At 45.6% G+C, this 137696-nt stretch overlaps 40 protein-coding genes across 40 annotated transcripts; 17 read left to right on the top strand and 23 right to left on the bottom strand.

The window, feature by feature from the left end:
* Window positions 1-1216: 1216 nt before the first annotated feature.
* Window positions 1217-2119, bottom strand: Triagg1_9095 (uncharacterized protein; the record flags this gene model as incomplete). Its single annotated transcript, XM_062904014.1, has 1 exon — window positions 1217-2119. One exon carries the CDS (start codon window positions 2117-2119, stop codon window positions 1217-1219), a length of 903 nt encoding a protein of 300 aa, XP_062751868.1.
* Window positions 2120-3502: 1383 nt separating this feature from the next.
* Window positions 3503-5060, top strand: Triagg1_9096 (uncharacterized protein; the record flags this gene model as incomplete). Its single annotated transcript, XM_062904015.1, has 2 exons — window positions 3503-4060; window positions 4119-5060. The coding sequence occupies 2 exons, from the start codon at window positions 3503-3505 to the stop codon at window positions 5058-5060; spliced, it is 1500 nt and encodes a 499-aa protein (XP_062751869.1).
* Window positions 5061-7090: 2030 nt separating this feature from the next.
* On the bottom strand, window positions 7091-8817 carry Triagg1_9097 (uncharacterized protein; the record flags this gene model as incomplete). Its single annotated transcript, XM_062904018.1, has 5 exons — window positions 7091-7619; window positions 7749-7880; window positions 7924-8036; window positions 8081-8393; window positions 8468-8817. The coding sequence occupies 5 exons, from the start codon at window positions 8815-8817 to the stop codon at window positions 7091-7093; spliced, it is 1437 nt and encodes a 478-aa protein (XP_062751870.1).
* Window positions 8818-9173: 356 nt separating this feature from the next.
* Window positions 9174-9593, bottom strand: Triagg1_9098 (uncharacterized protein; the record flags this gene model as incomplete). The annotated part of the gene is made up of 1 exon (XM_062904019.1): window positions 9174-9593. One exon carries the CDS (start codon window positions 9591-9593, stop codon window positions 9174-9176), a length of 420 nt encoding a protein of 139 aa, XP_062751871.1.
* Window positions 9594-9675: 82 nt separating this feature from the next.
* Window positions 9676-12409, bottom strand: Triagg1_9099 (uncharacterized protein; the record flags this gene model as incomplete). The annotated part of the gene is made up of 5 exons (XM_062904020.1): window positions 9676-10106; window positions 10432-10590; window positions 10643-11110; window positions 11291-12295; window positions 12379-12409. The coding sequence occupies 5 exons, from the start codon at window positions 12407-12409 to the stop codon at window positions 9676-9678; spliced, it is 2094 nt and encodes a 697-aa protein (XP_062751872.1).
* An 88-nt stretch (window positions 12410-12497) lies between these two features.
* On the bottom strand, window positions 12498-13838 carry Triagg1_9100 (uncharacterized protein; the record flags this gene model as incomplete). Its single annotated transcript, XM_062904021.1, has 4 exons — window positions 12498-13348; window positions 13392-13521; window positions 13564-13713; window positions 13776-13838. 4 exons carry the CDS (start codon window positions 13836-13838, stop codon window positions 12498-12500), a joined length of 1194 nt encoding a protein of 397 aa, XP_062751873.1.
* Window positions 13839-14514: 676 nt separating this feature from the next.
* Window positions 14515-15084, bottom strand: Triagg1_9101 (uncharacterized protein; the record flags this gene model as incomplete). Its single annotated transcript, XM_062904022.1, has 1 exon — window positions 14515-15084. One exon carries the CDS (start codon window positions 15082-15084, stop codon window positions 14515-14517), a length of 570 nt encoding a protein of 189 aa, XP_062751874.1.
* Window positions 15085-17453: 2369 nt separating this feature from the next.
* On the bottom strand, window positions 17454-18395 carry Triagg1_9102 (uncharacterized protein; the record flags this gene model as incomplete). Its single annotated transcript, XM_062904023.1, has 1 exon — window positions 17454-18395. The coding sequence occupies one exon, from the start codon at window positions 18393-18395 to the stop codon at window positions 17454-17456; it is 942 nt and encodes a 313-aa protein (XP_062751875.1).
* Window positions 18396-21299: 2904 nt separating this feature from the next.
* On the bottom strand, window positions 21300-22963 carry Triagg1_9103 (uncharacterized protein; the record flags this gene model as incomplete). Its single annotated transcript, XM_062904024.1, has 3 exons — window positions 21300-22422; window positions 22484-22683; window positions 22922-22963. The coding sequence occupies 3 exons, from the start codon at window positions 22961-22963 to the stop codon at window positions 21300-21302; spliced, it is 1365 nt and encodes a 454-aa protein (XP_062751876.1).
* A 1184-nt stretch (window positions 22964-24147) lies between these two features.
* Triagg1_9104 (uncharacterized protein) lies at window positions 24148-25326 on the bottom strand (the record flags this gene model as incomplete). The annotated part of the gene is made up of 2 exons (XM_062904025.1): window positions 24148-25169; window positions 25227-25326. 2 exons carry the CDS (start codon window positions 25324-25326, stop codon window positions 24148-24150), a joined length of 1122 nt encoding a protein of 373 aa, XP_062751877.1.
* A 477-nt stretch (window positions 25327-25803) lies between these two features.
* Window positions 25804-27844, bottom strand: Triagg1_9105 (uncharacterized protein; the record flags this gene model as incomplete). The annotated part of the gene is made up of 3 exons (XM_062904026.1): window positions 25804-27400; window positions 27451-27685; window positions 27748-27844. The coding sequence occupies 3 exons, from the start codon at window positions 27842-27844 to the stop codon at window positions 25804-25806; spliced, it is 1929 nt and encodes a 642-aa protein (XP_062751878.1).
* Window positions 27845-29178: 1334 nt separating this feature from the next.
* Triagg1_9106 (uncharacterized protein) lies at window positions 29179-30613 on the bottom strand (the record flags this gene model as incomplete). Its single annotated transcript, XM_062904027.1, has 4 exons — window positions 29179-29490; window positions 29553-29878; window positions 29941-30219; window positions 30280-30613. 4 exons carry the CDS (start codon window positions 30611-30613, stop codon window positions 29179-29181), a joined length of 1251 nt encoding a protein of 416 aa, XP_062751879.1.
* Window positions 30614-31982: 1369 nt separating this feature from the next.
* On the bottom strand, window positions 31983-33994 carry Triagg1_9107 (uncharacterized protein; the record flags this gene model as incomplete). Its single annotated transcript, XM_062904029.1, has 5 exons — window positions 31983-32239; window positions 32300-32441; window positions 32501-32845; window positions 32905-33007; window positions 33054-33994. The coding sequence occupies 5 exons, from the start codon at window positions 33992-33994 to the stop codon at window positions 31983-31985; spliced, it is 1788 nt and encodes a 595-aa protein (XP_062751880.1).
* Window positions 33995-34793: 799 nt separating this feature from the next.
* On the top strand, window positions 34794-36201 carry Triagg1_9108 (uncharacterized protein; the record flags this gene model as incomplete). The annotated part of the gene is made up of 2 exons (XM_062904030.1): window positions 34794-35745; window positions 35798-36201. 2 exons carry the CDS (start codon window positions 34794-34796, stop codon window positions 36199-36201), a joined length of 1356 nt encoding a protein of 451 aa, XP_062751881.1.
* A 718-nt stretch (window positions 36202-36919) lies between these two features.
* Triagg1_9109 (uncharacterized protein) lies at window positions 36920-37630 on the top strand (the record flags this gene model as incomplete). The annotated part of the gene is made up of 1 exon (XM_062904031.1): window positions 36920-37630. The coding sequence occupies one exon, from the start codon at window positions 36920-36922 to the stop codon at window positions 37628-37630; it is 711 nt and encodes a 236-aa protein (XP_062751882.1).
* Window positions 37631-38750: 1120 nt separating this feature from the next.
* Triagg1_9110 (uncharacterized protein) lies at window positions 38751-41269 on the bottom strand (the record flags this gene model as incomplete). Its single annotated transcript, XM_062904032.1, has 2 exons — window positions 38751-40900; window positions 40975-41269. The coding sequence occupies 2 exons, from the start codon at window positions 41267-41269 to the stop codon at window positions 38751-38753; spliced, it is 2445 nt and encodes an 814-aa protein (XP_062751883.1).
* A 1052-nt stretch (window positions 41270-42321) lies between these two features.
* Triagg1_9111 (uncharacterized protein) lies at window positions 42322-42987 on the bottom strand (the record flags this gene model as incomplete). The annotated part of the gene is made up of 1 exon (XM_062904033.1): window positions 42322-42987. One exon carries the CDS (start codon window positions 42985-42987, stop codon window positions 42322-42324), a length of 666 nt encoding a protein of 221 aa, XP_062751884.1.
* Window positions 42988-44160: 1173 nt separating this feature from the next.
* On the top strand, window positions 44161-48729 carry Triagg1_9112 (uncharacterized protein; the record flags this gene model as incomplete). Its single annotated transcript, XM_062904034.1, has 3 exons — window positions 44161-45142; window positions 45199-46799; window positions 46864-48729. 3 exons carry the CDS (start codon window positions 44161-44163, stop codon window positions 48727-48729), a joined length of 4449 nt encoding a protein of 1482 aa, XP_062751885.1.
* A 3358-nt stretch (window positions 48730-52087) lies between these two features.
* Triagg1_9113 (uncharacterized protein) lies at window positions 52088-53441 on the top strand (the record flags this gene model as incomplete). Its single annotated transcript, XM_062904035.1, has 2 exons — window positions 52088-53198; window positions 53266-53441. The coding sequence occupies 2 exons, from the start codon at window positions 52088-52090 to the stop codon at window positions 53439-53441; spliced, it is 1287 nt and encodes a 428-aa protein (XP_062751886.1).
* A 429-nt stretch (window positions 53442-53870) lies between these two features.
* On the bottom strand, window positions 53871-54881 carry Triagg1_9114 (transcriptional regulator family: Fungal Specific TF; the record flags this gene model as incomplete). Its single annotated transcript, XM_062904036.1, has 4 exons — window positions 53871-53892; window positions 53941-54062; window positions 54129-54439; window positions 54497-54881. The coding sequence occupies 4 exons, from the start codon at window positions 54879-54881 to the stop codon at window positions 53871-53873; spliced, it is 840 nt and encodes a 279-aa protein (XP_062751887.1).
* Window positions 54882-55366: 485 nt separating this feature from the next.
* Window positions 55367-56419, top strand: Triagg1_9115 (uncharacterized protein; the record flags this gene model as incomplete). Its single annotated transcript, XM_062904037.1, has 1 exon — window positions 55367-56419. The coding sequence occupies one exon, from the start codon at window positions 55367-55369 to the stop codon at window positions 56417-56419; it is 1053 nt and encodes a 350-aa protein (XP_062751888.1).
* A 1007-nt stretch (window positions 56420-57426) lies between these two features.
* On the top strand, window positions 57427-58701 carry Triagg1_9116 (uncharacterized protein; the record flags this gene model as incomplete). Its single annotated transcript, XM_062904038.1, has 4 exons — window positions 57427-57796; window positions 57858-57977; window positions 58033-58326; window positions 58382-58701. The coding sequence occupies 4 exons, from the start codon at window positions 57427-57429 to the stop codon at window positions 58699-58701; spliced, it is 1104 nt and encodes a 367-aa protein (XP_062751889.1).
* A 435-nt stretch (window positions 58702-59136) lies between these two features.
* On the top strand, window positions 59137-60069 carry Triagg1_9117 (uncharacterized protein; the record flags this gene model as incomplete). Its single annotated transcript, XM_062904040.1, has 1 exon — window positions 59137-60069. The coding sequence occupies one exon, from the start codon at window positions 59137-59139 to the stop codon at window positions 60067-60069; it is 933 nt and encodes a 310-aa protein (XP_062751890.1).
* Window positions 60070-61938: 1869 nt separating this feature from the next.
* Triagg1_9118 (uncharacterized protein) lies at window positions 61939-62442 on the top strand (the record flags this gene model as incomplete). Its single annotated transcript, XM_062904041.1, has 1 exon — window positions 61939-62442. One exon carries the CDS (start codon window positions 61939-61941, stop codon window positions 62440-62442), a length of 504 nt encoding a protein of 167 aa, XP_062751891.1.
* A 983-nt stretch (window positions 62443-63425) lies between these two features.
* On the top strand, window positions 63426-64907 carry Triagg1_9119 (uncharacterized protein; the record flags this gene model as incomplete). The annotated part of the gene is made up of 4 exons (XM_062904042.1): window positions 63426-63445; window positions 63572-63859; window positions 63923-64293; window positions 64558-64907. The coding sequence occupies 4 exons, from the start codon at window positions 63426-63428 to the stop codon at window positions 64905-64907; spliced, it is 1029 nt and encodes a 342-aa protein (XP_062751892.1).
* Window positions 64908-65884: 977 nt separating this feature from the next.
* Triagg1_9120 (uncharacterized protein) lies at window positions 65885-69558 on the top strand (the record flags this gene model as incomplete). Its single annotated transcript, XM_062904043.1, has 12 exons — window positions 65885-66025; window positions 66128-66242; window positions 66311-66472; window positions 66535-66667; window positions 66726-66797; window positions 66857-67046; window positions 67328-67517; window positions 67610-67815; window positions 67943-68160; window positions 68750-69138; window positions 69213-69303; window positions 69345-69558. The coding sequence occupies 12 exons, from the start codon at window positions 65885-65887 to the stop codon at window positions 69556-69558; spliced, it is 2121 nt and encodes a 706-aa protein (XP_062751893.1).
* A 5213-nt stretch (window positions 69559-74771) lies between these two features.
* Triagg1_9121 (CAZyme family GH3) lies at window positions 74772-77159 on the top strand (the record flags this gene model as incomplete). Its single annotated transcript, XM_062904044.1, has 1 exon — window positions 74772-77159. The coding sequence occupies one exon, from the start codon at window positions 74772-74774 to the stop codon at window positions 77157-77159; it is 2388 nt and encodes a 795-aa protein (XP_062751894.1).
* Window positions 77160-78613: 1454 nt separating this feature from the next.
* On the top strand, window positions 78614-80987 carry Triagg1_9122 (CAZyme family GH3; the record flags this gene model as incomplete). The annotated part of the gene is made up of 3 exons (XM_062904045.1): window positions 78614-78674; window positions 78748-80499; window positions 80578-80987. The coding sequence occupies 3 exons, from the start codon at window positions 78614-78616 to the stop codon at window positions 80985-80987; spliced, it is 2223 nt and encodes a 740-aa protein (XP_062751895.1).
* A 260-nt stretch (window positions 80988-81247) lies between these two features.
* Triagg1_9123 (uncharacterized protein) lies at window positions 81248-82345 on the bottom strand (the record flags this gene model as incomplete). Its single annotated transcript, XM_062904046.1, has 1 exon — window positions 81248-82345. One exon carries the CDS (start codon window positions 82343-82345, stop codon window positions 81248-81250), a length of 1098 nt encoding a protein of 365 aa, XP_062751896.1.
* A 1238-nt stretch (window positions 82346-83583) lies between these two features.
* Triagg1_9124 (uncharacterized protein) lies at window positions 83584-84607 on the bottom strand (the record flags this gene model as incomplete). The annotated part of the gene is made up of 3 exons (XM_062904047.1): window positions 83584-83921; window positions 83987-84179; window positions 84236-84607. 3 exons carry the CDS (start codon window positions 84605-84607, stop codon window positions 83584-83586), a joined length of 903 nt encoding a protein of 300 aa, XP_062751897.1.
* Window positions 84608-86060: 1453 nt separating this feature from the next.
* On the bottom strand, window positions 86061-87542 carry Triagg1_9125 (uncharacterized protein; the record flags this gene model as incomplete). Its single annotated transcript, XM_062904048.1, has 1 exon — window positions 86061-87542. One exon carries the CDS (start codon window positions 87540-87542, stop codon window positions 86061-86063), a length of 1482 nt encoding a protein of 493 aa, XP_062751898.1.
* Window positions 87543-90825: 3283 nt separating this feature from the next.
* Window positions 90826-94841, bottom strand: Triagg1_9126 (uncharacterized protein; the record flags this gene model as incomplete). The annotated part of the gene is made up of 3 exons (XM_062904049.1): window positions 90826-91183; window positions 91249-94493; window positions 94548-94841. 3 exons carry the CDS (start codon window positions 94839-94841, stop codon window positions 90826-90828), a joined length of 3897 nt encoding a protein of 1298 aa, XP_062751899.1.
* A 1099-nt stretch (window positions 94842-95940) lies between these two features.
* Triagg1_9127 (uncharacterized protein) lies at window positions 95941-100291 on the top strand (the record flags this gene model as incomplete). Its single annotated transcript, XM_062904051.1, has 2 exons — window positions 95941-96417; window positions 96470-100291. The coding sequence occupies 2 exons, from the start codon at window positions 95941-95943 to the stop codon at window positions 100289-100291; spliced, it is 4299 nt and encodes a 1432-aa protein (XP_062751900.1).
* Window positions 100292-100632: 341 nt separating this feature from the next.
* Window positions 100633-102543, bottom strand: Triagg1_9128 (uncharacterized protein; the record flags this gene model as incomplete). Its single annotated transcript, XM_062904052.1, has 4 exons — window positions 100633-101474; window positions 101604-101953; window positions 102000-102430; window positions 102499-102543. The coding sequence occupies 4 exons, from the start codon at window positions 102541-102543 to the stop codon at window positions 100633-100635; spliced, it is 1668 nt and encodes a 555-aa protein (XP_062751901.1).
* A 1818-nt stretch (window positions 102544-104361) lies between these two features.
* Triagg1_9129 (uncharacterized protein) lies at window positions 104362-106059 on the top strand (the record flags this gene model as incomplete). The annotated part of the gene is made up of 5 exons (XM_062904053.1): window positions 104362-104667; window positions 104733-104856; window positions 104943-105066; window positions 105151-105635; window positions 105740-106059. 5 exons carry the CDS (start codon window positions 104362-104364, stop codon window positions 106057-106059), a joined length of 1359 nt encoding a protein of 452 aa, XP_062751902.1.
* A 744-nt stretch (window positions 106060-106803) lies between these two features.
* Triagg1_9130 (uncharacterized protein) lies at window positions 106804-108681 on the top strand (the record flags this gene model as incomplete). The annotated part of the gene is made up of 3 exons (XM_062904054.1): window positions 106804-106995; window positions 107075-108382; window positions 108445-108681. The coding sequence occupies 3 exons, from the start codon at window positions 106804-106806 to the stop codon at window positions 108679-108681; spliced, it is 1737 nt and encodes a 578-aa protein (XP_062751903.1).
* A 1275-nt stretch (window positions 108682-109956) lies between these two features.
* Window positions 109957-111018, bottom strand: Triagg1_9131 (uncharacterized protein; the record flags this gene model as incomplete). The annotated part of the gene is made up of 1 exon (XM_062904055.1): window positions 109957-111018. The coding sequence occupies one exon, from the start codon at window positions 111016-111018 to the stop codon at window positions 109957-109959; it is 1062 nt and encodes a 353-aa protein (XP_062751904.1).
* Window positions 111019-127024: 16006 nt separating this feature from the next.
* Window positions 127025-129488, bottom strand: Triagg1_9132 (uncharacterized protein; the record flags this gene model as incomplete). The annotated part of the gene is made up of 3 exons (XM_062904056.1): window positions 127025-127623; window positions 127685-128885; window positions 128958-129488. 3 exons carry the CDS (start codon window positions 129486-129488, stop codon window positions 127025-127027), a joined length of 2331 nt encoding a protein of 776 aa, XP_062751905.1.
* A 1770-nt stretch (window positions 129489-131258) lies between these two features.
* On the bottom strand, window positions 131259-132047 carry Triagg1_9133 (uncharacterized protein; the record flags this gene model as incomplete). The annotated part of the gene is made up of 1 exon (XM_062904057.1): window positions 131259-132047. The coding sequence occupies one exon, from the start codon at window positions 132045-132047 to the stop codon at window positions 131259-131261; it is 789 nt and encodes a 262-aa protein (XP_062751906.1).
* A 999-nt stretch (window positions 132048-133046) lies between these two features.
* On the top strand, window positions 133047-137070 carry Triagg1_9134 (uncharacterized protein; the record flags this gene model as incomplete). Its single annotated transcript, XM_062904058.1, has 3 exons — window positions 133047-133349; window positions 133408-136658; window positions 136713-137070. 3 exons carry the CDS (start codon window positions 133047-133049, stop codon window positions 137068-137070), a joined length of 3912 nt encoding a protein of 1303 aa, XP_062751907.1.
* Between the last annotated feature and the right edge of the window lie 626 nt (window positions 137071-137696).

Consider the following 137696-nt stretch of genomic DNA (forward strand, 5'->3'; position numbering starts at 1 on the left):
CTCGGCGGCTCCTACCGTCCTAGTGCCCAGATGAGGACTTATGTAACTAGATTACTTAGTGGACGTTAATAATAAAACAAACAAACAAACAAACAAACTGCTGCTTGAAGCAATTCTCACGGAATTTGACAAGAATGCAGGCTGAAGCAATGTAACGTGTCAGCAATGGCGTCCACTTGTTCATTGGCTTGTTGACGGATAAGCAAACGTACTTTTGGTTGTTTATTGGCTTGTTTTGACGGATAAGCAAACGTACTTTTGATCGTACTGTATCTATAAGGCGCTATCTTTCAAGCCATCCGCCCTCAACCATCAGCGATCAGTCATCAATATCAATTAAATCTGCCAAAGCGGCATTGCGGCGTACGATGTGTGGAGACTGGCGGTTTTTGTGGTGCCGGCTCACTTGGTTGCCGAGGGGCCGGGCAGGCCAGGCTCGGCCCGGATAACCAAGCCAAACATCAACACAGAAGGGCTTTGAATGAAAGATGCAGAGTGACAGGTCATTGTCGTGATTCTACTACGGAGTGCAGTGGGATAACAAACAGACGCCGGGGGACGAACCCCGCTGATCCACGCAATGGGTTGTTAGTCCTGTGTCCTTGTCCTCCATCTGACAGCTTTGCCCCTGCAACTTCCCCTTCAACCCCCTGCAGACCAGCGTTCGCAGACGAAGCACATACTCCAAACAAGCATCCGATTGTCAACAATAAATCTGCATAGCGTGCGTTCTCCCCTCCAAGCCCCCGGCATACAGAAAATGGATAGGGGACGGAGAAATTATTCAGATTTTGCTCTCACGTCTCCTGGCATTAGTGCTAGTTTTTCTGATGCAGCTAAAGAAGCTCTTGCTTACACCCGCCGTGGTAATCTCTCCACAGAGTCGGCCGTCGGACGCGTGGCGTTCCGCATAGATGCCGCAAAGCTCTGCTACGCGTCATCACGGAACTTGCAGCAATCGCGAGACAGGCCGTAAAGTCCCGGTAAGTATGTATGAGATTAGGCTCCTGGAGCTATAGCGTTGGGATCATGGGTCGTCGATGTAGGAGACTATCTAGTATTGATCGATTGAAAGGATACGTGAGCCATCATAGTCCCATTGCAACTCGAATAGCTTCATGTAGCAATCAATCGAAACAGTCCTTGTATCGCAAGCTATATTAGGCATCAGAGCAAGATGAAAAATGTATTCTATTTATTCAAGTCTATTAATATCTTATTCGCCTATTGAACCGAGCGTGGTTTCCAGATTTTGTTTAAGAGAGCCAACAACCCATGTATAGGATGGATAGTGCGCCGTAACGATATGCTCAAGCTGATCGATTAGTTTCCGTAGTTTCGTGATGCGGACTTTGATCAGGTGCCGTATAATCTCAATCTCGTCTTCGTCGTCGAGTCGCCACCCGCCGGCTTCCAAGTTTGCCTTGGAATCCAGATCTGGTTTCTCTGAGCTTCCACTTTGCGTCTCGGGCGAGGTAATCGACTCCAAGACTTTGACGCAGCTCACCATCTCTCGACACATGGAAATGACCAACACAACGTAGTCCGACCTCAAGCTGCACTTGCTACACCCCAGCAGCGTCTCGCAGCTAGTCAATACATTCTTTTGACACTGAAACATATCATCAATACTGGATGTGCTGAAGCAATTGAGCGAAATCCCCCAAACTGATTTAACTAGCATTGTCGCATTCGCGGCGAGGACTAGGTCCACGCAGAAGCATATATCAAATCCCTGTAACTCGCTGCCTTTCAATGATGCTTCTGGTAAGCGATCACGAGCAACTGTGCACATCTCTTGGTCCAGGCTAGGTGTCCAAGCAGTCAGGTCTGTCATGAATTGAGGCGTGCCCAGCGCTGGATCGATGAATGCCGAGTAATGATCTTCGTCACCGTTGATGGATAAAGATGTGTCGGCTGCGTTGAAGAAAATGGAAAGGTAAGCCGATTGAAGCAAAAAGGAGGTTTTGACACGCCACGTACCTTTGCCTATTGATGGCGGCGAGCTATCACTGGAGCCATTGAAAGAGGCTCCAGACTGGGAAGATGTGTTATACGAAGAAGATTTGCTATAGGCTAACGTCCCGTCGCTACTTGTTGACATGTCGATTTCCGTCATATGGTGATCTGGTGATGGTGAATTTCGACTTCCCGGCTCCCCCGTAACACGATATGAGCATCTCACGCCGCGTTCTATGCACTTCTCGCAGCTGTCTGCGTCGATTATACACTTTAGCTGCAGAAACAGGTTAATCAATGGCTTGATCTACGTTATCAAACAAGGAAACAAAGCAACAAGTCCACGTACCTTTTTCATCTTGCATCGTGTACAGGCTGGCTGTTTTTTTGTCTTTGCCTTGTTGGATGCTGGAATAGATGATCGCACGATATACTCCAGATCGCCCAAGCCTCTGTTCTGAACTTTGAGTGTTTGAAACATTGTGACTGATACTTGCTGTCGTATTCACAAGCAAAAGAAGTTTGACTGGATCAAAATTACCCAAAAATAGTTGCATTTGTCCTTATATACGAAAATGCACGCAAACGCACTGATGATACGCTACGTCTGTTTTGAGTATTAGTTTATGAAGTCAGGGACTATCAGGGCAGTGTATCAGATCGAATGCCTAAAAGGTCTGTGAGGTACGTACGCCAATGTACCAGATGTCGATCCGATTATGCTGGGAGATAAGTTAGGTCTATTTGGGCAGGTTGACATGCAACGCCGTCTCACCCTACTCTAAACATGTGAGACCTCGTATTAATAATATTCGATATTCATTGCAATTATGCAATAAATTGGCTGTTTACTGATTTCCTAACATGTTCCAGAAACAAAAATTTACGTCCTCATTACTCTATGTTCCGTTAAGTAAAGTGGATTATTGAGTTGTGTTTGTCTGGTTCCTGGATTGCTTCTCGTTGATGTTCTGTGTTGTGATGTGATATTATATCGGCCTTAGGGCTGTCTCTATTAATAAGCTAGTCGATTCGTGTTATTTTAGTGAAATAATATTTTGTCCTGGACCTGCCGCGAGCGACTCCAAGCTTAGTCGTGGATGTACAATCGTCATAAGATTTTAGCGCTTACAGTGGCCATCTTTTTCAGGAATCAAATGTATTGCTCTTGAACTAAGCGGCAATTGAGGCTCGGTTATGTAGCCGGCTATGTATCCGCATGAGATTGGGGAACATCAGCTTGAGCAGACACGATAACTTGACAGCCCCCCGCTGTGGAACCAAAGCTCCATAGCCCTAATCATATGGATACTACATACTTAAAAATGACGTGCGTAATTGGTATGTGTTCTCCTTGAAAAACTGGGGGCATACCGATTTAGAAATTCCGAGCACAGTGGGGATAGCTCCAGGTTTTCGGCTGTCGTCTTGCTTGTATATATGCACAGTGGCATTGTAAATGGTGGAAAATTAAGAGTTGTTCATCTTTAACCAGAGGTGATTGTATTCCAAGGCAGTCGATCTTCTCGACTTGAATCCAATCATGTTGAATATTCCCACGGCGTTGATCTTCACGTCGCTGCTCCTGCTCGTAACCTATCTGTATCAGAAATGGGCCACTTCGAGAAGACATCATGTTACGGCTATGCAGCACGGATGCCAACCACCTGCGAAATACCCCCATAGAGATCCATTCTGGGGCTACGATCTCTTGATACAGCGTATCAAGGCCGCGAAAGATGGACGGCAACTTGCCCTCTACATGAAGCACTTTTCAATCTATGGCAAGACTTGGGAGGAGAATTTTCTGGGCAAGAGGGTCATCAACACAATGGAAATGAAAAACATACAACATGTTGCCTCTTCGGGCTTTGAGGATTACGGCAAAGGCTCTGCTGCCATGGGGAAAAAGTTTCTGGGAGACGGGATATTCTCCCAGGACGGCCCTGAGTGGAGACACTCTAGGGATATGATCAAGCCCATCTTTTCTCGGTCCGAGCTGTCTGATGTGGAGCGCCTAGACTTTCACATTGATAGATTGGTTAATCTGATTCCCCGTGACGGGAGCATGATCGATCTCCAAGACCCGATTAACAAGATGGTAAGAAGTTGTCTGTTAATTGAGTTGAAAGCCCCCCCGCTGACTTGGCAACCAACAGTTTATCGACTCCTCTTCCGAATTCCTCCTTGGCAAGTCAATGGATCTTCAACTAAATGATGACGACTCCAACGAAGCCGCCGACTTTCTTACTGCTTTTCAGGCTTGTCTAGTGGGGTTGGGGAAACGTCGTTTACTTGGCCACATGCGCCACATCTATGATCTTTTTGACAAGAATTGGCCGCAATCGTGTCAGAAAGTGCACCATTATACCGACATTCAAATCAAGCGTGCTCTGGAGGAGATTTCGGAGCCACAGGGGAAATCAGAGCGCCGTTACCTGTTGATCCATGAACTGGCAAGGCAAATCCCGGACCCCATCAAGCTACGATCTCAAATCTTGCAAATTTGGGTGCCGTCTAGAGATACAACTGCCTTGGTCGTCAACAGCTCTATATTTCAGCTTGCTCGAAGACCAGAGATCTGGGAACAGCTTCGAGTTGAAAGCCTTGCCATTGGCGACGAACCAATCACTTTTGAACTCTTGCGGTCACTCAAATTGTTCAAGTACGTTGTGTACGAAACTCTACGACTCCAAGGGCCCTCCTCGCGGGTGCAAAAGGTCGCCGTCCGGGATACGATTCTCCCCGTCGGGGGCGGCCCCGATGGTAAAGCTCCGCTGTTTCTGGAGAAGGGCACCGATATCATTCTAAACCTTTGGGGGCTTCACCACGATAAAGACATCTGGGGTGATGATGTCGACCAATTCAGGCCCGAGAGATTCGCCGACAAACGATTTACATGGGACTTTGTTCCTTTTCTCGGCGGACCAAGAATTTGCCCGGCCCAGCAGCAGGTCCTCACGCACTGCGTCCAAGTCCTTGTGAGGCTGACGAGAGAATTCTCCAGGATTGAGAATAGAGACCCGGTGCTGGAATACGTTGAGATGTGGAGATTGCTTCCAGAGAGCCGAAACGGGATTAAAGTTGCGCTGTTTGTTTAATTTAGAGTATCCAGTGACACATATATACTACGTAGAGGGTCTTGCATATGCTTATTTCGCCGAGTTGTAGAGCCGTCGGTCAGAATCTGACAATGGGGCTTTACCAGCAACCTTAACCCCCTGCTTTAGTGAATACCGAGAACTTGTGTAGCACCATGGATGGACTACGGCCTTGGCAGAGGCTATGTATGACTACTAGTATTATTACCTACTACTAGTAATAGTAGTACATACCCGAAATGAGTACCTAGTAACTGCTGAAAGGGGGCAACGGTCATAAGGTACTTGCACATGCTAAATACAACGAACTAGTAGTGAATAGTATATATAAGTAAGCGATCTCTGCCGGACTAGAGTCCAGTAGGGAACCAAGCCAATTGAATATCCATTTCAACAGTAACATTGTAACCTGGGCCGTAGTTACGTTGTATCATACTAGCCTAAATTGATGAGAGGTTTCGCAAGATAGAGCCTATCCAAGAGATTCTAACCATTTAAGATATTCAAATTACGTATATTAAAGCGCAAAGAAAAAAACAAGAAGAAGAAGAATAAGAATGTAGAATGTAGACATAGCAGCATCTTGGTTCTCTGCCGTGAGATCTGCAGTAAAGGCTGCGTGGCTCACGGCGATCCCCGGCTGTTTTCCCGCAATGGTGAAACCCCATCATCAAGGGATTGGTTGTCAGAACTTCTAAACACAAAGTAGTGATCTGCGGCAAACTTTGCCGACATGCAAGTCCCATTGGTGGACTATTAGTCAGAAAGGGGCACCGTGTAGCGCAGAATGCAGGGATACAGGGCTTGGGATTGGACAAAGTAACAATAATTCGGTAAATAAATGCGAATTAACAGGAGCGGTGAGGACAAAGCACTCGCCATCAGCATTCTCCGTTTCTCATAATCCGCATGAATTGTCCGTCAAACTCCATCAGCGTCATCGTAGCATCGCAGCAGGCCACAGTGGGTTTCGTGCAGTGGCCAGAGGATCCATGCATCAAGGATTTTCCTCTCTACCGGAACCAGGCTCCATCGGGCAACTTTGGCCAGCCGGAGAGATCGGCATTAACCCCTGCTTCCACTGTCAGCCCTGTCAGCGGCGAACGCAGGAAGACGGCCGCAGTCTCCGTTGGCCGTGGGCTTGGTGCTGTGAAGATAGCCCGTGGGTGATTTAAAGAAGTCCGGCTGTCCGTCGGTGTTTACACAATGAGTAAATGTCTGGCATAGAGTACAGACATTCATGACAAATGGCGTTATTTATAGTTGCCATTTTGCACTGACAGGAAAACTTAATCCTGCGTCTTTATGTATGACAAGTTGTTTCGTCTCTGTGGTGTTACTAACTGGCGGTGATTTTCTGAATTTCAATCTGACAACTACCTATTATGCATAGAAAGGATTTCAGTTAGAGGTAGGCTATTCGCTATTTCAACATGCCCGAAAAGAGCAGTGCAAAACATGTTTGACAGTGACTAGGGTAAGTCTGTCAACTTCATTGATGCATCTCACAAAAGCTTTGAACCACTACTTCACAACAATCTCGTAAGACTTGTCAATACAAAGTTGTCAAAAGATGAGCTGAGAAACCCTCTTGTGTCTTGCAGCAATGCCTTTGAGCGTGTCAAGCCAGAAGATTAAACAATACAACCATGTCGTCAAAGCTGGGTTTAGACCCAATCACCGCGCATCATCAGGCCGATCTCTCCCTTAAACAGCAACTAGAAACGATCGCATGTAACGATAGAGTACGACGTGACAAGTTGTGTATGCTGCATGAAGCTAAGCATGTTAATTACTTATGCTTAATTGTTGATTGTAGAATCACACCTTTCTACGTCATTCTGCAGACGTGCCATCTGGTTTAGAACTGAATGTTTCTTCAACCATCCATCTATCAACCGCAAGTGTCATACAGTGAAATTCAGCAGACAGAAACTCGCCATTTGCCTACCGCATCAGCAATTCCAACATTGAGGTTGTCAAGGTCAAACAAGACAACTTTATCCTCGGCAAATGTCTCTTTAAGGTTCCTAATGATCCACTCTCTGTCGCCCAAAGTTCTGGGCGAAGATTTCCAACTCCGGAGTCCCTGCACCAACCTGATGCTTCAGAGACGGCAGCTGAGAAGCCTTGGCGCACGGCACAGAATAAAACGACTGGGTTCCGTTATTGGGGGCTATAGAAATATCGAGCGTAGCCTCCGTTAGTTGAACCAGACGGGCATAGCTGTTGACTGACACGGGGGCGCCACGGCCGAAACTTGCATAGTCAAAGCCAGCCCCAGATGCCGTTTTACTGAGTGGTTGCGATTCGTTGCCAATCAGGTGCTGCGTTACCAGAAGGGCCCAGTAGTTGGGGATTTCAAGGGTCGAAATGCTATCTATGACGTTGACTTGCAAGTTGACAACGCTGTCATACCACTGTAGACTACCCGGCTGAATGAAACTTGCATGATGTCCCCCAAGCGATTGAAGCGCATCGTTGCCATTGCAAAGAGACCACGCTGGTGCAGTGTTGCCAAACATACCGTTGTAACAGTACAGAAACAACACAACAGAACTGGAATACACCCCTTGTTTTCAAAACTGGTAAAAGCTGGACTATGTCGAATGATTATCCGTCTTGAAAACCGGTGACAATACAAATACACCCGTGAACGGGAATGCCTACTATATCATTAATCAGCACCTCGGTGACATTGTGCAGGAAGCCGCGTCCCTTGCCTTGTCCACCCCTTCTTCCAAACTCAGCACCTCCAGCTTGATGCCCTTCTTCACTTCCAAGGGTTGTTTCAGCTCTCGCGCGGGGATCTTGTTCGTTCTGCAGTGGTGCGCAAAGGAACAGTCCTTGACCTACAGCTTACAAGACGGCGGCGATGCTTGCAGCGACATCATCAACAAGGACAAAGTCGAAGCTCCCTCGCCACGAAGACAGATCGGGAATCGCATGGAGACTGAGAGAGTGCTTGATGAGATTCTGCATCAGATCAGTCTCGGGAGCATGCTCTCTTGTGATGCTACTAAGCTGATAAACCCATATAGGCAGGTTGGAATTTTCCGCAATTTCTTTTCAAATAGACCTTGCTGGCCCGTTCGTTGCTGAATAGCCATTCGATCCATCAGTTGGAAGTTCGTGTTGAGAGACTGAGATGATGGAAGGCCATCTAGTCCGATAAACTTGACCATCCCAGCGGACAAAACGTGGTGTAGCGGAATTTCTCGAGACGCGGCAAGTGAAACAAGTGTTTTTGTCCTCTCGAAATTAGGAGCTCGAAGGGAAGAGTAAGACTGCAGGATAGGGACCGTCGCGCCGTTGTGAATAATACGGTGGACACTGTTGGATAAGGTGCCGAACTCAGTTCCCGATAGACAAAGTAACTTGTGAGAAAGGTCACCGGTATGGTATACTAAATAACCTTTTTTGACTCTATAGTCAGCGAGTGAATCCCACGGAGCGCGACACAATGCACCTTGGAAGCCCGCTTATCGGCCACAAGCTGGCGAAGAATACATGATGTGAGGAATCCAGTGGTGCCAGTAAGAAGAACCTCAAGGTTATCAGACACTTGCTCAAGGATGTTGCCATCCACAACAGAGAGAGGATGAACCGAGGTCTCTTCTTCCCTGTTAATCACCTGATCAACATTGGATAACTGCAACTTGCTCGCCATGTTACTCAAACCGCTGAACTGGAACAAGGCAAACACGGAAATCTCAGTGTCGAAAGCTCCCCCAATCAATCCACAAAGCTTAACCATGAGCAGAGAGTTGCCACCAATGGCGAAAAAAAATTCGTATTGAAAAAATCCGTATTGGCGCCAATCGTAGAGACATGTACACTTGGCACGACCTCAAGGCAAAGGCCCCTCAATTTCTCTTGTGTCTCGGTGAGGCAGCCTCTCTCACTCGTCAAAGAGATGCTGGGAATGGGCAGCTTATCCAAAGCGTAGCGATCGCGCTTTCCAGGGGAATTGACAGGCAACTCATCAACGGCGATGATTCTCGCGGGACGCATGTAGGCGGGAAGAGGCAGGTGGATCGAAGTTGTTCCAGTAACCCATCGGACACAGCGTGTTCCTTTGCGGCCAGAACGACAAAAGTGGCCAAGTCGTCCTCAGACGAGTCCTGCCCCCTTCGGCGATACGGCCAAGGAAGACGAAGCAGCCATCAGGAAGAAACTGGCCTTGTCTCCCGTTCGATACAAGCGTCCAGGGCCATAAGGATCAGGCGGGAATTTTGCAGTGGTGAGCTCATCGCGATCGACGAATCCCTGGGCCACGACAAGACCACTTACGCAAATCTCTCCTGGAAATCCGACTGCAACTGGCTTCAAGTTCTCATCGAGGATGCAAGTAGAGTAGTTGGGCAGTGACTTGCCAATGGTCGGGTTTCGAGTGTCACGCGGCGCTGACGGGCTCAGCTCATCCTCACCGAAGCAGTTGCTAATGGTGATTTCTGTCGGACTACAGCCGTTGAAAAGGCGCAAGCGGGGCGCTCTAAGACGGATATAACGGCTTAGAAAATTGGACGACATGAATTCTCCGGCTGAGAACGCAGATCTCCAATGGGAAGATTGGCGGAGATAATTGGAGCTGTATCTCACAATCATGGAGTATTCAGTTGATGTCATCCGAGTGTAGGTAAATCTTTTCATCAAGCATGAGTTTGACAATTTGCACGGGATCTTGTCGAGTATCCTTCAAAGCAATGACAAGGGTGCTGCCGGAGAAGAAGGCCTGGCATATCTGCGTCAGAGACAGATCAAATCCAAGCGAAGAGAGCTGCAAAACTATGTCCTGTTCCAGGCCGTGCTTTTTATAAACACCGGCGATGTGGTAGATGAGATTGGAGTGGGAAAGCATGACTCCCTTTGGAATGCCGATCGTACCACTTGTATATAGGATATAACCGGTAGAACCTGGATCAACCAGTGCAGCATCAACCAGTGCAGCATCAACCGGTGCAGTCCCCGAGGCAGCCTTGGAGATGGAAACCAGCGACGCAGAAGTTTCAAATCGCCGAACAAGTGGCTTGTTTATATCATGATCTACAAGTAGCGACGGCTGACAGTCCTTGTGAATCAGGTCCAGGCGAGGTACCGGATTCTGAACATCCCATGGTACATATATGTAGCCAAGTTTATGAATAGCCAACATGTCAAATAGCATCAATACTTGGCTCGCAATAAGAGCCGATTCTTTGGCGTGTTTGGGCGTCGGCTTTTTTCAACAAGGCTGCCATGTTATCAACCCGTGAGGTAGTATCTCTGTATGAGAACGTAGCACCAGAGTCGTCCCTGGTTGCAATTGCATCAGGCTGTTGATCAGTCTAATGATCAAGTCAGCCAGGTAGATGAAGGATAGCTGGCTCACATGTCTCGCCACAAGCAAGCTGTAGGCTGAGATCTTGACTTGTGGGGGGAGAAAGCTCAACCGCGTTCACATTCATGTTGAGCTCGCGCGACAAGACATCAAGGAGATGTGTGTAAGTAGCGAAGATAGTCTGCAAATCATGATCGGTGTTGATTTGATCTGGGTTGGGATGTGATCAGGGAGCTGCTTTGCCAGGGCTGTAGTGTTGTACTCGGTAAAAGGGATGCGAGCCTTGGTCTCAGTAAACCGAACAATGGCAAGGTCTCCAGCAGTCCAGAATACACAGGGTTCCGGTACTCAAGATCATCACTCCATGTGAGCGTCTTTTCCCTGTTGGCGAAGTCAATATACCAGTGCTTCAGATGGCTCAAAGGTAGTCCTACATAGGCCATTGCCAAATACTTAACCAACATTTGGGCGCTGAATCCATCAAAAGCAAGGTGATGGAAGCCGAGTATGAAGAAGTGCTTGGAGTGTGACTCTGCAATGATAACAGCCCTCATGTTTTCTCCGTTCTCAAGGTCGAATGCATGATTGCGTATATTCGAAAACTCACGCTGCACTGTTGTGCCCGTCTTGTAGTCAAGATCAAAAGTCACATCCGAAAAATCAGCCTTCAATGGGACGTTCGTCTTGGAAAGCAACTCGAAAATCGTTGATCCGAAGACGGCTCGTGATCCTGTAGGAGAGCGTCACGTTGTACGTCGTAGGATCTTGGAGAAATTGGCGTAAAACCCACAGTCGCCGCTGGGCAACCAACATTTCAGCCACTCTTTCGATCTTTAATTGCTCCTGCTTCACCTTTGTCTCGAGTTTTGTGACATCAGAAGTTGAGCAAGGAGGCGACTAGAAGAGGAACTCGATTCGTCGAAAACAGACGGCGTAATTGAATGGGGGGAGTAGACCTTTTCAGCGACAATCGTTGGTGGAGTCACGTCATTGCTTGCTCCAGAACCAAACGCTACCTTGCTGGCAGCCTTTTTGGAGAGATCCGTCACTGAGGCCCCGCTGAGGATCTTGAGAACTGGCACGTCAACATCTAGCTCCTTCAAGAACCAAGAACCAATCTCTACAGCAACCAGGGAATCGACACCCAGGTTCATTAGTGATTGCGACACCTGGATAGATCCCTTGGCTGCTTGTAGCATCCTCTCAAGCTTGGTGCAGAAACTTTCCTGAATGAGTCCCTCAGCTTCCTCAGAGCTTGTTGCCTGGGCGAGCCGCTGCGCCAGTGACATGTTGCTTGTCGTTGTGGATTCGGCCTGGCGGACTTCGCTGAGCGTATGACGGCAGAACTTTAGATCCTCGAGCCAAAATGGTCGATGGACATCTTCACGTCGGCTGTAGCGGTTCAAGCTGGTAATGAGATCTGGTGAGTTCTCAGACTCCAGCCGGCCAACCACGATCGCCTCGGAAAATATATCGAGCAAGTCCTGCTCCGTGATTGGCATGTAATTGTATTGGCGCAAGGTCCTCTCGTAGACGCCAGTTGATGACACGTAGCCAACTCCCAACACCATGCCAATGTGGATGACAGATGCCGCAAGCCCTCTTCGCCTCCGCTGCTCGGCAATGGTGGACAAGAACAAGTTTGCCGCGACATGGTTGGACTGACCACGGTTACCGACAATACTGACAAGGGACGAGAACATGATGAAAAAGTCAAGGGGCTGATCATGAAACAGCTCGTCCAAGTTCTTCGTACCGCTTGATCCCTCGGAGACCTTGAAAACGCAAGCAAAAGTGACGCTAATGGTAGATCCGTGAGTAGTAGACAACGCAATGACGTTGATGGCAGGGTTGTGCTCTAAATGACCAGCGGAGAGGAATGCCGTGGTCGAACCCTTCAGTCGTACCGCCGGCGCTAGAGAGTGTGACACCTTTACCTTGACCAGACCAGCATCGACAGGACGGAAAAGGATAGATTCACGGGTTGACAATACATACCGGTCTCCCACGGTGGACACGTCGATAGCATCTTTTGTAACGGATGCCGTGTTTTTGATGGTCGTCTTGTGAGCGTTTAAGCGATCGTTGAGAAGCTTATCGGGCAAGATTCTCAGCATCTAGAGCTTGCCATCTTTGATCAACAACTCGGGCTCATTAGTCCAGATGATCTCATCATTGAACTTTCTCTGCGCGGCATAGATGAGTCTGATGACTGCTCCAGCAATCACTGATACAGATGTGTCGGTAATGTCATCATCAAAGTTCATGTGCTGCACAGCCACATGGGGATACTGGTAGATAGACCTCTGCAGAGGCCAACCGAAAGATTGCCATATGGATTGTCGGAACGAGCCTTGTACGAAACCCACAGTAGTTGCCCAGGCAGAAGTCAACAATGGCTGGCGCAGAAGAGTAACATCGGAATCAACGGCCTGTGAGATCATGACCGATGTCATGTACTTGGGCTCGTCGACAAAATCGCTGATAACACGGTCGACACCAGAGAAGTCCGTGTCTTTCAGGAGAGAATCCCACTGGTCCCTTGTAATGGTAGGGCCATGTCGTCGACCATCGTCACCTCCCAGCCGCCAACCTGACAAACCGGCCATCATCAGTTCAACACGAACGATTTCGCTAGTGACTTCGAGGAGAAGCAGTTGGCCACCGGACTTGAGCGGTCGACAAACGTTCTGCATCGTCTCAGACAAGGTCTTTGTGGCGTACAGCACATTGGAGGCAATGATGAAGCCGTACGTCTTCTCCTGGTAGCCCTGCTCAATCACATCCTTTTCCGCATTCAGGCGCTTAAAGATCATCTCATCAACCCAGGGAGCAAAGGCCTCTGCAGCTACTTCGAAGAAACCGGTTGAGATGTCGGTAAACGTGTAGCTCTCAAACGTTGTAGCGAGGGGTCTGAGGATTCCCTCCCACAACTGTGATGAGCTGAAGATCAACCTGGCCGGGGAATCTGGCTCTTTGCTGATCCAGCTACTCATTCATATCCGACTTACACTCTTTCGGATGGTAGGTAGGGCGGGCGCCCGCCTCGATCCATGGGAAGAGAAAGTCGATCCACTCGAAGATGCGCTGGAAGAGCCACACCATAGCCGGAAGCTCGCTTCGATCGATCTTGTCATTGAGCTGTCAAAGGTAAAAGTACGTAAGTCTCTCGCAGATATGAACCAATTCCAAGTCATCAACGTTGTCACCGCGACTAGTGGGCAGAGAGGCCACGGCACCGGCGACTTCCAGCTCCCACTGAGGCTTGGTGTAAAGCTCCTCGTAGTCTCTCGGACCGGGAGGGATAAATGAGGTACAGGTCAGGCCTTGTAACTAGACAACACCCTTGTTAGAGCCACTCTCAAAAATGTCAAGATCTGCTGTCAAGTTCTGACCTGACGACTCTGTGATGTAGGAATCAACTTGAAAGGATCGCGCCGACTCATCAAAGCGTCCATTGACGATGCGAAGTTTACGCAGCTTTGCGGGGACGAATGAACCTCGCAGCGTCCCATCTCCAGGCCAGCAGAAAGCAGCAAAGATGGACTGGAAAGCTGCGTCGAGGATTGCTGGGTGGATAATGGCGGGCAGTTCCCCGACCACGGGCTGAGTAGTGGTTGAGCTCGACATGCCCGACTTTCGGTGGATGGTCGCCAGGGCTCGGAACGGACCAGTCTATTTGAGGCCAATCTCGGTGAGGGATGTGTAGAATCATCAATGTAGACATCGCTGAGAGACACAGCAGGAGCCACACGACGAGGCAGGACGTCGTCATCAGTCGCTCCAAAGACAACGCGAACGCTTCCTGAGGTATGGAGCGTTTACATCACCTGTAAGAGATTAGCAAGCCTGTTTTGCAGTTGTAGCTCCCGACTTGGGGTCAAGCTCTGCCGGCTTCAGTGAAGAGAGTGACGACACCGGGAGTATCCTGGAATAGAGGAATGGCGTTTCCAATCTCTGGCGACCCAGAGCCAATGCACTGCGCTGCACGATTCCAGCGCCATCACCAAGTATCCAACCGCAGGAGAAATGACGTGTCTCTCGGCTCTGTGGCCGTCGAGCCATAGCAGCTCCTCGATGCGCAGGATGTTTTTCCACACCATCGACTGGTCAATAGCCTCGGCTGATCCATCGTCAAGCAGCGGAAGTTGGGTGACTTGCGTGACTCTTTCCAGAAGGATTGCGACTGATGCCACTGATATGCGGGAGGATTTGGTGCAAGATTTGGTGCAAGCTGAGGTGAAGAGTCGCTGTCAAAGGCTTTGGTGAAGTGAGGTTGCGGAAGTTGATGCCTGAGGACTTGATGCCTGAGGAACCAAGGTACATCCAGAGGAACCCCAACGTCTCGCTGATACACTCAACATCATGCTTCCCACATGCCAAAAACTTGCTGATACGGCGGTACTGCAGCTCCCGTTTGCTTGTAAGTCTGCGTGAACAGCGCCTTGAGCACTGGATGCGGTCCGACTTAGGGGCAACGTCGAAGGGAAGCTCACCGTTGGCAGCGAGTTCGACCCCCGTGGAGACGAGCACTGGGTTGGCCATGTTGTCTTTACAGTATTTCCCGGCCAGAGACTCGATTATGTCGCCCTCCATGCGGTCGCCGTACACGCTGGAGAACCAGGTGCAGCCCTTGCGAGGCTGCTTCGGCTCGATCTTGCAGGCTGCCGGCGACTCCATGTAAGGCTCTGAGCAAGGCACCATGTGGGAAGCGTGATGGGCGATGTCGATCAGAAACAGACGGGCAAAGGTGCGCTGCGCTTGGAAAACAGCCTAGGCTTCTTCGATGGTGTCCTTGTCAGCGAAGATCTGGTCCTTGAGCGTCCATGACTGAGCATCAGGAAGGCTTTGCAGGGAATCTTGTAGCTTCTGGAGCATCTCAACTGCAACAGCGTACAACTTGGGGATTTCTGCTCCCATTGTTGGCCACTGGGCTCGAGTGAGTCGAGGCAAGGAAGTCTCGCGTAGTGGACAGCATGCCAGTCGATGTTGCAGGGAGTAGCAGAGGATTCAGGATAATCACCTCTGGTTTCTGAACTTCGGGCCTGACATTGCTAGCCTCGTAGCTCTGAATGATTGCGTGCGTGTTTGTTCTTTCAAACCCGAAAGAGTTGACACTGGCTCGACACGGGGCTCTATCCTGCAGCTCCGGTCAAGGCATCGGCTGTTGAGGTACTTTGAGGTTCCTGCAGTATGGGGTGATGCCAGGGTTGAGTTCTTTCAAACAGCCTTTTGGGAAGAATAACACCCTGCTTCACGGCCTCACTGGCCTTCATGGTCCCCGACTGGGGGAGAGTAACGGCAAAGGTGCTAGACTATCTGGAATCCAAGCTGGCGGCCAAGCACAACATTGAAATGGATCGAATTGCCGTGATGGTAGCATCACTGGGAGGATACTTGCTGTTACGAGCAGCTATCGAGTGAAAGCAGCCATCTAGGTATATGGATGCTGCATGCATGAACATGGAATTATAACATGAGCTTCGGACGATAGTCCACCGCCACATGTGCCAGCCCCATAGAATCGTATACTCGGCATAATGAGCGGGCCATCATGTAACCTGGCCGTTGCAGGAAAGGAAAACAACTCATGACATGATGGACGAGATTATGGAAAATAGCGGCAACATCGTTGGGGTACACTATTTCTCTCTCGTAACAGGTCTTTGACGAGTAGAGAGAGCCTACAAGTGTCTCACATAATGTATCTGCTAGTTCTACCAGGTCTGCAGACCTTTTGATGGGTGTTTGGATAACAAGTCAGCCGCAATAGTCGAAATACAGCGTTACATCGAGTCCATGTCCAAATCACGTCTTCATGCGAGGCCAAAATCTCACCTCTATGGAATCCTAGACAATAAAACGCATCTCGGTTTCACCCTTCTGTCATAACCCCCCCCCTTCTACAACTTTGAGGTACCCACTGATCCAACCCGGTACAGATCCCCAGCTTACAAGGCGTGGCATTCCACGTTTTGTAAATGTTTAATATGCATGTTGTACCACGTTTTAATCAGGGGTATGGTCTCTGATCAGCATACAAAATTCGATCTCTAATACCTGGTCTTCTCCACGCGTGGTAGGACGGACCGTCTGAGATACAGCTGTTGACCTGCTCAAGAATATATCTCAAAGGATAAATCACAAACTACCGGAGGTTAGAAATGCGAGCCAAAATAGTTTGTCAACGCTCACTCACACTCATACAGAGGGCACTTGGGAGCTCATGAGCTGTCCTAACAAAGACACAAACTAACTCAATTAGACGTTTACAGGTCGCAGACACATTAGGATGTGTCAAGGCTACAAGATACAATCAACAACATCATATAAATGGTGCAAATCATTTAAAATCTCTTATTATTCTACAGTTGGGGAAAGAAAGTCGAGGCTTGGAATGTACCCATCTACCCAAACGTCCCAAGAGCGGATTCAGGTGCATCCCTACACAATTTCGATGAATAACCCCAATTTACAATACGATCCCTCCTCGGCCAATTGTGCCAATTCATTTCATATCAAGACATTTTTTATCGCAAGCCAAAACACCAGTTCAAATTCGCTGTGGTTGCAGATACCCTAAAGTTCCTCGTACATATCAGGCAGCAAAGTAATCTGCCGAGTACTTTCCTAATTATCGAGTAATTTTGGAAAATAGTTACCAACATAAATCTCTTTTTGGAAGAAGATTAACCCCCGGGCTGGTCATATGTGAAGTGCCTTGGTAGTATTGTATAGTCGGGTGACAGCAACATATGACATCATTACATTCCTGAATTAACACAACCAGCCACAGTTGGCTAATGATTCACTTGAAGAGAATATACCGGAATCTTTAGCCTATTAAAGCCATCTTGAACAAGACTGTTTAGTCTTTTATCACGATTTACTGACAGCAAGTGAGACAAACAAAGAATGCGATATCCAGGTGCTCGGAAATCTAGCATATCCAAAATGTGTACATCTTTTAAGAGTCACGTTACGGCATCGAATTCTGCAAGTAAATAAATGATGAATATTATTGTTCATTAAATCCTAAATCATACTATATACACTGACAGACATGTGTTCTACTAGAGGTGGACAAAATAAGTGCCATTTGGCTTGCCATGCTCATCAAACGAGGTCATTGTAATGGAGCTCTGCATGGGAATAGCCTCAATCTCCTTGACCTTGGGGCTCAACGAAACCTTGGGCTTGGGTCCCAACGCACGACGGGACTTTTTCGAGCCAGACATTGTCACGGGAGCGCTGTCCGTAAGACGGTGGGTGCAAGTTCCGCCGGGGATGATGACATCGCCAATGTATCCCTCGAGGGTGGCGTACTGGTGGAAGATGGCCTGCCAGTTGGGCTGGATCGTGCCAATGCCGCCGGGCACAACCTTGTCGTAGATTGAGACGACAGTCTGCTGGGCAAAGTTCTCCTGCTGGCTGGACTGCGCATAGGGGTCGGGCACGGCCGAGTCGAGGTTGTAGTTGGAGACCCAGACGTTGCCGGTGGAAAAGGGCACGCCGTATGACGGGTCAAAGGCGTGCGAGTCCAGGCTGTGGCCAATCTCGTGGGCAAAGACGGTAACGTCAACATCGCCGACCATGAGGACGTTGTCGCCGTTGGAGCCCGCGGACTTGTTGCCGGGGACAAAGACCAGGTGGCGGACAAACTGCCTCATGCGGACGGGCAAGCGGCCAAAGATGTCGAGGATCTGGATCTCGCTCAGGGGGGAGTTCTTGTGGCGGCAAAAGGTCCAGGACTGGGCGCAGTCGTCGTAGTGGATGTTGAAGGGGATGATGTCGTTGGGGGAGAAGCCGGCTCCCTGGACCATGGACCTGCAGTCCTGGGGAATCCATCCGGCGCCCCAGTCATCCCAAGTCGAGTGTGTGGGAGCCAGGTGGTCCATGAGACCTTGGCCTAGGGATGCCAGGCCATTTCCGGGGAAGTTTGGGGTTATGACGGGCTTGTTGAGGTTGGCCAAAACAAAGGGGAGAAGAGAAAGGAGAGCAGCCTTGGAAGCCATGTTGAATTCTGTGGTTTCTACTACTTGGAACTCTTTGAACCGATGCTTTTCAGCTAATCTACAATACGACAGAGGGATGAAGACTCCTCTTTATATACAGCAACTCATCCTAATATAGATCTGACCGAGGAATCCTACATCATGGGATCCTAGAGCACCAGCCTCGATTATGCGAACCAAGTCCGGCAGGTGGCACAAGAAACCATTACTCTTTGGGCCATGCAGTCTTGGCATCAATGGGCGCTTGACTTGTAAAAACAAAATGACTCTTCTTCAGCTGTAGGCTTGGAAAGATTAATAATCCCCCCTTGCAATAACGATAACGATCAGATCCAAAGGATATCTTGAAACATCAAGTACATTACGAATAGTTTCCTATTTAATTGAAACAAATAACACACTGATCGACAGCAACAAGAGTGTAGTTTCAACAAGTCACCACTGTTTTTGAAGGATTCTGTGAATAAACGCCTACGATGTTACCTTGAACGGGTTACTTCCGGAACCACTTTAGCATTCCGAACTAGGTTTCTTAAAGTAGAACCTTTTGTATATAGTTATTTTTAAGCACAGCACGATGCTAAACGTAATCAGTATGACCGCTGGTCTGGTCTAGCGGCTTGCAAGAGTCAGGATGGTGGTATGAACTATTGCTTGTTTGCTGTCAGGATTACGGGCTGCCTTTCTTTGCTAGTGCTCCTAGCCAAAGAGAGCATCTTCCACGACGGGCCACCAACCAGGAACCCCTGTTGGAGTTGATAAACGCGTGAGCGTTTGTCATTTCTTTGTAGGCCCCTCGGGTTACCGCTATTAGAATGCAGACTCGCGTAGATTTTTGCACAGTTGCAGCCTCGAGAACCGTTGGTTTGTTCCGCACCAATAGTTTATTAGAACCTACTTGTAAATACCACTTCACCACAACGTTGCATGGAATCCTACGGGGCAGCAGGACCACCCTATACGCATTCTCTGTTGAAGCTGATTAGGCAAGTTGTGAACCGGATCTCGCATCCCACCCAGCCATGTCCAACGGCAACCCTCGTGCAGGAACCCACAAGAACAAAACACTTTTGTGGGCAGTCAGCGACGTGATCATGGCCAGTCGTTCTCGTATGAGCAGTCTGCTACGACCATTTGCGAAAAGAGTTCGCGTCCGCCAAGAAAGGCCGTCGAAGACTTTTAGCTTAATGGTGTCTCCGAGAGGCAGGTCTGACTGATCGTGAATAATCATTACCCAGCAGAGAGCCCAGCCACTGGCAAGACTCTGCGGGCTGTGCAGCGGTGAGTAAACATTGTGTGAGCAGATGCCGCAGAGACCAATCGTTCAACGCGGTGGAGATGACAGCGACGCTCCCCGTCTATTAGTGGAAACTGTATGGGCTATCCGGATTGCTAGAAACTCTGCCTCCCCTACATGGTCTGTTGCCTGGGAACCAATAGTCCTCTCACTAGTCTCTATTTCGAGAAGACACGGGAGGCTTGAGCTTATTCGCGCCATGCCGCAAGTCCCGCTTCAGCCAATGCTTGCCGAGCGATCGTTCCGGGGGAGCTACTGCTAGTCTGGACATGGCGCGTCATCAGGAAGCACCAGGTTGTTTGTACGTGACCCAGCAGCTTGGAGCTTGGAGATGGAGCATGGCCACTGCAGGACCGCATGCAAAAGGAGAGCGCATCCGGAGGGGGGACGGCTTATGCGTCTATGAATAGGTATTGGTCAATCTTGCCTCATCATGCAGTCAATACACCACTTTGATCACGCAGTCGAACGAACAAGATTCGGAGCCTAATTGAAACTGCCTTGTTCGAGACCAATAGGAATCTTTGGCTAGAACGTTGTGTGTTGAGATCAGATCATGGCTCTTGTCGTGGGATTTGTCAATTGCCTTCCCTGGCAGTGATTAGTGCTGACGGAGGTGATTTACGTGAGTCAACCTGGCCAACCCGAGCTCGATAAAGACCCTGGCTAGCCGTGTTCTGCTCCGTCGGTTTCTGCAAAAGCAGTTAGTGATGCTCCGCGTGTGTGGGGGGACTTGCTTTTCCTAAATGCAAGAGTCTGTTTACTGTTGCCTTTCTTCGAGTTTTCGAAGCTTGGAGTCAACAGTTGTGGTTACTTTGGTCTCTCTCACCGGGGTTGGGTAGTATCGCCATGAGATGCAAAGAGCAATATATTGTGCGCCGAGATAGGCAGCTGCTACTATTCAACGGCATAGTATTGTATTCCGTTAGTTGTGGTTTGTCACGAGTTGAAGATTTCTGCTAGCCAACGAACGTCTTCTTGGTGACACTACGGTACCCATAGTTTCTTCTGGAGGAGAAATCCTGGTGAGAAAATGGCACAAATATTGGTCTTGAATCATGGGAGCGTAGAGCGAGATTAGTGATTGTTGTCAGTTGGTTACCAATGCTCTCTAATGAAAGAGTATTAATAGGAAATGCGAAACCCAACTTGGTGCAGGGTAAACAAGTTTGAGTGGCGGCTTACTCTTGGGACTAGCCGGGCTGTCGGAGCGCCGCGGATGGCCGATGTTGAGTCGTACTTCAACGAGGCCGGTGGCTATCCAAGAGTTGAGCGTCTGATTGGTCCCTTGAGCATTATGAGATTTGCAAAGAGGTGATACAAAGTGTCCGAACACTACTTGGGTAGCTTGTCAGCTTGTGGCACACAAACAGCGTAACTGAATTAAGAGGTACAAAGAGCGTGAACGACTCGAAAAACGAGCCATAATCTGTCCACGGGGAAACGAAAGTAAAAAAATCGAAATACATGACGAAATTAGACATTACCGGGTAACAAGTCCCATTCTCAATAATCCCTCCGCTTCCCATTACTTCACAGTCTGATGTAAACCCGAACCCAAACCTAAACATTCGTCAATTACCTAGCTGGAATGCTCCAGCAACCTTTTATTCGCCGTCGATCATGAATGCCCTGACCAAACCTGTGGCCTCTGCGCAATCCTCGTCGTCGTAGAACTTGAGACCGTACGAGAACATGAACGTTGCAGAGTTCTTGTAGTGCTTCTGGATCCAAGCCAATTCTCCGTCGTTGAAATGATAATCTGCGAAATGAGCAGTCTCGTCATCATCGTCGTCATCGTCATCGTCTTCCTCTTCTTCATCCTCTGTTCCGCCTTTGTTCTCATCATCATCTTCGTCGGCGCTCATCATTGCACGCACAATGGCTCGGCCTTCTGCGTAATCCTCTTCGTCGTAGAACTTGAGACCGTACGAGAACATGAATGTTGCCGAGTTCTTGTAGTGCTTCTTGATCCAAGCCAGTTCTTCCTCGTCGAAAAGATAATCTGCGACGTGAGCAAAGTCGTCATCGTCATCGTCGTCGTCTTCTTCCTCTTCGTCTTCCTCTTCTTCATCCTCGTCGGCGCTCATCATTGCACGCACAATGGCCCGGCCTTCTTCCCGGTCCTCATCATCGTAGATGCTCAGCCCGTGCGACCTCAGAAACTTGTATTCTCCTTGGTAGTGCTTCTTCAGCCATGCCTTTTCCTCCGCCGTATATGGCTGCTCACCGGCCCATTGACGCGGCTTGGTTTCTGTGTCGACCGGTTGGTCTCTGGCATTCCATCGGGCTCTCTCGCTGTCTGGCCACACAACCGTCAGGATATATGCCGTTTTGGGGTCAAAGTTGGTCGGCGCTAGTCGAGGGCCGACGGGAGGGCCGCTGAGTCTGAGACAAAAGAGCGGCGAGTTTGGTGAGAAGAAGGCGATACGATTGCCGTTTTTATCCGCCAAACTACCATTGCTTTTCGTGGTTGGGTTCATGCTGATTTGTGGAGCAAGCTCATAAAGAGGCGAACCAAGAATGTTGAATCCCGAAGAAGGAGTGTAAAGCACGTCTGTGAGGCGGAGAACGTGGTGGGCTTGCGGTCCGCGTTGGTTGGGATCTCGCTTGACGGGCAGATTGACGACTCCAACGCCCTCGACGGCGATATCCCCGGGGAAGTATCGATTCGATGCGACGCTTTGGAAAGGCGTGAATTCGGTGAACCACCTTCGATCGTTGCATATGCTGTCGTGCCACGAGTCAGTAACGGTGGCCAAAGGATGAACGCTGGCTGAGAGCAACCCACTGCACGTTGGAGTTGTTGGAAAAGACCCAGTCGGCGCTGAGGCCTTGCGGCGAATCTTGCCAGCACATGGGAGCTTCTGCAGCAGCAGCACTGGCCATGATCTTCGTTTGTTGCTCTTGTTCTTGGACGGCAGATGTGATGGGCGCTTGTTGTTCTCTAGATGCTTTTCGTTTTGTGGGAGGATTGAAGCTCGATACTTTCTAGGCAATCAAAATGTTGTTGTTTGATGGAGGGAAGCGCAGACGTCGCCTTGATAGCTGGAGCTGATATGCGGGGTAGACGCTAAAGGCGGGGTGATTTCTAGGGGCTAGGCCGCTGCCAGGTACCGGGAACAGGGCCTGAAGCTCGATACAGGCGCCCCCTAGAGCTGCCAACTGTTGGCCCGTCCTGCAGATCAACAGTGCCAATTTGACGCAGCAGAGAGAACCTTATACATACTAGGTAGGTATGGAAGCTAATGGCGAATAATGGCCTCGCCATTTGGCTCAAATATAGATAGATATATTCCAGTCTGTTGTATGTGTGCTACGGTTGTATCCGTGCCAGCCCGGATACTTGCTTCGTGTTGCCAATTCACTCAGCTACGCCGCCCTGCTTTTGTGCCACTCGCCCTTGTGCAAGTTTCTCTGTAGGGAGAGGGAGTCAACTCTTGTTGCATGTTGACGCACGACCGTGAGAAAATAAAGAGGTGATCCAAATTGAATCAAAGGTAGAATTCTTTACTACGAACTTCTCGCTAGGTATCAGGATTGTCTTCAAGAGACATGATGCTCAGCCGGCGTATCCATGTACTCAGTACAGTTGGCCCGAAACATCCGTGTAGCTTCAAGTGTTGCATCAACCAGATGACTGCATTTTCGATGGCTTAATGCTGGTCGATCCAATGAAACACCAGTGGACCTGATTCCACGCGAGCCGAACCGTATCGATGTTCAATCTTGGCTGAGCAGTGATCGCCTTGACCATCGCCTCTTTTCTTGGTCTCAATAGCATGTAAGCAGACCATCACCCATACTGACCTACCAGTATCATCACCGAGTGATCCATGTGCAAATTCATGTGTGCATTTGCCATTGAGACCTACCAAGCAATGATTGGTTTGCGCTGGGCAGCGACCAAGGACATGTACCAAGAGGTTGAAAATTTTGATTGTACACTCAAGATATCTGCATCTTCAAGTACTTGTCCAACATTGATTCCGTTTGAGCATGGGATATCTGTCGTTTGTGGCCTAGTGGTCCTGCAGAATCCGTCATGGGTACAATCACGAGGAATCTCAATCTCACAAGATGCAATTGAATACATGTATATTTCATCGAGGCAGATGTAGTCATATTTTTGTTTATCTGGTAGTTCACCCCAAGAGAAGCCTTGCGACTCGATGTAGGTAAACGTTGTTTAGGTACATGAGGTCAACGCAATTGATGCATTTCTCAGGTACCCCCGCCTCTGCCTCCACATCTCACGCGATCAAATCAATCGACGAGCAACGTATCCGTCAATTATGATGAACATTGTCTCGATAACAGAGCAGACAAAGCCGCAGTCTACCTATTTCCTGAACGAAGAGTTCACTATTGCAATCAACAAGGTGTCTAATCGGTTTATCGATATGCTGCTATCACAAGCGAGGCTGACGTAACTGAGCCCGCGTAGGTACATCGCTACAACACAACTTCCTCTGGCCCCTCAGGCATCTCACTTCCTGCGATAATACATTGCCTCATAATTCTCACTTCATCTTCTGCCAGCGATCCGACAATCGAGTGCTGAAGCCCGCGATTGTGGAAAATGACAAAGTCTCCCTCTTCCCAGTCATGCGCATACACTAACCGTGGTGCAATTCCAGGTCTCTGCAGCCGATACAAGATGCCACGAACTCGATCCAAGTCGTCAATCACTTCGCCGTTTGCGAGATGCAGCCGCCGTGCAACAGTTGCTTGTACCTGAAGCGCAAGACGTTTTGTGACGGGGTTTCGCCAGCACATTGGCAGAATCTGGATCGAGGCTGGATCAACAGGCGGCAGTTGATCGTCATCCAGCTCTTTGCCCTCGGAGACGAGGCCTAGACCGGTGGGATGCGACTTGGCTCGACCCATCCAGATGTACGGATGAGCGGCATACTCGACCCTGGTTGATCGAACAAACGCCTTGTCCTCTTCCGACAGCAAGTCGTACGTCGTCTCTCCGCTAGCAAACGCAATCGTACCGAGCGGAACCGGTAGTTCATCCCCTGTGCCGTCGTCGTAGCGCACCGTCTGCATGCGTCTCTTGGGCAGCGTGACGGCCAGAATTGTCGTGGCAACAGGAGGCGCATCGTCGTACAGAGCAGCATCAACGTGCCAGCGGTAGAAGCGGGTGAATCCCACGTCGTCTTCGTCAGCGATGGTGGTGGAGTGTGACGAGCGGTGGTGTGGATATCGCAGCTTGAGATTCTTCGCACCTTGATGCTCGGGTACGAAGCCGTTGCCGATGATCTGTACCTGCGGCTGATGGGGAACAGTGTTGAGGTCTGGGCTCAAGAGGAATCTCTTGGGGTTCTGCTTATTGCCGTGGCCCATTGACGCAGCCCAGTTGAGACGTTCGGTAAACTCATAATGGGCTCGTGGCGACAGGTGCTTTTGGTTCTTCAGCACCAGGACCTGGTACTTGTAACAGGCTTCTGCGAGAACGGCCATGTCGGTTTCTGGATGCGAAAAACGTCAGATACCATCCATCTTCTTTGCTGTTCAAGCCCTTTTACCTGATGTTTTTTCCAGATCGACATTGGAGATGTGAGCTCCAAAGCTTACGCCAGAGTCCTCTTTGTGGATCATACGTTCAACTTGTATCCGAGAAGTCATTGCGGTTGTATGTGAGTCTTGGACAATCTGTTCAACTTCTGGCTGTTTTTTTGTCTGCATTGTGTCTATTTAGTGACTGATGCTCTGCTTTATATCTCTCCATCGTCCATCACGTCGGCACTCGGCCACAACATCGGCAGCTCGATACGCTAAACCGCCTCGTGAAGCTAATGCTTAGCATCCGTTAGCGAGCAGCCACAAGCTGGGGTACTGTTGACTGGAATGCTTCTAGTGGCATCCCACCAGATGGAGGCTCCTCTAGGACTGTTTCCTGGAGCTTCATCGAATGACATCAATCACGATTTGCCCTGTCTTCAATTGCAAATTTGGCTTGGAAATGCAGAGAGGAACACTGGTTGAATTACTAATAACGGTGATAGCTCGGACATCCTACGTCGAATGCCTGACTCAACGATGCTTTGTCGGGCGTGTTCAATGTCCGCCCATTCATGTTCACAGCGGCATTTCCGTTGATGCTTACAGATTGGAGCCAGTCTTTGATCTTTCTTCGCCATACACAATAGCAAAGTCCTTTTCCAGCTCTTCCCTTGTGGATACACCAATTCGCTCCTCTACCGAGAATCTGTCCTCCAAATATCGTTGCAGAATTTCTCGCTCGGCGACATCTCCGTCATTGTTGGCGTCGACATGCAGCAAAGCCGCCATCAAAACTTCCGTAACGGACCACATAAGGTCCCTGCCCTTGCCGACAAGATCGTTTTGAGATTCCTTGGTAATGCGGTTTCTCTCGCTCTCCCACCTCTTCACCACTTCTCCGCGATGAGAGTCATCTCCATTCAAAGAAAATGCCTGTTTAATGAAGCGGTCCAAGGCATCAAGTGACTGCACTCCTGATTCAGGACGCTTGAGTGCCCTGATAAAGTCAGTGCTCAGCAAATCGGTTGTACCCTCCCAGATGGGTAGCACAGCACAGTCCCTATAGAGACGCGCAATGTTGAGATACTCTTGTTCCTCGTTCAACAGATAGCCCACGCCACCGATGGACTCCATACAGGAATACAGCAATCTCAGGGCCGAGCTGCAGACATATGCCTTTGTCAGCGTGGAGAGGACCCTCAGAAGCGGCAAGAGATCCTTTGATGGAGGCGTCAGTGCCTTGAGGGCCGGCGTTATATCCGCGCCCATTTCCGTCGGATGTTCTGACAGCCCAAGGATATGCACGGTAAACATGTGCAGAAGCATTATCCGTCTGTACTCGGCAGTCATCCGCGCCAACGTCTTCATATGCAGTGAGCTGTCGGTCAGTCTCATTCTAGCGCCTCTACCGGCCCCGACTTCCCTGACCCTTGCAAATGCTCGCGCGACTGCTAGGCCACGGCCCAAGTATCCGACTGCTTGGCTAGTGGAGTGTATCCGCGTCAAGTGCAGCAGGACGGAAATCTCCTGGATGCCGCGGTTTTCCTCCCCGATAATCCAACCACGCATGTCTTCCAGGACGAGCTCTGCCGTTGGGAGAGATTGGGTACCGAGCTTATTCTTTAGACGCTGAATGCGCACGCCATTCAGGCACTGACCATTTGGGTCGGGATTTCCAGATTCACTCAGGGCAGTGGGATCATGCTTTCGAAGTGGCGCAAGAAACGTAGAGAGTTTGCCAGCTGGTGTCCTTGCCAGCAGAATCGTCATGTCGGAATCGGTGGCGGACGAAAACCACTTGAACCCGTTGATACTCCATGGGCCTAGCGGGATGCCCTCTTCTTTGGATGCCATCGTTTCGGCCTCGTTTGGCCGATAAACGGCCGTCGTCTCAGTCAATGATACGTCGCTTCCACCAGGCCTTTCGGTCATCCATTGCCCGCTGGTCCATGAAAATTTGGGATCTCGGCTCGTCAGATGGCGGAACGCGTTCTCAAACACTCGCTTTTCCGTCTCTGATAGTTTGGACGCCAGGCTTGGAGTGGTCAGATGCACCTGTAGCATCCTAGCTGCGCCGTCCTGCATCGCCGTAGGACACGTAACGTTTGCAGATGATCCCTCCCAGAGAAACAAGCGGAGAAATTGTCTGTTTCGTGCAAAAGGTCCATACGGGGTGTCATAGGCATCGGCGACAAAACTGTAACCCCCCATCCCGAAGGCGACATGTTAACGATGCGACTCTGCTACCAAGAAAGATCAACTTGCCCTTTCGCGAAGCCAAATTCCTGCAGCTGGCGCCACCCTTCTGTCATGATGAGTTTTCCCTGCCATTGCCCAAATGCATTTCGGCCAGACCCTTTGAGATATGGTTTGTTTCGCTCTGCGTCTGTGATCCAGGCGAATATTCTGTCGGCCAACACCTCTTGGCCAAGCTTTGCCACTTCTGGTTCAATTTGCTCCCTCAATTCGGCTGGCAGAAATACTGTTCAAGGGTGTGTGTGAGTAATATTCGTCTCCATCGAATAAGAGGTTCTCATCTCTCACGTTTGAAGCAGCGTTGATAAGTGGCATCCTCGTAGAATTGGTTTACCAAGGAGGGAGATTTCTGGAAGAAGCCCTTGTCTGCGCCAGATGACTCCATTGTCGAAACTGTGAGTGAGCAATGGTAGTGTGAATGCAAATGCTGACCTCGAATAGTAAGTTGAGGGGAGACTCAAAGAACAGAAAATGGAGGCTGTTGACAGGTCTTTAACTGTTCTCACAGTCGTCAGCAAACCGACGTGGAGCATCGTGGGGAAAGGGATGACCGTTGCGGTCAGTCGTACTCGGACTACAGAAACAAGCGCAGAGTCTGGACTTTCGGTAAGTGAGAATCATCGTCATTTCATGTCAGATTTAAATGGGACCCAGCGATCCAACTACTCAATAAACGGAGACTCCGAGTCCCCGCCGGCAAGTTCGTCAGCCTTAACATGAAAGGCGACGACTGTGAGCTGAGGTAATTGGACAACTACGGCCACTGACTCTTATTTTGTCTCAAATCTCAGCCAAGTGAGCCGTTCAAAACAGGCTTGAGCTTCTGACATTGTTGAGACATGATATAGAGCACAGGTTAGCTTTTTGCTTCGCGTTTGTCGCATCACTTTTACGTCAGGCATTGATGCGGACGCTTCATGCTAGTACCGTATAACCTCGCAAAATTCGTCGGTGGATCTCTATGATTTTGTCGCTTAATTATATACAGTTAGCATATTACTATCTCTAGTAAATGGTGTCCCAAACGCTGCAGATACCCGCAAACGAGTGTTGCGAGGTTATGCGGTACCTAGTAGGGAGGAAGTAAGGATTAATTGTGGGTGATCATCTACCTACCAATGCCGTGGGAAACTCATGCACGGTTACTGACATGGAGTCGCAGTAGGGAGAAGAACAGCTATCCGCTACGGATCAACCTCTGCTTCTGCTTCATTTGCTCGGCATGTTTCCCCCTTGGAGATGCAGACATATTAAAGCTGGCAGCTCTTTTTCGAAACCCATCGCGAAAGATCAGCACCCAGTTCTAACAACCAGTGCCGAAGTTCGGCCAAACGCTCGACTGACTCTGTCGGCTCTCGGCGGTGACTGCCGAAGTAAATGTGGAGAAGACATACAGAGTCGCGGAGTTCCAAGAGACAAAAGAAGTTCTCGCACTTGACGAAGAATGGGGATGAGGCTTTTACCGTCGCAAACCACGATGCGGTGAAGGACTACCCTTGCTTGTACAAGCATCACAAGCACATTGTGCGCCACATCAAGCAGCTCGGAAAGTCTTTCTTGTTTAGGCCGATGCGCTGGTCACACTCTCACATGTCAATTTGTTCTGCGTAAAGTTGAGAGTTTACAAGACAATTTTAAACTGTGATAACTGACTACACATAGACGAACAATCACGAAGCCCCATTGATCCGACTGTTTCAATTTTACCGCGCATACATCTCAGATACCTCGAGTAACGCCGACCTGGGTCCAGGCATCGCGCACCGTCCTCGCAGCCTCTTCACCAAACAACTCCTCTGCACACTCAACGGTAACGTCGGCAAACTGTCGGAACGTGCAGTTCACCGGTACCTTGCCGCAAATCATGGTCTGCCACCAGATTTTGCCCGCCTTTTCCCACGAGAAGCCCTTGAATGCCGTAGCAACCAGGAAGAATGCCTTGTTGGGTATGCCAGAGTGAATGTGGACGCCGCCATCGTCGTTCTCCATGACTTGGTACTTGGAAAAATTATCTACCTGGGGATCTTTGTTCTTTTTTTGTGTTAGTTGTGCAGTTTAAAAGCCAACTGCTGTATCGCCGTTGTCGAACTTACGAATCGTGGGTCATCATATGCCGTTCCTGGATTTCTCATGCTTCGCAGAGCGACTCCTTTCACACCAGGCAGGAGACAATATTCGCCAATGAGCCAGTCGGCCGTCTCTGCTGTCTCATTCTCAACCCTCTGCTTCACCAGGATTCCAAAGACATCTGATACGTGCTCATTAAGAGCACCGGACTGGCCGTTGTAGTTGAGAGGGCTTGTATAATCCGTGACGGCGTGGGTCAATTCATGCCCAATCACATCAATGCAGCCAGTAAAGTTGCGTAGAAACGTGTTGCCATCGCCAAACACCATTTGCTGCTTGGACGGAAACCAGACTAACGTACCATTTAGCTACAGAGATTGCCTTGAACATTGACAAAACGAGAAAAGTACTCACAAGCATTTTCAAAGTGGTCACCGAAATGAACGGTACTGACGACTTTCATGTTCTTATTGTCGATTGAATTCCAATTGAAGAATTCCTTGTAGAATTTGAGAACATGACCCACGTTGTCATAGGCCTCGTTGACGTCCTCGTCTTCAACTGCAGGTTCTCCTTCGGTACGTTGTTCCTTGCCGGGAAGCCAGGAAGTGTTTTGTGAATGCCTTGCGTCGTACACGGCACGAGAGATTGCCTCTGCAGATTCCCTCCGAGCTCTTTCGCGAGCTGCGAGAGCTAGATTTACTTAGCCTTGACCTCATCATGCGAGGTATACAATATGGGGAGCTATTCTACCTTGCTGTACAGCAGGGATTTTACCCAAGATTTCTTGGAGATGGCACAAGTCCTTCTTGGCACGGGAGCGAGTTTCCTCGTCGACTGAATCCGACGTCGCCAGTTGCTTGAGGAGATGCTCGGGGATGAATGGCGAAGTTTGGACGGGGCGTCCTCCTTCCTTGGCTCCGCGAGGTTGTGTAAGGTATGCTATGTGTTCCTGTCTGGCGCTTCGTACTTCTGTATGAGCGGCGAGGGATTGTGCGGCTGCTTTGCGGACTTGGTCGGGGTTTTGGGAGGATTCTGAGATTGCGCGGAGGAGGTGGGGTGGGACGATGAAGCATGGAGAGGACATTGCGAAGGATCTGGAGTGGGCGGGTATGATTGAGGTGTAGGGCTTGAGGGCTTTTAGGATCATTGATATGGAATGGGGTTGATGGTTTGTTCTTGGAGTATGATTGGAAGTATTGGGGGGTATTGTCTCTTTTTATAGTTGAAGCTTGATACTAACTTCTACCACAGCCAGGATTCTTGATTACAACAGTTTGACCTACAGAGACGTACTATACGATGCGAGACACCTTCTATTTACTGTGGCTTCTACAGCTGTATCATGATACAGATTCACGAATTTGTGTAAAAGTATAAAATACCGCTAACTGCAAGGTGGTGTTGTAAGGATACGTGACAAGTACGTTGGAGGTTGTCTTCTTCCTGCGGATCTTTAGACCTGTAAACATATTCAGTAACTCTAGTAACAGATACACTAAACTTCAGGCTTAAACATTATCAAGGTAGCAGCGCACTACTAAGCTATGTATTTAATACACCCTGGGGTTGTGTTTTAGCCTCTTGTCATAGACTTCTTCTTGTAAATTTATAGAGCTACTTGGTGAGATTCTGGGTAGAGAACTGACTTGGCACCGAATACTCATTGAAACAATCGACCTTGACAAGACTGTTTTCTGTTGTATTAAACTTGGCCTTTTCAGCTTCATCCCAGAACAAGATTCATCATATCAACACTCGATACATGAAATAGAGAAGTTAAATAATTACGTAAATGGCAAGAGCTGAAATGAAGATCAGAGCGGTCGCCTATGAGGCGTCTATTTGGCAGGAATGAAGGCGCCATGAATTCTGAGTATCTACTTTAATTATAACCTTGACTTTAATGCCTTGCACGTCAATCTGACGGGCGTCAAGGTGGTGTTTAGTCGAAAGTGGCTGCCGCCAACGGCTGGCTGAACACACTTGGACGTCCAGCTTTGATGCAAGTTGTCTTTTAGTGCGTCTAAAAATGCTTGTTTCACTGTTTCTGATTTGGTAGCGGGATGAACTTTGACAGGCGACCTTTAACTTGATCAAGTTGCTGCTGGACCCTCATGCAGTATACAAAGCTGGCGTTGCTAGCGTGAGGGAGGATGTTTGGGTATTATTAGGAAGAGGTTGACTGAAAACGAAATGGGTACTGTGTGATATAAGACTCGTGAGGTACAAGAAGCTATATTCACACGTCAGAGGTAATTGTGAAAATGATTGGGTGTTTGCTGGAATGCAGGAGAAGCTGAAACATTATAGCAGGTTGGTTATCCCAATGGTAAATTCGCCTTGTTATGAAAGTTGCGTCTAACAAAAGTCTCTTTACAGGAACGCTCTAATTGATCATTCCCAGCCAAGGCATATTGGACATTGCTTAATTCACATTACATATTTTTGAGATTTCACTCTTGGTTAACCTTGAGGCCTGCCTCGGCCCATTGCGGTGTCACGGGCTCATGATTCCCGGAGAATTTTTGTCCATCAAACCATAGCTCAAATCTGAGGTCTGCGGGCGCAACAATGACACGGAGATCAAACCTGCAAATGTAAAACTTGTATCCTTTGCGGAACCAGATGCCTCGTTTCTGTTTGAGCAGGAGCTGGTGCTGTTCGATGCCCTCCAAGTTGCTCTTTACTATGCACAGTTTGGTCACACCGGCTGTTGCCCAATGGCTCTGTCAGCGACTGCTTCTTTGCGATGAGTGTGGAAGAAACGCACCGTGTTTTAAACTCTTTGGTAGAAACGATGGCTCGTTCTGAGAAACTACTATATCTGCGTTCCAGCGTCTTGTCGTGTCGTCCGGTCCAAGACGGTACTCGAACGATTTCACTAGAGGAATGTTTGGGTCGATCACATCTCCCTGTGACAAGTCTTAATAAAAGTAGACATATGCAGAGGCATTCATAGTTGTTTGCTTACCTTTTTGATAATCCACTGAATCTGATTTACAGCCCATTTCTTCTTGGGATTCCACTGGTCTTGAACGACGTCTTCGTCAAAATGTGACGCCGGTGAGTACATCTCTCTTACAATAATGCCGTAACTGGAGCGAGCGATTCGTGCCGCCAAAACGGGAACGTTTCCTGTGTCCATCCTCTGCTGATGATCGAGAAGAAGGCCTCTCACGACGACAAGCTGCGGGTCGTGACATGGCACTACTGCGACTCTCATGGCGTTTATGTGTGGGTAGGTGATGAGCTGCTGTTGTATTTTGTCGCGTACGTAGGCGGAACTACCGAGGCCACCGGATAGAATCATGTAGTCCTACAAACAAGTTGGCATTTTAACCTCTCACAATTCTTAAATAAAGTGGAAGCACTCACCACTTGCTCCGTGTGTCCATGTTCGGCCAACCAGTTTAATTGCTCCGTTATTCGTTTCATGATGCCATCAATCTGAAGGTCAAATAGAGACTGAATCTCGGCCCTGCTGTTTGTCAGTCCAATTACAAACGCCACTGGAAACAGATTACCAGAGTACCAACATTGTGAAAAGCATTCGGCCGTTTTCGACGCCCAGTCCAGCATGGCTAAACTCATGCGATACGCCTTCTAATTGAAGCTTAAACACGGGCTGCATATAAACTCTTTCGCCAAACTTGTGCTTTAGAATCTTGAAATGATGACTCTTTGACAACCGAACAGCGAAATCATTGGGGAGCTGGGGTCGCATATTGGGATGTCGGGCCAATCTCTCCATGATCAATCGAACAAATGCTCTGTCAATGAGAGTCGACCCAATCCCGACTCCCTTGACAGCAGACATCTGTGCCATCTGGGGAAAATTGGGATCACTTGATGTAACTATCATCAGCGCCAAATCTGTTGTTCCTCCCCCGGCGTCAACCGTCAAAAACAAGCTGCCGCGATGAAATGCCACTGGGCTTGTCTTGAGCGTTGCAACAGCAGCAGCTTCAGCCTCGGTGAGGTCGACCTGGGCCATGTGCCTCGGCCCTTGTACGCCAAAGCCTGCATCTCGTATGATGCCCTTGAAGATGTTGATAATCTCCATACGCGTCCATGTCGTGGGCACGCTGAACAGAAACGTCACAGCCATGTCTGCCCAGCCACCAACGTGTCGTTTGCCAGTCTGCGTCTCGATAGTCTCCTTCACATGGAGATATACCTGGTGGAGATATTCTGTGGCAAACATCTGGGCCTGTCTTGGACTCTCTGGAACATTGGAGAATCCGCGTTGCTGAGCTGCGACGAGTGTCTCTTCATCGATGAAGATTTTGAAAAAATCTCGCCGGGTTTTGCCTGGCAATGTTTCATCGTCATCATCACATAGATAGCCCCAAGATGACAAAGTCCCATCGCTATTGTATATCAGAGTTGTTGGGACTTTGCGCTCTCCTCGATCACCGCTGCCAGGCCAATCATTGACGACCTGGATTGGTGTCTTTGGGGTCATCCATGCGACGCCTTAATGCCATTGTCAGCGCCACGCATCTCTCACAGAGCTGTAGCAGTTGTTTCTTGCCTGTATAAGTAGTGCCCAAGTCAATTGACACGATAATGTCTGGCTTTTCGGCCATCTTGACATCATTCCCGAGACTTTGGTTCGATGCAACTCTCGTCTGAGCACTCATCGCCAGCCCCCAAGCTCTAATCTCGTAACTAAAGTATATGTCACGAGTACACCCATCGGAGTGCCCGTCAATAGATCGATAGTTGCAATTCATCCATTAAGAGCAAAATTACGAGGAGCGACGAGTGCAGCTGCAGTGTTACGCTGTTGGTTGTGCTCTGTTTCAGTCACCCTTGTTCGGTGATGCATTGGCCTCCAAGCAAACAGCAATCCTCAGCTGATCTATCCCAGTGCGGTGGAAAGGGATTCAAACGCTGGCAAAGAACCCTGCAAGCTTGGGGAAACGTGGCACTTTGGCGCCAATGATGTGAGCAAACGGCCTCCGCAATCCGCGAATCTTAGTTGGCCGTTGATCCGCGACTAGCTTGTGGATCGCTCTCTCGTTGTGTTTGTTGATGATATCCGCAGCGGCTCAGGGCATTGAATCCGTTGGATAGGGGTTTCTTGACTGATAATGAATAAGTTTTGGTTTAATGCATGACATTCAAATACGAGATACACGGGAATTCAGCACATGATTGTGCGGCTCTCCATCTCTAAGCCTTTCATTTAGCTGTTCTATACCTAGATGATGACTCTGTTTTGATACATCCTGTATCTCTGTTCATATCGATATTCCAAAATGTCAACAAATACAAGTTTATTTAATTGTTCCAGCCTTGACGGGGGCACAACTACTTGGTTTCCTTGTCCCGCCACAACCGCTACGAAGCAGACAACGACCACTTCGAAGGAGACGACAACCACCACCACTGCTACCACCACCACCACCACCACATCACCAACTTCTACTACGACAACTACGACTCAATCCACTGATACGACTTCTACGAGTCCCACTCCAACCAGCCCAGATGGCACAACGGGCCTTCCTTCTGATACGTCCACCAGTGTGGAGGAAACTTCTACTGCTGTCCCGAACCCAGATACAAGCGTTACCAGCTCTCTTCCTACATCTTCACAGACAACATTGCCCCTTCATCAACATGCATCTATCTCTACAGGTGCCACCGCTGGAATTGCGGTCGGCTGTGCTGCCGCCGGCCTCATCATTGGCCTTCTCGCCGCTCTCTTACTGTTCCGCCGTCGAAAGGCCAGAGGGGCCGCAGACATAACCCACGCACCTATTCTTGTTGAGCCCAAAGAGCCTCCATCGACGGAATACCTTGACGGGATTGGATCTGTTGCTGGTACTCAGCTGGGGCAGTTTCTCCTCGATGGAGCTCCTGACCAAGAAATTGTCAGCGAGTTGCAAGCTCTGGGCGAGCTCATCCGTCAGCATGTGCAAGACTACTACACTCTTCAACCAGTGGACGCCAGTGTCGGAGAATTGTCGCAATCGCTTCAAAATCTCGGATTGGGATCGAGTGGTTCGGGATTGAGTACAGAGGAAATTGTTACTTTATGTTCCAGCAGCTATTCTCGTCAGATTGGCCTGCGTCACGTCATTTCGACAGTCATTTTTGGAAGCATCGACTTTCACACTCGTAGCAGTCTGTCCATGCTTCCCGGACCAGCTGCTGGGTTGCTTCAGTCTATCCCCGGAGCTGAATACGGTGGTAACAACAATCTGGGTATGTATTCTCCGAGAGATAAACACAAAGACAAGACTAATGTAATGCGTAGCATTTTCCCAAGCTCTTCAGACATGGCGTCGCCTCTCTGCTTTTCTCCTCCATCAAAATCGCAGCCAACGAACCTCTTTGCAAGTGGACGCCTTTACAGTTGCACCTCAAGCTCAATTGGTTACCGACTCTCTAAACAGTTTCTTGAACGTCTTTGTTATTCCAGGACAGAACAGTCACCAGACAAGCCATCTCCAAGAAGTTGCGATGGAATGCGCAAAGCTTGGCTACGTCCTGTTCTCTCACCCGGTGGATTGGAAGTTTACTTTTGAAGGGCTTGGGAGCAATACGGCGGATACGCGTGCCGTTGTAATCTGCCCCGGCTTAGAAAAGTGTAGCGATCGTGATGGAAATCCTTGTCGGCCGCCACGAAGGGTTGCAGCCCCGGTTGAGGCAGCTCTCTGATCTAGGGATATACAAGAGGCTTTAGGATTGCAGAGTCTCTTGATACTACAGCACTATTCTTTTGATTAATAATACTCGCATTAATACGCGAGTCGCACATCTAAAATGACTCTTCAGCGTAGAACATTGTGATAGCCGTCGCTAACGAACAAACTGTCGGGGAACTTGTCTACTGGAAGGGCATCCACGGTGCCGAATCACAAGGCAAACTATCAACCCTAGTTCCTCAGCCGCATTTTTTTGCAGACATATCCTTCAATCTTTCTTATCGCCGATTGGGGGCCGTTCGAGTTGCTCGTATACACAAATTAACTCGGGTAGATGCATGTATACAGGGATGCAACTGGAACCTCATTGGTAGCCTCGCGATTGACAAAACTTCGAACCAACATGCATATGCGCGAGCGGAAATATGCAACGTATTCGGAATGCAAAAGGTCGTTTGGAAGAAGATTTGCGTACCTCGGACATTTGCCCCTTTCCAGAAGATCACAAGCAAGGGCTCCTTGAAACTTATCTCGCCCGTCAAATGATGATGAAAGCAAGATCAAGTGTTTCAAAGTCTGAGAGTCACCCATAGCGACAGATCAGAAGCGACGGTTCGACTGCCTAGAAGCCCCTGCCAACACGTTTCTAGCTTTCCTTTTCTCCGAGAACTGATGGAATAGTTGGCCGATCATGTCTGGAAGGAATAGCTCGCTCGTTACACGACTGGCCAATGCACGGTCAGCTTTATTCTCCGTTCCTTATTGTGTCATGGGATTTCCAGTTGGATCCTTTGTCTCTGGCTCGGCTGTTCCCCGCAGTTCTCTCTCGGACGCAGATTTTTCGACGACTTTCCTCTTTGTTGGGAATGATGATCAACGTCTTCTCCTCCATTCGCTCAACCTACCGCGCTGTCAGTGTGGCGATTGATGGAGAGAATATCTCCAATGACATGAGACGCAGTCTTGAGCTTGTGCGCACATGCAACCAAGATTTACAGGAGCTCATTAGGCTCCGCAATGAGCATCTTGGTCTTCTTGAGAAACAACCGCAGACACTTGAGCGTCTCAACTCAATCATCGAAAAGGTACACAATGGACTACTCGAGGCATCTCGTATTGTGGAAAAGTATCGACCAGAGCTGCATTCTGGGAAGAAATCGCTACAAACTCAGATAGCATGGGCTCATAGAGACTCTCGGGAATTTCAGGCCTTGGGACCAACAATGAGCCAGCACAATGCGACAATTCTGGCAGAGATTAGCTTCCTTAGAAGCCTGACCATCATCACCACACAAAGCAAACCTGACGATGCCAAGGAGATTGAGATTCTTGGCTCAGATGACAAGACACTCTTTAACAACTTGGAGCTTCTACAAGACTTCATGGGCGATGTAGCAGGTACTTTGGTAGCCTCGCCAAGTATAGTGTGTGTCAAGTTCTGACGTGTTGTAGGTACTCGAGATCTACTTCCAGCATCATCACCAGCACAGCCGCCACTGCCTGCTGTCAAAGTCAATGCAAGGGCAAGCATGCCTAACCTACTGATGAATCAGGAATACTGTGATCTACCGGAGCCTGTTGTTCCAAACATAATTCCGCATCAGCAACCAATCGCCAGTCTATTCGCGCCTGAACAAGCATCAACTCTGCGAACACTAAGTGGGCAGACACTTGAAGATGGCAACCAGCACAACAGTCGCGTAGTCGTGAACCAGGCTGATCACTCTGGATTGTCTCTTTTATTTGGCGATGAGTTGGATCTAAGCTTTCGTTTGTTGCCCAAAGTTCAGCCTCAACACTCTCGAGCACACTCGAGCGACTCGATGGATAAACCCTTCATACCAATAGTTTCGCCGTCCTCAGTAAACGGAGAGACTGTCAACTCAACTCCATTGACAAGATATTCTCTTGCTTCCAAACCATCTACACTGTCTGTAAGCTCGATTGGGACCTTCAGTCCACAAAGCCCCGAGCCTTCTATGAGTCGGCCGCATGTATTTTCACTCCCGCCAACGTCACCTATCAATACAACACAATTAGCTTCACTATCCACAACTGCTTCAACATCAGAATCTCAACAAGACGCCTGGTCAAGACCACGAACCCTGTCATTTGCAGAACGCTATGCGAATTTGGCCGAAGATTCAGGCCGGGAGGGCCGGCGATACCGTCCATGGCGGCCGTACAAGAATGGGAATGTCTATGAGCTGCAGGGAACGGAAATATCTCCAGAGGCACATTCATCTGCTCAATCCACTACTTCACTATTACATAGATCAACCACTTAGTGCCCGACTACTTGCCTACTTCAATCTGTCACTATTTGTGGTCACAGCCACAAAATCATCGCCGTTGCGAATACATATCTTATACCACTATAATTACTTCAAGCTTAACATTGTCACGTAGCTCTCATTCTTCTACGTCGTCACGTGAAATCTGAGCTGACCCTTTCTCAGGTTTACAGTGAAAAAAAATTTTAATAGACGTTGCTACAGAGCATGACGGATCTATCCATCTAATAACTCAATCCTTTTGCGAAACTCATACATGGTAGCACGTTTAAGCGCCACTGGCAACGTTAAACATGCAGTAGTCAATGTTCTTGTCGTTGTTCGTACCACCATTGTTCAGAGCATACGTGGGAAAGTTGTACGACTTTCCGCTGGCACCCAGAACAGCGAAACTGAGGATAAAGACAATGACCTGTGTGCCACCGTCCATTGCGGCAGAGATTAAGTAGTTGTACTTGATGAAGAGGGCGGGGTGGTAGCGGCGAAGGTAAAACTGGGCAAAGATTCCGAGGCCGAAGAACATGAGCAGCGACGAGTTGACGCCGACGCAAAGCACTCCAGCGTACCAGATAATGATGGACGTATTCACATCGCGAAATATCTCGCGTTTCGTCAGCTTCCAGGCCAGCCAGAACGGTATCGGAGCTGCGAAGCCGAGAAGATATGCCAACGTAACCCATTGGTAGCGGCTACCAACTGAGAACATGTCTTTGGCTAGGGACCAGGCCACGGCAAGAGTGTTGTAGCCTTGGACGTTTTGGCCTGACCAGATGTTGGTTCCATCAATCGACAGAAGCACCTCCGTCTGGTTGTCTACAATGCTCACCATCATCACGTAGTCCATGATGGCGCCAATGACGGTACCAAGCATCTGAGCAAAGAAGGTGGCTTTGGGCGGCAAATGGGCCAGTTGAGCCAACTTTAGATCGCGAAGCAGCCACTGGCCTTGCTGAATACCGTTGAAACCAAAGACGGTGAAGTACATGTTGGCCAATGGCTTTCCCGGCAGCAGATAACCGCCCAGCATCTGGATAACGGGCTGCTGGTTGAACTGGAACCCGGTAAGCCCCATCTGAGCACCAAAGAAGAGGATGAAGAGCGCGGCAAAAATGTTGGACACAATGAATCCCCACCAAGGCAGCGTGGACTTGATCGCGTACAGCGTGGCAATACCAATCACAAAGGACAGGAGGAGAACGACTCCGTACCACCAATTTGGCACTTCGGCATATCCATTTTGCATCATCAGCTTGTAGTGAGGGTCCATCTCTTCGTCTTCCAGAACGAGTTGCCGTCGAACCTCTGCATCGTTTTCATCCTTGTTCCAGAAGGCGTATGTTGATGGCTTGAGAAGGTTCTTGAAATTGGAAGGGTGCAAGAATGCCCAGCCATTCTTGATATCGTCGTAATTCCACAGCAGCATATGAACAATCGCGGCCGTAATGCCGATGTTTGTGGTGAGGAGATAGACCACGTATGTTCCAGAGAGATACGGAAACTCTTGTTGGGCAACAAGAGTGCTGTTGATGGTGTTATCGTGGTTCAGAACAGCCGTGAGATTGTACTCGACAAAATTGGTCGCGTTAGATGAGCCGTCGTAAAGCAACTGCGATAGAAAGGGGAAGTCTCCAGACCGCCAGATGTTTCCGTAGTAAATGCTCATGAATAGCACAATGCACAACAGGTATCCGACAAAGCTGTTGACCAGTGTATATAGAGGAAACCAGAGAGGCGAATTCAGTCCAGCAATGTAGTTCCAGTCAAAGCAGAGGCCAAGAAAACCGAGTCCCTCGTTGTTCTGCGCTCCTCCAAACAGGTTGGTAAACACCAGGCTATCTTGCCGGGCCAGGCACGGGATCGAGATGCCCTGGAAAATGGGCGCGATCCATAGCGGGATAATCTCCCAGAAGAAGGCGCCGCTAAAGACGTACGAGAAATACTTGAGGCGCTGCTTCGTCTCGGCCTTGTCGCGATGCAACGTCTCCAGCAGCGTGTTGACGGGAATATTAATCGGCCAAAGCATCTTGACTGGCTGCACAAGCACCGTTCGGAGGAGGCCCGCGATGCCGTACGCCAGAAACTGCGAGGCGATGACGAGAAAGATGGCGGCACCTTGATTCGGGTTCGATCCGTAGTAGAGTCGCTGTGCTGCGAGGATTTGCGTTGCTACTGCAGAGGTTGAGCCTGCTGATCCCATGATTACCATGAAAGCGTGCTCTTTGGAGTTGAACTCGGCGGGGTTGAGGAAACGGCATATCCGGGATATGATGCCGTTGCCCTCAGGTCGTGGGATAAGTTGGAATGGCATCGCGAGAATGTATGCAATGACAGTGAGGAACACCACGGATACGTAGATTACCTGAGGCTTGAAGTAGAATATCTCCTGCAGTACGGACGAGAAGATGCAGAGGATGAGGCCTGAAAGTAAGAAGCGTTGTTACTTGCAATTCAAACAGTAGAAAGTCTGATGAGAACCTGATGATGGAACTCACCAATAAGAATCGCGCGAAATGTCCATGGGGTATCATTTGGGTTGTCGTCGACATGCAAAACGTGTGTGATCAGATCCTTTGCATTGTCGATGACGGTGACCTCGCCAAAGCGATTCTCCTTCCTAACGTCGTAGTCGCCATCATTTTCATCGTCGATGATGCTAATGGTCCTCTCAATGTCCGAATTCAAGCCAACCTTCTTTTCGTCGTTTTGAATCTCCGTCTTCTCTCGAGTTGCTTCATCCTGCTCCGGACGCCTGCTGTCAGGAGTGATGTGATCCTGTTCGCTGGCCATGTTGCAAGGATTGATCCCCGGCCACTCAACCTTTCACAAGCGACGTGAGGGAAGATGGCACCATGCAAACACTCAAAGCATCTCTGAGAAAAGCAGCCATTACTGGGAAATCAATGTGGCTTTAAACGACTCGACTTACACAACTACACGCAGTATCAACGCACGGGGTAATATGTGGAGTAGCAAAAGTTCCGATGACCAGGACTCATTGCCTGAAATGGTAGGAGGGGTGCAAGAACTAATACGAATTATACGAAGAGGGTCCTTTTTTGCACTCTGCCGGCATCTAAAGTCCGATTGCTAAATTTTCATTCGCTGGATTTTGGAAGAATCGCTGATCCGGCAATAACTAGGGCTTAAGGCGGCCGAATACCCGTTGGAAATGGAGTGTAATAATGCCAGTGGCTAGATAACGGATAGACTACCCGTCCTGAGAAGATCACACAGAAGGAATCAACTGTAGAGCCAAAGTAGAAGACTCAGCAATGAGGGTTGTTTAACAGAGGCCGTTTGTATATCTTATTAGCACTTGAAACAACTTATCCTCTTCAAACTTATTATAGTGCATCAGACCTGGAAATTCTTGAGTTCCTTGCCACAAGCACGCGACCGATCAACTGTTACCAGCTTATCCTCTGTGGAGACGTAGCCACTCGAGAACCGGGCAATGAATTTTCCAAAAGAGAAAGAAGGAGCAAAAGTGCCACTCCTCCACAGGTTCTTTTGATGATTTGCAGAAACTCAGAGTAAACGAGATGCCGATGAGCCGGATATGGTCAGCCTAACATCGATTAGGATATATTAATGCTACTGTACCCTTGGAATTACATGGTCAGTCATGGCCACCCCACTCTTGCTGGACTGGACACTCTGTGTGACAGACTTTGCATGCTTTCCCACGGCCTGGGGCTCTTCGTTCATCATATCTTTGTATTAGAGACCCTAAGGATATAGTTACAAGTAGAAGTATTATGCTTTTTTCATTGAGCAATACGACGGCAAATACTACATGCATTGCATGCATTTAACCTGGTATCTGCATCTCGATCTTCTTAATTAGCCAAAATGGAACGACAGCATCTATACTCCCAAATCTCGACCATGTTGTCTGGTACACCGAGCTCAAACTGGCGACTCTGATTCTCACTGATGCGTAGATATTCTGCATCAGGAGCCTTTTCACCCGCCTCCAGCCTGAAAATGGTTGCAATGTCGGCTTCAACTGTTGACGGTGACGCAGAAAACTCCCGAATCATGGCCTTTGTCTCGTTGAGACCTGCAGCTGGAAACAGAGCGATTCTACCGGCAATCTCATCTACTGCTCTGCGAAGCTTGGTTTCTGACCTGTACATTCTGTTGACCCACCCAATCTCTGCAGCATTCAGAGCATCAATTCCACTGGAAGCAAGCATGTATTCTGCAGTTCTCTGCATCCCGATTAATCTCACAAGATGTTGAATGCCACCGTTCCCGTGGACTCCACCAACTGCAACTTCGGGAGCCCCCAGAATTGTGTTGGGGCCCGAAAAGGCCATGTCGCATTGCACAAGAAACTCATTGCCCGAACCGGTAGCTCGCCCGTTGATTTCAGCGATAAGAATCGTTGGAAGGGATTTCAGCATGCCGACAATGGCCCGATTCTTTGTAAAAAGCTCTTCTGTGTAAGACTCGTTGAACGGAGGGTTGGTACCAAATAGGACTCCATCATAGTGGCCCATCGGAACTCGGGATCAGCGCTAGCGAAGATGATGACCTTGGGCGGAGGAGCAGAAACCGTAATGTTTTCAGGCACAACAGAGGAAAGCAAGGGTGATGAGTTTGTAGTCATAGAGATTGGTCGGGGGGTTGTCTATGAGGACGCGTAGAATTGTGCCATTGTGGGATGTTGTCGTTGTTAATGTTTCGAAACCGGTTGGTTTGGTGCGTTCCCAGGGTAGGCGACGGTTGTCATGTTGCTGAACTGGGTTGCCGTTGATTAATGGTAAGAGACTAGACAAGGCAAAGAGAACAAGGCTTTTGTAGAATGGATATATTTTTGCGATATGATATTTTCTTGATCTTTCGTGTTAGTGTGGAAAGTTGGGTTAAATATTTGAAGACATCGAAGCAAAAGGAAAATCTTTATACTAACAAACTCGGATATTTATATAGAGCATTCTTTCACAAACTCAATCCAAGCTGTATATAAACAAGCTGACATGACTACACAGTATAATGCTGATGTTTGTAATTGCTTTTATTTTTTTATATCCTTTTCCTCTTTTATGAAATATTTTTGTTAGACTACCGGGCATTGAACATGGCGTATAACAGACTTGCCCGGCATCTGAGGACTTGATAAGTCCACACTCCGCTGTGGCTCAACCGATTCCAATAAGCAGCGCCTCTCAACTAATCGATTGCCCATTTCGGAAACTAGATGTGGATATCATAGATTAGTCAATTTTGCTTAGATATCTTGACGATTCGAATACTTGTTTCGGGATAGATATGGAAGCTCTTCGCCGGATGTGAGCACATTTTGAAATACGGATTGCGATACTTTTGCGTAATAAAGGAGCTGATATAGTACCTCTGTTAATGCAATTATTTGGCGAGGTAAAGAGTGTGGGTGGTATTTTGCATGTATCAGTGTCTACGTACTCTCTCAGCCGCTCACCATATATTACCCCCGCCCGTGCCTAAAGAGCCCAACGAGATTGGTGCTCTATCATTGGGCTGGAGGAAGTGACAATGGTTCGCAAGGCGGAAATGGTTCGCATAAGGCAGCGGAGATGGACTTTTGCCCGACCTCCCCCCAGCCTCAATATCTCTCGCTGTCTCATTATGATCCAAAGACCCAACATCAGCTACCAAGGTTTCAGTGTATCCGTTTCAACTCTGCAATAGTCATGACAGATCGGGACTTGTACACGGTTGGATGGATTTGTGCCATCACCGCAGAACTCGTCGCAGCCTTGGCATTTCTGGACGAGGAGCACGACCACCCGACAGACCTGGATCCAAATGACTTCAACAACTATGCGCTTGGCAAGATTTCCGGCCATTACATCGCAATTGCTTGCCTACCCGACGGCGGAAATGGAATAGCTGCTGCTGCTGGCGCTGCGACTAATCTATTGCGAAGCTTTCCAAACATCCGCTTTGGATTAATGGTCGGCACCGGAGGGGGTGCTCCAACAAGCCGTCACGATATCAGGCTCGGCGATGTAGTTGTCAGTACTCCTGGAGAGGGCAAAGGAGGAGTTTTCCAATACGATTTCGGCAAAACCATCCAGAACCAATCTTTTGTTGAAACAGGCTTCTTGGATCAGCCCCCACAGTTGCTACGAACAGCGGTAGCCGGGCTGAAGGCTTACTACGAAACGAATGGCCATAAGCTTACCGAAGAGGTCGACAAGGCTCTTCAAAGGAAGCCGCGACTACAAAAGGCATACAGTCGTCCACAGACTGGCGATATACTGTATAAGTCTGCCTATACACACATATCTGCATCATCAGAAGATTGCGAGGCATGTGACGACGATCCTTGCAACTATATACCACGACGTCCGAGAGATGAGAACGACGACGATCCTGCTATTCATTATGGATTGATTGCTTCCGCCAATCAACGGATGGAAAATGCAATAATTCGTGACAAATTCGCAATGGAAAAGGGCGTCTTATGCTTTGAAATGGAGGCAGCGGGACTGATGAATCATTTCCCATGTCTTGTCATTCGTGGGATATGCGACTATGCCGACACTCACACAAACGATAAATGGAAAGGATACGCATCCATGATGGCGGCGGCGTACGCGCGAGATCTCATCCGCCGACTTATTCCTGGCCAAGTGCAGAAGGGGAAAACAGCAAATGAGATTTTACTCAGTAAGTTTAGCTCGTACACCAAGGCGAGCACCAACCTAACCAGGCTACCTATGTAGGAGGTTTAACGGGCCAAGTGAGCGAGCTTACTCACAACACCGACAAGATCGCCTATAAACTTGATCTCGCGAAACTGTCAATCGCCGACGGCGCAGAGTATGGTTCTTACGCGGACCAGCACGAAGATGAATGCCTTCAAGGAACTCGGACTAAGATTCTTCATGATATTGAAGAGTGGGCAACGTCATTATCGAGCAAATGCATATTCTGGTTAAATGGAATGGCGGGCACTGGAAAATCTACAATATCCAGAACGACAGCGAGAAGCCTCCGAGAAAACAACCTATTGGGTGCCTCGTTCTTCTTCAAAAGGGGTGAGGCGGACCGCGGAAACGCTACACGTTTTTTCTCGACCATCGCATCACAGCTTCAAACTAAAATCCCCGGAATGGCCGATCATTTAAGAAAAGTCATCGAATCTGAACCTCAAATATCGACTAAATCGCTGAAAGAGCAGTTTGAAAGACTGATGCTTGAACCAATATCCTGCTTGAAGCCTGTTAATAGCCAGCCTTCAATCTTGGTGGTGGTGATTGATGCCTTGGATGAGTGTGATGAGAACAAAGATGTCCAAACCATACTTGATCTGATTCCGCGGCTACAAACAAGTAAATGTATATCCTTTCGAGTATTTATCACCAGCCGCCCAGAACTACCAATTCGACTTGGGTTCAAAGCGATGGAAGAGGACGATCATCAGGACCTCATCCTTCATCAGATCCCTGAAGCCGATATTGAATACGACATTCGTTTTTACCTACAACACAGATTTTCTGATATTCGCAAATCCAGGATGCTACCACCAGAATGGCCTGGTGAGACAAACATCAACACTCTTGCCAAGATCTCCATTCCTTTATTCATTTTTGCCGCGACCATGTGTCGTGTGTTTGATGACCATGACCTGGACCCCAAAAAATGTTTGGATGAGTATCTGAAGTATGAGGCGGAAGACTCCAAACTGGACGCGATATACCTGCCAGTGCTGAACCGAATATGTACGAAATACAGTGACAGTGACAGACGCAAAGACCAATTCATCCAGGGTATTAGGGAAGTGGTCAGTGCGATCATTCTTCTTCGAGATCCATTGCCAATTGTCTCGCTCTCGAAACTCATTGATATTCCCACTGCGGAAATCAACTTAAGACTGAATTCATTGCACTCAGTCTTAAATATCCCTAATGATGAAACTTTGCCGATTAGGCTCTTCCATCTGTCATTTCGTGACTTTTTATTAGATCCTCAAACTCCTACAAAAACGGCAATCTGGACAGATGAGGAAGCTACAAACCATAAGCTATTTATTCAGTGTCTCAACATCATGAGCACTTGTTTGAAGCAGAATATCTGCAATCTCTCAAGCTACTCTATCAACCGCAAAGATATAACTAATGAAATCATTAGCCAACATTTATCACAGCCGTTGGAGTATTCGTGCCGTTATTGGGCTGAGCACTTGATCCGAGGTGAAGGCCGAACAGAGAATCTCCAATCTTTTCTGGAAATGCACTTACTCCATTGGATGGAGGCAATCACTATTTTAGATTCCGTACCAGGACTTATTCTAGATTTAAGATATCTGAAGGAGATCGCACAGGTATGTTGTCTTTCGCGGGGCACTACAGTGGCTGGCCCTGTATCATTATTTACTGATGGACTAGGATAATTATGACCATGAACTGTCAGAGCTCGTTCATGACGCTATACGATACATTCTCAGAAATGAAGACATAGTAAAGGAAGAACCCCTTCAACTTTACGTTTCGGGATTACTATTTGCCCCAACATCATCTGCAATTAAACGACACTTCGGCCGAGAATTGCCAGATTTCATCTCGATGACACACAATGTCGATAGTTCCTGGGGCGCAGAATTAGGAGTACTCCCAAGCTCTGAACATCCCACCTGCGGGGCGCTTTCCCCAACTGATTCAATACTTGCAGCTGCGTATAAGGATTTGACGATACGGCTCTGGAGCACTATGACAGGCCAATTCCTAAACTGGTGGAAGACCGGTGAATCGACTGGTGAATCGACTGGTGAATCGACTGGTGAATCGACTGGTGAATCGACTGGTGAATCGACTGGTGAATCGACTGGTGAATTAGGCCCGATCCGAGCCATTGCATTCTCATCAGACGGTAAATTGCTTGTATCCTGCTCTACCGGTCCAGGAAAACTACAGTTCTGGGATACCGAACATGGCACCTTGCATAGCAACTTTGATGAGGATGTAGCTGAGGTTACGTCTCTGGTCTTTACTGATAACAATCGAGTGCTGGCGTCACCATCTGAGAGTTGGGACTTTTTGACTTGGGATCATGCCACAGGTATTCAGCACCACACGCTCGCAAATCCTCTCTCGGAAAATGCGTATACGAAATTTTCGCCCAACGGCTTGATACTAGCATGTCGTGATTCTGGAGCGGTTATAGATCTCTGGGATGTCAACACAAATGATTTGCAACATACACTGGTGGGCCATGCCAGCTTTATTTTATGTTTAAGTTTTTCTACAGACGGTCGATTATTAGCCTCCGGTGACGAAGAGGGCACCGTAATTGTTTGGGATACGACCTCAGGAGTTCAACGGGAGCACATAATGAAGCATATGGGACTGGTTCTTGATATAACTTTCTCACCGGGAGGGCAACTGCTGGCGTCAATTCATGGGCATTTGGATCCGGAAACAGATAAATATGAAGACGAAATTGCTGTTTGGGATCTCAAAGGATACAGTTTGACCCAAATTTTGAGAGACCAATATGGAAGTACTCTTTTTATTCTCTTTTATCGACACGATGAAACCCTGATATCTGCCGGCGGACCTATTAGGCTCTGGGATGCCACTGATGTATCACAAAATCGACAACCACATGATTCTCGTGTCACATCTATCGTCTTTTCACTCGATGGTCAGCTTCTAGCTACTGTGTGCCGTACTGGCAGAATCCTCATCTGGAATGTGGCCAGTGAAAGCTCGATTCAGAATCTAGGGGACCGGTACAACGGTCACGTTTTGGCCTTTTCACCCTGCAATACGATGTTGGCATTCAGTTCGTCCCCTCAAGTCATCGAACTATGGAATATCAACACAGAGGCCCAACAGTCTAGCATTGATGCCTTTGGTGAAGTCTATTGTGTCGCCTTTTCGCCAGATGCTCAACTAGTAGCATGTCTGGTTGGCTATCAAGACATCAAGATTTGGGATATCTCTACTCGTACATTGAGTCTTACTATACGCAATTCATATTTCTATCCGCCTATTAACTCAATTAGCCCCCATGGCGTAGTGGCATACGCCTGGAGGTCTTACGGTATTTCCCCGGGTATTCGTAAGGCAGTCGGTTCAAATCCGGCTGGGGGACCCCACGCTAGCAGACTAACCATCCTGCTTATCAAATGGTCAAAACGCCGCGACACTTGGGTCCTTGGGCCGGACCCAACGGCTGCTGCCCGAAGTCGATATATAATCGGGCCGTACCCTGCACGACAGCAGAGACCTAGCCTAACAGTATTAAACTAAGGCCGTTGTCCAGTACGAGAGCTGGCGCCGCCCGGGGCGTATCCGGGAAGTTAGGCTGGCAGGCCTCCCCCGCGGCAAGGGGCCACTACGAAGATATAGAGCATTAGATACAGCCTACAGCAGCTATAGACTGACTGACGTTACCTATCTAACTAGTAGGCAACCTTCCTTAAAGGGCCGAGAACAGGGCGGATTCGGGCTGCTATAGCCGCGAACTATAGCAGGATATAAACCGCTTTAGCAGTAGAAAGGGAGTATAAAGGTTTTTATCTTAGTAGTAGGTATAGGTTTTCTATAGAGGGTTTTTCCTACTATAAGGAAATACGCAGAGAGATTAGAAATAGCTACTGTTAGTTAACTAGCTATCTAGAGTAATATTATTATTATTATTATTAACTCAATTAGCTTTTCCCCCAACGGCCAGTACCTTGTTTCCTCCACCCTATTCCCTCATCATAACCCACACGAGCGGCTGATTAAGGGGTTTCGTCTCCCCAACACAGACACAGCGGAGTTTGACTTCTGGATTTCTGATATAAAACTTTACTTCGGCCGTGATGACACTAACAAGATTCATGACTTTCCAATATTCGAACTTTGGACTCCACAAGGAGACTTAGACCGAGAGATGGTCCCCAAACGGAATTATGAACGGATAAATGGCTTGCAAACCCGACTTGAAGTAAATGGAGAGTGGCTCTGTTACAAGGACAAAAAAGTGCTCCGGCTTCCTGATAGCCGTCGTGCCGACTGTTGGGCCTCTAATAAAGAAACTATTGCCATTGGGCATGCTTCTGGAGGGGTTACAATTATTAAAATTTCGCCGCAAGCCGATTGCAGTGAGTTTTAATAATATCTGATTATATGACAAGTATACGACGATAGAATCGTCTTGCCTGGTGAGAAGACTGACCTAAAGCACAGACGGGTCATATAAAAGAAAGTGTATGACCTATATACAAGTAATCTAATGGGGTTTTCAGGGCCCTAGCTCAATCCAAAGGTTTTTTAATCAGTCAGGTGAAAGTATCCTGACTTTTTTTGCATTTTGTGGTTGCGGATTAGCAGCTTGTCTTCTCTCGATGCGCTTCCTCTTTCTGTCCTCTTGGAAAGAATGCCACGTTTCATTCTCAAGGATCTCATCTACGTTTGGCCGATCTTGCGGTTTCCATGCCAACATTTTATGTAAGAGACTGGCAAATGGCTCCTTGATGATTCCCTTCATAGTCTTCTCTCGTAGAGTAAAGTCTAACTTACCCCGAAACTCCCCTTTCATCTTTATGTTGTCTGGGAGCACTACGAAAGCAGAGAGCCATGATGCGGCGAGTGCCCATACATCGGCTTTGAAACCGTCCAACACTTCAGGGTCTTTTGTCTTCCAAATCTCTGGAGCGACAGAGACACTCGCCTCACGAAATCCAATCGGCTCAATAGGGAGAGAAAGACATGCCCTCAGAGAAGGAGATTGGTTTGAGGCTGGTATGGCGTCGTCAGTGACTTCTAATAAAAGTAATGACTGCGGTATAATTGTGCCGTGGGTTACTCGTCGCCGGTGTAGCTCTGCCAAGCCCAATAGAGTATGGTAACAATGTAAGAGCTGTTGTCGATAGTTGACTCCTGTCCATTTAAAAGATCGAAAATTATCCTTGGCCAGAGGAGTAGAGTAATGTACTTGGGAACAGCAAACAGGGTCCTTAGCTCCGGTGAGAAAATCCCCAGTCAAGTGCTTATGGTCACACCATACACTGACAACGCCGAGCAGGCCGTTTTGTGGTTTGTCATGATATTGACTGGCTATAAGAAGCTGTTTGCGTTCTGCTTTTGAAAGTTTATCAAGTCGCAAGGTTGTTACCGCAACTGGCTCTCCCGTGTGGATATTGACACCTGAGGTCCTTGATGTGTGTGGTATGGGATGGAGCCAGACGTTGTGAGACGTTCTGCAATACACCATGGGTGCACAGCCAAGAATCTGCAGAGGATCGAGGCCATGATCATCATGCCTGGGTTGTTGGGGTTGCACTTGGCTGTTCTCTTGACCCCCCTCTGCGGTGACGAATTCCAGGAGGAAGCGATATTCCCCAAAACGAAGGAAATTTCGGGCTCGCCGCAGGACACAGGTTTGTCTACCAACTGGCCGTAACTCAATATCTTTATCATGAATGCCGCCTTGCTCGTAGATAATCGGCCGTTCATTGCATCGCGACTTGACAATGAGCGCGCCTGATTTGACAAAGTATAACGACGCTTGAATCGGAGCAATGGATCTGCGCGCCGTCTCGATGCCTAGGGTTTCCCCCGGCGGGCAGAGCAATATTTCGGGTTCGCGACTTGATGCTTCACTTCCCATGGCTGGGCCAGCACCAACTTCCCAGAGCGGTTCGTTTGCGTCATAATTGCTAGGCAGCAGCGAGGGTATCTCCAATTGATATCCAATTCTTCTTTTGTCGCATTTGAGATTCGACGGTGCCGCGGTGGTATACTAAAGACTCTCAAGAAGGTGAATGGCGCTGGTATTGGCTGCGGAGAAGAAGATGGAATGCACGGGTTGTTGGGATGACTGGGATGATGACGCTGAAACTGTTGTCTCCCTTGACATTGTGAGTCACAAGAAGAATGTCTTGGACATGAAGCATGCCAGATACAACAAGAGTCGAGGCAGTAAGGAGTATAACCCAAGTAAACTACAAGGCAAACAAACAGAAGGTAGGTAGCAACTACTCACAACTGGTAGCAACTACGTAGCAAGAATCAGCAACTACTAGCAGGTATTGGCGGCTACTTTGGACGACAGGTAACAATGGGCGGTATGCACATGGGGAAAATAACTCACGAGATATGGTATTACAGGAACCAATATACCAGCTCTACTACATTGTGAATTTCTACACGGGATTTTGCTCCCAAAATGCACGGCAAGACACGCAACGCAACAACCCCGCGCCAGGCATCCATCCCTCCAGATGACCGAACCTGCATACAGCGTGCATATATAACTCAAACAGCGGTGTGTTTCTCACAACTGGTAATAACAATCTTGTTCCGATCGATGTATGTGGCACTGTTTTGTTTATGTGAAAAGCACGAGACGAGATAAACACGGCAAAAGTCTCCAACACAGCGCGTATACTTAGACTGTACAGACCCCTGTCGCTCGAACGTTGGCGCATTATTACTCCGTGAAGTTGGATGATCATTCTTTTGTTATCACGTGACTCAACTCACGTCTGGCTGCCTATTGTGCGGGTTTAGCAGCTTCAACTCCGTCTTGTAAACGACTTCTCCCACGACGGTCACCAACACCAACGTTGTTTACTTCGGTCTCCTACACAACACTCCATTAACCGCAATCACAATCAGCATGGCGAAACGCAAAGCTCAGTACAATGACATCCGCGATCCGCCCCCGCAACCTAAGAGAATCAAGTCATCAGAACCATTCATCCAATGCGGGCACTTTAGGCTCAATCTCGCCAATGGACATTCGCCACCTCTACGACCAGCAAGCCTTTCACGATTCAGCAAACGCAAACTGTCGCAGTTCTCCCTGACCGAGCCATCGAACGGACCATCAACAAAACGAAGAAGGACGACATCACGGGATTCAGCAGGCTGTAATCGCGACTCGAGTCCTACTGATTCACCCGTGGAATCAGACATCGAAACTTCTGAATATGATTCATCCCCGCGTCCGCCCGAGCCAATATCGTCCGGTGTTGAGCATCCTCCCTCAGAGGGGGGTGATGCAATAGACGCAGAAGCGTGGCCTGATCAAGACGGTGCCTCGGGGGAAGATTTCCTTCGTGCTCTAGCGTGGCCAGGCATTGAAGATGCCTCAGCGGAAGATTCCTCAGAGGACGGTGCCTCAAGGAAAGATTTCCCTCGTGCTGAAGCGCGGCTAGGTCTTGAAGATGCCTCAAGGGAAGATGCCTTGAGGGAAGATGCCCCAGGAGTGGTCGCGTGGACAGACCCTGAAGATTCCTCGGAGGAAGATTCCTCGGCGGCAGTACCCCCAGTGATGGAAGCGTGGCCGGATCGAATAGATTCTCCCCCGAGGGAGCCAAATCCAGTGTGGGCCTTTTATGACCGGCTCTTCACAAACTCTCATCGTGCGATGATGATTCGCGAGGAGGAAAGACGCAATGGCCGAGAGCAGATCCGACCACGCCGCAGAGCCCAACTACCAAGCCCAGCACCTTCTGATGGGGGCACAGGCGGAAGCAATCCTACGTCCACTGGTCCTCCTCCAGCGAGCCATACGGCACCAGAGCCCCCTGCATCACCAACAGTGCGTCGTCGTCGCCTCAGCTTGTCACCCGAAGAGACCAAAAGACCCTCGCGTCAAAGCCCAAGAAGACGGCAGCCACGCAGAAAGAGCAGACAGAGTCAAGGCCAACCACAGGAAAAACCCTCTCCAGCCGTCATTGAAGACTTTTTGCAGTCAAAACGGGCTTCTAGGAGAAATGTTGAGTGTACGTTGTGGCAACTAGATGACAAGGGCACGGCACGCTTGGTAACAGTAGCACACGGGCGATAAAGTCACACCCGGGGGGGTTCAGCTTCTGAGCGAGAGTCGACTGGACGGCATACCCGTTAACCTGGCAGGGCCGGGGGCAGCGGGCAGCTTTTTCAGACAAACTGACTACCAGCACATTGTGACTGATTCATCTTCTGGCATGGTCGTCAATCTGACAGGGTCGGAGGCAGCGGCGTAGCTGAAGAGGAATGCAAATCACGATGGAGCTGGTTCCAAGCACATGGTCGTTATCCCGGCAGGGCTGGGTGCAGCGGCGCAGTGTTTGGACAGCTTATGGGCTAAATCTCCCGGCTACTACTAACACCAAGATGGAGGGCAATGCTATTTCTATGTTTATGATACCCCATAGTGATTTTGTATAGATTGATTCGTAACTGTCATGAAAGCCAGCGTATATGAGCATTTGACTTGCAACCTATGCTGCTTCTCCTGACTGCTTCATTATATGTCTGCTTTATATATAACTATCATCAACTATGGCCGGCAACACTAAGTCCATACGCAGTAGTATTACTATTATTAGAGGCAAAAAGGACCAGATGTAAACAGTCTCGATGCAAAGGAGGTTTGAGGATGATGGCTGATCTCGGTCCAGTTGCTGAGACTACTACTCGTAGAATATAGGCGTACTGAGTGAATCAGCATAGAGCTTGAGACAGGGATAACTGACAGCATACTTGACGATGACTTCTTTCAGAAACCCACCAACTCCCAAGGCATCAACACCGCCTCTCCTCTCGATCATCCAGGTAATTGCCGCAAGGTGGGCACGCCAGGCGTCGACATTCCCAATTGTAAACTAGAGAGGAACGAGGGTCAATGAGAAGCTGAAACTAACATATCAAGCCCGGTGTAGTAAGCTAACCTCATCAATTGCCATTATCATGACCTTTGCAATGGTGGCATCACTCATCTGAGTCGCTGTGGTGGCTAATGAGGCATTCGTTGACTGGATGCACTGCAGTCGGTACTTGGTTGACATATCCGCATAATCCTGATGTGGATTCAATACTCCCAGACTATGGCAAGACTGTAGAAATAGTGCAGCCATGAGACCACGGTCCGAAAGAGCCAATGGGATCCAGTGTTTCAGCTGCAGGTCTATAAGCCACCGACTGGAGCTGTTTCTATTCTTGTGACAGCTGCCATTGCTGAACGGTATAACGTAATTGACATCTTTATTCATAGGTTTCTTAGATATGACCAAGATAACTTTGAAAAGGATAGACGTACAGTGAAGAAGGAGGAAGCCTTCCTTTTCAGAGAAGCCTCCACATGGAGCTACAGAAGAGAGACCAATTGCCTGGGGTGAGCGAGACAGTGCCATCGAAGGTACTGTTGATGTGGGCTCTTCGACAGCCTCCTGGCTATTACTAGATGTAATGTTAATTGAGCTGACCGCTGTGTCGCCTCGTTTACCGTCGGTATTCTGTTTCAGCTGCTCGATCCTCTTAGTATCCCCTTTTTTGCCCTGCGGCGGAGCGGCTTTGCGCAACCTGCGTGCACGTAGACGTATTTCTTTTTGTGCATGTGATCGGATCTGACTTAAGCTGCTTGAGGTGGTGGCATCCCCAGGATGAGTGGTGTTGATGAAATGCAGGGCAGCTGGGCGGTCCATCGGCTTCATTGTTTCTCCACGTTAGCCCATCTTCCTCATCTAATCAATGACGTTTATGTTTGACTCTTACGCGTTCTCTGGCAACTCACGGTCGAGACTTTGCTGAATGTAGAATGTGTTGGATTGGGAAAGGATATAATTCAATGAAAGGATGTTGAAAAAGGTTGAGTGCCTGAGATTTGTAATCTGTTAGTGTCGTACAGGATACGACACAATTGAACAAATTCCTAAAGCGGAATTTGTTGACAGGCTAACTGAACGATGGGCTAGTAGAGTTGTGGGGTCTCACCTGCTATACAGACGTGTAAGTTAATGATCCTACTGCTTCTTTGGAACAACTTCCTAACAGGGCGTCTGTCTGGTCATTTAGATACGTAGATATAAAAGGATATAAAGTCAACGTATTTCACGCTGGGACTATACTTTCCAACTATTCATAGGATTGAAGCTCTTTTATAATTTCTAATCACTCGGACTTCCTCACTATGGGAAACAAGCAGGAGTCAGAATTTCCTATCCAACTGAACCTTGGACCTGCCATTCGCCAATGGTTTTACTCGCAACTCTTCATAACTCCCTATTACCCTACAGACTCTTTCGCTGGAAAGACGGTTATAGTCACTGGTTCCAACGTCGGGCTAGGCTTGGAGGCCGCTCGTCACTTTTATCGGCTCAACGCCGCGAAAGTCATTCTCGCGGTTCGCACCGTCTCCAAGGGCCAGGCCGCCAAAGAAGACATTCTCAGGAGTGTCACGTCACGAAACGATGCTGAAGCCATCGAGGTCTGGCCACTTGACCAGACCAGCAACCAATCCACACTCGAGTTTTGCGAGCGTGTTCAGGAACAGCTGCCCCGTCTCGATGCTGCGGTACTCAATGCCGGCATAAACACCAAAGAATTTCGAGTAGTCGATGGATACGAGCAAGTCACACAGGTCAATGTGCTCAATACGTTTTTGTTGGCGCTATCGCTACTCCCCAAGCTTCGGGACACCAAGGCAGAGTTCCCTGATGCAACGCCTCATTTGAGCATTGTCAGCTCAGAGGCGCATCATCTTGCCAAATTCGATGAAATCAATGCTGCGAACCTCTACGAGCACTTAAATAGTGAGGCCTCATACAGCCAACAACCAAGATACCAGGTCACCAAGCTTCTCGAAGTTCTCTTAGTCCGCGAAATCGTCACCCGGCTAAAGCACAACTCCAACTTCACTGCGCATCCCACAACTATCAATTTGGTGAACCCTGGACTCTGTTACAGTGCTATTAATCGCAGCGGTGTTAAGCCTCCGCTTTTGATCCGTCTCATCTACAAGATGCTCGCGCGCACGACTGAAGTGGGCGGTCGGTGCCTTGTGCTCGCTGCCGCTGCGCCAGATAGTTCTCATGGTGAATGCCAGAGTGACGGGAAGAACCAAGATGTTGCGCCTTGGATTTATACTACCGTGGGTGAGAAAGCACAGAAGAAAGCTTGGGAACAAACTGCGGTGATTTTGGAACAGAGGAAACCGGGCATTTTGAAAGCTGCAGGACTGTGAGCAGGACTGTGAAAGTTGGTTTCGTCTATTCTCACGAGCATGGTTCTGTGTATTACTGGATATTGTGCAGGATAGCATTTGTATCATTTCTTTGTGTCTGAGGCTAATTGATCGTGGAATGTTCTCGTTAGACAAAGGCTTCTTTCATTTCCTGCCATTTATCTAGCAAAGTGAAGCTTCTTTGGAGGTGGGCAATAGAGCAGAAGCTTGTCACTACAAAATACAGAGACTTGTTATATTACACATACTTCATGGATAAAACTATGGTCATGCGGAATTCGCGTCGTGACATTTGCACCATTTGTGAACGTTCAACATGGACATATCCAAATCCGATACCCCTTACGCATCGAATGACCCGGATGTGAGTTACCCGCCATCAAATCTCTTAGCAATTTAGTAATTATTACCTTTATGGCCGTGTAGCGGCTGTCCCTATGTGCTGGATAAGGACATATCCCAGATCTTAATAGTCTTGTTGACCGAAGCTGTTGCAAGCGGGTGTGAATCCCTTGGCGCCCAGGACGCAAATGTCACTATCTCTGTTGAGTTACATTTTGGTAATGAGAAAATGCAGGTCGATTCTTGAGTAGTCATTTAACCCTTGATTAAAAGCCAGGGGCAGTGACCTGCACCACCAACTGCACCACCAACCAACCAACCCACTGAACCGCCAACCAACTGCATTAACAACTGTATCACCAACGATATTGCCGGAACCAGATTCGTAAAATTCCAATACAGACGGCGTTACGAGCAGGAGCAGTATTCGCTGAGGAGGGAGTACAGGGTTAGACGAGTATATGGGAAGTACGAATAATTGAGCGTTTCGGCTTCGATAGACGTATATATTTGGAGAGCGCCCAACCCCCTTCGCACTGTCTCCCTTTGTCTCTCCTCACTGCCTCTGTGGGTGACATTCTTTGTCTCTTCCACTCCCTTTATTTCTCGTGGCACTCGCCCATTCTCTCCAACTCCAAGACATTCATTACTCCATGCTACACACGATGAAAACTCCAACACTCGCCGTTCTGGCTGCCCTTGCGAGCCTTCAAGCAGTTGCTGCCCAAGCCATCGCCGGCAAAACGATATGGGTTGATGCGGCAACGTGTGACCCTTGGGCAAAGTCCAACGGCTTTCCGTCTGCTGCCGGTCCGGGTGGCCTCTTCCCTGCTGCCTTCGACATCATTGATAAGATGGTAATTGCCAACTCATATCGTATATACCACCCTAGCACCCAGTCGCCGACGAATATCCCTGCAAGTATTGCCGCTTGGGAGAGATATCGACTCAACTCAACCTACAGCGCCCTTTTCGGCAACAATACAGCTACAACTTCGATTCCGGGCGGGCCCTTGGGCGTTTCTGACATAGCGTGTAAGTTCTACAGCTGGCTACTAAGTCAAAAGGGAAAAGGTCACTGACAAACGTCCACAAGCACACCTTTATGGGGTTCATTTTGTATGGGGGCCCGGGATTGGAAACCCGTTTCTCATCGTGGCCTGTGACGATGCCCCGTATGTGTCGAAGAACAGCAGCAGCGGCAAGTTTGTTTACAGTGAGTGTTTAATGGTTCGCAGACTGATGTGGTTACCAATACTGACCTGCCTCAGCCGACCCTTATCACCATCTCCCTCTCGAGCTCCCCGGCGGGAGTGTTATAAATGACGGAGTCACGACCCCGTGCGCGAGAAACGGTCAGTCGGGATACAACAACGAGAATGAAAAGAACTTTAATCAAAATATCATTCTTTGTACAAAAAACATGAAACTGCCACTCGGTTTCACAAGCAACGGACCTACTACGTTCGCCAGTGGTACGACGCTTGATGTGGCGGGCAAGACTTGGCTCGGCGCCTTTTACACACAAATGTCGTGGACCAGTGGCGGTGTTGGAGTTTTTGGAGGTAAGTCAAGACTCTGAAACTTCTTCAGTGGCCTCTACTAACTTGTTCCATGCAGATTATTCTCTGGCATATGGTTATGCTGCGTCACACGCCATGAGGAACGACCGGCACTCCATCTTCAATCCCGACTCTCACAAGTTTTATAATTTCGCCCAACTGCTCGATGGTCTCTTCTGGGGTTCTGGGGTTGGCCAGACTTCGCAGCAGGAATATGCGAGCTTGCAGAAGACGGCGGCTGGTAGGGCATTGATCGCTGCCTTTGGCCTCACCAACATCGCAGTACCGGCTAGGGGCGTCAATTGGGCGGCTGCATCCGGATGGGTACCACCGTCTTTGGAGAACTCTCCTGGCATAGTGGGAATCCCGAGAGCTTGAGAATCCTATACCATGACTTGTGACATACTGGGTTATGGTATAGAATCCTCCATCGCCTCATCTTGCTTGGTACACGGGCTATTTCTACTTCTTTAGTACATGCAATTATTATCATATTCACTGTATCTCCACTTACACTTAACATGAAACATCATGGAACAACGACTCAAGGCCGCACATCAGAACAGATGCAGTGCATGTACTAGAATGGCCATGTATATGCCAGAGCTCCTCTCGACAACACAGCCACGTTGGGCAATGTTCAACTGCTTATTAATCTTGCAGTCAACAGGCCTCTCAGCTTGCGCGTTTAATCTTGTTTTTCGTTTCCACTCTCATCTCCAACATTGTGTCGTTACCAACATTCTGCGTTGTATAACCATTCCCATTGACGATTTAAAAGCTTTGGCCATATGACTGTCTACACCGTTGGCCATGGACGAGACGTTGGTTCTTTCAAAGTTTGACAAGCTGGTCAACTCTGGCTTGGTACTTTATGATCAAAACCAAGAGACCGTTCAACATGTGGATGGCGAATTTGAGGTTAGCTCCGGATTGTCTGAGGAAGCTGGGCTGCTACTAAATGAGTCAACTCAGTTTCATTTCCTGCTTACTTCGGCACTTGCAAAGAAACCTATGCTGCGACCGCCATCATCGCACAAGAATCCGGGACTAAACGGCGACAGAGTCGATGGCAGCGATATATCCACCAAAGGCTTCGAGATTGGTCCAATAGGCAATGCCCATTTTGTTATTGCCAACAAATTCTGCTACGCACGTCCACATCTCATGCTTCTAACGTGCGATGGATACCGAAGACAGTACGAGCCGTTGGACGAAGCCGGCTTGGAGGCTGCGCAAACGCTTCTCCTTTCCATGAGCCAGGATTTCGTCGTTTTCTTCAACTGTGGTCAAGATGGAGGCTGCAGTCGACTGCACAAACATATGCAACTTATCCCCAAACCACCTAACACTTTTGCGGACTTTCTGGATAACGAGGCTTCTAGCAATAGCCCTCCCCAGGTTCCATTCCACTGGTTCTATCAACGGGTTGATGTTGCGAATACCGACGCAAGGGAGCTTACCAAAGTCTACGCAAGTCTCCTCCAGCAGGCCACAGCCGTAGGTCAGGGGTTGGCTGAACATGCAAATTCGGCGCTACCAGGTGCGGCATGCCCTCACAACTTTATCATGAGTAAACGATGGATGATTGTCATTCCAAGGCGTCGAGCGGGTATCAACAAAGAAGCCGGGGCAAATGCGCTGGGAATGCTCGGAGTAATTGCTGTTGCTACGAGAGCAGAGATGGACAATTGGATCCGTCTTGGGTTGTCGGAATCCCTCAGAAAATTGGGAGTGCCAAAATAGACGCTCAGCTTTTCGTTTGTTTATAGTTAGTATGTTAGACAAATTGCAACCGTTTGCCTATTTTTTGATGCATCCTGACGCCACGTCATTCAAGGCGCAGTCAGGAAAGGGATGAAGGTTCTGTGGTAAATCAACAACTCCACCATCAAAACACATTTCCCAGGACCGATATGGTGCACAGCGTTTGCGGTAATTAACATGACAAATGACAACATTCTGCTCTCCGTATCGCGAAATTGGCTCATATCCCCTTCTCTGCATAGTGCGATGCAGCAGAATATGTTGGTCAGCCAAAATCGACAAAAGCGATCATGATTGGACCAATTGCAAAAGAGGAGGGTAGTAATCCCGCGTTTGTCAAACGTCACTTGGATCCAACGGCATGAAATCGTCAAGGGCAGATCCAACGGCATGAAACGGCTGAGCATGTTTCCCCTGGACAGGGGTCGGAAGGATTTAGTGAAGGATGTCACTCACTATACGAACTGTATTCGCCCTCAACAGATAGCATGTGTCATCGCGTTTTGCGAAGGTGACTCGAGGTAGGACAATTTCTCAAAGGCCTGCTTGGCTAATTGCGGGTCAGCCACTGCCAGTTCGTCTGTCGGACATTCAAAACCCTGTAAAACTTGATTAACCATAACGAATGTCATAACTCACACCCCTTTAGGTATGGAATCACCAAGACTTTTCGGATAGCCCAAGGTACACGTCCACACCTATGCTTATCAGTCTGGCGTTATGACGGGATCTGAAAGGAGTGATAAGATGGTAGAGGAGACCAAAAGGACCCAAGTCTAGTGATATGCAACATTCGCCGATGGCTGAATTGCAGAAAATGATACACAGACCTTGGTCTCTGCATCACAGTCCCGACAATATAAAGAAGTAACTTGGTGTGTCTTTCCCCATGAACTCGGTGAATCGTAATATGATCTCAGGGTAATGATAGGCGTCCATAGCATTCAACTCGGTCGTCTGCATACTCCTCGGCCCGATCGTATGGAAGGACCGTATCCATTGATGCAAACATTCAGCCTCAAAGTTGGGTCTACAGCCAGAATATCTTGGGCGTTCTTCAGAATGAAGATGGTGATGGCCATTGTTCCAATCTTTGGCGACTTTTATGAACCTCTGAAGTCGCCGCCTATTCGTGCTGTTCCTCGCTGCAACCTGAACGAGGAAGGTTGCTGATCCGGCATCCGGTGATCCTCACATATGCACGTGGTTGACAGTTCGCGCTGCTTGCATCACCCATCTCGACCAATCGCCACTCCAGATTTGGAGCTGAATTGGCTCCTCGGTTCGTCGGATGTTGCCGCCGCCATTGAGACAAAACAAAAGCCATGTTTCATCTCACTCCGATTGCCCGCATTCCGATCCGCCGACTAGTTGCAGTGGTCGGTGACCTAGAGCAGCCCATTCTCCTGGTAAATAGTTCCACGTGTCGTAAATCTGGGCAGAGGCATCACCAAGGCGAAGAGCCAAGCAACAGTTCGCAACTTGACAAGATCAACCACCACGGACTCGAGCTTTTACTGTGGATAAGATCCCACTGCTAGAATTCTGCACCAACCCACACAAATAGTGCAGATCGCAGCACAACGCAGTGGTAATCGACAACGGCGGAGCTGGTTGGTTAATACCCCCGGATGGTCAACCAACTCCAAGATCCCACGGCGTCAGCAGGATTTGTTAATTCTCTCCGCAACTACCACCACTTCATCAGCGCATTTATCACGTGACGACTGAAATCAGCTCATCAGTCGATTCTCCAAGGTGAAATCACGCACCTCATCACATTCGGGTCCTGTCTGCTTCATTCATCGTCAAATCAAGTCAGACACGCAAAACGAAGATTTTGAGGCCATGGCTTCCAGAGCCTTTTTCGACCCCGTCGTTGCACTGCGGGCGGCGCCCCTGCTTACGTCCACCTGCTCGCTTTGGTTTGCGTGGGACCAGCACTTCTTCCTGCATCTCTTCAACAAGCCCGAGATCCGAAGCAAATCCAACGAGCTGCTGCCCACGTACTTTGGCTACTTTTTCCGCGGAGGAGTGACTCGCGTCCTGGTTTTGCTCTCCCTGACAGTGTCGTCCACGCTCGCAACCTGCCTCGTTAACCATGACTCGCATTGGGCCAATAATTCTCTGCGCTGGTACACGGCCGGCATGGTCCTGGCGGCTAGTCATCTTGCATTCGTCCCTGCCATAGCTCCCAAAGTGCAGGCTGTGATTGAAGACACTTCCAAGGGACAGAGCACCAATGATTTGGACGGCTGGCTAACGATTCACGCCTGGAGAGGTCTGACTGTTGATTTGGCGGCTTGGGCTTGTTTTGTTGTTGCTACCGTGCGCAACATCCAATCGTCGTAAAATTAAAGTTGGACGTATTCCATAGCCCTATGGATGTTTCCCTTGGTTTCGTCTTATTGAAGCTAAAATGAGCGATCAGTTGTCAGTGGGATGTCACCTTCCAAAATAGAGATTCGGATGGAGTTATCATGTATGATTAGTGATGGAATCAAATTCCACAATCCTTCTTTACATACCTCAGATTCATTATAAATGCAGACTTTTGATGTCACATCTGGCAGGTGAAAAAAAACGTGGCGGTATGCAGGTCGACAACCACTACGGCTGAGCCTTCTTCTCCGACTTCAAACGCCTGCTGCGTGGCAGTGGGTGATCGATTCTCATCATTTGCCTCTTCAATCTGCAGCATTCCTTCTGCTCAGGCGCATACGCAGTCTGCAAACCTTTCAGCCTCGTCATCTGTTCGTTGTGCCTGAAATATGACTTGTACTCTCTCTTGGCCCATGGGCACGACTGATTAGAGAACGGGGTGTCCAGAAAAGCCTGCTGGATTGACGTGAAACGTCAGGTACGAACTATGCCCGGTGCGCGTCCATACAGGCACAATTTGGGTGACCATGTCTGGGCTCTCATCACCCTCATATACGGATATACGCAAAATCCCCGCATCTTTCGCTCCCCTACTGGCGGTCCCAGTTTTGAGCATGTATGCCAGAAAGCCTTGCAGCCCGGGATGGTTGCTTCGAAGAATGAGTGCTTTCTCCGTGAAAGGCCAATTTGGCCACTTTGAACGTGTCCCGTTTTCCGTGAGTAGGACCGAAGTAGAAACCCCGGGCCCGGCGCAGCGTCTCAAGCTGGAGGTCGCTCGAGAATGTATTGCCGACGCTGGAGATGTCAACTTCAAAGGCGAGCCCATCGGCTGCTACGTGAGCTGTTTTGGTGAAGCATACCCTGACATTCTGAATAAAGCTCACCATCAAGCTGGAACAAAAAATCTAGATGGTTTTGGCGATTTTATGCCATTCAATTGAATTTCGTATGAAATGGTCTTGCGCGAACCTTGGTATGTCATTTTTCTCCTACATCTCTCTCTTCAATTCGAGGGCAATCTTACCTGCTGTTTCGTTCCAATGTTTTCCAATTGGTGTCTACACTCCAACATTTTATGGCGCTAATTAAATGATGTTAGCATGACCATTCACACCGTTTGCTCCTCTGCATTTGTCGGTCTGAATAAGCCGCAAAGGCTATGCAAAGATGAGATTGCGAAAGCTATCGTCGGTGGAGTCAGTTCAATGCTCGCACCAGGGAACACAGCTACCATGCTTCAGTCGGGCGTTCTATCCCGTGGAGGCTCGTGTAAAAGTCTCTCGGCAGATGTCGACGGATATGCCAGAGCCGAAGCCATCAACGCCATCTTTGTCAAGCCCTTGAGCGCTGCCATTCGGCACGGCAATCCCATCCGAACCATCATAGGGTCACTGCGACTAATTTTGATGGAAAGACAGCCGGACTGACGCACCTTGGATCAGATGAAAAGTGCCCAGGAGGCACTCATACGGAAGGCGTATCAAACTGCTGGTATCAGCGACTTTTCGCGAACTGCGACGGTCGAGTGCTATTGTATGGGACGACCAGTCGATGATGCCATCGAAACCACAGCAATTGCCCGTGTCTTTGGAGACTTTGGGGTACACATTACCTCAGTCAAGCATAATCTGGGCCAAGGCGGAGTTGCTTCCGGTATCACTTCTCTTATCAAGTCAGTTCTTGCTTTGGGGTACCAAACCATTCCTACCAACATCAAATTCTCAAAGCGCAACCCCAACATTCCTTTCAAAGAACACAGCTTGACAGTACACGTCAAGCTAACGCCATGGCCGCAATTCAAGAATCGGTCGAAGCAAAAGTGTATAAGCATCAGCTTCTCTGGTGTGGGAGGAACCAAAGCTCATGTAACCGCCGACTCTGCTGCCAGCTTCCTCGGCAACGCTCCCACATCAAATAGTGCCCAGTCTGAGGCGACAGAGTTTATTTGCCTGTCAGCTCTGCGACGGCCTTACATAAGATGACGGCGCGCTTACGAGAATGGTGCGCTCAACCCGAGGGATCTCGCACATACTTTGGCGTTGTGATGAGAGTATCTTCCACATAATGCCTTCGTAATTGCTCTAGGTGACCATCTCGGCCTAGCATCACAGGGCGATCTTCTCTCTTCAGTCAGTGTGTCGGACGCAGTAGCTGGTCACAGCGGCGGTGAGATTGTCGCTGCATATGCAACTGGTGCACTCACAGCTAAGGGAGCTATTATCACATCGTGGAAGCGAGGGCTGGCGGCTGAGAAGCAGAAACAGGCTGGTATCATGGCGGCTATTGGTCTGAGTGCGGAGAAAGCGTCCCCGCTGTTACCTGCCAACGTCGTCGTGGCTTGCGAGAATTCTCCAACGAGCACAACAACTTCGGCAAATGGAAAGGAAGTTCAAGAGATCGCAGCCCATATTCGAGAGAGTCACCCTAATTGGTAGCGCGTCTGCTCAAAAGTCGACAAGCCTGCTACTCTCATCATATGCGGGAGATCGGCAGCGAGTATCACGCCATGAATCCGCCAGAGCTGGAGGGCAAGTAGCCTCTCAAGCCATTCTTTTCCAGCGTAACGGGAGACAGGATAAAAGAACACCTAGGTATGGGTACTAGCAAAAGAACCTCGAATCTCCTGTACTCTTCAGATCAGCTGTTGCCTGCATCACCAAACATTATGATAACGTTACGTTCCTCGGAGTTGGAGCCCACGGGGCGTTGGCTGGCCCTATTAGGCAAATTCTGACTGACAGGTCGATTTCTGTCCCTTATGTGTTGGTGAACTGCGTCAACTCATATCGCGAGGCACTTGGAAGCCTTGTCGGGATGAACATTGTCGCGGACTTGGCCAGTTGGTACCCAATAGTGCTTGTCTTGCTGGATCTACCCAGATACCCCCGGGATCACGAGGGCGAGTAGCAGCGAGAGTCCAGAATCTCGCGCGAATTGTAGGCAACGGGAGTTCCACGAGCACCCATTGCTGCGAGTCCACTGGATTGAAAGCTCTGATTTGGAACCCAGCTGGCGCCAAATGATCCACGTAGACAGCATTCCCGGGTCCGAGACCACAGGACTGAGGAGAACATCATATTTCCCGCTGCTAGTCACACATCCGTGGTGGGTGAAGCTGCTGCACAGAATGGCGGCTATAGAAGCGGTTGTGACCGTCTGCAAATGTTGATCAATGTGGCCATATTTTTCAACGAATGGGGCGAGGCCTCCAAATTTGTGACCAAGCTCTGGTCGCATCGTTCGACGTACTCTTTAGACCCCAAACAGTGGGACTTGGCATCTCTTCTTACAACGGCAATATATGGATGAAACACCGTGGCGGACAGGTCATATTCGAACTGGACGAACCTGAGCCGTCGAAGGTGTACAGCTGCTGACACGAAGGCTAATCATGTGAATCCTGTACAATGACATGGACAAGGCTGGTCTGCACATCGGTCCGCTGTTCCAGCGTCTGAGCGACGCCCGAACTGGCACTGTCCAAGCGTTAGCATCAGGAAATTCAGCGGACCTTGAACTTGATGACGACGATGATTATCACCTACACTCAACTGTAATTGATGCAGCCCTCCAATTGGCGCCATAGCTTCGTTCAAAGGTGATATCAAACCCAGTCTCTATAGAAGGGTACCAACCCATATCAACAGCCTAATAGTACACTGACCAGTCTCAAGAAGCGACATTACCTTTTGGGCCTCGACCGAGAACGCTGGGGTGCACTGGTGAGGTTGTCAGCCGAAAACAACAGATCGTTGTTTCCACTAAGAACCGTCAGAACGCGACGCGCTTCGTTTGGAGCTCTCATCCCGACTTTTTGGATAAAACTAACCTCATAAAGCCGGTCATCGACTGGAAATTGTACAGCCCTACCCTCGACGAAAACATGTATCTATGCGTGGTCCTCAACTTGAGATAGTCATCGAGAATTTAGCCCGCGCTGCCCCATTTGATCAAGTATCGAGCTTAAGTCGGCGATCAGCTAAAGACTTTGAGGTGTGGGGTATGCTCACATTGTTAGCATGGAGCATGAGCGCCTTCAAGCAAGACTTAACGCTTTGATAGAAGGGCTGTATGGTTCTCCTGTTGAGGTCATTGGTCAACACATGCGACAAATTGCAAACAACATTGCGGACATCTGCTCGGGCAAGACAGATACCCTTGAGGTTCTCAAAACAGACGATATCCTCGATAAGATGTACGTACCTGATGATGTCAGCGATAGGTCGGGTTCATCCAACTTCGTGGCGGCAAAGGAGAGATTTCGGGGACGAGCGTAGCACGGAATACCTAAGATTGGACATCAGTAGAGACCCTGCAGAGCAAGGGTTTGTGGGTGGAAGTATCACCCCATCATTGCTACCAATGGCATTCACGTAACATCAAGTCTCTCGCAGACCTTGGCCAACGTCCACAAGTCGCTGGATGCGGGAGGGCGATTCTTGCTTCAAGAACTTCAATCGGTGAACAATTGGCCGAACCACGTCGCTGATATTGTTCCAGGATGGTGGTGGTACGGTGCAGCAGAGGACCCGCGGGATCAACCATGTGCCTCCCTGGTCCGATGGAAATTGGAGGTAAAAGCAGTTGGGTTCGCTGGCTTGAGGAGTGTCCCCTTCAACAGCGAAGAGCCCAATCGGCTGAACGCCATCATAGTAGAAAACCGCAGCGTCGAGCCTGTTTGATCGGCGAAGAAGACAATCGCGCTGTTCTGCAACGACGACGCGAGTCAAAGGGGGCGCCGGTCCAGTAACTTGAGCGCAAGGGCTATGCAGCCCGCAATCATAAGCTCAGAGATCATCTTCCCCCGGCCCCAGGATAGTGTTTCTCTCTTGGACTGCGACTGACCTTTTTGAAGGACATTGGTGAAGCACACGACTGTACAGTGCAGCGACTGCTGGGCGGACTCGACGAAGCAGCTCTCTTTTGGATCGCACACAGTGGTCAGGCCAGCCGCCAGAACCCAGATTATGCGCAGCTCGTCGGGTTAGCTAAGACGATTCGCACCGAGGCCCTGTCAAACTTTGCAGTCTGTGAGGCCGACGACTGTGAGAAATCGGTGAATGTTGCTCTGTACGTGTTAGCAAGTGCCAGGGGCGTCAAGGAGACGGTGTGCTAAATACCCACTACGACTTTACAGTCATCAATGGTGCCGTCCATGCACCAAGGGCGTATTCCTTTGTGCCGCAAGACGAGTTGAAGATCGAGGCGAGAGTAGAGGATCAGCTAGTGCTCGAGGCAAGCAAGCCCAGCCGCTTGGCTTCTCTAAATTGGGTCCGGCGTGAGCCAAGACATTTGAGAGAAGAGGTTGAGATTGAGTTGCACGCGATGGTTCTGAACTTCATGGTAAGCACTAGACCGCCACCACAGTTAACTCGGAACGACCCGACACTAAGTCATACCTTATCCAGATGAAGGCGTAGGTACTGAAGGTGCTGCAGGTACAATTCGTCGTGTTGGCTCTGGCGCCCAGGCCCCTAAACCAGGTGATCATGTCGTGGTCCTCAAGGCTGGTATCTTCACCACGCAAGACGCCGTCTCTGAGAAGCTATGCCTCCAGATCCCTGACAACCACACGTTTGACGGCGCCGCAACAATGGTGACTGTTTTTTCATCGGCCGTTGAATCATTCTTCAATGTTGTTCGCCTGGAGAAAGGACAGGTTAGTAAACGACTCGCCAGCAGATTCATGTATGGCCGATGTGAAGGGAAGCTAACCATTCTTCTCGTCGCTCTTGACTCACAGCGCGACGGGAGGCGTGGGCATCACTGCGATTCAGCTAGCCAAGAAGGTCGAGGTAGAGATATACGCCACCGTCAGAAAAGAAGAAAAGTCAAGTTCCTGATGGATGGGTTGAACATCCCTAGGAATCGCACTCACCAGCCTCATGACACCAGTCGAGGGCGCCACGCGTGAAACTAACAGTCGAGGCGTCAATGTCGCTCCCAACTCTCTGTTTGGTGAGGTACTCTACGCGACGCGGCGTTGTCCCATCGAACTTGGCACCATGGTTGGGATTGGCAAACGAGATTAACCTAGCGGTAGTCAGCCAGAGATGGACGCTTTCCTTGCTGGCTGAACGTATGCTGGCGTGTACCTTGGCTTGATGGTAATCAAGCGGATGGACAGGATGAAAAAGTCAGCAATTTGACATCAAACCTCCATATGTTGGCAACTGAAATACTGACTGGGAGGAATACAGGAATCTCGAGTCGATTGTGGTGATCCATGACGAGGGCCACATCGCGCCCATCCGACCTATTCAGACATCCGATGTAGAGTCAGCTCAGCAGGCGTTCGAGATGTGCATCAGAGGGCTTACTTGGGCAACTTGGGCAAGATTGTGAATTCTCTCCGCCATTTGGACGGCTGCCTTGAGATGGACACCCAGGCCACTGTTGCAATTAGGGAGCCGGAGCTGGAGCACTCCGCTTCGTACGTCTTGGCTAGAGGTCTCGGTGGTCTTGGACGCTCAATCGCCCGATACCAAGTCGAGAACAATGCACGATGGCCCGTCCCCCTCCCCCGTAGTGCCGGCGACAGTCTTGAGGATGCAGATTTCGTCCACGAGCTGGAGAGCCTGGGCTATGCTGCTGAATTTGTCAAGGTCAGCGTGGTAAACAAAGAAGACGTGGCTCGCGCCATGCAGCTTGTGCCAAACCTGAAGCGTATCGTCCATGCCTCCGTGGTGCTTTGCGACGAGGCCTTTCCCCCATGACCTACGAAGGCTGAGACACGGCAGCCTTCTCCGAGGTCAAAGGCACGTGGAACATCCACGAGGCTACGTGCCAGTCAGGCATCAAACTTGACTTCTTCATTCTGCTCTCCGCCATGTAAGGTACCACAGACTTAGCTGGTCAAGGCAACGATGCAGACGCCACACTTTTCTCGATATCTTCGTGCAATACCGGAATGGTCTTGGGCTGCGAGAATTGTGTATCGATCTAGAAGCGGTTCAAGACGCGGACAATGTCGCCAACGATGATGCACTTCTAAACAGAATGAATCTAGCAAACACCAACGGAGACTTTGAGCGCGAGCTCCTCAAAGCTGTCGAAAGGGGCATCTTGTCGCTCCCCGCCACGTAGAAACAGGAGTCAAACTTGTCGACAACAACGCCCTTGTGCTTGGGGTACTCACCACTGTGCCCTTGGGTAGCCAGGAAAACAGCGTCGTTTGGGGAAAAAAGACAGGCTTATTGCCGTGTATCACAACGCATCCATAGAGTCTGATGACGGCTCTGGGGCCAGCAGTGATGTTCTGAAGTCCTGATTAGCCAAGGCCAAGGCTGAACTCAAATCGGATGATGATCCAGAGGTGTCAACGTCCCTTGCATTTCTTGGCCTTGACTCACTGGTGAGAGTCGAGATGCAAATCCGGTGCGCCAGACCACTGGGCTTGACATTACCGTGATCGAGGGGCTGGTCATGGGAACTCTTGAGGGTCTTGGAAAGCAGACGGCGCGAGGGCTGTTGAAGTTGCACGGTGAAGAAACCTGGTGATCTGTCACGGATTGTCAGAGAGAATGTCAAAATGATGGAGAATGAAGATGGTAGACAAGCAAACCTGTGGATAGAAGAAAAGAGACGAGAATGCACAATCACACACGAAACAGAGGAAACAGAGGCGAAGCGATGCACCGTCAATGTCAGTCAATATCGCTCGAACGGCATCATTTCGCAGTGGCTTTTTTCTGGCAATACTCACAGCATTTCAGGGAGAAGATGATGAAAGAAAACTGACAAACAAAAGTCGATGAAGAAGACACGATGAGCGAAAGATGTTGAAGTTGTAAAGGCAGGTAGGTAGTGAATGCCTGAGGTGCGAATGATTCCTGAGGCTGCAACTTTGGGGGTCGTTTGACCTTACATAAGCACACTGAAACTTGAATGGGGGACGATGTATCGATGTCGCACAACGGCCACATTACGGCTACTCTTTATATGATTGAAAGTGGTTGGAGATGGGAGTTGTTGAATTTATTGTTATGTAGAGTCAAAATAAAATCATGTCGTCAAATGCATATGGGAGATGTGACATGTGTACTCGCTGATGCTATCCCATACGAATACCCAGTAGTCTTACATCTCGACGGAATATACATGTACGTGATGCATGTAAAGTGCACAACAACAGCGTCAAAATAATGGCATTTGCTTGATTGAGATTCTTTCTTGTTTCCTGCATGGTAAAGTGCTGGTCATACTTTTCTTGTTTAGTCTCCAAGATATTGCTGCCAGCATACGATGTTGGAGATCCTCAAAGTATCTATATCGCATGTCCTAACCTATACTCACGCACAATCTTGATACTTCGACTTCGACACCTCTGATTAACAAAAAATGCATACAGTTAGTAAGCACTCTGTTGGATAAGACCATTCTCCATTGAGATTTCATATTGTCCGAAATACTCCGTATTGTCATCTCTCATCTCTAATATGGTGAAGCCACATGGTTGGCTCAGGCAATCTAAAGCCGACGGGTGACATCCCGTCCCGACGGAACAAGATCCCCTTTATCCCTTGGAGACTTCCTTCATTTTCTCACATTGATATCATTCTTGATTCCCCTATGAGGCTATACAGTGAGGAAGAACTGGCATCGTAGATTCATGAGGCTATCGCTTGACCGAGCGGAAGTATCGTGTAGCACCGGCCACTATACACATATCAACCATTAACACCAACAACCCTGATTCCATAGCTCAGCTTTCCGTATCTGGCATGATTCATCATGTATGACTCTTGAAACCCTGCCGTTACATCACTGATGACTACGCATCCTGCTGGGTTTGCCGTGTGGTGCTGTGGAAGGGTCCCTCTGGCCAGGAATTACATATCCGCGTATCTGGACAATGCTACACACCATATTTGACAAATCAGCCCGTTCAAGCGTCCACTGTCTCAGTACTGAGCGTATCCAACCAATAAGAGAGCTGACCAGCGCGGTGGTTCGGGTGAAATCCGACCAACGTCGTTATCGGAACACCAGCTGCAGGGCGAGCCCGAGCTTTTCGGAATTAAGGTTAGTTCTGCTGAGTTTTGGGAGGGTGGCCTCTCCACCAAGAAATGTGAGATGCTATGTACGAAAGTTGAATTATAGGGATTCAATTTTGTGGATCGCGGATGAAGCATCTCGACAGCCGCCTAGTGAAAAGGAGGGGGAATGTGAAAGACACAAGAACCCCCCGTTACCGATGTTGATTTTGATGAAACACTGTCAGAAATGCCTCGGGCTCAATAAATGGTAGTAGTTCAATTCATTGTCGGTCTTTCATCTCCTTTGATCAACTACGCAGATGATGGGCGCTGTTGTCCAATCGGGATGGAATTCCAAACCTTGAAGAATTTCCACAGGCAGTCGATATGGATTGAAGATATGTTACAGTAGCTTTGTTAGAAGACTATTGACAATTTAATCCATGGCCATGAACTGAACAGTCTAGGCGTAATGCATCAAGATTTGATGATGATATCGGAGCTGGGATTATTGTCTTCTCTACCATATATCGGCTCACCAACGACAAACAGATGAGTCGTCATCTAGTGGCAAGAATGCATCGAATTTTGACAAATGCCTTTACTTGAATTGATTTTTTGACGACAAATAGGACATGGAGTGTTCTGTTTGTTGACATCATGGTAGATCATCGAGTCCTATTGGGACTCTTACCCGGCAACAAAGGAGATGAAATTTCTCCACGTTAAACCACAATGGGTTGAAGATGTATTTGAACCATCTCATCCGAGTTTGAACATTGACTGTTTATTCGTTCAAACTCAGTCTATATATGTCTTTGTATATATGGTGATTCTACTGGATGTTGGCATAGCATGATACATATGCAAGGAAGAAAACATACAAACAAACCCAGACCGCCCATCCACGAATGCATGGGACAACTCATCGCACGGCTCACCTAGGATAATCTCTGCCTTGACTCAACTTCACGCCAAACGCATATTCAGCCGGTTAATCCAGACCACTCCCCAGCACTCGGCGTCAGCAGCTGAGCCCATGGAACCCAAAAGAAAGAAGCCGTGCACCCATGTCGACATACAGGCACAAAAGTACACAATACCCGTCTCCACGAGCCGACATCCTCGCACGTAACGCAGCCGCTACACGTTACACTAATGTACACTCTACCTTGCCGGCAAGGATTTGCGAACCCAGACAGATCTCGCAACGTTAGGACCGACCGAAGCCGCAAATTTGCACCGGCTTGGCCAATCGGCGGAATGACGATGGCGGGTGCCAACAAAAAGCCTTGCTCCACGCTTCCCCAAAAAGCCCCCCAGGAACCAATTCAGCCGGCTCCAGATCTTGCACAGAAGCGGCAAGGCGTCGTCAAATGCGGTTATTCGGCCCGGCGGGGAGGTCAAGCCACCGATCCGCGTCTTAATGTGGGTTCCCACAAAAGAATCAGATGAATAATAAACATGGGGTTGAAAAAAGAGGGCGGCTGAGACTCTCCCTTCTGTCCGTTGTCAGGCACGATTTGGAGAAACAAGACACAGGAACGAGCTACTGCAAATTACGGGTTTAGGAAACGAGGGGGGACGGGAAAAACTTGCTTACCTTGTTTAGCTTGGTTTACAGAATAAAAACACTTTCATTATTAACCATGTAATTATCCCGGAGGCAAATCCTCCACAGACACGCAAGAAGGCGTGAAGAGGGGAACCTCGTTCAGAAGCCTTTGCTCAACGACGGAAACATGGAGAAGTGTGGAGAAGTCTCTGGTGGTCTGTGAGGGCCTGGACAAGGAGGGCCATGACAATTTCGCCTGGTTGCGTTGCTGCTCAGCGGCACGTCATGTCGAAGAGTAGAAGGATCTGGGATTCTACGGAAATGGGGACCGAGCCGAGTGCTGACCGCAAGTAGGATTATTCCGCCTTGGTATAATAACGTGAATTACTTTAGCCAGCGAATGAAAAGGACTGGGGCAATTGCTTGACATGCTTCGGGTACGGATACGGCGCAACATGGACGGAGCAGGCCGTGTAATACATATGCATGCCTGTGAAGCGTACTTGTATTTCCGGATACTGCGGAACCGCTGGGGGTTTTGGAGTGGAAAGCTGAGCTACTCGAGCTCCCCAACTTCCCTCTCTGTATTCTCAGCTACTGTTTCGTATGCCTGAAATGATCGTCGTTTCTCAGGCTCGGGAAGCTCTCAGCTGGCCGTTGAGGTAATGCAATAAGGGTGCATTGTATGAAACCATGGCACGTTTTTCCCCACCCTTGGAAAACTTTGAATCTATTTATGAATCGGCGACGACGGAGAAATACATGAGTTTGGAATGTTGTATCGTCAGAATACGACTCCATGAATCTATAGTTAAAAAGAGAGTTGTCGCAAATTGTATTGGTAGAAGAATGATGCTGTAGTCTGACTGTTTACTGTACATCATCTCTTGGCATCACAGCATACTCCGTACATGGACTATTGGATTGATGTGGTGTAGTTGTCCGGCAGTATCACCTCCCTCCGCTCCCCCAATCCGCTGTTTACCAGACAAATCCCGTGCAAAGAATTGCCCCCAGCTTTCTTGTTTTTCTTTCTACTGTTACTCCGCACTTTTGACCAGGCTCTGCTGGCAAGCACGGATACTCGCTTCGGGTCTCATGATGATCCTGGCCAGTTCCTCTCCGAATGGTAGTAACCTGCAGCTGCTGCTCCGCTTTTCCACTTAGCCGGCGACAACGAGATGGATTGCGTCCTGTCGGGAGTAATGGCTAAAAGAGAAATGGGGAAAAAGAAGAAGAAGCAAAAAAAAAAAAAAGAATACCAAAAGGTCCGGCTATTCATGGCGAGTCCGAGGTTGTTACTCAAGCTAATCGGCAACAAGCCGTGCAGCTGTCAACTGTTCATTGACTAAGGCCAAGCTAAAACCAAATAGCTTACAATAGGAGATTTCGATGGACAAAAAAGAAAAGCCCTGGCTGTCAATGACTGCCATCAACCGTCATTCGACTAGCCGCTGGCAAATGCATTTGCTGGTTATTCAGGCTAAATGTCTTGAGATGCCGGTAAATCCTGGGTGGGGATGATTGGACTTTGTGGAGAGTCTTGATGCAGGTCGAACCACACCCATGAACTGGGGTTCCGTATGGGGTATGGGGTAATAAGCTGCAAGCAGAGAGATGCATATGAGGATGTAACATCGTCATAGTCATACCGCCCAGTTTAAATATCGGCCGTTCCTGAAGCCTGAGATGGAAAAAATGAAGAAGGAAGAGTCAAGGAAGACCACGGAGCCATTGAAGGACAACAATTCCTCAGCTGGGCCACAATGGTGAACAACGCAGCCCTCGTCGCCGCTCTGTCGGCTCTGCTGTCTCCAGCTCTGGCACAGAACAATCAGACATATGCCAACTACTCTGCCCAGGGACAGCCCGACCTGTACCCTCAGACTCTTGCCACCCTCGAGCTCTCGTTCCCCGACTGCGACCACGGCCCCCTGAAGAACAACCTCGTCTGTGACTCTTCGGCCGGATATGTCGAGCGAGCCCAGGCCCTCATCTCGCTCTTCACCCTCGAGGAGCTGATTCTCAACACCCAGAACTCGGGGCCCGGCGTGCCTCGCCTGGGTCTCCCCAACTACCAAGTCTGGAACGAGGCTCTGCACGGCTTGGACCGCGCCAACTTTGCCACAAAGGGCGGCCAATACGAATGGGCAACCTCCTTCCCCATGCCCATCCTGTCAATGGCAGCCCTCAACCGCACCCTGATCCACCAGATTGCGGACATCATCTCGACCCAGGCTCGAGCGTTCAGCAACATTGGCCGCTACGGCCTCGACGTCTACGCCCCCAACATCAACGGCTTCCGCAGCCCGCTCTGGGGCCGCGGACAGGAGACTCCCGGCGAGGATGCCAACGTGCTGACCTCTGCCTACACGTACGAGTACATCACCGGTATCCAGGGCGGCGTCGACCCCGAGAACCTCAAGATTGCCGCCACGGCCAAGCACTTTGCCGGATACGACCTCGAGAACTGGAACAACCAGTCTCGCCTGGGCTTCGACGCCATCATCACCCAGCAGGACCTCGCCGAGTACTACACCCCCCAGTTCCTGGCCGCCTCGCGCTACGCAAAGTCTCACAGCTTCATGTGCGCGTACAACTCGGTCAACGGCGTACCCAGCTGCGCCAACAGCTTCTTCCTGCAGACGCTGCTGAGAGAGAGCTGGGGCTTCCCCGAATGGGGCTACGTCTCGTCCGATTGCGATGCCGTCTACAACGTCTGGAACCCTCACGACTACGCCAGCAACCAGTCCTCGGCCGCCGCCAGCTCCCTGAGGGCCGGCACCGACATTGACTGCGGCCAGACATACCCGTGGCACTTGAACGAGTCCTTTGTGGCTGGCGAGGTCTCCCGCGGCGAGATCGAGCGCTCCGTGACCCGTCTGTACGCCAACCTCGTCCAGCTCGGATACTTTGACAAGAAGAATCAGTACCGCTCGCTCGGCTGGAAGGACGTCGTCAAGACTGATGCTTGGAACATCTCGTACGAGGCTGCTGTTGAGGGCATTGTCCTGCTCAAGAACGACGGCACCCTCCCACTGTCCAACAAGGTCAAGAGCATCGCCCTGATCGGACCGTGGGCCAATGCCACCACCCAGATGCAAGGCAACTACTTTGGTCCTGCTCCGTATCTCATCAGCCCTCTGGAGGCTGCTAAGAAGGCTGGCTACAAGGTCAACTTTGCGCTCGGAACAGACACTGCCAGCACCAGCACCGCCGGCTTTGCCAAGGCTATTGCTGCCGCCGAAAAGTCCGATGCCATCATCTTCGCCGGTGGTATCGACAACACGGTTGAGCAGGAGGGCGCTGACCGTACGGACATTGCTTGGCCCGGCAACCAGCTCGACCTCATCAAGTCGCTCAGCAAGCTCGGCAAGCCCCTTGTCGTCCTGCAGATGGGCGGTGGCCAGGTTGATTCATCTTCTCTCAAGAGCAACAAGAACGTCAACTCCCTTGTCTGGGGTGGATATCCCGGCCAGTCTGGAGGTGTCGCCCTCATCGACATCTTGTCCGGCAAGCGTGCACCTGCTGGCCGACTGGTCTCGACTCAGTACCCGGCCGACTACGTTCACAAGTTCCCCCAGAACGACATGAACCTCCGCCCTGATGGAAAGAAGAACCCCGGCCAGACTTACATCTGGTACACTGGCAAGCCTGTCTACCAGTTTGGCGACGGCATCTTCTACACCACCTTCAAGGAGAGCCTGTCTGGCAAGTCCAAGAGCCTCAAGTTTGACGTTTCTGAGATCATTGCCGGCGCCCACCCTGGATACACATACAGTGAACAGGTTCCAGTCTTTACCTTTACTGCCGACATTAAGAACTCTGGCAAGACCGAGTCGCCGTACTCGGCCATGCTCTTTGTCCGCACTGCCAACGCTGGCCCTGCGCCCTATCCCAACAAGTGGCTGGTTGGATTCGACAGGCTTGCCACCATCAAGCCTGGTCACTCCTCCACGCTCAGCATCCCCATCCCCATCAGCGCGCTTGCCCGTACCGACTCTCTTGGAAACAAGATTGTCTACCCTGGCAAGTATGAGCTGGCGCTGAACACTGACGAGTCCGTCAAGCTGGAGTTTGAGCTTACGGGCGAGGAGGTGATTCTCGAGCACTGGCCGCTGGAGCAGCAGCAGATTGAGGATGCCACTCCATAGATGTATGATTTTGTCATGATGGGACGGTAGTAATAATGAATGAAAAGAGTCGTATTTTGTTTCACTTGAAATAGAATGTCCGTTGCGCCTGTGAATTCTGGCCAAGGTGCTGTATAATCTGCCAATTGAAAAATATCACGCCTCTGACTGCCGGAATTTCGGTGTCACTATCTCGGCTGTGGCTGTTCTCGATGCAGATACCCATGTAAATTGTGCCAACGGCTATTGGATACAAGCCACAAGGGTAGATGAAAAGCTTATGTGCTCGAGTTCCACTTCGCAGTCTTGTCCCGTGAGGTGAAAAAGTCCTTGTGGATTGGCAACCTTGATCATGCCATGGACTCCTTGGCAGATCGACATTGTCAAGAGGAGCTGATTCGCCGCCAGTTTATGCTGATGACGGCTCATTATGCCAACACAGAAGTTATTCATGCTAATAAGGCAATTTGCCAGCTCGTCAACTTTACCCATACTCACACAGGCGGCTATTCACGCGCTTACAACCCTAGGGCTCGCTGCAATTGGCCAATCCACGGGAAGCAAAGTTGTACCGCGACGATCATCTGCGAGTCTCGTTATTGACACTTTGGAAGAATCCAAGCCAAGGACCTCGGCTGGCTTTACCCTAACGTGCTGTGTGCCTGTTACTTGTTGTTGCGTTTTAAAGTGGCAGATCACCTTCTTGTTCGGTCATGGCGTCCATCTACTGAAGAGAACACTTGCCTTTTGCGGTTTCCCCGGAATCGCGTCATGCATTTTAATTGTCAAGTTGTCAAATTCTCAAACTGTCAGAACCATCGTTTGCCCAGAAGCTACTTCATTCACGTCGCTGATAACTCTCCGCAAGTGAGGCGCAAAGTGAATATCGACACAGAAAGCATAAAACAGTCATTGGCTTCAGTACTCCAGTACCGCGTATCCTGCATTCTAATTTGATACACGAATCGAAGTCTAGCTATACCATGGGAACGGCCAGCGAACAGTGAGAAATAGCTGGACTGGCAAAATAAATCGGACGACATATTCAAGACCCCGGAAAACTGTCGCCATCGCGGCCTTGTCCCGGCCAAGAAAACATGTAACCTTCCGTAGTAGCCCAGAGATGTAGCCTATTGTGGCATCGTGGCAGAAACAGAACCCGCACTAATGCGTGCTTGTGGAAAAAATGACTGTCGATTCCAAGGTTCCCCTGCTTGTATATCTCCGTGTGGGTGGTATTGCAACGATTGAGTTTGCCCGCAATCTTGCCGAGCCCACGGCATCTCTGTAACGTTATTCAGGCTCATTGAAACCTTGAACAAGGGCTTGGAGCTGGGTTTAAGCAGCTCAGAGAGAGTTAGCCAACGCCCCATGACTATGGAGGCACGTATAAATGGAGGGCATGCGGCTGCTCTTCTGGTCCTTGTCTCCCGGGTCCCTTGAGCTCATCTTCATTCTGTAGATTGTCACCCAAAATGCGTTACGGAACCGCAGCAGCGCTGGCCATTGCCGCCGCGCCCTTTGTGAGGGCAGACAGTTAGTATCCCAAAACTCTATATAATGATACCGCAAACTTGTCGAAAGTATCATGCTGAAAAGTGGACTATAGATAACTCAAAGGCTGGAGCCGCAGTTGTACCCCCTGCGGGTACTCCTTGGGGTGTCGCGTACGACAAGGCAAAGACGGCACTGGCAAAGCTCACCCTCCAAGACAAGGTCGGCATCGTGTCCGGCGTCGGCTGGAACGGCGGGCCTTGCGTTGGAAATACATCTCCCGTCTCAAAGATTGGCTATCCCTCGCTATGTCTTCAAGATGGACCTCTCGGTGTTCGGTTTTCGTCCGGCAGCACGGCTTTCACACCAGGCGTCCAAGCCGCCTCAACGTGGGATCTGAACCTCATCCGCGAGCGTGGACAGTTCATCGGACAAGAGGTTAGAGATGCGGGAATTCACGTCACTCTCGGTCCCGTGGCTGGACCTCTAGGAAAGACGCCTCAAGGAGGTCGCAACTGGGAAGGCTTCAGCGTTGATCCATATCTCACGGGATTGGCCATGGCTCAGACGATCAGCGGCATCCAGTCGGTGGGAGTGCAGGCCACAGCCAAGCATTACATCCTGAATGAACAAGAACGCAACCGAGAGTCCATGTCGAGCAATGCCGACGACCGCACCCTTCACGAGCTTTATGCTTGGCCCTTTGCCGACGCTGTGCAGGCAAACGTCGCCTCTGTCATGTGCTCTTACAACAAGATCAACACGACCTGGGCGTGCGAGGATCAGTACACGCTGCAAACTCTGCTGAAAGATCAGTTGGGATTCCCGGGATATGTCATGACCGACTGGAACGCCCAACACTCGACGGTGCAGAGCGCTGCTGCTGGGCTCGACATGTCAATGCCCGGCACCGATTTCAACGGTAACAACAGGTTCTGGGGTCCAGCCCTCACCAATGCCGTCAACAGCAACCAGGTGCCCTCCACCAGAGTTGATGATATGGTGACGCGAATCCTCGCTGCGTGGTATCTAACAGGCCAAGATGCGTCGGGCTATCCGTCGTTGAGCCTCAGCAGGAATGTTCAAGGAAGCCACAAGACCAATGTGAGGTCAATTGCGAGAGACGGCATTGTTCTCCTCAAGAACGACGGCAACATCTTGCCGTTGAAGAAGCCCTCGACCATTGCCGTCATCGGATCTGCCGCCATCATTGGTGCCCACGCCAGCAATTCAGGTTCATGCGGCGACAAGGGATGCGATAACGGCGCCTTGGGCATGGGTTGGGGCTCTGGTGCCGTCAACTACCCATATTTTGTAGCGCCCTACGATGCCATCAATACCAGAGCCGCTTCGCAAGGCGCCAGAGTTACCTTGAGCAACACGGACAACACGTCCTCGGGAGCATCCGCAGCAAGCGGCAAGGACGTCGCCATTGTCTTCATCACTGCCGACTCGGGCGAGGGCTACATCACCGTGGAGGGCAACGCTGGTGACCGCAACGACTTGAATGCCTGGCACAACGGGAACGCCCTGGTTCAGGCAGTGGCAGGTTCCAACAGCAATGTCATTGTTGTCGTTCACTCTGTGGGGGCCATCAATCTGGAGACGATCATTGCTTTGCCCCAGGTCAAGGCTATTGTATGGGCAGGTCTCCCGTCTCAGGAGAGCGGCAATGCTCTTGTCGACATTCTGTGGGGAGATGTCAACCCCTCTGGTAAGCTGGTGTACACCATTGCAAAGAGTCCAAACGACTACAACACGCGTGTTGTGTCCGGCGACGACAACTTCAGCGAAGGGCTGTTTATCGACTACAAGCACTTTGACGATGCGGGCATCACGCCTCGGTATGAGTTTGGCTTTGGACTGTGTAAGTTACCATTGTTCCCAATGCGCTGCCCCATGAAGTATTGGACGCGATGAACTAATCAGATGGACCCCATCACAGCTTACACAAAGTTCAACTACTCCCGTCTCTCCGTCTTGTCCACTGCAAAGTCTGGCCCCGCGACTGGTGCGGTCGTACCTGGAGGCCCAAGTGATTTGTTCCAGAACGTCGCAACCGTGACCGTGGACATAACAAATTCCGGCCAAGTCACTGGAGCTGAAGTTCCTCAGTTGTATCTGACTTATCCGTCTTCAGCGCCCAGAACACCGCCTAAGCAGCTGCGTGGCTTCGCAAAGCTGAGCCTCACGGCAGGCCAGACTGGAACAGCGACATTTAACATTCGAAGACGGGATCTGAGCTACTGGGATACCAGCTCGCAGAAGTGGGTAGTTCCATCGGGATCGTTTGGTATCAGCGTGGGAGCGAGCAGCAGGGATATCCGGCTGACAGGCAGTCTGTCGGTATCATAAGAGTCAGACATTTCTATTGTAGTAGCAGATGGTGTATATATATAGTGAGAAGAGAGTTTCTACATGTGCTCAACGTAATTGGGAGATGAGTGCCACAATGTCACATTGACAATACTCGTGAGAGCTGAGAAGCACTTCATTTATTTGACTCAGAAGCAAGTTTGTACATCTCACCTACACAGTAACAATAGCCCGGGATATCATTTCTACCTTAACACAACTACAATCAATCAAAAAAGCAAAACCAAAACGTCCATCAACTAAACTACCTTTTGCACCGAGTACGCCGGCGGCAACTCTCCTCCCCCACCGTTGAGCGTCCTCTCAAACGCCATCTCCCTCGCCGTCTGCAGCGCCGCCCGCGCATCTTTCAGGTGTCTCTCCCACTCCTTGACCTCGGCCTCGGTGCCCTGATGCCGCTGTTGTGCTCCTTGAATCTCCTGCTTGAGCACCTTGGCGCAGTGCTCCACCTCGGCGTTTGACCGCTTGATCTTGTCGTGAAAGTCCATGTCCGAGAAGATGTTGTCAAACAGCACATCGCCCATCAAGCTGCCGTGGGAGATTTTCACGCCGGGCAAGTCTTTGATTGCGGCGTCCATCCGCTGGGCGTTCATCATGTCCATGCGGGCTTGGGAGAGTTGCACTTCGGCCCGGGAGAGGGCATTTCGCTCCATCACATCCGCCATGGTGCCGCCGCCAAACATGTCGAGGCGAGACGCCGATAGCGCATCCTGCATGGCCTTGAGCGCGTTGCCCATGCGCTGCTTTGCCTGCTCCAGCATCTTGATGGCCTGGAACTGGCTCTCCGCTCGCATACGGGCTTCTTGGTAGTTTGTCTGCGCTGACGTACAGGCCTGCTCCCGCTCGTCCTCCTCGGGGAACTGAGGCGTGGGCCCCGAGAAGATGTCGTTGTAGAGACTGTCGAGCTCTTGCTGTGCAGTATTGTGTCGCTCGACGACGGCTTCGAGCTCTGCTGACGCTTTACGCGCCTGGGCAAGCGCAGACTCGAGGTTCTTCTTCGCCTCCGTCTCGCGATGCTCTTCTTGCAACACGTCAAAATATTCGCGCTCTTCTTTGGCGGCGCGAGCCTCAAACTTGTCCTTTTGGCCACCAATCTTGTACACGAAGCGCCGGACGACGCTGTCGCGGTAGTTCTCGTGGTCCCTCAGCTCGACTGCGTGTTTGCTTTTGAGAATCGTGAGTTTGTTTGCGTTCTTTTTGACCTGGCTTTCCAAGTCGGCAATGTAGCTTTTCTGGTTCTTGAGGTCGGGTACGGCATGGTCTGTGACAGAGAGGACGCCGAGCAGCTCGTGGTTGCGAGTTGCGGCAGAGCGAATCTTGTCTTCGACTGAGGCCATGGTGGTGAGACTGTTGTTAATGTTGATGGTGCTTGAACACTTTCGCCGTCTTGCGGGTGTTTCAAGGTGTAACCTCGCGCTGCCTCTTATACTCTTCTCGAATCTGCCTTATACGGCTAATCAAGTCGATTGCTGGGTTGCCTCCTTGCGCCTCAACTATGACATGCAGCGCCACGCTCTAAAGGGGATCGACCGTTGATGGTGTTGGGTCCGTTTGTTTCTTGGCGCTGCGCCTCACACCCATGTTCCATTCGCTTAGAACAAGCTTCCGCTGGAACGAGCATCCGGGCTGGCGATCGGATCTCAGTCTGGTCTGAAAATAAGCTTAACATGAGACACTAACGCCGGTATTTGGAAATGACTGTGTGAAACAAAGGTTGATACATGTAATTCTCTCACCAGAGCTGTAAATACATTACAAGTTATATGAGAAAGTGAAGCTCATTCGAAGAGAGCGCCTATTGTTCAGCCTTTGCTCCGTTGAGTCGAGACTGACATTGCCCAAAGAGGCAATTTCCGAGAAGGGTTGCATGCGGCTGAGGGAACTAACAAGAGTGCCTAGAGGTGAGGTCATTCGCAACTTCCCTTTGTAGGCGATGCGTATTCTGAATGTGTAAATTGAGCGTATTATTGGTATTCATACAAGGTCTGGGTTGTCTACTGTGAAATTGAGGGCAGGGCTTTGGGATCCGCAGATGGATGATGGGTTGTCAGGGATTACCCTGCAGCCAACAAAATAACGAGGCAGAATGCAAAATTGAAAGACAAATTAAAGGCCTTGTGAAACTTCAAAGGAGTTGAGAAAAGAAAAGATAAATAGTTGATATTTCCACCAAATTGATAAGTCTCGCTTTGCTAATTCTATGGGTAGCATTGCTAGGTTGTTTTACACCAAAGTCAAATTTCCTTGATTGATACTTGAAATGATGACGTCATCTAGGTTAAAATCCAAAAACAAAAATCTTCCCAAAAGCTATCAAGGTTCATATTTCAATATTGGATGATGTTACAAGGGCCATCGAAATTAGTCTCAAGTTTTCTCAGCGTCGTCGAGGTCGCGTCCTAACCAATATAGACAAGATAGTATCAATATCACAGCATTTCATAACCTAGATAACGGTACAAATCTTGGATGAAGAAGCAATAAGTTGTCTGGATTGTTGCCGCTATTTGCTCCAACGTCTATAAACGACCTCTGCAGGTGAAGCCTCGCCGTCTAACATACAGCGAGATGATATCTAAACGACGCTAGTTAATTCCTTTGCCTTTTGTAAATCCGCTGCGAGCGCTGCCAAATGCAGCACGTCGGCCGACATTGTGATGAATGACATTCGCTTTGCTGCCTCTTTAATAGCCTCGGAGCTTCCGAATGGGGGTTCGGCGAAAGCAAAGCCTCCGTATGGCTTGTCGTGCTTATCCATGATGGAAAAGAACTTTTCCTTCGCGTCGAGCCACTCCTTCTCCTGGCCGGCCATGTCGCCAGAGAGGTTCATGCTGATACGAGCATCCAGAGAACCGAGCCAGACTATATCGATATCGGGGACTTCGGTGAGGATTGCGTCGAGGTTGTTGATGCCTAAGACAGTCGTTAGCATTCCAATAAAGACAAAGACAAAGACAACGTGGTATTCGAGCACATACCTTCTAGACTCTCGATTTGAATCATAATGGCAGCCTGGTCATTGAGGTTCTTGTGGAGATCGCGAGTGCCGTCAAATGCTTGATCCGTGATTCCAGGGACCAGACGAAACGGAGGAGCCGATCGAGTGCCTCTCTGCTTGGAACCGAACTTGGCTGCCGACACAACGTGTTGGGCTTGTTCTACAGTATCCACCTTGATTGGTGATATCATTTAGTTTCTGGAATAGCTCTGTGGATGGCTGCACATACCTGGGGCACAACAATGCTGGCACCAGCATCCAGAGCATATCCAATGGCAGCGTGATCGTGGCCCGGCACTCGGACAAATGGAATCGTGGCGCCCTGGCTCATAAAGATTGCCTCGTGCACCATGCTTGTCATTGTCTCGACATTGCAAGAGCTGTGTTCCCAATCAATCCAGACGGCGTCATAGTTCATTGGTGCTAGGAATCGAGTAATGGGCAGGGAGCTGAGTCCCGCATAGTAGCAGAGGAGGGGGCGAATCTTCTTCTGGTGGGCATCTCGAATGGCATCACGAGCCCGATGAGGTTGGAAGAGAGAGAGGGCAGCATATGCTTGCATACCTTGGGAGGAGGTGGTGGAAGTAGCCGCGGGAGCCATTGGGGAATTTTCAGATGGTAACTGAGTCTATGATGGGCTGAGGAGTAGCGATGAGTTGAAGACAAGTAGTCTTAAGGATTTGGGAGTTGAGAGCTCTTAAATCCAAAACAACCGGCTCCATAATATCATGTTGTGAATACGCAACACCTCCTGAGCGAGCTTTGAAAAAGTGGGAATAATCCTACGTTACTGTAATAGCAACATGTTGACGTTGACACGAGTTGGACCCTTTGGTACTAGGTAGCCAACTGTTGACTCATGTCGTCCCGTTATCGCATTTCTTATTCAAAAGGGGAAACGAGGCTCGTCACGTACGCATCTGTACCCTTGACTGGTGAGGTGAGCGACTGCATATTCTCTCAACATGTAAGCCAATCAGCGCCGGCCTTTGATGCCAATGGAACACTGCGAGAGACGCACGTCGATCGGACATAGGAGAGATGCTGACGTATCCCCGCGCTGAGCGTGAATGATTATTGCCTCGTAGGATTCGCCCTATTTGATCCTAAGCTTTCAATTTCTTGTTCTTGTTCTTTCTAGTCCATCTGACGTCAGATTTTGATTCAACTGTATTTATGCTATTGTATGGCTTTCAACTCTTGTTTGAATCGAGAGCTGTTTCGAAGCACAACGCGTTTGATGCGTCAACAGATGTAGCAAATTCTTTTCGCAATGCGCTCAATCTTGTTATTCACTCTGTCCATTGTTATCCCGCTTTCACCACTCTGTCCGGCTCATGTGGCACTGGATGGTACCGTATTTGCATAAAGTTGTTGCATCCGATATCAACGCCGTCACTTACCGCATCCAGAGTGATTGGTCATCTCTTTCAGACCTGAGCGGTGAATTACCAGGTTGCATTTTGAGTGTTGCCTGCTGCGGAACGCTTTCCAGAAACACTATCCCAACCGGTGTGGAGTTAAGATTCCTTGCGGTTTTAGCAGCCCTATGAAGTTGTCATCATCCCTGTCGAGACTCGCAACCGAGCTCCCGATGCGGTCTGTGGATGAGGCTATTCGCTGGCGCCGCATTATGGTCTGAATGTAGCCTTATGCGCCGCTAGCTAGGCCATCAGTTAGCCAGATGAGTTCTAGATTATCAGTTAGCTAGGTGAGCTAGACACTGCCTCATCCTTCACACGCTTCATGACACAGTTGTCTGGATATTGTACCAATAATGATGTAGCATGTGATTTTACCGCTCCTTCAATGTGGATAAAAGGGCCAGTTCCCCTCATCTCCGATGATGATGAAGGATTGCGGAGATTGTAGAGTTTCTTTAATCCATTTCACATTATACTACCCAAATCTAGAATCCAGATTACTGATACAAAAATTCCAACGATTCCCCATCACGGACTGTAAAGCAACAACTCGAGTATGCAATGAATTCCAAGTTCCAGGTCCAACTAAATTCCAAGACGTGCGAATCCCTCTCGACATCACCCACATTTCTAAGATTGGTATACCGTTCCATCATCGGGCATCTCTCCAGTCAGCAGATAGTTGTTCACCATCTTGGCCAACTCTCCCGGCGCATCATAGGTTATATGACCAGTCCAATTCTTGAATACGAGCACCGCCTCTGGCATAATTGAACGCAGGTTTATTGCGTTCTGAGCGCTGGTTATAGGATCCAAAAACGAGCTAATCATCAGTACCGGATGTAGTTTGTGAACTAACTCGGGAGTTATTGGCTGATTGCCAAAAAGCACTCCCTCTTTCGGCAGTGGCCATGAAATGCATCTGGAAAAGAAGCTGTAGCTCTGAGAGAATCCGCGCGTGAGTGGCGAGAGCAGCCTCAACGTACGCTGGGCGGCTTGAAGCTCGAGATAGTCGCGGGCGTGTTGCCAATCCAGACAGCCAGTAGCAAGCGTAGCCCATGTTCCCGAAGGATCGGTATTGTTGATGAACCAGGGCATCGAAAACGCAGATGCATCGCCTTGAGATGCTGCCAACAGGTGAGTAGCCAAGGAACCCCATCCGGCCTGCCCTGGAGCCAAATCTTGCTGTAAAGCCGTCATCATCTCTTCCAAGCTGACGTCGGATCGACATGCTTCTTTGCCAGTTTGTTTGCACTTTGGTGCTGGGATTGGTGCAGCTTCAAACTTGGCAACCAACTGCTTGAAGAAACCCTCAACATCGTTCTGGTCATGCAGTGCACAAGACGCATCTTCTTGACACCACTTGAAGAAATGCCTGAGCGTCATTTCGAAAGAAGCAGATTCTGCTTGCATGATTGCCATTGGATCATGTGTATGATCTACAACGCCGTCTAGTACAATATGGCCGGCAAAGGGCAGAGCCTTTTCCAGGTTGGTGATGCCAATATGCGACCCGTAGGAATGCCCAATCAAGTGCATGGGCGTATCGTCAAACCGCATGTTGTATCGTATGCTGTCCATGTCCAGAGAAATCGACTTGGTGTCCATATTGTCGAACATCCGTCCCGTCATCTTTTTGCAGGCTTCTCCAACCTCCATCCAGTGGTAGTACATTTCAACATATTCCACCTCGTTCTTGACCATGGAGGGCGCTCGGCGATTCCATAGAGTTGCGTTGCATTTGATGGGAGGGCTCAGTCCTGAACCTCGAGGATCCATGCCCATTATATCGTACTGGCTGAGGAGCTCGTGCACATGATGCGATGGGTCGTCGAGGTATTGCTTTAGAAGGTTGATTCCGGACCGTTTAGGCCCGCTGGGGAGGAATAAAACAGCCTTGGGCTTCTTCAGCTTTGAGCGGATGCGCATGACGGCGACTTTGGTGAACATTCCCCATGGCCTGGCATAGTCGAGGATGTCACTGTGCATGGCGCATTGTGTGTTCTCTCGAGGAGGATCACATTCTTCCCACCAGAGTGGTCGATTCTGGGCCAAGACTGGAAGTACCGCGCCCAGCAGAAGCAATACGGATTGAAGTGTTGATGGTAGCATGGTGGAAGTTGTAGCCAAAAGGGCGTGAATTGACGATTGTTTGAGCGATCGCTCGAATTCGAAAATATCGTACGAGAATATGGCAGTATTTGTTATAAAGGGGTTTGGTATGGTGAAAAGAGTATCTGGAAGAAGGGAAACATCGAACGGAGTAAGTGGATGCAGAGGAAGATCGAAAATTTGTCAGATCTCATCCACAAATCTAGGTTCTGATAAGTTAAATCATAGTCAACTAGGTTTCGCTATAGCCATCATTCATAAAGTGTAGGGGAAACGTAGATAACGATATATAGTTTGGGCGGCGCACTTACACGCCAAAGTACCTATACCTAGGTACTCAGTGATGTTGGACTTGAGCTATTTTGCGCCCGTGTATTCCGAAAGTCTCTTTGTTTGAACTTTTACGATGGCTTGAATATCGTTTCTAGGATATGGATATTCTCCTCATATACCCCCATTACCACAAAATCAAGTAGCCGTTCCGCAGCCTTTCAAACCTATCCCACACTATATCAATACCCAGGCATTATTATTCTCCCACGGGATAAGGCATGGATCCTCTACATTGTTAGCGCATCATATGATAGATGGCTCTTAGTTTCGAGCTTCTAAAGTATAATGATATGACACATGGTACGTCATTCATTGTATTACACCTTTTTACAAGTTGAAAGATGGCCTCGTTCGCATACATTTTGGCTCTAGCACTACCAACATGGGCCACCACTCCCTGGCAAAAAGCACCACCTGACCTAAATCGGTCTTCTTGCAATTTGGATAGCTGTAACCGATATGTGTGCATGATCCGGAACTATTATGAGGAGTTGCGTGGATAGGCACGACTCTGTACAAAATTGGTGAGCTATGAAGAATCGAGGTTCAAAACATACAATCAGTCGTGAGGCATACATGATGCGATCAGCTGCCCTAAAATCGAGATACGACAAGTCCAGCTTGTTGCCAAACCCGTAGCCAATGAATCTGGGAGATGACGCATCTGCCAAAGTAGCAATAATGGGAAAATTGGCTGTGGGACAAGCAGTTGTCCACTTAAAGTACATCCAGTCACTGGCGTGGATGAATCCGAGATGCTAATATCCCGTACCTGCATACTGTATGCGCGTCTCCCTCGATCTCTAATAATCTTAGTTCAACCAAGACCCAACGCCTCCATTTTCCTACAATTGATAACAAATATATAAAAAAAACAGCCAAAGATTTACTAGCAAAGCGCGTGAACAAACCGACTTGTCATACTCAGAAACCTTGCCAACCGTGCGTATCACGCCAAAGGTCATCAACGGCCGTCCGCGGCCGCCAGATCATTTACCGCTATATACCTTGCTACATCATCGCCACAAAACGGGTATTCTCCGTCTGACTCAAGGCTCCCTCAACATTAGCAATGCTTAATAAATTCAGGTTTTATCAAGTTAACTCCCGGAGTTAACAAGTAACTCCAGGTCTGCCAATGTCCACCCTTGCTTGTTCACAACTTAAAGTGCCATTCGTGCAAATGTCTCCGCCCGCATTGATCAGGCCTGTTGAAATCTTGGCCACCAGTGTCACTATCATCTACTATAATGGTTTTGACTTTATTTCCATTGCAGATACCCTTATTTACAGGAGCTATTTGTTTAATAGATCCATTCTTGGGAGCCAGAATCACAATTCACCGAAAATTTTTTGACAGCATATCATTTCGTGTCTCTATTTCACTGACATAATGAAGGATGCCACGGGGCAATACAGACTTGTCAGTCACCATTCATGACAACGTGCCTTTACCTTGTCCATCACCAACTCAAGTATTAATCAGAATTGTATGCTCTGGCTTTAACCCCAAGGATTGGAAAGAGCCCTGCTTTAATAAAAGCGCGAACAACTCTGGAGACGATATGGCGGGCCACGTGGAAAGTGTTGGTAAAGACGTGGTTGGCTTTCAAATTGGTGACAGGGTATCTGCTTTCCACACCGTACGGACTTTGGGTGGCCCTTTTGCGGAATTCCGACTTGCGGAGAGCAGCACTACTTGATAAATCGCAAGGTGATTCTATTGTGGATTATCGCAACGGCAACATCCTTCAAGACGTTCAGCATGCCTTGGATGCTGCGGGTACGCCGGACGTTTACCACGCCTTAGACGCGATATGCGAGAATGATAGTTGCCTCATTGTTTCCCGTGCCTTATCGACTGGAGGAAGCATTGCACTCGTACACCCGGGGCTGGATTACTCCGACATACGAAACGACATTAGTACAGGCATTGTTTATGCGGCAGTTGTCAACGAAAATGTTGAGAATAATGAGTGGCTTGCAGGGATGGGGAAAAGAGACCCGATCCCGCACCGTCGCGATTTCGGCTTGGTCTGGTCGACTCTCTTCAGCCGTGGGCTTTTTGATGGTTGGCTTACTGCCCATCCTTGTGAGTTGGTGCCAGGTGGCTTGGAGGGAGTTTCAACAGCGTTAAACAATCTCAAGCCTGGAAAGGCGAGTGCGAAGAAATATGCTGTGAGGGTTGCCGACAATTGAATGGTACATATGCAAAACGGCTACTTGCAATGGGGATCTATTGACATCTTCTTGTCTGTTGTGCATTTTGTTGACTACTGATACGTAGTCGGCCGGGCTGAGGGGAATGCACCGACACAACAAACGCGCTGTTGTAGCCACCTGTAGTCATGATCCAGTTAGTTTTACCGGGATCGAACCTACAGCACAAGGCAAAGCTACCAGTAAGATGACAATTCTTGTCAGCCATCTATGAGCTGGATGAGAATTATGCCTCTACCGTCATGATACGTACACCCAGGTCTACGGCGGTGGCAGTGATCTCCGACTGAATGTGGGCGCTGGTGATTTGATGGACGACACTTGGCGAGACTGAGAAGTGCGAGTTCAACTCGTGGGGCGTTGTTGGATCATGTATCTAACGAAACGGAAAGTGGGTTACAATAATAGAACTATTTCGATATCAATATAGTTGAATGGGAATTTATATTTCCATCATTTACCATTATTCATCAAGGAACTCATAGTGAGATGTCAGTATACAACAAGACTATAGAAGTGTTTACGTATAATAATTAGATACTAGTATTATAAGATTAGGCCTCTCAACTGCGTAATACATGTATTGCCATCATTTTCTCTTTTCCCTAGTCCGTATCAGCAAATACTTTATCCAACTTCAGCCATTCCCCATAGCTTAGATATATTTCCATTACAACTATTCTGCATATTCTTAATCTAAATCTAAGCTCTGCGCATCTTATTCGATCAACTACAAAGTCTGGCCGCTCTTGCTCGCCGTATATAGTCCGTAATAACTGCCCTTCAATGCCATCAACTGCGGGTGTGTGCCTGACTCGACAATATTACCCTCGCTTAGGACATAAATCTTGTCTGCCTTGACAATGGTACTAAGTCTGTGAGCAATGGTGATTGTTGTGCGGTTCTTCTTCACCTTCTCGAGGGTCTGCTGAATGAGAGACTCTGACTGTGAATCGAGAGCTGATGTGGCCTCGTCGAGAAGAAGAATCTTGGGCTGGCGGAGGAGTGCGCGGGCAAGGACAATACGTTGCTTTTGGCCAACGCTCAATTGGTTGCCTCCACTTCCGACTTCCGTGTTCAAACCATCACTGTATTGTATTAGTGAATCTGACAAGAATGATTCTCGTAGCAACGAAAGAAGCATTGTACTTACGGTAAACTGGAAATGAACTCGTAGATATTTGCCTCCTTGCAAGCTGCCTCAATCGCTGCGTCCGAAGGCTTCACATCCTCGTCGTCCAATCCGACGGTCAAGTTCATTTTGATAGTGCCACTGTACAGATTTGGCTCCTGACTTACAAGACCAATGCTCTTTCTATACTCTGACATTTTGTAAGAATGAATCGGCTTCGAATCCACAAGCACTGATCCACTAGTCGGGTCATAGAACCGCTCAATCAGAGAGACAATAGTACTCTTTCCAGAGCCAGTAGTACCGACGAAGGCGACATTTGCTCCAGAGGGGATTTTAAAGCTGAGATTCTTCAAGGCAGGATGGTCAGGGCGCGAGGGATAAGCAAAGCTCACTGAGTTGAACTCGATCTGGCCTTGTATCGCGTCTGCCTTGGCTCCATTGGGGGATGATGGATCGATGGCAGACTTTTGAGCGAGGAGACGTTGAAGAGAGGCCGCGGCTTGTTTTGCGCTGCCGATATTCGGGGTCCAGGAGAATATCATTCCCGCAGAGTAGCCACTCAGAAGCATAGCAGACTGAACAGCAATGACCTGGAAAAGAGAATATTCACCTCTCAAGATGAGCCGACCGCCATACCAGAAGCTCAGAGCCATACAAGCATAATACGCAGTTTGCGTCAAAGCGTACATCAACGATGCCTGAAGATTTGCTGCCAAGGCTTTCGTCTTACTCGCCTGAAGAGTTTCGTGGAACTCATCCAAGGCTGTCTGTTCCCTCGTCAAGGCAGCAATCGTCTGGATACCGTGCAGCGTTTCGCCTGCAAACTCAGCTGTTCTGTTTGCAAACAGCTCATTCTTCTTTTCAAAATCTCCCACTAGCCAAACGCCGAAGTATCCGCCACCCATCATGAGGGGGATTACAGACAGACATACAAGCGCCAGTTTCCACCCCAGCGCAAGTGAAACAACAATACCGGAGATGAGCGTCGAGATACAGATGAGAATTATGCCGAGTGCGCTACCGCTGAGCCCAGTAAGATCTCTAGTCGCGCCTGATAAGAAACCGGATAATGCGGCTGCAGAGTTTTCCTTTTTATCAAAATAGGCTACATCCATCCGGAGATACTGTTGTAAAGCCAAGCTGCGAACTCGGGTGGTGAGATGCTCAGAGCTGAAGGCGAAGGCGATGCCTTGAGCGGCGCATGCAATGAGCATCACGAATGCGAGAAGGAAGAACATCCATGAGTAAAAGCCTGCTTGGGAGCGGATGGTGTCCGCCGAATTGCCCGAAGACTGAGAGATGGCAGAAATGGCCTTACCAAACAGGACAGCCGAGGCAGGTTCTTCGCCTCCGGCGATGACGCAGAATATCAGGCCAAGGATCAACCAGTGCCATTCGCCTTTGTTGAGTTTGAAGATGAACACCATCATGGAGAAGACTGATGATGAAACTGCATCGTCCTTGGTCTCAGCATCTGAAGAAGCACCTGTCTGTCCTTCGTCGTCGTTCTGATCCTTCTCGACATCGACCTTGGCAACTGAGGAGGATAATGAATCTCGCTTTTCATCAAGAATCTCATCGTCAGTCGGCTGCTCATCATGATCCAAATCCTGAGCCTTGACCAGCTCGTAATAGAATGATTGTGCTGCCATCAAATCGTCATGTTTACCACTCTCCACCACGCGTCCAGCGTTCAAGACAACAATATTGTCAGCCTCTCGGATAGTAGAAAGACGATGAGCAATAACAATCGTGGTGCGTTGGCGGTTTTCCCCTGTCATCGCGGATAACAACTTGGCTTCTGTTTTACCATCTAATGCTGATGTCGCCTCGTCTAAAATGAGAATATTAGGGTCGTTGACAAGAGCTCTCGCAATAGCGATTCGTTGCAATTGGCCGCCGGAAAGTCTAGAGCCCCTTGTGCCCACGATAGTTTCATATCCCTGGGGAAGTTTTCTAACGAAATCGTCGGCTTGTGCTATTTCCGCGGCCTTGTAGATTGCCTTGTCTTTGTCGTCGTCGGAGACGGTAGCCCACCGGGGACCTGTAAGCCCGATCTTGATGTTGTCATAAACAGACTTGTTAAACATGAACGACTCTTGTTTCACAACCGCGATTTGCTGTCGCAGCCAGCGAGTCTGATATGTAGACAGATCTTTACCGTCCAGAAGGATGCGACCAGCTAGAGGATCATAGAATCGCAAAAGCATATTCGAGATGGAGCTCTTGCCAGAGCCTGAATGTCCAACAATGGCTGTAGTTCTTCCTGACGGGAAGACAACGCTAACGTCGTCCAAAACGACAGTATTTGGGCGACAAGGGTAGACGTGTTTGACGTTTCGCAGCTCCATGGTGCTGTTGAACTGGTCGGGTGATAGCCCTTTCTCATCAGATGAGTCGATTGGGGACACGCGATGGGTCATCCGTGCCAAACGGCGGGTTCCTGCAACGGCCATGGCGAAGATTTCCATGTTTGAACCGACACTCAGGACGCAGAATGCCGCTGCCTTGGTGACCATGGCGATGGTCACCACCGCGGTAAAGCTGGTCTTTGCATCCGTGAGACGCCTGGAGCCTTGCCAGAAAGCCAAGGCAACGTTGAAGTAGCCGCTGGCAACGCATACGGCAAGCATGCCAGCATTCATTGATCCGAGAATGAAGCCATTCTTGGATGCCTTGCCCAGAAAAGCCATGTAAGTGCTGTGTATGTGGTTCTGCATCCCCAGCGCTGTGGTGGTCTTGATGGAGCTGAGTGCTTCCTCAACAACGGCTGAGCCGGCACTGGACGCCTCCATACTGCGGCTACTATAACGGACGGTAACTTTCCCGCCAAGGTAAAGAACCGCATAACCCAGTATGAGGGACCAAATCAATTCAAAGGTCAAGAGCCAGTCGAGGGAGAAGCAGACGGCGACGGTTCCCACAAGAGTGCCGCCGGCGCTGATGGTTTGCGATAGCTTGGATGAAATGGCGTTCTGGATGGCCATTGTATCATCTGTGAGATGAGACAGAATCTCCCCTGCGCCCTTGTCGTCAAAGACGGCCATGTTCTGGCGCAGAACAGCGGCGAAGTAGGTCTTCTTAATCGTCCGCGTGATTCTTGCTCCGGTGAAATTGAAGCCGGCCGTCGAGACAAACCATGTCACCAGCGCAGCGATCATGATGTAGACATAGTAGAGCGTATATTGGTCGACGAGGGGCCTCAAATCGGAACCTTGTGCTTCAGCTTTGGAAAAGGCGAGAATGATTCGGGAGCTAATAATCTATATGGTGTGAGAATGAAATCCGTTCATCGAGGCTCGGCAATCGGAACCTACAGGAGTCACGGGGATAATTGCACCCGCAATAACAGCGCAAATCGAGCAGATAATCACAATGATTATATCTATCCATGAGGCATAGCTGTAAATACCGAAAAAGGACAATTTGACATCGTCGAAACGCAGCTGCTCGCTCAGAAAAGTTTGCTCGGCCGTCGTAATGGTGTTGGAAGAGTCGTCTCCATCACTTCTCTTTTCCGTCTCTGTACTGCCATCTTGAGGGACGGTCGCATCAGCCACGGTATGGTCCGTCTTCTCGCCGTTGCGAGCCTCAGGTGGCGAACCAGCCATTGCGACGATGGCTGGAGTCACCAGACGAACCCTTTGAGTTCAAAGGCGTCTCGTTGCACCTCGAGCCGTGAATTAGGAGGCAGCCTGGAAATGGAATTGGTGAAGATGGGAAAGGTAGGGAGGCAGTCAATCTAACCACAGTCCCATTGCTGCTCAGGCCAACAAACGCTCCGTAGACCACAGCACAAGAGAGAGCAGAAGGCAAAGGGTGCGTGAGTCGTACAAATAAGACAGGTCTCAGGGGAAAACGCCTTGTGTAATAAACAAGCAGGCAGGTCGTGTAACCCTACTGATCAAGAGCCTAACTTGAACAGGAGAACAGCAAAGGGGTTTGATGCCGTACTAGTTGATATTCGCTCACAGCCCCGGTCCGGATTTTGGGGAGAAATCCGCTAAGCTCTATGAAATCATATGTAAAAGCAGAGTCCTCCTTCGCCACCGGCAACTTGAACACGTAGGGCGCCAAAGAGGCCTTGGTGTTGGACGCAGCAAGCCAGTGAGCCGCCATGTGTCTCACACTACAGCAGATGAATCGCCTTGGGATACAATGCAACTACACCCCTCGGGCACCAAAGTTGTTAATCCGGTACTCATCATCATCAGATGGCCATACGCATCCCGGAAAGTACCAAGCTTAACAACTGAGAAGCCTGAGGGGTGTACTCGTATACAGCTATTCATGTCTGGGTTACATTTCGGCGAGCCAGTTTTGGCAAAGCGTCGTTGAGCGTGCCGTTGAGCTACCATGTGTCTCACACCATGGGTTGCAATATACAACTACAACGTATAAACCATTTGTCCAATAAGACATGTCTGGGTTACATTCGGCGAGCCAGTTATGGCAAAGCGCCCGCGGTCCCACCACAGTGGCGGTCATGCTGAGTGTGCATTGCATGATGGCAAATTGGCCCATCGTGGGGAGTCGGAGGTGGGTTTACGTTGTTGCATGTCATTCATACGCTGACTGTGCTCCTTCATAGCAGGTGTATGAATAGGCCGTACACGATGCTATTCATTGATAATGGGAGTATGCGCTTGGCCAGCATCATTGGCCGCTGCTGTTGTCAAGTAAGCTGGAGATCAAGCACAGAGAGCTACAATGGTATCCCCGGCTGAAACCACCCCCACTTGCCAGGGCTGGAATAGCAGCTTTATTTTTACCAACGAAGAACGCATGGTGGTGGAAAGAGGACCATTCAGTGTAAAGTCGGTTGTACTCGATGGTGCTTTTGATTATGCGGCCATTACAGTGTTCTGTGACTTGAATAGTATTCCACCGGATTTGCTTTTCAAGGTTGTATGGAGCATCATCGTTGGGTTTTATGCAGGCACCAACGATGTGTGCTTCCAGGTAGAGCTTTTAACGGCGAGAACTGCATTACGGTGCCGGTTAGATGCAGCCAAGTCGATCAAGAGCCTTGCAGAGTCTTTAGAGGAAGTGGTACATGATGAAGCTTCTGCAGCACCGTCAGACAAGACTTTATCAAACGGCATCTTTGACACAAGTCTGCGAATATCAAGACAAGATGGACCCTCTCAGACAAGCAGTATCAAACCAGAGGCAGCAACCTCAAATGTGAATGAGTGACTGCCCTTCTTGGAGTGTGGCAATAGCTAATCTTGTATAGAGTACTCAAGGCATTCTACTTTCCGCACACGTAGACGTCAATAAAGCGACCTTTGCTGTCGACTACCCAGAAACGATCTGGACAGAGCAGCAGGCAACAAGAACAATCAAATTATTTTCACACATACTTGCAGAGATTCTGGCGAATTCAACATTGCCGCTCAAAGACCTCGGCTTGCTGCCCCCCGACGACTTGGTCGAAATCAACTGTTGGAACGCCAATCAACTGGAGCACTCCCAGGTTTCCATTCATCAAGCGGTGGCGGACCAGACTGCCATATCACCAGACAGTCAGGCAATATACGGCTGGGACGGAAGCCTTACATACCGCGAACTCGACACACTATCTTCGCGGCTGGCATGGAAACTGCGCAAGCTCGGCGTGGAACCGGCATCGACCGTAACGTTCCTGTTCCCCAAATCAAAGTGGACAATCGTCGCTCTGTTGGCAATTCTCAAGGCAGGCGGGGTGGCTGTGGCTTTCAGTTCGGAATATCCCGTCGAGAGGATGAGGCACATTGCTGAAATGTCCAATGCAAAGTTGCTTCTTGTCGGCAAGGGCTTGGAGGACGTGTTTGAGCTCCCCGGAGTAACCAAGTTCACTGTCGACGACCAGTCTCTTCTCTCGCTGAAGGACACCGCAGACGAAGCAGCCCACTGTTCCTTGCCGGAAATGAAACCCAGTGACGCAGCTTACATTCAATTCACCTCGGGAAGCACCGGCCAGCCAAAGGGTATTGTAATTGAACACGGCAGTTTCTTGGCGAATGCCCTGGCTCATCTGGGCCCCATTCAGCTCAACAACAACTCGCGGACGCTGGAATTTGCAGCACACACCTTTGATGCGTTTCTCACAGAAGTTCTGATGACACTGCTGGCCGGCGGTTGTATTTGCATCCCTTCGGAGGAGGCCCGTGTGAACGACTTGACCAGTGTGATCAACGAGCTCAGTGTCAATTGGATTGGAATGACGCCTACTCTCGCAAGGGTGCTGAGCCCTGCAGATGTTCCTGGCCTAAAGACTGTATGCCTATGGGGCGAAATGGCACCTCGTGAACTAATCGCGACATGGGCCGATTCGGTCGAGCTGATCAACTGCTACGGCCCTTCAGAGAACTCGGTTGGCGCTACGATACATTCATTTTCGTCTGGTAGTCGAAACCCCTCATGCATCGGAAGAGCTGTAAAAAATGCCAACGCGTGGATTGTGCGGGTGGACAACAGAAACAAACTGGCGCCAATAGGGGCAGTTGGTGAACTTGTGCTTCAAGGACCAACTGTTGCGAGGGGATATCTTTCAGACCCTTCACGAACCAATGACAAATTCGTGACAAGCGTGCCCTGGCTAGATTCCAAGGACTCCTCTCCAAGTCAGCGGGGCTATTTCACTGGTGATCTGGTGAGATACACGTCTGATGGACAAATGGAATTCTGTGGACGTCGCGACACAGCAGTCAAGATCCGCGGACAACGCGTGGAGCTGGGAGAAATTGAGCATCACATCATCCACAGTGATCAAGGATACGCAGCATCATCCGTCATGGTTATTGGCACACCTCACATGTCAACGGAAACACTCGTGGCCTTCATTAGTGAGACGGGGGCAAATTCGGAACCGGCAAGCAAACCTGGCTCTATTCTCCAGAGCAGCTCGTCACAAGTACGCAGCCGAGCCGCTCTTCTCGAAAGCCATCTCTCCAATGTTCTGACTCGTGCGGCAGTTCCCATGCTATACTTGCCGCTGCATTGGATACCTTCGCTCCCTTCTGGGAAAGTAGATCGCCAGAGGCTGTTGGCTCTGGTTGCAAGCTTGACGGATACTGAACTGGCGGAATATTCAGCTCATTCAAACTCAATCAAGGAGGCACCCCGTGGAGAGATGGAAAGCCTCTTTGCTCAACTATGGAACGAGATCCTGGGTGTTGATGCCCACGTTGTTAGTCGCAACGACAACTTCTTCTACCTGGGCGGCAACTCCATCCTCGCTATGCGGTTGACGGTTGCGGCTCGCAAGAGGAACATTTCCATTTCGGTGGATCAAGTGCTGAAGAATCCCCGCCTAGCAGATATTGCGTCTCTCGCTTCGAGTATCAAGTTGGACAGCCCAGAGACATCAGGGTCTGGCTACCTCCCGCTTTCAACCTTGTCCAAAGTCCTTGCAGAAGACTTTGTCAATGATGTAGTAGCGTCGAAACTTTCTGTTTCAGCCACTGACATTGAGGATGTCGGGCTGGCGACTGACTACCAGATTGAAAATTTGGCATGGTCTTCGCTGAAAAAGCGAGGAGGCACAAACTATGTCACGTTGGATTTCTCCGACAGCCTTGATCCGCAAAGGCTACACCAAGCATGCGAGCGGCTTGTAGCTCATCATGCCATTCTCCGCACTGTATATCTGGTTCACAGGCGACGCGTCTATCAGGTAGCCCTCAAGCAGTTGCCTTTCGATATCATCCACAGCAACGCTCAGGATGTAGTGGAGGCGACATCTACCATCATGGATGCTGATCTACGCCAGCCACTAGACATAGGCAAAGCTCTGATTAAATTTTGGTTCATCATTGTTGATGGCAATGTCAAACGACTTGTACTACGTGCTTCGCATTTACAATACGACGGCGTGGCACTGATCAGGTGGTGCAAGGAGCTCAACTTGGCCTACGCTGCACAGGAGCTGGGACCGACTCCGTCCTTTGCCGAATATTCTTATTATGCCGCAAACCACGACCCCGAGGGAGCTCGCAACTTTTGGACAAGGCTGCTTGCCGGGTCGTCAATGACAAGAGTCTTTAACCACAAAGAGATTCCTTGGAAGAACGTTCTCGACGGACAGGTTGACGGCATGATTGACTCCAGCCTCCTTCAATGTAGCCCTGATATAACCGTCGGTACTGTCATCAAGGCTGCCTGGGCTCTTGTATTAGCCGAGATGGCGAGAACAAGCGACGTCGTCTTCGGTTCAGTCGTTTGGGGTCGCAATGCAGCTTTCCCTGGTGTTGAAGACGTCAGCGGTGCCTGCATCGACAACATTCCTGTGCGAGTGCGGATAACCAAGGACATGTCTCGACTGTCCCTGCTGCAGCAGGTTCAAGAGCAGTATTTCGAGGCCATCAACTTTGAATCATTCCAGTTCAAGCGGATAGTCCAAGAGTGCACAGACTGGAAGCCTTGGGAACGTCTCAGTACGCTAGTCGAATACGAAAACTTGGGTCAAGACACGTCGCGATTCCCCATTGATGGCAACAAGCATTTTACGGTGGATGAAATTCGGCCTCCAGCCGACCGCCATGATATCACCATCTATAGTATGCCCCTAGAGGATAAGACCTTTATTGCTCTAGACTTTTGCAAGGCAATCGTTGACGAGTCCCTGGCGCAAGTCATGTTCGATCGCTTACTAGCCCAGATAAAAGAGTTCAAGCAAGATATCAATGGCATTGTGGAACTGAAGAGTTCCGTTGCTCCTATACCGATCTCTCAAGGAGTCTCGGATAGCGTAGACAACTTGGAGAGCTGCAGGACAAACGGTGCAGGGGACGCCAACAGCAGGATTGGCACAAGCACAGAGCTCAGATGGCTCAGACGAATAGTTGAGAATGCATGGACTTCTATCTTGTCAAGTCGGGAGGAGCAACTGTCTCAATACTGGGCAACGAAGAAGCCATTCTTTGAAGTCTGGGGGAACCTCATTGCAGCCACTGGCCTGAGTAAGTGGTATACAGCCGAGGGGTTCAATATCAGCATGGAAGATGTATTGGAGAATCCAGACATGGCAAGTCAGGTGGAACTGCTGCGTTTAGCCGGGAATGGGTATGGCGTTTAGTGCGCATTTACAAGGATGCTTGGAAATGGTGAATGGCCTCACTTACATGTAGTGTTTTTGATGGGAATCGTAGGCCAATGAATCTGATTTTGCAGCGAACTCACCGGCTGTAACCTAGAGCTCGCGTGATTTTGAATGTTAGTATGTAGCTTTGCATTTAGTTCAAGTCACTACCGTTCAACTTTCGTCGCTGTGGTGTGTAACGAGGCCCCGAAAAGTATGGCATGAACCTGGAATGGGTTTTAGGGGTCGATTGATCTAGTTAAAGATGCCGCCGTCTAATAATCTATTACTCCCATCTTCTTACAGTAGCCCTTGAAAGTCATTCCGAGGTCCCCCCATCACAAGTTGGCTCTATTGATAAACTGTATCCGGCCCTCTGTGGATGGGCCAATTACGGGCAGTTTCGTGATGGGATGCCATCTTCGAATAACCGCCTTCTTCGCTCTCTGAATACCCTCCGTATTGCTGTCGACTATGCCACCATCGTTTTGCTGCGACGGCGCGGCGTCAAAGATCTGTAACAAAAGGCTTGTGTCCGTCATTGCCCCTTCAGCGTCAACCAAGGTCTCGGTATCCCGAAAGCAGGAATAGCCGTCGAACCCCGAGGCTATGAAGTCTATCATGGCGACGGTATACATTCTATCCGACGCCAGAGCCTGCGAGGAACCGTCTCGGGGCAGATACGTAATGGCGCTGACTCGCTGCCCTTCCCGGCAGCTCCAATCTGCCATCACCTTCAGCCCCGATACCTGTAAGAAGCGTCCGTCCATATGAGCATCCGAGACGGAATTCTCAAAGGCCTCTGTGAGAACGCGGCCACTAATACGTTTGACGACAAAGGCATTGTCAAAGGGGCTGATATCGACAACATCACGGATGCGCAAGGGAGTATTTTGCTGCGCCTGGATGATCCTATCGCAGCGAATCGCGCCACTATTGACAACGGCAATGTCGGTGTTGTAAAACTCACGCACCGCATCTGCAAGCATGTTGCCGAGGTTTGCTTCCTGGCTGCGCACGACCTGCGATCTGCCTTCGAGAGGAACATCCGTCATAAGGAGGGGCCTCTGAACCATCTTTTCAATCTTACTGTGTATGTCTGAGATGATTTTCAGGACTCTAGGGCACTCCGGAATCTTGTTGTAGTTTGACATCCGCTTCAGATTCTCAACTTGCCGCACTAAGAAACCAGTTGGTGAGCTACAGACTCTTCTCGGTAGTAGATGTGCACAGTCCTCACGTTTGACTCCCTGTATTGATACACTGTCATCATTGTGCCTCGCAACTCTGAGGCGTACTACGGACAGACCGCGCCAGTCGGTGCCGCTCTTTACGATTCGCACATCGCCTTCGTAGTCTGTAACCGCTGATTCACTAGGAGGGACGCCTTGCTGAGTGATATTCGCATCGATATCGTCATCTCCCGGTGCCCTTCGAACGACATTGTGATCATGTCCACCCAGTAGAAGATCGACTTTCTCGTCCCGGTCAGCCGTAGCCTGCGATACGGCGATATCCTCGGCGAGGCGCATGTGCGTCAGTGCAATGACGAGGTCGCAACGCTCCTTTTGGCGGAGATGTCGTGCTGTACATTTGGAAACCGTCACGGGATCAAGGATGTCACAGCTTGGCAAGTGCTGGCAATTGGATGGCCAGTCGCTGAAAACGAATGAATGTTGATAAGCCCAAGCGATCACGTACACACCCAAGGTAGAGGTATTTCAATATTACGTACGTGCCAGCAAGGCCAAAGAAGCCTATTCTATATCCCGCGACATTCTGGATGACATATTCCTTAGCTTGGGCCAAGAGAGAATCATTACCGCTGCTCCGGGGATTGCGGACCGCGTTGGCGAGAGTCCACGGGAAGATGGTTTGTTTAGACAGTTGGACGAGGCGGTCATCGCCAAAGTCAAAATCATGATTACCATAGCAGGCAACATCTATGTTCAACGAGTTAAGGAGCGCCGGCATATGCTCTCCACGAAGAACCGATGCTTCAAGGGAAGGCGAAAACGCATCGCCGCTGAAGATTCTAAGCAGATGCTCCGGCACGGCGGCCTCGCCGGTCACATGGCGGGGATCAGTGAACACGGAGGCGAAACGTGCAACTAGGGTGGCATCTGAGATGTGGTACTACATAGTATAGGTTCAGTCATCTAATTTCACAAGTCTTTGCTGGTATGCCGAGTGCTGGGACATACCACATCGTTGAAATGTAGGATGGTGAGGTCCTCAGTTGCAACCATGGTTGAGGAAAAGATGTGTGGGGGCGACAGATATCAGCGTTACTCTGTGCCGTCTCCTCTGGACCTTGGTCTCTCTCCTCTGAGCGGTATTCGATGCCTTTCCACAATCAACGTCAATTGATGTTTTGAGCTCTCAGTTTCCGTTTGAAATGACGCTATACGAAATCTCGTAAATCTCCATCCACAGCTCGGCCAGCCAAAAGGGGAATAATTACCGGTAGGCTAAGAGATGGCACATTCTCCACATGATACCGACGGAAAACCCCAACCTTTGTTGCCTTGAGCGGGGTTAGGATCATCTCGGGTACCTGATTATGGAGGTCAGCCTTGACCCGGGACTTGATGCCTGTTGCTGACTCACGATCGGCCGTATATCCCTGCACAGGATTGCATGATTGGACGCTAGAAGAAGAAGATACGAACGCCCGCAAGGTTATCTGCACACTCAGCATCGATGTTACGGTCCTAATGCAACTCCCCTCATAAAGGATCAGCCAGCTGACCTGATTGACTTGCCGAGAATGAATAAAAGTGGATGTTGTACTCTTTAACCTTAATTTCCTAGCTGTTATAATGCAAGGCTACCTAATAATAATAATAATAATAATGAGAATAAGCAGAAGAGTTAATGTTAGCATGTAATAGCTTGAAGCAGTCTATGAAATTTATAGCAGCCTATAAACGCTAATAGCAGTTTATAATAATACATCATGGCTTTTACATTGGCCAGCGGTAAACATAGCGGCAGCTGCTGATTGTGTTTAACAAAAGCGCTCGCTTACAACAGATATAGACTGCTGCTGCCCAAACTTAGTCAAGTGTTATGGGGGCAACTAATAGCTGTGCCTGTCGTGGGCATTTATGCTGCCCTTGCTAGTGCGGTACATATTTGACCAGGATTGTAAACAATTATCAGTACCTGACTTGGCTTTTTTGAGTAGTAAGATAAGCTGCATATAGGTAACCCCTGTAACCTATATATATAAGTTAGCTTTTACGCTAAAAAAAAAGCTATATCTTATATAGCTGTTAGTTTTTTTTAAAAAAAATATATCATTTTAGTTATTATTATTATTATTATCATTTTTTGGTATTTTAGAAATTAATTTCAATCAAGTTTAGTGTCCAGTTGAGTGTGTCTTGATCCCAGGACATTACGACAACTCATGTCTGCCGTCATACAACTCACTCTTGACAGATCACATGAGGATCGGATGATGTGTCAACTCTGGACTCTCCCGCGTATGCTGTCACTCGTATGGATCTGACAGGCAATGAGTGTTGCTCTGCATCTCGGATCGAGGTTTCCAAGTGAAGCAATGCCGCAGCCCGTCAGCCGGCACAACTTCTGTCATCGTCAACCTGGTACCGCTTCATGGCAGCGAAAGAAATGCATGGTCAATCTCAACGAACAAGGTGCTGTCCAGGCATTCAGTCCCAACTGTGCATCTTGACTATGCTTTCAGCGGTACTACATATCGGTCTAAGCTCAATAGTCATGGGCGGTGCAATAATGGTGACGTCCGAAACCATCAGCCAACAACGATGTAGATCAGGATTCTGTAAGGCCTAGTGTCGGCAAAATATGGCTGATGAGCCTTTTTCTTAATGAGTTTAGTTGACACCGCCGCCTCTTTGGGCTCCTTCAGATAGATTATTGGAAGCTGGAAGGCCTCATACTGAACCCCAGTTCTCAGCAAGACCTCAACTGGGATTAACACAAAAAAAAAGGCGCATGATAAGGTGCCGCCTGCTCAGTTGTTTCAGCGTATCCAAGTCTTGGGAATAATATCACTTCTTCTTTTGCAATTTGACATCATGACAAAACACCAAACAACCCAGAATGGCTGGTCATCCGGTCACTCCAATGGCCATTCAACCGGCCAGACTCCCGCTGACTATGAGGAGATGGGTAGAGAGCTGTTGCAAAACATGAAGACCTATGGAGACTATCTGAAATTGGAAGGCAGCGACATGCCTTCTTTATCACCCAGCGCATTGGATAATGTTCATTGCACGAGCGAGCCAGGTGAAGTGGCGAGGATAAGGGTGGTTGAGCTTGCCCAGCAGATCCTAGCAACTACAATGGATCCAGGCATGAACCTTTTGATCAATTCTCTGCAGGTAAATCAAAGAATTTGTATCCCAAGTCAATGCCCGATAAGCTAAAGAGACGCTGATTGTCTTAGTTCCACTTCTGTTCATGCTTGAAAGTAGCCGTAGACCTGAGAATTGCTGATAGCATTCCTAAGGATGGCTCAGTGTCAGTGAAAGAGCTGGCAGCTGCCACCGGAGCACATGAGGCGCTTCTCGGTAAGGTCATATTCTAGAGAAGACTCTTGGAGACGATTGTCGATTGATTGCATTGCTTACCGCTGACGGTACCTCCAACTTGACAGTCCGCATAATGCGAGTTCTCACTACCAAATATGTATTTGCTGAGCCTGATCGCCATCGTTACAGCCACACAGCCATGTCATGGATGATGCGCGGAACAGATCAAAAATACCTCCTCAACCACAGGTAAGTCAATCCTTTTTTGAAACACCTTGTTGGCTATTTCGCCGAGGTTCTTTCACGAGGTAAGCTGACAGCAGACAAAACAAGACTAGACGAAGGCTTCCGTTCTGCCAGCAGACAAGCCGACGCTCTCAAGCTCAGTGGCTATCGCGAACCAGTTGTTGGTGATGAGTTTGGATTCAACTTGGCGTTCGGAAGTGACGGTAACTTCTGGGAATACATTACAAATGTCGAACCCAAGCGCGGAGCCGACTTTAACCATGCCATGAAGGCAGTCAACATCAACAGCCTGAGCATCATCCCTGAGCTGTATCCCTTCGACAAGCTCGCTGCTACTGGAGGCCTAATTGTCGACGTTGGCGGCGGCTTGGGCCAAGTAGGCCGCGAGATTCTTCAACACTATCCCGGCAAGGGTCTGCGGTGTGTGGTCCAAGACCAATTCGCGCCCGTCAACTCAACCAACGGGCACGCCAACGGTAAATCCAACGGTGTCAATGTCGACATCTCAGCGACCTCTGACGACGACGTCACCCTACAAAGGCACAACTTCTTCGATCCACAACCGATCAAAGGTACACTGCGCTGCCCTACCTCATTCCCCTCCGTCTCGACAAATAGAGGCGGAGGCATCAAATTGTTCAGAATGCGGCTAACGATGAATCTGAGCCTAACATAGGTGCCTCGGCATACTTCCTCCGTCACATCTTCCACGACTGGCCCGACCACGCCTGCATGGACATTCTGAGACAGATTGTCCCTGCCATGGACAAAGATAGAAGCCGAATCTTGATCTGCGATCAAGTCATGAACGAGCAAACGCCCACGATTCCATCCATATTGTACGATATTGATATGATGAGCATGTTTGGAGGCAAGGAGCGGCAGCTGTCGGAGTGGGAGATCCTCATAGCGAAGACGGACAACCGCCTCCGCATTGCGGATGTCTGGAAGTCAACTACGTCTCCTACTGCGATTATAGAGGTTAGACTTTGCTAGACAGGATAGTGCAAAGAACCTGGCAGCGAGAGAACGGGAGCGCAGTGCAAATTAGGGTCTCATGATTATTGCGTGAGATGCACTCCGTAAGATGCTCTCAATTGTTTTTTTTTTAAGTTGTTTGAAAGGGTGTGCACAACGCCACTGCAAATTCACTTTTGTTACGGAACATTTACCAAATTCACTTGATCTGTGAGGCAAAAATATCTGACACTGAGAAAAAGTTGGCAGATCTTCGTAGGAGTGCAACACGTAGCATGCTCACTAGCAGACATCAATTATGGGGCAGTAAGGCGAAGTTAACGGGGATTTTTTTACTATCATCTTTTATTATAGCTGCAATCCTCAAAAATATACTACTTTTACTTGAGAGGGAATTTTATAAAAATATTATCTTAATGTTTTTTTCTCCACTCGTTTCCTTATTCTTATAGAATCCAAATTACAATTTCTCTCGGTCTCTTATCGAACGGGGTTTTGCTAGCCCCCGGTCTTAACAGTACCAGAACCACCATCTGTAGTCATCTTAAGTAAGGGAGTGAGATTACTGGCTTCTATATCACTTGTGATTAAGCTGACTAGACTGGGTGTGTCATAATAGACAGCCGAACAAATTTATTCAGCCACACTGCCAGTATAAAGTATTCAAACAGTCCCAATACTCGGACAGAAACCACTCAGATTGTCCCCTCTTCAGAACGGCGATTGAACCAATTACTTTTCCGTACATCAATCCCAGAGATCATGACGCGAGCTAAACCGAATGCAAGGCACCCCGCTACGCACCAGCTGCAAGACCATCCCATTGATGGCGGTTTCTCTCAAGTAGAAGTCGTGGTCGTTGGAGCGGGGATCGCAGGTATCTTGGCTGGAGTTCTTCTCCCTGCCAAAGTGCCAGGTATTAAGTTGCGCATTCTAGAGCGAAACAACGACGTGGTGAGTACAAACGCGCTCAATCGCCTCCCACAATGGGACCATGTCATTTCACTAACATGGAACACGCGCTCGATCCAAGGGGGGCGTCTGGCTTACAAACATTTACCCCGGAGTGAAGAGTGACATCCCAGCAGATGTGTACCAGAGCACTTTCGCTCCCTCCCAACACTGGACATGCAATTATCCTCCAGGTGCAGAGATCCAAAGCTATTGGAAAGGCATAGCCGAGAGATACGGCGTGACCAAACACATCACTTACAATACAACTGTGCGAAAGGCCGTATGGTGCAACGACCGCAACAGATGGGCAGTTCATACTGTAACCGGTTCAGACAATCACGAGGCCGTTCTGTATGCGGATGTCATCATCACGGCAACGGGTACATTCAGCGAGCCCGAGATGCCAAACATCTCCGGAATGGACGTCTACAGAGGGCGCATCATGCACAGCTCCCTATGGGACCCCTCTGTAGACATCACTGGCAAACGGCTCGCGCTGATCGGCAACGGAGCGGCGGGCCTGCAGATTCTCCCCGAGCTGCACAACAAGGCCGCTCATGTCGACCACTATATTCGCAGCCCGACCTGGATCTCTCCATCTTTTGGTGGGGAGGAGAAGTTACTCAGCCAAGGACGTCAGACGGTCCCGCACGAGCCAGACGAGTATAACCAGTATAGAAAAGGACTGGAGAGCAGGACGTACTCGCGCTTCAGCATGTTGTTTAAAGATCAGGAGCGCAGTAAACAGGCTACCGATGTTCTCACAGCGTATATGCGTCGCCGTCTTGGCTCCAACGCTACAGAAGACGTTTTTGCCAGAACGTTGATACCGTCATTCGCGCCAAACTGCCGGCGTCTTACTCCTGCACCTGGTTATCTCGAGGCCCTCAAGGAGCCCAACGTGTCGCTCATCACGGAGCCGATTTCACGGTTCTCAGACGCTGGCGTAGTCACTTCGGACGGCACAGACCGAGCCTGTGATGTAATTATATGTAGTACCGGCGCCGACGTCTCCTATCGACCGACCTTCTCCGTCCTGAACGGCAAGGGGGTGGACTTGCGCCAAGCCTGGTCCGAGGGCTTCGAGCCCGGCTTTCCAGACACGTACCTGGGCATGGCAGCGGCCGAGTTCCCAAACCTCTTCTTCGTCACAGGCCCCAACGCCATCGGCCAGCCGGGGCCACTGGTGTACATGATCGAGAGGCAGATTGTCTATCTGGCCAAAGTGCTCCGTAAGATGGTCACCCAGGGCATTCTAACCATGTGCCCGACGCAGGCTGCCGTGGATGACTTTCGCGAGTACTGCGACGCCTATTTTCCGCTAACGGTGATGAGCGATGCGTGCAGCTCTTGGTACAACGGTCGCGTGCCCAACGGTCGCATTATGGTGAGTCTTTGAGCAGGATAATCTTGCTGGTCATGTGTGTGTATATATTAACGTGGACGCAGGCACTCTGGCCAGGCAGCGCGAGCCATGCCGACGCGGCACGAAGTCACGTCCGCTGGGAGGATTTTGAGTACACGTACCGAGGGGCTGCTGGAAACAGGTTTGGATATTTTGGGAATGGCTGGACAGAAAAGGATGTTGAGGCAGCCGCCGATCCTGGTAATGTTCCCGACTTTGCGTCCTATTTGAGTGCGAGTGCTGTGATGGGTGATTTGGACTTGTCAAGCTATCTTGAGTAACATGGGAAGAACTCTCTAGATGTGTTCTTAAAAGTTTGGGTTAGACGTTCGTCTGTAGCCAGATTCCTCGCGGGGAAAGCGAAGACCAACCAGCATTGTTAGAATCATCCATTGTCAGCGGACTGAGTAAGTCTGCAGGACGGTAACCAGATTTTTTTCCGTAATCTTCAACGGCAGGGTTCTTGCAAGGAGATCTTCGGCGTTTGGCCGATGACTACAACTACCGTATTACCTCGCAAAAATTCCCTAATAGGTCTCTCCAGCTTTTGGGCCACCATTTTCCTAGGGTAGTAATCTGCTAACTGTTTTCCTATAAATAAGCGAAAAACACATAAAGACCCATTTACGAATTTTGCGAGGTAATACGGTAATAGACATAGTCTCACTTCATGTGGCAAAACGTGAGAAAGGCATGTCAGCCCCAACTTTAAGCTAAAGGTGTCAACTAATTAACCCGTTGGTTCCACCTTTTAGTGACCAACTCAGAGTCTTGGCGAAGACTCTGAAAGACTCTGAGTTGGTCACTAAAAGTGGAACAAACGGGTATCAGTCCCGAGTCCTCTGCCATAAACACAAAAGTACACAGACACCTACGCCTCATGTACAGTTAACTGCTGCCTCATGAACCCATTCCTTGAAACTTTTTTTATTAAGTCCCATTGATATTGCGTGTAGGCGTTGCCAACGCATCGCTTTCGACATGGACGGACATCATGAGCAACAGCCTCTGCTTGGGCAAACCCGACAGCCACTTACACCACAATTGGGCTCACATTCTCTCCTGCCGATTATCCAGTCTCCTATCCGTCAGCCCGCTAAACCCTGCAATTCCTTATTTGCGTTAGGTAGGCGGTTCAACATTACGACTAGACTCTTGCACGGTGGGCCACGATCTTTTGGGTCGGTGACATGTGCATTTATCAGCGTGTTTGGGATACTAAGAAGACTGGCGAAAAGCTTGAGTAAGTATTGAGGAAGGCGGCCAAGTATTGATAATAAGAAGTCTTTATCAGTGAAAAGAGAGAATGGAATTCCTTAATTAGCGTGGGCTTTTATAGCAAAATCGTATTCTTAGTTTATGGAGGGTATATTTATTATCAAGAGGTTTAGTAAAACTGCAACAGCTAGGTCAGACACGCCCCAGCCTTTGTATAATAACACTGTATATGGACACACTATTGCGGTGGCCTAGCGGTACTTTTTTCCCACCGCATACTGGGGTATGACACCCCCGTTTGATCCCGTCTATAGGATGCGGTCCTTTGGTGGGTAATATCACTTTTTCGCCCCCTTTTGCTGTAGCAGTACGCCCGCAGCATCCACATGGCCGAGAGAAGCTGCAATCTGCAGGGCTGTCATACCTGACCCATCCACAGCGCTAACATCGGCTCCATTATCAAGCAGTAGCTCAACCATCTTGGCGTCGTTTTCTGCTACGGCATCGTGTAAGGACGTCCGGCCGAGTTCACCTACGGGGGCGTTGATGTCGGCTCCGTGTTCGATTAGCAGGCGGACCATGGAGACATGGCCGTTGGCGACAGCAATGCGCAGTGCTTCGTGTCGTCCATCGCTAGAATTTGCTTTGATAGCGCTGGGATTGGGAATGTTGTTGTTGTTCTGGTTGTTGTTGTTGTTGTTGTTGTTTTTATCCTTGGTTTTATTGTTTTTGCTGTTTTTGCTGCTGTTCTTGTCGTTGTTGTTATTGTTGTTTTTATTATGATTGTTGCTGCTGCTGTTGTTGCTGCCCTCTTTGGAACTTGCCGATTCTCGAGGCATGTTGAGCGACTCGACTCCGCTCCCCCATTGCGTAGGGCTCTCTGCGTCTTTGCCCAAGTGCTCTGAATTCCCTATGCTGTGCGGTGTCTTGCTGTAGCTTGGAGGGCTCATTGGGGATAGCATCTGAACGTGGTCTGCATGTGGCATCTCCATCTCCAAAATGCCAAAGCCGCTCACAAATCGCTCCGCAGCCTTCATATCGGCAAGGTATTGGTTATCGCCGCATGAGAAATACGAACTCGCATCTGACAGCATGCCGGTGTTCTGGCCATAGTAGTCGTGAGACCGTCCGGTTGCTGTAAGGAGATCAACCGGGTCCCATACGGCGGACCTAGTCTGCGTGGCTCGAACAATGTTTTCCTTGAACGCCCGGAGCTCCATGTTGTCCGCCTCCAGCTCCTGCAACTGCGTTTTGACTGTGTCACCTACTGACGTGTCAGCACCCCAGGTCTCTCGAGATGTGGAGAGTGTATTTGCTTCTGCCTCACGTCTTTTTCGCTGTGCCAGCCTGTTCTGCCGCCGTCGGCGCTCAACGGCATCAATCTCAAACTGGTCGGGCATTTGTATCCTTATAGCGTGACAAAAGGCCGATAAAGGAAACCGGAGAGAAAAAAGAAATAAAAGAAGGTGAGGTGGTTGGTAAGTTCGGGTTGGGTGTTGAACCTCAACTCCAACGAAGCCAGTTTTGATTACTGACGACGAATGGCTCTCTTTTATAATTTTATATAAACATACCGATTATAATAGCTAACGAATTGCCCCCGCTCTCCGCTCCCGCTCCCGCTGGCTTTTTCTTTTTTTTTTTTAGTTGCCTTTCACGTGTAATATAATCCTCTAAAACCAGGCTGCTGCAGGAATTTAATCGCCAAGTGGGGAGATCGGTGTACGTGTACTGCGTTAAGCGGAAAGCCCCTGCATTTTACCGAAGGCAGTGGGATATAACAATTGAAATTAAAATAGACTTGCTAACAAATTCGCTGTATTAAGGATGATATAGACCCTAAGCCTCGTTAATAAAATATATTATATTTATGGCCGGGTGGCCCTAGTCCCAACCCTGAGCCTTTCTACGAGTATTGCAACCAACTCCTGTATATGATTAGGTGCCTTACCTGCTTCACAGGGATACGATCCAAGTTTATGTCAGCACTAAGAATACAGGCTATACTAGCTTAGCTGCCACCGGCCCCTAAAATATTTATATTTTAGCTTTATGCTTAAATCGTACAACACCTGCCAGAGATATCTTCCACCAATATGGATTGGGAAAGACATGGTTGTATCGAAACTGCACTAGGCTAGACAGGGTTGCATCGAAATAACACCAGGCTGGACATTATCGTTGGAGACAGGTGCACCGCAGCGGGCACACAAATACATGCTACTCCTTAAGGAATACATGAATCATCGTGCAACCCTTGTTCCACCTATACTGTATCAAATAAGTGCCCGGAAGATTGGCCATATTCACCGTTTATGGACGAATCAACGTCTCATCCCGGCTTCCTTGCTTCGTGGGCCAGAGGTGAGAAACAATGAGTATACATATAAGGTGAACATTAGGTAGGTGACCAATGTAATCTGTACACGTACAATATACAGCCTGGCTTTTGCGCTAAAAAAAAAACAAGCTGTACATTATACAGCTTATCTTTTACAATAGAGGTTTAAGTATATAATCCTGTTGATTAGTATCCTGTTGATTAGTATAATAGCACACAAAAACCCGGCTGCAAAAGCCCGGCTGCAAAAACCAGCTGTAAAGATCAGCTGCAAAAGCCCGGCTGCAAAAGCCCGGCCGCAAAGATCAGCTGCAAAAGCCCGGCTGCAAAAGCCCGGCTGCCAAAATCAGCTGTAAAAGCTACTGTAAGGGCTATTGCAAAAGCCTGGCTGCAAAGGTTTAGCTGCAAAAGGCTCCAGAGAAGTGTTATTATGCCATAGTTGTGTCAGATACACCGGTCTGGACTCATGTATACTAGGATAATGCCTCCCCCCTTCTCCTGTATACCTAAACAGTCTATTCGGCCCAGGGACAGTGCCCGAGTACATTAGACTGCTTTGTTGCTAAGTGTGCCCAATTTGAAAAGCGTGCGTTAACCCTGGGGCTGCTTCTATTAACTTTATTTTGTTATTTCCAATTGGTAAAATTAAATTAGCTAAGAATACTTTATGGGGCGGATTATTAAGTATTACCCCTAGAGTAATAAGTATTACTAAAGCGGGGCGAATTAGTAACTATAGTTAAAATAAGAAATAATATAAAATTTAGCTATATATTATAAAGTATAATTTCTACTATAATTATAATAAGCTAAGCTTCTACAGTGTTATATAATGAACTGGGTGTAATAAGCTAAGCTCCTATAGGTTAATATAAAAGGGATTTCCTAAGGGATAAACTTTATATTAGGCCCACACTAGCAAATAGGCCAGGCTAAATTAGTAAGCAATTAATAAGGAATTAATAATAAGTATTTATATAATTATAGAAGATATTTTATAATATAATTAAGTATTATTTTATATTTATAATTAATTATTTAACTATTTTAAATAAATATAAAAAATAGAACTTATATATCTAGCTGTGCTAAACTAAATTAATAAATAGTTTATTAATTTATTTATAAATTAATATTTATTTTATTAATTTTATATTAAATTAAGGGAATATTTCTTAATTCTTCTTTAATTAGTTAAAAGAATTAATTTTAATTTAGTTATACTTAATATATAGGCTCCTTAGTTATAACTATAAGTATTAAGTTATAATAGAATATTCCCTTTTTATTAATTTTATCCTTAAAACTTTATTTTATTTAATATAAGTAATTACTTCCCTTTATTACCCTAGGTTAATTAATTATTTTTTTAGTAAGCGTGTGTTTTATTAATAATTATATTAGGTATTTATAAAAAGCCTTATCCTAAGATTAAAAATAAAAATATTTTATTAAAATTATTTTATTTTATTTTATTAAAATAAAAAATTATATTTATTATATAAATAAGAAAAAATATTAATTTCTTAAGTATTAAATATTTAAAAAGGATTTTATTTATTATATTAAGTTTATAAAAAATAATAAGTTTTTTTATAATATTTACCTTTTATTAATAATTTAATTTTATAAAATTACTTTTTTTTATATTTAATATAAAAAAGCTTTTAAAAAAGCTAAAGAAAAATATAAGGTTATTAATATAAAAATAAAATATTTTTATAAATTAAAATATTTTTAGCTAAAGAAAATAACTTATATTATTATATAAAGTATTAATAATTTAAAAAGGTTAAATTAATTTAAGTATATAAAAGCAAAGGCTTTATATTAGTTTAAAATATTATTATTTAATTTATTTAATTTTATAATTTTAAATTTTTAAAAAGTATTTATAGATTTTTTTTTTTTAATATTTATTTAAGGTTCTTAAATTTTAATTTTTTTACCTTAATAAAAAATATTTTTTTAATATTTTTTTAAAAATTTAAAAAATATAAATTCTTTTATTATATATTTTTATTATATTTATAAATATTTATAAAGTTTATTTTAAAAAATTTTTAAAGTAATATTAATATATTTAAAATTACTTTTTAATTTTTAGTTATTTATATTTTTATTATATTTTTTTTATTTTACTAAATAATAAAGTTTATTAATTATTTTATTTATTTTTAATAATATTATTTTATTAATTTTATATTTAAGTTTTTTATTTTTAATAATAATTTTATCCTTAATAAATTCTTTTATATTTTTATTTATTAATACTTTTTTAATAGTAAAATATAAAAAATTAAGTATATTAGCTTTTTTTATTTATTAAGTTATTTTAAAAAATCTAATTTATAATTAACTTTATTAATTATTTTTAAAATTCTATAAAGCTTAATTTTTTTATAATTTAGCTTATTACTTAGCTTATTTATTTTAATATTAGTTTATTTTTCTCCTTAAATATATTAAAATAAATAAATTATATTTTTTTTTAAAAAGTTAATTTTTTAAGCCTTTTTTTATTTATATATTTTTTTATAATAATTAATAAAGGGGTATAATATTTTTATTATATAGGCATAATCTTATATAAATATAACTTTTCTCCCTTTATTATTAATTAAAAAAAAATATTAACTTAAATAATATTTTACTACTTTTACTTTAAGTACTAATACTTTATTTTTATTATTTTTTTAATTTATAAATTAAAAAAATATATTAATATATTTAACTTTTTACTTTATAAATTAAAATAATACTATTACTTCTTTAATTTATAAATTAAAAATACTTATAATAGCTTTTCTTTTATTAATTATATTATTATTTTTATTATAATAATTAAACTTTTATATATTAGCTTTAAATAAGCTAAATAATAATATAGCTTAAGTTTTAGTAATTAATTATAATAAAAGTTAAAATTATAAAAACTATTTTTAAAATATTAATAATACCTAAGGATAATATAATAAATTATAAGCTTAAGTTATTAAAATAAGCCTTAAAAGTAATTATATTAAACTTATAAATAATTAGTTTTTATTAATAATTTAGCTTTAAGTATTAGCTAATTTTATAAATTTAATAATTATAATATACTTAATAATTTTTTTATTATATATTTATAATAATTTTTAATTTTATTATTTTTTTATAATTTATAAAATATTTATAAGCTTTTTTAAAACTTTTATTTTAATTATAATATATATTTTAATAATAATTTTTTTTATAAATAATTATAAAATTAATAAATAAAAGTATTTATACTAAGCCTAAAGCTTAATATATTTTTTTTTTTTCTTAAGTTAAAATTACTACTTTTTATTAATTAATTATTAATAAAAATAATAAAAAAGTTTAAATTTATTATAAATATTATATAAAAAATAATTAATAAAAGTTAAAAATTAATTATAAACTTTACTTAATAATATAAATATATATAAATATAATAAAAAAAATAAAATTAATTACTTTTAAGTTTAAAAATATATAATTTTTTTTATTATATTTATTATTATATTTACTATATATATAATTACCTTAAGTATTATTAATATTAATTAATATAAATTTATTTTTTATTTAGTAATTTATATTATTAATTATTAAAGTAATTTTAAACTTACTTATTTTTAATAAATTAGTTTTATAAACTAAAGTTTTATATAATATAATAAATATATTTATAAAAAAAAATTTATAATTATTTAATAAAATATATATTTTTATAAAAATTAATAACTAAAGTATTTTTTTTAATATAATTAATTTAAATAGCTTTAGGCTTTTAAAAATATTAATTTTTAAACTTAGAAATTATAAAAATATAAATATAAGTAAATAATTATTACTAAAGTTTTAAAAAAAAGTAAGTAATTTCTTAAGTAATATAATAATTTAAAATATAATTAATATAATTATAAATATAACTTTATTATATTAATATATTTATTATATTAATAATTTATAATATTAATAAAAGTAATAATTAAGTTAATTAATTATTAAATAAGTATTTAAGTATAAAATATTTATATTATTATAAAATAAAAATACTTTAATATTATATTAATATAAAAGAATATTTATAATACTTAAGTATAAATAAACTATAAAAAGCTTAATAATTATACTTTTACTATTATATTAATTAAGTTATTTAATAAAAAAAATATTTTATACTTTATAAAATAAATAAATAATAAATTAAATTAATTAATTAATTTTATATAAATTTTTTTTTATTATTTATAAATATAAAAATAATTTTTAAAAATTATAAGTTTTAATAGTATTTATAATATTAATTAATATAAGCTTTTTTTTAAGCTATTAAGTAAATATACCTTAGTTTAATATATAATATTATATAAGGTTTAATTAATAATAAAAAAAAAGGGTTTTAATTTTTTATAAAAAATATATATTAATTTTTTAAATAATATTTTATTAAAAAACTTAAGGTAATTATTATTAATTTTAATAATATTATAAAAGCTATTTTTAATAATTAATTTTTTATAATATAATAATAATTTTATATATATTATATTAACTAAAATATATTACTTAATATTAAGTAAAAGTAAGTAAAAATATAAAAAAATTATAATAATTTTAGTAATAGTAATAATAAAAAAACCTTTATAAAATTATAAATTAAGTTTACTATTATTAATAAATAATTACTTAATATAATAATTAATAAAAATATTTTTTATATTTATTAAGGGGTTTTTTTTTATATAAAAGTATATTTTATTTACTAAAATAAAATAAGTATATAAATAAGCTTAAATATATTTTTATTTAAAATTTAATAATTAATAAGTAATTTTAAATTACTTATATAAAATATATTTATTAATAAAAGGTTAATAAGTATATTATTTTATTTATTATTATTATACCTTTAATATTTAAGTAATTTTAAATACTAAAGTAAATAATAATAATATAAAAAGCTATTTTTTAAATAATATAGTTTATTTTTACTAACTTATTAAAGTAATATAAAATATAATATATAATTAAAATATAATTTTAAAAATATTTATATAAATAATTAAGTTTTTACTAATTATTAATACCTAGGGTTTATTAAAAAGTACTTAGGTAAATTATTATAAATAATATTATTAAAAAAACTTAGGCTTATTAATAAGTAATATTATATAATATATAAGTTTATATTTAATACTAAAACCTTTTTTTTACTTTATTTAATTAATTATAATAAATATTATATAATTTTTTTCAAACTTAGGATTTTTTATTATTATAAAGTTTATAAAAAGCTAAATTCTAATATTAACTTTATAAAATAAAAAGTTTACTTACACTACAAAAGCAGCAATCAAAAGTCATAGCTACTAGTTAACAGGGGTTATTGTATAACCTAGCTAGTCTAGGCCTAGTAACCTAGGACCCTAGCTAGCGTTAAGTAGTAGGAATAGCAGCCTAATAAACTAATACTACCTATTTTAACAGCGTTTTAAAGCTATAAATTATAATTAGAATAAAATAATAATAAAATAGCTAGCTGGGAAAAGACTAATAAAGCCACTAGAGCTGTTATTTTAGTATTAAAAGCTTTAATTAACTAGTTTTTATTAAAGATATTAGCTATCCTAGGTTCTTTAATTTATTAAATTAATTAAATTTATAGCCAGGCTATTAAAGCCAGCTTTAATTTATTAGCCTAGTTATTATAAATAACTAATTCCTTTATATTAAACTAATCTTAGTTTAGAAAGCTAAAAAAATAAATTAATAAAGTTAAATAAGCTATTATTACTAAGGTTTAATAAAATTATTATAGTAAGGAAAAAACTTATGCTAATATAGTTAATAAAATAACTAAGGAAGGTTATTATATATTAGTTATAATAGTTTAAAGGGTTTAAAAAAAAACTAAGTATTAAAAAACTAAGCTAATTAAGAAGCCTAGGCTAATTAATATAATAAAAAAAGCCTAGTTTAACTAATACCTAGCCTATAGGTATTAGACCTTAGATAATTAAAAATTAGTTATTTAGTTAAATAAAATAGTTATTATATTATTATACTACTATAGTAATTATTATATTTAGCATTAGGCTAATAAAAGGTTTATTTAAAACTATATTTAAAAATAGTAGAAGGGTTTATTTAAGTTTATATTCTAAAGCTGTTTTTTATATAATTAGAAAGGTTTTTATTATTATTAAAAGCCTAAGATTATTTAAGAGAAAAAGAAAGTTATAAAGGAAATTAAAGAATTAAATTAGTAGCTTAAAGGTTTAATAAAAAAGAGGTAGGAATTTATTAGTAGTATAAGGCAGTTATAAATTTACTTAAACTAAATATTAGGTAAAAAGCTAGCTTAAAAATAAACTAAGAAAATAAATAAGCTTAGCTAGTTTAAGAAAAGTAAGATTAATTAGTAGTAGTATTAAAAAAAGATTTTATTACTAAAGCTTATTTTATTTATAAAGTTATTAAGCCTAAGTACCTTAGTTTAAGAAAATAAAGCTTTAGTATATAAGTATTATATTTAATAATAGCTATATAATTTATATTAAGTAATATAATTACTTTAGTATTTAAATTTACTAAACTTAAATATAATTAAGCTAGCCTAGCCTTAGATAAAAAAATAAATAATAAAACTAAGGGTATTAAAAAATAAGTTAATAGTATTTAAGGCTTAATTATTATAAACGCTAATATAAGCCTAAACTAAATAAATTTTAAGGTATATTAAAGAGGTTATTTAGCTAAAAGGTAGTAATAAGTACTAAGAGGGTTAGGAAAAGGAAATAAGGGATTAAAACTAGGCCTATAATAAGTTAAATAACTAGGCTAAAGGCCTTAGGGCATTAAATTAATTAAACTAGGCTTAGTTAGAAAAATAAGTATAGGAAATTAAAGGTTAGAATTAAAGGTTAAGCTTAAAGGTTAATAATAAAGGAAGGTTATAAAAGGAAGGAAAGTTATAAGGGGTAAGGAAAATATTAGTGTAAATCTAACCTAGCTAAATTCAGTTAGACTAATTAAACTAGCTTATAGTACTAAGCTAAATTAGGCCTAGTTAACTTACTTTTTGTATTTTAGTAGCTATGACTTTTATAAGCTGCCTCTGTAGCTATTATAAAAGTTAATATTTATAAATTTATATTACTAAATTCTTAATTTTAAAATTATTATTATATTATAAAAAAGGCTAAAAAATATTAAGTAATTTATTTTAATATAATTAATTATTATAATAAGTAACTAAGCTTTTAATAAATTAATTAGCTAAGCTATTAATTAAAAAAAATATAATAAAACTTATAAAAGTATAATTAATTAGTTAATAATTAAAATAAGTTTAAACTTATAAAAAAAGCTACTAAGTAAAATATATAAAGTAAAAAAATTTTACTTAATTATTTTTTAGTAAAATTATAAAAATATTAGCTAAATAAAGTATTTAAATTTAGGAAAATAATAAATATTTTTTTAAGTAATTAAAAAATATAGCTTAGTTTATAAAAAATAAAAAATTAGTAAAAACTTATAAAAAAAAATAAGTTATAAATAATAATAAATAAGCTATTTTAATTTATAAATTAAAGTAATAATAATAATTATTTTAATTTATAAATTAAAAAAATTATAAAAATATATTTAATTTATAAATTAAAAAAAAAGTAAAAGCTTAAGTATAAAAGTTATATTTATTATTAAAAGGTTTAGTAAAACTATAATAGCTAAGTTAAAAAAAAACTATACCCTAGCCTTTAGTTTAAAATCTAAAATTAATTTATAACTTAACTTAATTAATTATAACTAATTAAGTTAAATTTTAAGAATTTAGGCTATAAAGTATAACTAATTAAGGTTTAAGATTAAACTTAAATATATATATATATATAAAAAAGCCTAAATAATAAGGTTTAAGTATAATATAACTAACTTTAAGCCTATAATTTATAATTTAATAACTTAATTAAATTAAATAAGTTAATTATTCTATTAGGTTATAAAAGGTAGTAATAATCTTATTTAAAAATAAATTATATATATAATACTTTTAAAATTAAAAAACTACTTAATAAAACTATATACTTACTTTTTTTTACTATGCTTAAAGTAATAGCTATAACCTAACCTTAACCTAAAATATATAGTAAAAGAGTTAAGTAAATAGCTAAATTTATAATTAATAAAATTATAAACTTATAATTAAAAACTTTAAAAAAAAAAAAACTAAAGCTAGGTAAAGTAAAGTATAAGCTAAATTAGCTAAAGAGTATTAAAACCCTTAAGCTAAGTAAAGGAATTAAGAAAATTATTAAAAAAGCTAATAAAATAGTTTAAAATAGTAAATAAAATTTATATAATTATATATATATAATTAGTTAAATTAGCTAATTAATTAAAGGTATATATAAAGGCTTTTTTATAATTAGTTTTTTTTAAGTAGTTTATTTTTTATACTTAGGAGAAATTTTTTTATATTAATATAATATTAAGGTATTTTTATTTTATAATAATATAAATATTTTATACTTAAATATTTATTTAATAATTAATTAACTTAATTATTACTTTTACTAATATTATAAATTATTAATATAATAAATATATTAATATAATAAAGTTATATTTATAATTATATTAATTATATTTTAAATTATTATATTACCTAAGGAATTATTTACTTTTTTTTAAAACTTTAATAATAATTATTTACTTATATTTATACTTTTATAATTTTTAAATTTAAAAATTAATATTTTTAAAAACCTAAAATTACTTAAATTAATTATATTAATAAAATACCTTAATTATTAACTTTTATAAAAATATATATTTTATTAAATAATTATAAATTTATTTTTTTTATAAATATATTTACTATATTATATAAAACTTTAGTTAATAAAATTAATTTACTAAAAATAAGTAAATTTAAAATTATTTTAAAAGTTAGTAATATAAATTATTAAATAAAAAATAAATTTATATTAATTAATATTAGTAATACTTAAGGTAATTATATATATATAATAAGTATAATAGTAAATATAATAAAAAAAATTATATATTTTTAAACTTAAGAATAATTAACTTTATTTTTTTTATTATATTTATATATATTTATATAACTAAGTAAAATTTATAATTAACTTTTAACTTTTATTAATTACTTTTTATATAATATTTATAATAAATTTAAACTTTTTTATTATTTTTATTAATAATTAATTAATAAAAAGTAATAATTTTAATTTAAAAAAAAAAAGTAAATATATTAAGCTTTAGGCTTAATATAAATACTTTTATTTATTAACTTTATAATAATTTATAAAAAAAATTATTATTAAAATATATATTATAATTAAAATAAAGATTTTAGAAAAGTTTATAAATACTTTATAAATTATAAAAAAATAATAAAATTAAAAATTATTATAAATATATAATAAAAAAATTATTAAGTAAATTATAATTATTAAATTTATAAAATTAGCTAATACTTAGGGCTAAGTTATTAATAAAAGCTAATTATTTATAAATTTAATATAATTACTCTTAGGGCTTATTTTAATAACTTAGGCCTATAATTTATTATATTATCCTTAGGTATAGTTAATATTTTAAAAATAATTTTTATAATTTTAACTTTTATTATAATTAATTATTAAAACTTAAGCTATATTATTATTTAATTTATTTAAAGTTAATATATAAAGGTTTAGTTATTATAATAAAAGTAATAATATAATTACTAAAGAAAAAGCTATTATAAATATTTTTAATTTATAAATTAAAGAAGTAGTAGTATTATTTTAATTTATAAAGTAAAAAGCTAAATATATTAATATATTTTTTTAATTTATAAATTAAAAAAGTAATAAAAATAAAGTATTAGTACTTAAAGTAAAAATAGTAAAATACTATTTAAATTAATATTCTTTTTAATTAATAATAAAGGGAGAAAAGTTATACTTATATAAAATTATACTTATATAGTAAAAATATTATACCCCTTTATTAATTACCTAAAATAATACTTAAGTAAACTTTAAGTTTTTTTTAGTAATTAATTTTTTATTATTTTATTAATTAAATAATATTATTAACTTTTTAATTAATTATAATTTTTTTATATTTTTATTTATTTTATTTAATATTAAGTTTAATTTTTAAGTTTAATTATTATATTTAGTAAAAGTAATATAAGTATTTATTATAATAATAAAAATATATTTTACTTATATTAGGGAATTAATCTCCTAGGTATAAAAAATAAACTACCTAAAAGAAACCAGTTATAAAAAAGCCTTTATACTACTTTATTAGTTTTTTTAATAATTTTCTTAATCCCTTTACTTAGCTTAAGGTTTTTAATACCCTTTAGCTAATTTAACTTATACTTTACCTTACTTAGCTTTAGTTTTTCCTTTTTTAAAATTTTTAATTATAAATTTATAATTTTATTAATTATAAATTTAGCTATTTACTTAGCTATTTTACTATATATTCTAAGTTAAAGTTAAGTTATAGCTATTACTTAGGAGCTTTTATAATAATTATCTCTCTTAATAAGAAGTAGTTAAGGTATATAGTCTTATTAAGTAATCTTTTATATTATATATATAATTTATTTTTAAATAGGATTATTACTGCCTTTTAGAACTTAATAAAATAATCCTATTTAGTTTAGTTAAGTTATTAAACTATAAGTTATAGGCTTAAAGTTAGTTATATTATACTTAAACTTTATTATTTAAGCTTTTTTATATATATATATATATTTAAGTTTAGTCTTAAACCTTAATTAATTATACTTTATAACCTAAATTTTTAAAGTTTAACTTAGTTAGCTATAGTTAATTAAGTTAAGTTATAAATTAATTTTAGATTTTAAACTAAAAGCTAGGGTATAGTTTTCCTTTAACTTAGCTATTATAGCTTTACTAAACCTTTTAATAATAAATATAACCTTTATATTAGGGAATTAATTAATTTTTTATAATAATTTTTTTAAAATTATAAAGTATTAAAGTAATAAAAAAAATTATTTTTACTTTAAGTTTTTTTTAAAAAAAAAGTTTTTTTAATATTAATAAAAATTTTTTAATAATATTTTTTTTTTTTTATTATTTTACTATATTATTAATTTATTTTTTTTATAAAAAAAATTTAAAAAAAAAATAATTATTTTTTTATTAATATTAAGTAATTTTTTTATATTTTTTAAATATTTTATTATTTTTTTTATTATTTTACTTAGTTTAATTTTTAAAGTTTTTAAATATTTTAAGTTTTTTAAGTATTTTAATTAAATAATTAAGTTAAAAGTTTAAATTATTTCCTTTTATTATTATTTTTTTAAAAATAAAAATAAAAATTTAATTTATAATTTAAATAATAATTTAATAAAAAATATAAGTTTTAGTAATAGCTAAGGGGTATTTTTTATTACTTATTTACTTAATTTTTTTATTTTTAAATAATTAATTAATACTTTTAATTTATTTTAGTATTAATATTTTATATTTATTTTTATAATATTTAATTATAAACTTTTTTGTTTTAATTTTTATAAATATTAATATTTATATAAAATAATCTTAGGTTTTTATTTATAATTAAAGTAATAAAGTTTTTATAATATATATAATAAAGTTTAAGTTTTAATAATTAGCTTTTTTTATAAATTAAATAATAAAGTAATAAAAAAATTCTTTTATTTTAGTTATTATTTTATTAATAATTAAAAAATATACTTTTAAACTAAGTTATTAATACTTAAATACCTTTATAAGCTACCTAGCTTATTTAATTATTATAAAAACTATAATATAAAAATAAAATTATAGTATTATTTAATTTAATTACTATAGCCTTATTTTAATTAAAATAAAGCTATTATTTTAGCTAGGGTTATTTTTATTATAATAATATATTTTAGTTTTTTTATTTAGCTAGAGGAAATATTCCTTATTTTATATTACTAAGCTAGCTAAAGCCTAGCTTAGTTATTTATCCTAGCCAGTACTAACCACTAGTTATAAACCTAATTAAGGATCCTTATTAAATTATATACTTAATTAACTAGGCTGGATTATTAATAAGTATTAGTAATTTTATTATAAATTATCTTAAAGTTTTAATAATTTATCCTTAGATTAATAAGTTATTAAATAATTTAATAATTTATTTTTAATTAGTTAGTTAGTTTAATATTTATTTATAATTAGCTACCCTATAGGCCTATTATTATGAGTATAAGAGGTAAGTTATAATAAAATTATAATAAAAGTAAAAATATATAAAAACTTATTAATAATTTTAATTACTTAAAAGTAATTTTAAATAATTCTTTTATAAAAATAAAATTTAAAATAAAATAAATAAATTAAAAATACTAAATAAAACTTAAAAAAATAATAAAAAAAATATTTTTTATTAATACTAAAGAACTTAAATTTAAAACCTTTAAACTTATACTTAAGGAAAACTAAATTATTAAATACCCCTAGGAGTTATAAATCTTATATTATAAATTACTTAGTAATTACTTTAGTATTTTTTTTTATACTTTAATAAAATAACTTTTTATTTTATTTTTTTACTTTTTTATATATTTTTTAAATATAAAATAATTAACTTAAGGCCTTAGTTAACTAAGCTTAAAAATTAATTATTTAATTATTTAATTATTTAAAAACTTAATTTAATTATTAATTTTTTTAATACTTTAATATTTAATATTAAATTAATATTTCTTTTACTAAAAATTAAATTAATATTACTTATTTAAAATAAAAAATAATTATTTATAAAAACTTAATACTAAAATACTATTATAAAATTTATATATTTTTATATAATATCTATAATAAAAAAATATTTTTAATATAATATATAGTAATTTAGCTTAATAATAATAAATATAAAGTATATTAATAAATAATCCTAAGGAAATATTTATTTAATAAGTAAAATAGTTTTATACTTTTTATAAATTAAAGTATAGTTAAATATAATAAATAATTTATAAAAAAGAAAAAAACTTACTAAAATTATATATTAAAATAAAGGGTTTTTTATTAACCTAAAGAATAAAGTTAATAAAAAGGGAATATTATATTATAACTTAATTTTTTATAATACTCTAAAATAAGTATTAAATTAATTATTAAATTACTTTAGTTAATTATTAATAAAATAATTAAGTTATATTATTTTAATATAAAAGGAATAACTAAATTATATTATTTTAATAAAAAAATAATATTTAGTAAGTATTTTATATATATATATAAAAATAATATATTATAGTATTTTTTATAAAATAACTTATTATATAAAAAAAATCATTTATATTTACTTAAATAGTTTAAATAATTAGTTATTAATATAATAATAAAATTAATTTTTATATTTAACTTACTAGCTATATAATAAAATTACTTACTATATTCTACTGCCTTTATTAATATAAACTATAACTAGTTTATTACCTTAAGAATTACCCTATACTACCTAGTATAAACTAGTTTATTATACTTAAACCCCTAATAAAAATAATTTACAAAATTATATATAAAATTTAAAGTAATATATAAAATTATAAAAATAAAGCCATTATTTCTTTATTATTTATATTATTTATTAAACCTTTTCTCTTTTATATTATTATTTTATTTATTTAATAATAAATTATAAATTACATCTTTTTTTTTTAGTTTTCCCTATATACTTAGCTTCTGTAAGAAGTATTTTACTAGGGGCCCTGTTTAATTCTTACTGCATGTTAACTAATTCAGGGATAGCACCAGTAGGGCATTGAACCCCTTCGCATTTACACTAGATCTGTCTAATCTCCCTTAACTGTGGAGCAAAGGAGATAACTACGCGGACTGGAGACTAGTATGGAAGATCGCTTTTGAATAGTGCGAGATATAGGACACCGTTAACCAAAAGTCTCCTGGGGCAACTGTTCCTACCTTAGCATCGACTACTGCCAAAGGAGCTGGTTCGTATTTCGTATATGAAATACGAAAAAATTCATACTACGAAAATACGAATGTTTTCGTACGTACGAAATGACAACCCTGGCTCTGTAGGCCAACGCTTGCTAGATAGAGTAAGTGTTTTTCTATCTCACTCGACTCTCCCTGCGACAAGTATTACCTCGGTTTTAATAGACCACCTAGGTAGTTTAGAAAGCCTGTCTATAAAGCGCTGCTATCATCGAAGGCACAGGCAGGTACCTCTGCCACGATACCCCAGGATAGAGTCGACCGGCACTAGCAACCCTGACGGCACCCACACCATAGTTGTCTAAAATAGATTTATCAATAATGTTTACGTCTTAGTCAGCACTTAGCTCAAGGGTTAGACCTAGAACGGCGGTGTTCCTGCTCAGTCGGTGACTACTAAGTGCTGCCGCGGGCTTGAATGCCGTGAGAATGCAGGGGGGAACTTGAAGACATGAATACTCTCTCAAGGATTTGCATGTTGACCACAAGCCATATAGTATGGGGTGGAGAGTGTTCACGGCACTGGGTGGGGTAAATGAAATTAATATGGTAGCAGCACACATGCCCGTTGCATTTGCTAGTCTTTGTACGTGATTATAGTATATATATCGATGTCATATAATTTGCTGTGATCAATGCTGCTGCAAGAAGCACAAACCTTGTCTTTGAATTTAGAGTCTGTTGATACATAAACTTCCAGATAGACGCCGGAACGGGTACCGTCATGGTGTATATATGCAGTAGTGGTTACGGTTTGGTTTTCTGTCATCTTAGATTAAGATATTTGAATGATTACCTTGGAATGCTAGCCATTTATCAAAAATACAAACTCTCTTTTGTAGGATACCATTTCTGGCATAGAGAGCATGAAGTGTGAATCTGTTTTACTGGCGCTATCTAATAGAAAAATTATGGGCTGCGCAGGTCTTTTCAGGTTGGCAGAAATTGAGCATTAATAAGTTAATAAGTGAAAGAAATGTTAATCTAGCGATCTATTTTGGCTCCAAAATGCTCTGGCTGCATAGTTCACAGCCTGGCTTGGATGATGTCGGTGGCATTCTTACGGGTTGACTTGGTTGTTTCTGTGAGCGATCCACCCATAGCCTCGTGAGCCACCAGCAGAAACTCCTCCACGTAGTGCTCCACGATGGGCCTGTCGCCCTTTGTCGCCCACATGGGTAGTTTAATGGCATTAAGGTAAAAGTCCTGTGCCATGGGAAACTCAGCTGTCGCCTGAGCCTCGCACCAAGGCTCAGTGCCAAATCTTGGTATCGCCTCATGAGAATGCGTGAAGAGCGGCAAATCGTTGAGCAGCCCGGTCGACCGTGGGATATCTACTTCCTTGAGCCCACGGTCTTCCAGTCGACGCACAAAATCATCTCGTGTGAGGCCTTTTGGTGCTTTGGAGGAATCAAATTGCATCACAAATGCGTACCAAGCATGTTTGTCTCGGCGTTTGTTTCGTACAGAGGGCATCTTAAGGAAGGGAATGGCGCTCAGCTTGTTGTCCACATAAGCGGCATACTTTTGCCTGTATTGGTCCTGGGATGGTAAAAGGTCAAGTTGTTGGTTTGCAAGAGCGATGGCCAAGGGATGAGCCCGCAAGTTGAGGCCAAAGCCAGTCACTGTGAAGATGGGGCTGTTAGTTCTATCCGAGCAAAGAGCCAGCGAGCATGTGATACTTACACCAAAACTTCCTCATAGGGTGATCTTCGGGAACCTCCTGTTTGGCTCTCTTGTTGAAATGCCCGTGAAGAATAGACCGAGAGTAGTAATCAGTCGAGTTGGTGGCCATCACGCCAGCCTGTCCTCCCATGATGTTCTTCTTTGCCTGGAGAGACCAGGCCGCCATGTCACCCCAAGATCCTACCAATTTACCGTCGACGACAGCTCCGTGTGCATGGGAGCAGTCTTCAAGCACCTTGATGCCGGCCGTTTGAGCATTGCGGACAATTTCCTCCATTCTGCAGGGCAAGCCCCACATGTGCGTGACGATGACGGCCTTGGTCTTGGGGGTTGTTCTCTTCAAGATCTCGGCAGGGTCCAAGTTGCCATCCTCCAGAGAATCACAGAAGATGGGGACAGCACCGTACTGCAGCATAGGAGATGCAGTGGCAAAAAAGGTGTAGACGGGACACAAAACCTCGTCACCAGGCCGTAAATCGAGAGCGTCGAACATGTGGAGAATGGCGATGGTACCTGAGCTGCACACAAGGGCATGCTTCAATCCATGCATCTTTCGCCACCTATCCTCGAAGACCTCGTAAACGTCTGAACGGTTGTAGATGGACAATGAAGAATGCATTTGGCGAACGACAGCCTCCTCGGATTCTGGCCCAAGTAACGGCCACACATGGTGTTCGCCATCAAGAGACGCTTCCAAAGCAGCCTTGATAGGTTTGCCGCCCGATACGAGACTCTCACTTGTATGCGGGTTACGGTAAGAACGCCGGATGGCCTCCATCACATCAACGGTCTCCTTCAAATTTGCCAATGAAGCAGAGAAATCCGGTTCCGCTCCAGTTACCCAAGCTGAGAACTGTCGTAACATGGACATGACGACAAACTGCTTCGATGAGGAATCACTGAAACTAAATGTCTCATTGCCGGCGCTATCCCGCAGGATTACTTCTTTTCCTTCCAGGACAAACGTGCCATTTGTTCCCGTAATGACTAGGGACTCCTCTCCACGGTGAGCTACGCGCGAGAGATGCACATGGCCAATGTTACGCTTCGCAGCTTCTCCAAAGTTCATAATGATGTTGGATATGTCATCACCACCATACGTTTGATCGACTCTAACACCGCGGGCATTCTGTGCCGAGACTGAAGTCGGCTTGCCGAAGAGAGATACGATCATGTCGAGCATGTGGCAACCAAGGTCTTCCTAGGCACAATGCGTTAGAATCAAATGTTCCGGGCAAGATAAACAGAGGACTGGGGTTCCGAAAGCACATACAGTGACTCCGACATCATTTCTCGCCCGCCAGGTAGCATCCAGGGCCGCGATGCTCGCAGTTAGGGTGCCCCTAAACGATACCACTTGACCAACTTGTGGGAGAAGATCCCTTACGGCTAAGTAACGTGGCTCGAACCGCTTTTGAAAAGTAACACCAATCTTAACTGGCAACCTGAGAAGCTGTTGGTATTCTTCTAACGACTCTGCTACCGGCTTCTCCTTGAGGATCGGCACGCCAGCTCGAGACAGAGCCTCACAGCATTCTAGGTGGAACGCATGCGGAACGCACACGATGGCGAAGTCCAGTTGCTTGCCGTGGTTGCTTAGCAAGTCATTCAGAGTCGTGTATACAGGGATGTCGGGATGCTTGCTCATGAAGCGGTTCCGACTTTTGTCATCGACATCGCAGACGGCTGCAACTGTCCATGATCTCGGGTTCTCAAATGCAGAAAGAAAATGGGTATTGTAGCCACGGTGACCAATGCCAACAATGGCCACTCGTAATGGGGATCTTTTGTTGTTGTTTTCCATGATTGAGGGGAATGAGAGGAAATCTTGTGCCGACGAAGGTAACTATCCCACTACAGACTGTCGGTTTTCCACCGGATAAAGAAGGAAAAGAAGGACAATAGAAGCTCATTCAACTTCGGCTTTGACCTCGGTTCAATCCAACTCCTGCCGAAACCAGAAGGGTTACCAAGCAATGCTCCCCTGTCATGAGCGACACATCATCTTGCCATGTTGAGAGTAAGCGAGTCAATAAGGCTTCTCAGCCTATCAAGTCATCTCTGCTATTATCACTTGGAATTTCTCAGTTGAGTTAATTATCTTTACTTACATGCATCCGTATGTGATGCGCGGAAGTGTTCCTACAGGATCATTAGCGCAGTGGCTGACACACTCATTAAGTTACTCTGTAAGAGCACGATCGGTAGCTTCTACTTCCAAGACTGACTTGTAAATTCAGAAGTACAATTCTTTCGTGGTTTCATGTGTAAGAATTAACTGCTGACGCTATCTCACGCTGTTGCTCTTGGTGTTGGAAGGAATCCTTGTGGGTTTCACCAGTTGGGAATGCACACTCAGCTGACAACTGTGAACTCATCTTGGCATTATGACAGGGCCATCCAATTGAGGTTGAGGCCATGGGTCACACTTCAACAAGGCTGGGGTCTGACCACACCCACCCTTGCCCTAGCTTCTCTGTGACTAGACTACAAAGAAGAAAATGCACGTTGGTAATGTCGTGATTCACATCTGCTGATTCGCAATCAGTTTGCCAAATAACACGTAGAAAAACACAACTATACCTATTCAAGTAGGAAATTGCAATTTAGAATTGTCCCGGTAGTAAAGCATACTCGCTACCAAGGGATTAATGAATCATGTGACGCTTTTACTTTGAACTCTTGCTTGATCTTTGAGAATACTGACGGCCAGGTTTTATATTGCTGATGTTATGTTGGGGGCTAGCATGAGGGTTATGATGACTGATTCTAGGTTTTGATGCATCTGAATGACTAGGGACCCGCGGCTCAAGGGCTGTACAATAAAGAGAAACTCCATAACTAACGGGTGCTTGGTAAAGATTACGGCCTATCTGAGAACAATTATTGAGAATGTGTTTGGCATTTGTACGTGTTTAATACAGTGTTGCTGGGTATCTGTTTGTAGACTAAATCTCAATTGCATGTGCCGTTGCAGAGGTTTTCAGGTTTGTCAGGTTTGAGAGAAAGACTCTTAGCTACTGGCTGCAGTTAGATTCAACGAATCACCAGCTAGATAATCTCACACAAGCCTGTCAGCACATAGATTTAACTCTTTTATTCTCTGGGCTGTAAAGAAATTGCATTACACTGATAACTTGGGAGGCTTGAGAGGAGTAGAAATGAAGAAGATCAAGTTGTAATTGCTGGAATTGATAAAATGATGATGGGGATAGCTAGGCAAAAGATTCTTTGAATTTGGTGAAATTCGTGTTATTTAATAACCCATGCCTGTTGTTGGGGGAGAGGGGGGTCGGGGCTATTTACAACGTAGCTTGTTCCTCCCTCTCTACCCACCCATCTTCCTATATTCGTCCCTCTTCCTGCTATATCACTGCTGACCACGCTTCCGGGCGTCCTTAGGAGCACGAGATAGAAGGGAAAGGGACATATCAACCAGGCTTCTGTATTATGAAGATGCACTGCCACTGCCAGCCTACGTATGAATCCATTTAAACTATACAAGCCACAAAAGCTCATGCACTCTGTTAACGCGAATTGAGAATATATTTAAAGGTCTACCTTGACTTTCGTGTTAAGTAGAAGCAGTGACTGCTTTGGTAGCAGTCAAAACAGCCATGCTCGGATCGTCCAGGAAAGTCCTCCAGTATTCCGGGTTGGCTGCCACCGCCTTGGAGCTCATGAACGGAATCTCCTCAAAATTAGTCAAACCAAGCTTCTCCTGAATTTCGGTGCTTCCCGAGTAGCTCAGTTCCAGCGAACAGGCTTCAAACTCGATGGGCTCTTTCAGGTGGATGATATAGCGGTATCGCACGCCTCCAGGAATGTCCTGGAAATCCTTGTATGTGACGCCGTATCGACCGTCGGCACAAGCCTTGCTCTTCATGTTCCCAACGCGGGCACCGACAAAGCGGCCGCCGGGCTTTAGGAGAGAGATTGCGTTGCGCCACATATCCTCAAGCTGCTGTCTCGAAGTTGCGTGGTCGAAACAAAAGTTGGACATGACTAGGTCGTATTGTTTGTGCAGGCCCTTCTCATGCAGGTGGTCAATGGGCTTGGTGACGTCGGCCTCGAAGGTGCGGACTTTGCCAACACGCCCAAGCTGCTTCTCGGCATCATCGGCCACTCTGAGCATTTCAGTGGAGAGATCAATGATGTCAACAGATTCCGCACCGGCATCGACCGCTTGACGAGCATGCAATCCAGAGCCGCCGCCAAAGTCGAGCACTCTGAGGCCGGTGCAGTCTCCCAGTGCAACCCCTAGGAGCTCTGTCTCGACAATGAAGCAAGGGAGGTGTGTGATGTCATTGTAGCCTTCGGCCTGAGTGTCGTAGTCACTTTTGACTTGCTCGAAACTAGCCATGGTTGAGGCGATGTTGGTCTGGTTGTTGCGACTGAGGCGTTGATCGGTTGCGGTTTGATTGCTGCTTGGTGATTTAGCATTTCAAGCCATACAAGGAGGATTCTGGTTTCCATAATATATGAATTCTCAACTAACAGAGCTCAGATAAGAACAGCTAGGTTGATCGACAAATCAAGCAAGTTTTGGTTTCCGAGATGCATCGTGGACTCGGCTGACGACTCAGCTGAGTACAAGAAGCAGATAGAGAGCACATAGTGGGCACATAGAAGGCACATTGCATCATGACCTAACGGGTTTGATGTCTACATACCCTGGAACGAACTTGGTTACAATATACCGGAGAATTAATTGCTCTACGAGATGGCCCTAGGTTTCCATGCCATTTTACCGTTGTTTCTGTCGTCTTTCGTTAGGTGGGAAATCATGTAGGGTAGGCCAATTAGTTTTAGGTTCAAAGCACCGTTTCATCGTATACTACATGTCAAGTTGCTATACATTAACCAACTATCGTTAATTTTTACTGCTCGAGAGCTGTCTTGCAAGAGCTTCCTATGACTCTGCCCCAATTCCCGTCTCTTGGCTTCAAGATGTTCGCTTATTCCCGGTCTCTGTATCATTCTAGTCGATGGAGAGTATATCTTCAATGTGTGGAGCTAGTCTCTGCGCTCGCACGTGGCGGCATGCACAGTCATGCTGACTATCCACGATCCCCACGATGCCACAACGATCTATCACAACTGCCTGATGCGTCTCGCCGATACACCTCTTGCAGAACACAACAGAAACTGGGTAGTCTCATAGAATCTGATAGTTTGCATTACATCTAGTTATTATCTTTCGGAAGCGGCTGCCGGTTTGGAATGCAATCTGCCGACAGCCGTTCAGATCACCCGGTAAACACGACTTCAGCTTCCCTTCCTATTGAGTGTTATATTCTCTTTCCATGGAAAATCCCGGATTTTTGATTTGATGTCGACCTATATTGTCAATTAAGTCGCCATGGGTGACCCCAAAACCGTGGGAGATGCAGAGGCGAGCCTCATTGGTGAGAGGCGCCTTGACTCGCCACCAGCCTCAGTGACCTCATGGGACGAGGAAAGCAACAACAAGATGGCTCAAGATACAGCGACATCAACTCCAAGTCCGCATGAGAAGGAACTGCTGGATAAACAGTTGCAGTTCTGTGACACGGAGGCATCATTCTTCGGTCTCTATAGACATGCATCCTGGTTTGATATCATACTCGTTGGCATCAGTACGATTTCGGCCCTCATTTCGGGAGTGTTGCATCCAACGGCACCTGTAAGACAATATCGAAATTAAACCGTCCTTGTCCTCTTTTACTAATGCTAAAAGGTAGATTGCCAACGCATACTTGTTTGAATTCTTTGCTAGGATTCCATCCGAAGGAGATGCTGTTGCACCTTTGATTAACCAATTCTCACTGTATTACGTTTATTTTTTCTTCATCTCCCTGGCATCGTGGACAATTGGCACAGCGGGATTCATCTACACGGCCAGTAGAATCGCTCGCAGAATCAAGATTCAGTATTTCGCTGCCGTTCTTCGGCAAAACATTGCAGTTTTTGACGATGCGGGCACCGGAGGTATTCTTTCTCATCTTACTTCGGACGCAAACATGATACAAGAGGCTCTTTCGTCAAAGCTGGCCATCAGCATCAATGCGTTGGGCAATCTCCTGGGCACAATTGTCGTGTGTTTTGCCTTGGACTGGAACCTGGCGTTCATCCTATCCTGGTCGTTTGTCCTGGGTAGTGTGGTGCTATACCTTACTGGAAAGGCCACCGTGGGCTATAGCAGCCGCGCACTTGAGGCCTCATCAGCGGGCACGACAGTTGTTGAAGAAGCCCTCGGCGCAATTAAAACCACGGTAGCACTTGGAATCCAGAAGCATGTTCATAAGACCTATGTAGAGTATCTACAAAAGGCATCTAAGAGCGGCTTTGTGCTTAAAACTCTGAGTTCATCTATGCTCAGCCTCTGTATTGCCAGTGGGTATATCAACGTTGGTCTAGGCTTCTGGATTGGCGCAAAACGTCTGACCGAAGGCGTGACCCCTTTCACTCATATCGTGACAATCGCCATTGTTTTCAAGTCGGCAGCGTTTTGCATCCTCAACGTTGGCTCGAATCTAGAGTCGTTCAACATGGCTGTAGCAGCAGCTAGCCGCATCTACCGGATGACTCGCCGAGAGTCACCCATAGATTCTGGCTCCGACTCTGGCACTGTCCCTGATCAGGTCGGCGGCACAATCGAGGTACGGAACATCAAGCACATCTACCCTGGCCGACAGACGGTGACGGTACTGGATAATGTAAGCATCAAGTTCCCAGCTGGGAAGACCACAGCCATTGTAGGGCCCTCGGGATCGGGGAAAAGCTCCATCGCAAGCCTGATATTGCGGTTTTACGATCCAGTCGCAGGAGACATTTATCTTGACAACGAAAATATAAACACCCTGCAGCTGCAGTGGTTACGCCAGCAAATCCGTTTTGTGAGCCAGGAACCATTTTTATTTAACAAAACCATCTATGAGAACATTGAGGCTGGGCTTGTTGGGCCGCAGTGGGATAATGTCTCTGAGAAAGAGAAGCGTCAGCTTATATATAAGTCTGCTAAAGCGGCTCAAGCACATGAGTTTATCGAGAAACTGCCGCAGGGTTATGATACCATGATTGGAGCAAGGGCGTCAAGGCTATCGGGTGGACAGGCCCAGAGACTGGCAATCGCTAGAGCCCTTGTTGGTCAACCTCGAATCTTAATCCTAGATGAAGCCACATCAGCGCTGGATGGCGAAACCGAGGCCAAGGTTTTGGCATCTATGGGAAAACACTACAAAGATTGTTCAAAGATTGTGATCGCACATCGTCTCTCAACCATTCGCGATGCAGACAATATTGTCGTCCTACGTTCGGGTCGCGTTATAGAGGAAGGCACTCACCGTGATCTAATGGAGAAATGCTCAGATTACTTTGACCTTGTGAAAGCTCAGGAGCTGAGCCCTGAAGACAGCGCTATGGAATCGTCCGAGGAAATAGGAAAGTCTGATGCATCCGTTGGCGATGCATTGACTGGTGAAAAGGAAAAGAAGGAAAAGGAGAATGATGATAATGAAACACCATTCGTGGCTGACGAAGAGCTCGATAACCGAATACAGTCATCCTCAGTTTGGTCTCTTATCAAATTTGGATGGAAGCTCAATAGGCCAGAAATATGGTGGGTGGTGGTCGGCCTTCTTTGCTCCCTCATTGCAGGATTCGAAGAGCCCATGTCCGCCATCCTCTTTGGCAAAACAATCACATCCATCTCACAACCCCTCACTGAGGCGAGCAACATTCTTTCCGAAACTACCCTTTACTCAAGGGGTTTTTACCTGCTAGCAGTTGTAATGTTCAATGTGGTTGGAGCTGAGGGCATCATTTTCGGGTGGTGCTCAGAGAAGATGATGAATCGGGCCCGTAGCATGGCTCTGGAGAAAATTTTGAGAATGGAGGTTTCTTTCTTCGATAAGAAAGGGAACTCAGCTGGAGCATTGGCCAATTTTCTGTCGACTTCAGTCACAGACCTCGCCGGCGTGAGCGGCTCTGCTCTCAGCATCATCCTCATCTGCGCGTCCACCACAATATGCGGTATCGCGGTGGCGCTTGTGTACGGATGGAAGCTCACGCTTGTGTGCTTCTATCTCTTCCCATTGCAAGTCATTTCAGGTTATTTGAGTACTTCGCTTGTGGGAGACTTTGAGATGCATACGGAGATATTCAACAGTGAGGCGGCTGAGTTCGCCAGTGAGGCCTTGTCTGGCATCCGCACCATCGCAGCAATGACAACGGAGAGTAAAGTGCTGAATGAGTTCAAGGGTACGTTGCGCGCCTCAACAACGAGGGCTCTGAGGGCCAACCTACAGACGTCCTCTCTCTATGCTTTAGCCCAGGCGATTTACTATGCCGGGATGGCCTTTACGTTTTGGTATGGTGGCAAACTGATCATGCGCAACGAATATTCCATGGACCAGTTTATTGTGGTGCAATGTTCCATACTCTTCAGCTCATACTCGGCTGGCCTGTTCTTTTCTTGGACTCCAAGCATTCAAAAGGCGAAGCGGGCTTCCGCGATGCTGCAGCATCTTGTCGATAGGAACTCGACTATAGATCCCCTGGGCGAATCAACTGGTGCCAAACCGAGGAAACTCAAAGGAAAGATTGACTTTGAAAATGTCTCATTCTTTTATCCCTCACGCCCTGACACCGCTGCATTAAAGGATGTCTCTTTCAGTATCGCCGCTGGCTCACATGTGGCTTTCGTGGGCGCCACAGGCTCCGGGAAAAGCACCATAATCTCGATGATTGAACGATTCTATGATCCTTCGCAAGGCACTGTGTGTCTTGATGGGAATCCACTAAACTCTCTGCAAGTGTCAGAATATCGGCAGCTTATTGGCCTTGTTGATCAAGATCCCGTGCTTTACAATGGTACCATTGAGAGCAACCTTTTAGCTGGACTCGACGATGAGCAGAGGGAAAGCCCTTCCAGAATTAGCATGGAGGAAGCATGCAAACAGGCCAACATATATGGCTTTATCAAAGCATTGCCGTAAGTATCCTTCAGGAAGACTTTTGTGCCGCCTGGCCTTGCTAACAAATACAGGGATGGTTTCAATACCGCTGTTGGAAATCGGGGCACTCAGCTCAGCGTTGGTCAGAAGCAAAGAATCGCTCTAGCAAGAGCGCTGATTCGGCAACCTACTATTCTCCTGTTGGATGAAGCCACATCGGCACTGGACTCCCAGTCCGAGACGCTTATCCTTGACGCCCTAGAAAAGGCCAAGGAAAGCCGTACCACAATCACTGTCGCTCATAGATTAAGCACCATTATCAAGGCAGATCGGATATATGTTTTGGATCAAGGCATCATTATAGAGGCTGGTAGCCATGCACAGCTGATGGCTAAAAGAGGGAAGTATTATGGCTTGTACACTGCAAGCACGGGTGGACAGGGATCATGATGATGGCTAGATTATAAGAAATTGCAGAAAACGTTTGAGATAAAAAGCTTGCATAGTCTCACAATGCACTGCTACTCCAGATGACGTAGAATCTCTGCAGCCGGTGGTGCTCTCACCCATAGTAACCAGATCTCAATGCTGGCTTGACCTTGGCTTCGTTGTGACCTTGTACGCTTGTAAGATCTGTATTTAATTTCCGCAACGGGTTTTCTCCATTTAGAATTCATGGGTGTGTGCTTACTCTGGGCATAAAGTAGTCTGAGTTGTCATCATCTCGTATAGAGACTTGGCTGCGTTTTACTAATGTCAACATTGGTATGGCAAAATGCTTGGCCATGAGACAAGGTATCCCGGTGACTCAGGAATATGAAATACTACGAGAGATCAGAGATGGATACGTCCTGTAACTTACCATAAAGTCCATATTCTCCGACACTGACGAGGCTTTTGTCCGACTTCGGTTAGAGTCTAATGGAGCACTCAACGAAACTAATCGTCACACGAAGCCCCTTTCCCATCGCTGACAGGACTCAGCAATAAGCAACTCATCTTTTAGATTCCGACGGAGAATAAGCCCCCAAAAGCGAAAGATGGTTGTACAGATGTCACCGACGTAATTGATCGCG

Source organism: Trichoderma aggressivum, assembly GCF_033847375.1.
Source record: "Trichoderma aggressivum f. europaeum strain CBS 100526 chromosome Unknown scaffold_049, whole genome shotgun sequence".
In the NCBI taxonomy this organism is placed as follows: domain Eukaryota; kingdom Fungi; phylum Ascomycota; class Sordariomycetes; order Hypocreales; family Hypocreaceae; genus Trichoderma; species Trichoderma aggressivum.